The sequence below is a fragment of the Telmatherina bonti genome, assembly GCF_933228915.1.
Source record: "Telmatherina bonti genome assembly, chromosome: 18".
Lineage (NCBI taxonomy): Eukaryota > Metazoa > Chordata > Actinopteri > Atheriniformes > Telmatherinidae > Telmatherina > Telmatherina bonti.
The window spans coordinates 17222039-17366217 of record NC_136616.1 but is presented as its reverse complement, the minus strand read 5'-3'; the positions used below and the strand labels follow the sequence as shown (position 1 = coordinate 17366217).

The 144179-nt window shown below is 39.3% G+C and overlaps 5 protein-coding genes across 5 annotated transcripts in view; 2 read left to right on the top strand and 3 right to left on the bottom strand.

The window, feature by feature from the left end:
• Positions 1-27287, bottom strand: part of pacs1 (phosphofurin acidic cluster sorting protein 1) — a 65999-nt gene extending 38712 nt beyond the window's left edge. Inside the window, exon 1 of the mRNA XM_079258101.1 lies at positions 27038-27287. Coding sequence (XP_079114227.1) covers positions 27038-27192 — 155 coding nt within the window. The 5' untranslated portion in view covers positions 27193-27287. The remainder of the gene's footprint in view (positions 1-27037) is intronic.
• Positions 27288-32702: 5415 nt separating this feature from the next.
• sf3b2 (splicing factor 3b, subunit 2) lies at positions 32703-45006 on the bottom strand. Its single transcript, XM_079257540.1, has 22 exons — positions 44875-45006; positions 44403-44449; positions 44035-44085; positions 43154-43381; positions 42923-42958; positions 42749-42812; positions 42495-42595; positions 42066-42174; positions 41326-41423; positions 40955-41185; positions 40749-40874; positions 40546-40626; positions 40225-40452; positions 40001-40150; positions 39803-39892; positions 37317-37424; positions 37068-37175; positions 35319-35461; positions 34151-34252; positions 33663-33762; positions 33366-33557; positions 32703-33085 (listed from the first exon to the last, which is right to left on the bottom strand). Exons 1-22 carry the CDS (start codon positions 45002-45004, stop codon positions 33014-33016), a joined length of 2595 nt encoding a protein of 864 aa, XP_079113666.1. The 5' UTR covers positions 45005-45006; the 3' UTR covers positions 32703-33013.
• A 1560-nt stretch (positions 45007-46566) lies between these two features.
• On the top strand, positions 46567-89041 carry capn1 (calpain 1). Its single transcript, XM_079257952.1, has 22 exons — positions 46567-46703; positions 52564-53322; positions 59426-59495; positions 62534-62652; positions 71707-71840; positions 74312-74480; positions 76040-76123; positions 77944-78029; positions 80991-81065; positions 81313-81473; positions 82591-82751; positions 82853-82864; positions 83015-83226; positions 84824-84863; positions 84947-85012; positions 85104-85161; positions 85251-85315; positions 85470-85538; positions 86680-86758; positions 86899-87015; positions 87232-87290; positions 87399-89041. Exons 2-22 carry the CDS (start codon positions 53065-53067, stop codon positions 87423-87425), a joined length of 2121 nt encoding a protein of 706 aa, XP_079114078.1. The 5' UTR covers positions 46567-46703; positions 52564-53064; the 3' UTR covers positions 87426-89041.
• Positions 89042-89991: 950 nt separating this feature from the next.
• Positions 89992-93696, bottom strand: pnp5a (purine nucleoside phosphorylase 5a). The gene is made up of 6 exons (XM_079257341.1): positions 93498-93696; positions 92693-92862; positions 92506-92609; positions 92200-92375; positions 91548-91738; positions 89992-90565 (listed from the first exon to the last, which is right to left on the bottom strand). Exons 1-6 carry the CDS (start codon positions 93518-93520, stop codon positions 90351-90353), a joined length of 879 nt encoding a protein of 292 aa, XP_079113467.1. The 5' UTR covers positions 93521-93696; the 3' UTR covers positions 89992-90350.
• Positions 93697-138043: 44347 nt separating this feature from the next.
• Positions 138044-144179, top strand: part of kcnj10a (potassium inwardly rectifying channel subfamily J member 10a) — a gene marked incomplete at both ends in the record, with an annotated part of 12474 nt that continues 6338 nt past the window's right edge. The window contains 3 exons of the mRNA XM_079257556.1: positions 138044-138428; positions 143178-143389; positions 143915-144046. Of these exons, the coding sequence (XP_079113682.1) occupies positions 138044-138428; positions 143178-143389; positions 143915-144046 (729 nt within the window). The remainder of the gene's footprint in view (positions 138429-143177; positions 143390-143914; positions 144047-144179) is intronic.

The window sequence follows — 144179 nt, the reverse complement described above, 5'->3', positions numbered from 1 at the left end:
TTAATTCGTGCTTCTTGTATATCTGATTGAACATGTGTATGTTTAGTGTGACGAGGTCACATTGCTTAAAAGCTCATATTGCTGCAAGGTCCTCAATAAGCTCATTGGCAGCTTCCACACTACAAGTTACTCTACATCTGCACACATGCAGAGCAACAGAAGACGAATATGCTGTTACCAATTAACTTGGCAAACAGACACGAGCTAACACGCTGTAAAGATACCTCCATTTAAAAGATAAGAGTCTGATGGCAACCAAAAGGTGGGGAAAAGAAAATAAACAATATCTTGTAGCGAAGATGCTTACAGACGGCAAAAGTAACAAGCATTTGGTTCGTCAGTAGCAACAGTCTTAAAATAGCTCTTGGCTGAGTGAATACAGCCTGTAAAGATGTCAACAACTTAGAAGAGCAGTCCTGAATAAATGTGTCTCCTGCTTTTACATCAAGATGGAAACACCGTTATTCATATGAAGCTCTTAATGTGCATTATTGCAGCTGATAAGGAGTGGCACGGCAACATAAACTTAAATCTAAGACCGATAGCTTAATTAAAGAAATAACATGCTGTGTGGTTAATGGTTTCTGTTTGCAATTTGTTGGCCTTGTAGAAAAATGGGATTGTTGTGAGTTAAACACCAACAAAAGGAAAGCAAAGTAAGCTAATTTAACCTGGAAATTGTTCTGCAAAGCAATAATACTGGCATAACTGAGTAACTGCGGATTCACAGGTAGAATTGCCATTTGGCTATCACTGATTATTCAAGTCTAGAGTCATATAGGATCATTTTTAACTTTAGGATCTCCAGTCTTTACCACAGTGGATGAAATAATAATTTAGTTCATTTCAGTGCTGATTAAAACAATACATGTAGACTGTTCAAGTCTTAAAACTGAGCAATAAAACCTGAGAGAGGATTTGTTATTCGCAGGGTGGCCGGGCTTTCCCATAGAGATAGGGTGAGGAGCTCAGTCATCCGGGAGGGGCTCAGAGTAGAGCCGCTGCTCCTCCGCATCGAGAGGAACCAGTTGATGTGGCCAGGGCATCTGGTCAGGATGCCTCCTGGACGCCTCCCTGGTGAGGTGTTCCGGGAGGAGACCCCGGGGAAGACCCAGGACACGCTGGAGGGATTTTATGTCTCAGTTGGCCTGGGAACGCCTTGGGATCCCTCCCGCAGAGTTGGCAAATGTGGCAGGGGAAAGGGAAGTCTTGGCTTCCCTGCTTGGGCTGCTGCCCCCGCGACCCGAACCCTGATAAGCGTTAGAAGATGGATGGCTGGATGGATGGATGGATGATTTGTTATTGTTAAAGGGAATCTGGCAACGTTGGGTTCGGCCCAAAACCCCTCTAGGGACAGGTTTGCTTCACACAGTCAAGGCTCGGTATCCATGAAACAGTCCATAAGAACCCATAAAAAAATAAAAAAAATTTCTGACACATTTAGGTCAGATCATTTTGAGCATTGATCCAAACGTTTGTCATTTCATCTGTCTACTAACACACTTTCACATTACAGTTACCATATAAAAATGAGCTAAAGGTGCAAGTTTAATCCTTTTAAAACAATGTTTAATCAGAGGAAGATTTAGCTGATTAACTGGGTTTAACTCAAGGACGACCATTGGATGGGAACTAGCTTAGAAATACTAACACCTCATAAAAGCATTTTATTTCTGATCTTGTTATTCTGCCAACACTGCATCACTGAGTGGGCAGCATGATGAGGCCGGCTATGGTTTTAAACATGCTGGTCAGATGGGGTCTCTCTGTGTTCGGTTTGCTTTCTCTCTTTTCATTAGTGAGTTTTCTGGGACAGGCCTTGGTATCTTATTACTCCAGGATAAAATGGTTACAGCTAATAGATGGAAGGATGAACAAAGCACCGCAACATGAACATTAAAAGGCTTGGAAGAGAGGAGTCTTGCAGCTAACATGCTGAACATATGGATGGCCCACATTTTTTAATGTAAAAATCTCCTTTAAAAGGGTCACTGGACTTCCCAGTGGAGGGTTTCCTTATATTAGAAATCAACACAGAGTAGAGAACCCAATGATGACATGGTTTCATCCGAAGCTCCTCTGAGCACAACCTGCCCGCAGAACAGAATGAGTCATAAAGCTCTGCAGTCTGCTCTGCTTCTCTTCCACGATGCTCTGACAGCTCTGTGACAGACAATGAGCTGCTGGAGGAGGCGTGGCTTAACAGAGCCACGCATGGAGGGATGGGGGTATGGCATGAGGTAGCCAAGATCTCAAGCACTGAACAGAGGTGATGATGTAGACTCTATTCATGAGGTTGAGGTCAAATGGAGAGAGATGAAATAAAAGTAAGAAAAAGTGTGTATGCGTAGGTGTGTTGCCTCTCTCTAAGCCTGGACAGATGATTAGCATGCTGGTCACATCAGTAGTCAGCCTCCAGTGAGGCGTGGGCTTCCTCTATTGTTGCTCACAGTAGTGCAGTAGAGTAGACTAACGCTCCAATAACATGGGAACAAATACACACTATAAAAGAACAGTCTGACAAATGCTGTTAGCAAAGAAGAGCAGCGTGCAGTCATGCTCATGTGTGAAGGAGTTAGAGAGTGTTTACTTGGAAGATTCTGACACTTTCATCTACATAGGAGGTAGAAATTTTCTTTTCAAGGATCATTTTCAGGTTGTTTTCTTTTATTTCACAGATAATTTCAGGTTTCAGATAATCTTGAACGGCATTTTCCTTATTAGAGCATACTAGTACTGCTCAATACATTCTTTGGGGTGGTTTGACCATACGTCAGAATGGACGATACACTGCACACCATGTTGCTGCTCTATTTACTGGCAGTGTGTGTAAGGTACAAGGAAAAAAGCAGTACTGCATGTCAGCAATTGAAAAAGCAATACACATAACATTAAATAATTGCACTTATAAGGTGGTTCGTGGTGTGTGGCAAAGAGTTGGGACTGAACGAGCTTTGGCCTCTTCCCACTCCATTTGGACGAGACTATTTTTTCCTTTCTTTACATTCCTCTGGTTTTAGTTTTATGTTTTTAATGTGTTTTCTTTATATTCAAATAAACCATTCAACTGAATTCAATCATTACACCATTTGTCTGAAACAAAGAAGAAATCTTACCAATAAGGCTTCATATTATATATTTTTATTTATTTTTTATTTGTTTAATGTTGAAATAACTGTGTAGAAGTTTGGAGTAATACCAATAGATGTTTATTATCATCATTATTCATACTGTAAAAACGAGCCATCAGATTCATTTATAATGCAGGCTAGTTAGACCTTACAACTCCACTGTTCTGTGTGCCAAAAATAGTCAAATTAACAGATTTTTGTGGTTCCTTTTCATACCTTAGTATTCATGTATAAAATAAACAAACGAATCTACACAATATTTTATAAATGATTGTTCAAAAAGATTAAAAGTTTAATTTCAGGGAAGAATCAGTCTTCAAAAATTTCTGTGAAAGACCATTGAGATAGTTTAGCATTTCTGTCTGTGGAGTGAAATTTTGGTGTTGATTCGGTGACTGGAATGTCCAAGCATGTCCTAATTCAGTGAATTGAACAAAAAAACTCGAAAAAATAAATAAATAAATAAAAATAAAGACGACAATAAGATCCTTAGAACGAGGCTGAATGGTTAACTGCCTGTGTAGAAGTGGTGGGACCAAATAAGCTTGAGTTTCTTTCTCTTCCCTTTGAGTCGGCTGTCCAAAATGACGGCAGTGTAGTAATACTGGATTATTCATGTTGAAATAAATTGCAGTATCACAACAATTAGATTAGATGATTTCGGTTTTCTTTGGTTTTGGTATGTGTTGAGTTAAAGTAAGTCTGATCATCTGCTTGATGCTGTTTGGCTTCCAATGACTTTGTCATAAAGAAGTTATTTTAAGAAAAGCAAATGTCAGCTGCAAGTGGGAGAAATCACATGCAACATAGTCTGAGTCATTGAGTAGGAGATTGCTTGTGGTTCCTTCTCAGAAACATTTCATTGCCTCAAGAACCACAGCACCATTTGATTTGATTTTTTACTGATGGTGCATGACTTCAACTGAAAATATGCTATATACATACCTATACATATATATATATATATATAAATATACATATACATATATATATATATATATATATATATACATATATATATACATATACATATACATATACATATATATACATATACATATACATATACATATATATATATATACATATATATATACATATACATATATATATACATATATATATATACATATACATATATATATACATATACATATACATATACATATACATATATATATATATATATATATATATATACATATACATATACATATATACATATACATATACATATATACATATACATATATATATATACATATACATATATATATATATATACACATATACATACATATATATATACACATATACATACATATATATATACATATACATATATATATACATATACATATACATATATACATATACATATACATATATACATATACATATATATATATATATATATATATATATATATACATATATATATACATATACATATATATATATATATATATATATATATACATATACATATACATATATACATATACATATATATATATACATATACATATATATATATATATACACATATACATACATATATATATACACATATACATACATATATATATACATATACATATATATATACATATACATATACATATATACATATACATATACATATATACATATACATATACATATATATATATATATATATATATATATATATATATATATATATATATATATAGTGTAAAGGTTTTCTTATGAGCTCATGAACACTTACTTGACAAAAAAGATTCCCACTTCCCACGCTTTTAACGACATCTCAGTTAGAGATGCGCCGATACCGGTATCAGTATCGGCATCGGCCCAATACCATATGTGAGTACTCGTACTTGGTATTAATAAAAGTGTTCCGATATCACAATCGATACCTGATACAACACTAGTCAAGCCAGAGCAGATGTGTTTGATGAAATGCTTGGATGTGTTTTAAAAGAAATAAATGCTTTGAATGTTAAAATGTGCCATTTTCTGTAACACAAAAAGCAAGATCTTTGTTTCAAAATCACACATGTATAGTTGTAATTGGGTAAAATGTGCCAAATAAAAAGAAAACTTGTTGAAATTGTTAGACCTGTATACTGTTGTTATATTTGTATCGGTGAGGTAACTTAAGAAAGGATGAGTAATTTATTACACTCTACTAAAATGTTACACAGTTATAGCAGCAATAATAACCACCGTCACAATAATGTTCACATAGACAGATTTGGTATCAGCAAATATTGGTATCAGCAGATATTCAAATTTCAGATACTGGTATCGGATCGGAACTCGCAAAAAGTGGATCAGTGCATCCCTAATCTCAGTTGTCATTAGTGGGATTTGCTCAATTAGATGTTCCAGAAATAGCCAATAAGTCAACACTACATGCTAATCTTTTATTTATATACTTAATCTCAGTGTGAAATGTTAGTTCCAGTCTACATTAAAGGATTGCGTGAAGCCAAACACCTTGGGTATTGTAGCATCTCTCCTCATGGTCACCCAGGTATAAAATTACAGTGGTCTCAGGGAATTAATCCACAACGACAATGTCCAAGGCTTCTGTGTACCAGTGACGTGAAGCCAGTTATATTTGTGTGCACGCAATTGCACATCTTCTGAAAACACTGAACCCCACAGAGTTATCAGCAATCTGATAAAACTTTATTGAGTAACAACAGTTACTATTCAGAGTGGTTGGGAAACTTTGGGATGATGACAGCATAGTGACAGCAGCCCACTGGAAAATAATCTCTACCAAGCCGTAGTTCTGCTCCGATTCACGTCTTATCAGTGTTTGTCCACAGCCTCTAGCCCTGCTGACACGCATTGCCTGTTTGACCACTCAGTACGAGTAGAAAGCTAGAAACCACACACACAGAGGAAGCCAATTATGGTTCAGCTGATCAATGTACATGAATGCTTTACCAATATCTCCTAGAGACTGACGAGGGAAAAATGGGAATGAGAGAGAATGAAAAAAAGGAGGAAGATGAAGAGGGCAACACTAATCCAGTAGCTTTTAATATAAACATGCATCGATGGAAGCTCCCAACAGGGAAGCCAGAGTCCGTCTCTCTGAATGCCCAACTGCTGGCTAATAGTGTTTTATTACTGATAATATAACAGTATGACTTCTGATGCCAGATCTATTTGATTGCGCTGCGCCTGAATAATTTGCTGATCCAAAATACTGACCAAGAACAACTATCCCTGATGTCTTTCTGCAAACTTTGTTTAAAGCTGATTATATGATAACAAAACAATACAATATGGCCATGCAAGCAGCTTTTGGAGGTTGTGTTCTTTTAACATAATCGGGCAGAAACATTTCTTATTACTGGACAAATACAATAAAATAAAGAAATTTTCATAGAAACATTAACTTTGTTACTGTTAAACATTACTTCCTAATGAGGGTTAAACATCCAGCAAAGATCAGCTAAACAAACAGAAAATACATCATGCAGTGCCCTGGTGTTCATATTTTCCCTACCAAACTATCATAAGAGGCTTTTTAACAAGGCTACCTGGGATTAATTAAGGTTAAGTGTTAATTTACAAGCATCAATGTGACCTCAACAGGCTCTTATTTTTAACCAGGTCCACTGGTCCATTATGCCTTACGGAGCAAGAAACTTTCTATCTCATCAGCAGTTTTTGAAATGGTAACAAAGGGCACAATTAAAAAGGAAATAGGTAAGTTACTAACAGCAGCTTTACACAGATAATATTAAATATTAATGACTTTTGCCCAATGGTAGCCTCCCTTTATTTCCCAATGAATGAATCATACAAAGATTTTATGTTTTCTACCCATTAGAAGGTGCTGAAGCAACATCTCCTACTTGAAATAAAGATAGTGAATAAATATAAATATATATATATATATATATATATATATATATATATATATATATATATATATATATAGTTAGATATTTTATATGAAGAAAAAAATACACTTACCAAAATAGAGAGCAATGTTCACCTTGACAATAGGTAAATACATAATAACATTAAATGGAAACATTACAATAATTGACTTCGCCTCAGCTAATGGCTTTCATGGACTCCCGTCATCCTAATCTTTCCATCCACATCTGCTTTTGTTGTTTGTTTTCGGTGCACGAAAGCTTTCATCACAATTTAGGAGAAGTGCTTGGTAAGTTACAAATGATAACTAAATGTGCTGTGAGACAGAGTTAAAGCCAACGTTGAGGCCCAGCTGCTTGACAGAAGACATTTGGTTTTGACCAGAATATTCTGTTCAGATGGAGCCCATCATCAATTCTGCCAATCCCTTACATGTGTGCTTGCACATGTAGCCAGCATCTGCAAAGTTAATCTTTTAATACATGGAACAGCCTTAGACTGACTTTATGTGCTTTGGTGTGGTTCTGTAAAAGTCTACATAGAGCTAATCAATCTATTCTGAAGGGTTACTGCCTCTGTTAGACGATGGCAGGCTCTTACAACAAGGTCATGGTCACACTGACAACACCTTAGAGCCTCCAGCAAATCTGTCTTATGAATGGGTGTGTGTGTTTCTGGTTTGTTGTCTTCTTGCTATTCGGGTTCCCTCATTTCTTATCTTGCTCTGTGACACAAGCTGTCCGCCACCGTTAGCCAACAAAAAGCAGAACTAACTCCACTTCTCTCTCTCATCTCCTGCCCACTCCCTGCTATCAATCCAAGGCTTGCTCCATCGCTCCTCTGGCAATCCACAACTCGCCATCTGCCTCAACTGATGCCACCTCTGTTCACTCCATCCCATCACCTTGCTTCAGCTTCTGCTCCTGTTATTTTGCCATCTCATTCTTTAAAAGATTATTCTGATTGGTATACTTGTCATTACTTGTTTCTTTTTTTCCTTTTCTGATCAGCATTGTATTGATTTAAGACCATTTTATATACAGCAGTGTGTGACTTCAGATTTGAAGACCATTCATGGTTTAAGTGCTTTGATTTATCCTTATTTAATAAAAGGAAGATTGTGTTATTTTGTTTTATTTATATAGAAAGTGTATTTGATTGGGATGAGTAATCATATAGAAAAAAATAATTGAAAATTGGGATTTTTTTTGCTTAACAATTTTAAATTAAACATTTTTGTTGAAAAATTTTTTTTCAGTTAAATAAAAATAATACATTGTATCCATTTTTGGTCATTTTTATTGTTTTTATTAATCTTTTTACTTGTCTTCTGTGGCATTAGAGCAGCAGAATGATGGTCTGGCTACTGTGTTTTTTCCAAATTAAATCAAGAAAAATAAAAAGCAAAAAAAGTTTTGTACATGTCACAATTTAAATCGAATCAGCCCCAATAATTTCTCAGTTCTCTCTAGCTTATAATAGAATGAAGTTACTTGGGGAATTAGCACCTTTTGTTGCTTAAGTGTAATGATTCTGAATCAAAAATCTGTTTGAATCGAGGATCATATTGTTTATCGATGCACATCCCCAGTATGTATAGTGTATCTAGAACTTAGTCTGGTAAGGAGCAGGCTAGCTTCAGAGAATAAATCTCCATGGTAACTTATATCACAATTTGCATTTTCCCACTTGTGTGCAAAGGGATCACGGATGAGTTGAGACAGGGTTATGAAGATATCCTGACTCCATCCATTATTGTGGTTTTGTACAATAGAACCCTGGTGTGCCAATGCTTTACTGCTGTTTCAAATGGTCAGGCACCTCCCAGTTTCTGTAAGCTGCTGCACTGTCGCAGCTGAAAAACCAAAGAGCTGGAAGGGATCCATGTCTGTAGGCATATGTGCAACCCATCTAAACTCAAATGGTACTTATATTGCAAACATCACAAAAACATAAACAGCTTAAAGCATTAAAAAGCTTTTAAAACCCAGATTAACTGAAATGTTGGATATAAATGTCATGCTTTGATTTGGTGTGGTGCTATTGCTAATGTGTGAAGATGTCATTGTGTAAATGGTGGCGCCAAATGTTTTTCATGTTAATGCAAATCGATCTTACGTTATCTCAGAGTTTATGTTTTTATCTTTTTCTTTATTGTTTCCTTTGATAATGTCCCCCTAGGTTTCTTAGCTGAATCAGCTGTGGTGGGCATTTAAAGGGTCTAAAACATGGTTTAAAAGTGCGTTAATGTCCAGTTGCTGGGACATGGAGCAATGCTGGTGTAAAGAAATACACTAAGATGGGGAAAAAGTTGCAGAGTGTGGGTTTTTTTCCAGACTCAGGATGATGCTGGGGAACGCCTACTCAAGGTATTAGGGGTGGGAAAATCAAATCGAAAAATCAAATATTGGGATTTTTTTGCTTGAAAATTTAAAAATTGTTTTTTTTCTTTGTTAAAATATCTTTTCTTTTTCAAATAATTAAAAATAATCCTTTATGAAATTTTTGTAACTTTTATTGGTTTTAATTTTACTTGTCTTCTTGGGTATTATAGCAACAGAATGATTGTTTGGTTACTGGGTTGTTTTTTTCCTAATTGAAATCAAGAAAAATGACGAGCAAAACAAATGTTTTGCACATTTATTTTTGTGTTTAATCTACAAAAATCAGCAATATGGAAGAATTGTGAGAATCGCGATTTGAATCGAATCGGCATCCAAACAAATCTGAATCAAATTGGGACAAAAGCATATTGTCGCAGCCCTACAAGGTATGTGCATAATTAATGTCACTATGACTTCAAAACTAGTCAGAAGCTAGGCGAATTTAAGCTGGACAGTTATGTAGAGCTATTCTAAGACTTGCTTAGGGCTGGACTACCAGTATACATTTACTTGATGATTTTAGGTTTTTAGATAGTGCTGGTTTCCTCGTATGGCTAACCAGTTGTCATACAGCTCATCACAGAAGGGTCCTTTTATGCTGGGAAGTACCTGCCCTTAAGGGGAAGCTAAAAGAACCCAAAAGGAGTTCCTTGACCTGCAATAGTCCAAGGTTTTTGAGGTTTGCAAGCACCAATCACAACATTTTTCTCCTGAAATTTGCCTATACTGTTCACCTTCTTTCTTCTTCCTCCAACTTCCAAGTCTTTGTAATCTGTTCATAGGTCTGAGATCTGCCGACTCAAAATTAAATCCTTCAAGAAAACAGATGTACTGTATTATTTAGCAAATATCAGATATTTAATAAGGAGAAAAAGGTTTAGTGACTAAACTGATCACGAGACCATGTGTGTCACTTTCTGGTTGACTGAAATCATGCAGTCACTGACTGAAACCACATCCTCTACAGAAATTCAATTCCCAGGGAAGCCAACAAACACAGTATTCAAATGTCAAACCTCAACACTGACACCCAAAAAGCATGTTGATATGATATTGAAATTATGTCATTTATTTATTTATTGCAAGAGGAAGATGGGATTTTCCATTTCAAAGCCACAGCACATTGCAAACCTCTGACGTGAAAAGGTGTGTCATCGGCCGAGGCTGCCAAATTTCTGAGGAATGATCGAACAAAATCACCACGAAATCTAACCTCTGAGCAGCCGAGCAAGCCAAGACACACCGACACACAACCTCTCAGCCCTGCCTGTGCTGACAATGATCTCCTACGCAAGCATCTGTGTTGGCATCGATGAATAAGCACATCAGTCAGCCAGCACATGAGTGTGTGCGTGAGTACAAAAAAAAAAAAAAAAAAAAGTGTCTCAATGTATGTGTCAGTCTGAATGTGTGGGAGAAACAGACAGAGAAACAGAGTGGGAGAGTGAACGCTGGCATAAGTAGGTTACAGGTAATGCATAATATGGTTATGGTTTGTGTGTGTGTGTGTGTGTGTGTGTGTGTGTGTGTGTGTGTGTGTGTGTGTGTGTGTGTGTTTGTGTGTGTGTCTACCACATGGACAGTATGTGCTATATGCACCACCAAGCACACAGTATATGGCATTCCCATCCAGCTGTGTCTGTTGGTGTGTCTCCCAGCACAGAGTCACATTTCATCTGAATGCAGAAGTGATTCCTCCATTACAACCAAATACATTAACGACTGCTAAACACCAAATCCTGCCATGGCTCCACAATGTGTGCTTTTACCCACAGCAGGGGAACTATTTGAACATGTGACTACATGTAGGTGGGTGTGCGATTCTTTTTTTTCTTTTTTTTTTTATGTTGTTGTACTGGGCCATCTCCGCGTATTGGTATGTGTGGGTGGCTGCTGCCTCGTTCTGAATGGCGTGACAGTAAACAGAGTGCTTGCGAATGTGAGGAGATTTCAAATGTTAGCTGTTAATCGAATCCTAGGAGACGCTCAAATTGGGAAGGACCGGGGCTTAAAAAAAAGTGATGAGAAGTAAACAGCAGTCAGTGTTGGACAGAAAAGGAGAGATGGGTGAACTGATATGGGAGAAAATAAGAAATAAAAAAGAACCCCAGGCAAAGAAAGAGTGAAGGTCAGCAGTGAGTATTAACGCAGAACAAGTCATACAAAGACCAATGCAAATATATGAATATAGGTTTGTGTTCGTGTGTGTTCCCCAGAGGCTACTGCTGCCATCTGCACACCAACATGTAGCTTTCATCTACATCTGGCCTGGGAAAGAAGGAAAACTAAAAGACATGGCTTGCTGATGATATCCAATCACTGCTACAAAATGAACACACACACACACACACACACACACACACACATCGGTAATCTCAAGTTAATACACTTATCATAGTGTAGTGTGGGCATTTAACTAATCAAACGGCTGAAAATAAACGTAGAGTGTTCACAACAAAAGTGGCAAATAGCAGCTAATGGGCCGAAATTGACCAGCGAGAAAAGGCGTTAAATTACAACCAATAGCACGGTAATGATCTTGTCTTAAAAAAAGACGTTGTAGTCTTTTGTATTGTGGAACAAAGGGACAAATGTTTCCAACAATTTTCTGGCATCGACTCAAAATATTCATTTCTGGCTGAAAAGAAACGCTTCAAAGGAAAATAAAAACATCACATTTAAATGTTCCAAGGGTATTTATAAATAAAGTGAAACATAAAAGACTAAACATTGCCAACTCACTATAGATCTGGCCCAGTTTCAATCAGAGAGACTAAAAGTCATGAGCTACAAATGATACAATGTTTAAAGTCATTATAGATACAAATGTTTAATATACAACAAATCTTGGCCTTGTAACACAGAAGACGACGTCCATGTGCTTTTTGTATTGGCCGTAGAAGAACTGGATGGGGGTTGCTGGGGGAACTGGGCCCGGCCAAAGCTGTCAAGCTGGGAGAAACACGGTCATTAATCTAAATGCAAACAATGGCCACCTACTTCTCCACAGTTTTTGTGGAGGATAGCAAGCTGTGAGTCACGGGAAGAACCGGGGAGGATGCCACACAAACTACAGCACCAAAACAAAGGAATGTTTTGGCCATCTCTTTTGTCCTTGAAAAACAGAAGTACCATCGCATACAAGGTGAATGTACACCGGTTCAGAGATCCATTGTCGGCAACTTGAGTGTTAACAGCGACAACAGCAGCAAAGGTGAAACAGCACTAGGAGGCAAATCCATCACATCTACTGGGGAAGGGAAGATGCTGCGATGCTCTGTGTACTTCTATTGATTTATTTCAGTTATTTTATCATTTCATTTTTATTAAATTATTTATTGGTTTTTACCTGTTTATTGACTGATTTTACATTTATTACTTTGTATTTACTGATATTTTAGTATTGTAACATTGCTTTTGTTTCAGCACTTTGGAAACGGTTTATGTTTATAAAATGTGCTGCATAAATAAAGTGGATTGGATTGGCTTTTGGAGGGAAAAAAGGCCAACATTTAAGAAGGTAGACAGACAAAGGAGCTCAGATTTAGCTGGCTGACATTAATATGGAGGTTCGCTCCTGTGGCAGAGGAGGAGTAAGCAGGAGCCTGATAGAAAGGTGAAAACATGAGGAAACTAGAGGACAAAGAAAGAAGGGGATGAGGAAGAAACAAGAGGGCAAAATAAAGGTGTGGAGGGAACAGGAGTCATTCCTCCATCAGCTCACGTCTCTCTGCCCCAGCTGCTCCTTTCCCATTCACTAAAATCACCCTGCCTTTGATGTGGTCCTTCTCTGATAAAAAAAACCCCTCCCTCCCATCAGCCTCTCCACCTCCTCCCCCTCACCTTCATCCACTCCAGCCAATTTTCTCTCCACCACAGGCTAATCCTTCTTTTCTCAGCTCTCATCTCTGCTCTTCCTCCCCCTTGACTTCTCACTACGTGCCCTCCTCTTCTCTTTCTCATCAACCCCCCTTCGCCACCCTCCTTCTTTCATGATCCTTGCACATGATTTACACAGATTTTCACTGCCCCCCCCCCCCCCCCCCCATCCCCCTTCCTCGCCTCTAAACACCTAAACAGCACAGGAATTCTTTTTTTCCCCCTCACAGCCCCATCATTCAGCGTGAAATCACCTTTTGATGGGCCCGTAACTAATCACAACTCAGTTGATTACTGGAGATGTTCATTTGCGCTGTGATTTTCAGCCACGTTAGCCGAAGTCGAGAGATTTAACAGAGAATAGCTGTCGCTGTTGATAAGCTGCTGAACAAATAATGCCAAAACATGAGTCATTCCTCAGAGAGTTTTGAATTTAATGTGACAAGACACCTCTGAGATGTGATTTGGCCATGAACGCAGTCAACAGAATGAAGGTTACAAGTAAGAAAAAAGAAAAAGAAAAGGAGGGACAGAATGAAAGGGATAGCTTGCAAGCAAAACCAAAACTACATGCAAAAACATGGTGTTTTGATAGATAGTGGGAGATTTAATCACTATTTTTGGACAATATATGTGGAATGGATGTGAAAACCAGGGCTTTAAGGAGGGCTGGGTGATATGACCAGAATCTCATATCCAAATACATCTCATTTTACATCCCCATAACGATGTACATAACAATATAAAATTGTTTCTGCAATTTTGTGTCAGTCAGGGTTTGCATCTGGAGTTTATTATGAGTGTTTTCGCCATCACTCCATGCTGCGTTTTCTCATTGACTCTATTATTTATTCTGTTTTCTTTGTCCTGATTCTTGCGCAGATGATAAAGATCTGTTGTCAGTTCCACGTTGGTCTTTTTATATCCAAACCACATCCACGCAACAGAAATTTCACCTCTTTCATGAACAAGCTCATCGGTTCGGGTTGGCTGGTCATCTCTTAGCGAATTATCCTGTTCTGAAACGTGTCTGCTACTGTCTTCCTCCATGTTTGTTTATGTATTGCAGCGTGCATGCCGTAAAGCGCATCTTGACATAAAATACTGCAGTAAAGCACCTTGTTGTGGTGTAAACGATAGAGCTAATATGAAGCGATAGACATTTTCTATCATCCAAAGGACATATATCATTATATCGCCCAGCCCTCGCTTCAAGATTATGTCACAATTAAAATGTGGACATTCAGAACAGAACCAAGCGAACATGGAATAATTCAGAAGCTGCAGCTGATGCTGGTTTGTCTTTCATTATGGAAAAATGGAGGAAAAAGTTTAATTTTTCATAATAAACATTTATTAAAGAACCCCTAACCAAGAGACCACACTGACCTTATTTGGGATGAGCTTTCTGTTCAGAAAGTCTTGAGCTTCACTTCTCCCTTCATCATCTCATACCCTGAATATGCTCATTCTCTCTCTTCCTCATTTCCTTCCTCCACTAGTGTTCCTGTGCTGAGCCTGTGCAGAGACTAACAGTCATCTTGTTGACATGAGCTGACACTTTCAGCCTGAAGCAAAAAGAAGAGCCTGCTCGGATGCGTATACACACAACTTAGCTGTACACCTACAACCTTTGTTCCATCACACTGAAGTCCTCACCAGGAGAACAGCATGTGTTCAAATACTATGATGACATAAGTGGAAGGTCACTATGAGTAAACTCCACAAGTCTTATGTATTTTACACTAGTGGGAAAATCCAATCGCTTCACAATTTTAAAATCGAGTTTTTGTTTTAAAAAAAAAAAAAAAAAATCTTTTTAACAAATAAAAATAATCCATTACAAAATTTTTATCATTTTTATTTATCTTTTTTATTTATCTTTTTGGGCATTATAGCAGCAGAATGGTTGTCTGGCTACTGTGTTGTTTCTTCCTAATTGAAATCAAGAAAAATGACGAGCAAAAAAAAAAAAAAAAAAAAAAAATGTTTTATACATTTTTTTTGTTTTTAATCTACAAAAATCAGCAATATTGAAGAATTGTGAGAATCGAAATTTAAATCAAATCGGCACCCAAAAAAAAAAAAAAAAAAATTTTTTTTAACACAGTCGAGTGTTTATAGTCATAATTATTTCCTAAATGTCTCAAGGTAAACATAAGAAAGAGTAGAAACAAAATTCCTGTTTTTTACTATGTAGAAAAACAGGAATTGATAAGAATCACTTAAACCCAAAAGCATTATTTATTTATTTAACTACAGGGCCACTACCGCTTTACCTGCTACATGTCCGACCATAACAACAACTACACACCTAACAGCTGGAACACAACTCTGAGAAAATACAAGTTGCAAAACTTTTACGCTGCTTGAACTTTATTTTCATGACTTTATAAAAGCAATTTGAGTCCCACCTACACCAGATGGTAAAAACAAGTAACCTGTCCTAATTCTTTTTTAATATAGCAGATGTGCCTTTGGGTTTCTTTTATAAGAACACATGAAAAATGCTTTTTAACTTTAGAGCTGCACAATATTTAGTTTAAGCGTCATCGCTGCACTGTCGGTCCTGCAGTGTAGAAGGTAAATTAACTCCATATGTTTAATTAACCCTAACTCGCATTTGCAAATGACAGATCGAAACATTTACTCAGGACGTAGAACAATAAAAGGAAGCAACAAAAGATAATAATAAGAATAAGTCACTTGTAACATTCACACAGAGAGGTTGGATCGGTGCGGTACAGGAAGGAAGGGTCTGGACTATTTCATACTCTGAAACATATTCCTACTGACATCAGCAGTCTCTCCAGAAAGGCCCACATGACACGCAACACCTTTAAAACAGTACAGCTGGGTATTAGTCACAGTTTTATACGAGGAAAAGGTATGTTTAGATCATTAACGTCAATATAATGTGGACACACACCTTTCTCTAAACCATTCAATGTAGTTTAGAGCGATGCAGATCATGCTGGCGATGACTAAACAATGTGGGCATGTACCAGAAGGTTTTTTAGGGCACATGTATGAAGGCCAATATGAAACCAAACCAAACTGGGAGAACTTTATGAAGTGTAAAGATAACCTTGCAACAATCTGTGGTTTCAGACTGTCAGATGTGAAAACATTTCCATCCCATTAATCCTCAAGCATAAACATGATACTGCAATGACCAAGACTGTGTCTGAATGTCCACACCTCTCCCTACATCAGGGGTGTCAAACTCCAGTCCTAGAGGGCCGGTATCCGGCAGGTTTTTGCTGTTTCTCTCTACCAACACAGCTGATTTAATTCAAATGGATCCAGCAGCTTCTCGTCAAGCTATTCATGAATTTTGCTCAGGTGTGTTGGAGCATGGAGACAACAAAAACCTGCAGGATACCGGCCCTCCAGGACTGGAGTTTGACACCTGTGTCCTACATAGTGCGCACGCCATTTTCTAGGGGTGTCCAAATGTCCAGAGAGACAAATAGTAGTGTACTCAAAATTACCCACAATGCATCTTGAAAAGTAGTGAGCATCAATGGTCACTAGACGAGTCAATATAGACCACAATGCATTGCGGGAAGGAGCTTAAAGTGGCACCAGAGACACGAACGTCAAAGCTGGTTGAGAAAAAAAACTATAGATCTTTCATTTTATGTCACATATTTGTTGAATAAATAAACAACAAAGAAAGGCAAAAATACATTATATGAAAATACATTTTATTCCACTTGAGTTTGGATTGGATTTGGAAAGACGTGTGATGGTTGCTGTGGTGACAGTCGGTAGTCACGTGATCTGTGATGAAGAGAAAATAGCCAGCTTTGTGTCCGAATCACCAGCAGACTAAGTGTACGATACAGCGTGACATATATTGTAGCTTAATGTAGTAAATGAGGGGCTGGGGAACAGTGCGGACATTCGGACACAACCGAAGTGTCCCAGCTGCTGCTTTTGTCCTTTTTTAGGAAGGACATCTGGGTGAATCCAGCACAAAGACACTCTAAATGAAGCTGAACCACAAACCGAGCTCCAGCCTTAAAATTTCAAGGTTAAAAAAATGGCAAAAAGAAAATAAGTTGGTTCTTACAAAACTGAGTCCTTAGGATGAAAAAATTCTCTCCAACAGAGCAAGGAACACAAGTGGAAGCAAACGAGGCCAAGATGTCAAAAAATAAGGGACCCTTTGCTCTTTTGCCCGAGTTTCATGCAACTTTGTTTTGCTCTTCCATTTTTTTCTCTCTCTCTCTTTTTTTTTTTTTTTTTTTTTAGTGCTTCAGTTCTTCTCTCTCTCTCTCTCCTCTACCCCTCCGTCTTGCTCTACTTCCCACAGCCACAGGCAAGGACACACCGAGGCTTGTTACTTCCAAAAGGAGGGCAACTTACACACATTTAGTCAAACACACCTACTCTGTCCACGTTTATCACATAAAAGAAAAAACAACAATCACGTGTGTGTCACAAACTGAGGTTAAAGTGTTGCAATGTTTGTCGACTCCATCAGAAAAAAGCAATTGTTGCTGGTGAATTTCCTAAATGTGCATTTCCCAACTTTGCAGTTTATTATCCTCGAGACTCCGGCTGCTGTCTGGCCTGGCTTTCCTCTGAACCTGCAGGACCGACATGTGACCTGCAGCATGTGTGTGCTTGACTCAGACGAGAAAACGTCGTGCTTGTGCTGACAGCAAGAGCAAAATGTCTCGCCAGTCTCTGTGTTGCATTAAGTGTGGTAAAAATTAAACTTGTGCTGATTAAATCTCACTTTACATCCACCAGAATCCCCATCTTCCCTGTCACACACACAACCCCAGCACACACACACACACACACAATACAACTGACCCCTTCATTAAAGCGATTACAGATTAATGAGCAGAGCGACCGCCTAATCCAGTTAATCTCGAGATGGGGAAGCGATGCCACCGAAGCTCGATGCACACTGCCTCGCACAGCCGCACGGAGCTGCATCGGTGATCATATCAGGTTATCGACCAATCACAGAGCCACTTCTGCCTGGACGCGGTCATCATAACGGGCTGCGAGGGTCGAATAGACAGAGCTGAGCCGAGGAACAACAACTGAGCCGAACATCTATAAAGCACACACTTCTAGTACTAAACTGGTTCACATCCTTCATCCTCAGTCATATCAACGTCGCTGCCTAAAGTTCAGCCTTTAGCGGGAAACCAGGACACTTATCGGCTTTCTTCTTATGGCCCACCATCAAATAACCGCTACACATAGGAAAAGCTCTGGATATCCTCACGAATGTCAATATATTACTGTCAGTAATACTTAGACACAGGCAATGTGTCAAGGTCAATCTGTGTTAAGTGTATTACAAGCTTGTGTTATCACCTAGGAGAAGCGGCGCGTAACCCGAGCAGCAGGGGATAATAAGCATGTGGACGCATTATTTGCATGGACATAGATTTACAGTAGCAGCACAGAGACGAAACTACTGCAACTGTTGCGTTTTGTTCAGTTTTTCCATCCACAGATTATGCGTGTATGTTCAGTTTAATCATCACAAGGTCCAAATTTTAGCTGTAAAACTCTGGCTGTAGAGGAGAGAAAAAAAAAAAAGAGGTTTCTCTTTAGATATTGTCCTTCAGTGACATGCTAAACTTAAACCAACAGGAGAAGATTTAATCCTCACTGCTGCACTTTGATTTTGCCATCTCCCACTACAGACTGCTCAAGCTTCAACAAGTACAAAAATATAATTAATAAGGCTGTGACGATATGCTTTTGTTCCCATTCGATTCGATTCAGATTTTTGGGTGCCGATTCTCAAAATTCTTTAATATTGCTAATTTTTGTAAATTAAAAACAAAAAAAGTTTCATAAAACTTTTTTTTTTTGCTAGTAATTTTCCTTGATTTCAGAAAACAACACAGTAGCCAGACCATCATTCTGCTGCTATAATACCCAGGAAGACAAGTAAAAAAGATCAATAAAAACAATAAAAATGACAAAAATTTTACAGTGGATTAATTGAAAAGAAAAAAGTCGATCTTTTAACAAAAAAAAAAAAAAATGTAAAAAAAAAAAAAAAAAAAATCAATTTTAAATTTTTGATTTTTCGATTCGATTGTCCTATCTGTAATAACTAGGTAGAACTGTTTTGTTACAGAATGACGGGGAGTGGCTTTTGTCGGAGCAGTCTGTTCTTCCCCACACTGCAGATGTAACTGGATGCCACCATGTCCTTTTTCTAACACATTAGATCAAAGCAAAGCATATGTCAGCGATATTGCAGTCAGTACAGCTTGGATATGGAAATCTGAGTGTGTGTCTCAGCTGCTAGATGGGAGTGTATGACTCTGTGGCAGGGTGCTCGTTGCCAAAGGACAAAAAGCATTGTAGCGCTCAAAAGCATGCACAAACATCTGAATACTGCAACAAAGTACTTTCCAAATCACAGCCGTTTCAGAGCCCGATCAACCGAAACCTCTTTATTTTAGCACCATCACAGCTTGTAGTCTGTAGAAGAAAAGAAAAACCAGTCGCCACTAAATGGAAGACCTTTGTTTAATTTTTGGCTTCTAAAATGCATCTGCAGAAGTAGCACCTATAATATGTTTCAGATTAGAAAATGCCGGTTTTAAACATCACAAATTGAATTTTAGTGTTGCTTACATCCACATTTTTGTACTATATCACAATTTCTAAGAGAGATTTAATAAAAGCAACAGTTTTTTCATTTCTACCGACCACCATCGATGTTAATTGTCCAGGCAGAAGGACAGACGGACGTGAGAGAAGAAAACAACTTAAGGAGCTCTTATCAAACCTCAACATTATAAACACTGGTAATAGAAAACTGTGTACAATATACATTGAAAGTAATCAGTGATACATCTCCTCTAAATACACCATGTTGGCTATAGTTTCACACATAAAAACATGCATTAAAAATATTCCCAACATGCCAAGACGTTACTTTAAGACTGTTAACAGTGAGTCAGTCAGCATCAGCATCAGCATCAGCTATATAATCATTAATGGCTCAACTTTCAGCTGTTTAAAGTGATCAGAAGAGTTTGAGTGTTGGAATCAGATTTGCTTTTATTGTTGTACAGCGGTGAAATTTGAGCAGCTGCTCCCTAAAATAGTCCCTTTTAAAATATTTACAAGCAATAAATAAAATCTAAAAGTAAAAAACAGAAAGTGTAGAAGACATGGAAGATCTTAGATTAGTGGAAAATAAAAGGTCAAGCTCTTAAAAACGAGGACGGGTGCAACAATGAGTGGCTGAAATTCAAATATGTGATTTACATCAGCACCGATCATGTTTCAATCAACAAAACTTGGAAGGGTTACTTTCTCCTGGAATTACCAGTACTGATCAGGAAAGCACTGCTACACTAAATGATGCTTTTATTTTGGCGGTCAAACAGCCAAAATAATATACCCATTTAAAAAATATACTGTGTAAACCCTGTAAAGCAGGGATCCTCTATCCTGGTGCTTAAGAAACGGTGTCCTTCAGGTTTTCCAAGTGTCCCTACAGGAACACACCTGTCTCAGACTCAGACAAGCTCTGCACATGTCTGCTAAATCCACATTGGTTTGAATAAGGTGGGTTGCAGTGGGGACACTTAGGAATCCTGCAAGACAGCAGTCCTTGAAGACCAGGACTGAGTATCACTGCTGTAAAGTCAGGAGCACCCATACTGCAGGATACACTGCAAACACACAGCTAAATAAAGCTTAAAATGGAACATTTAAGAATTTGTTGTCGTCATTGCAAAGCTCCTTAGTCCTTGTATGACTCCTCTGCACTACTGCATCAGTCTGTCAACAACTCTCTCCAGCAGTAAATACAATTACTGGTCAGAAAATCCCATTATTCATCATTGGTCTGAAAGCAATCATCTCCATATGTTGGTAAATATAAATTAACATCACTTTAAAGAGACATTACTGAACATAGAACATCTCATTTTTAATGTTATAGTGAAGATTTAAAGAAAAGAAATACACAAGTAATTTTGCATTGATTGGTATGATAAAGATGAGTGTCATTTTAGTGTTAGATTATGCACAAAGAGGGCTGCAATATATACAGCTGTTATACACAGTACCAGTCAAAATTCTGGACACACTTTCCTACTGGATTTAATGGGAAAGCATTTCCAAACTTTCTGTCTCCTGATTGGTATTCCTGGTGCATTTATCTATTGACCACAAAATTTACCTGCTGATATGTTCTCTAGTGCAACTTTCAGTAAACATACGCTACTTTTATATATTCTGGTCAGTGTTCCTTTCAAAAACAAAACAAAATAAATAAATAAAAGATAATAGAAGCCAGTTTTAGTAATTAGTCATTTGGCAGGAACTGAAGACAAACAGCAGCCATCTGGACGAAGTTATTTGTTTTCCTGCTGCTGCTTAGGTATACAGGTGGTATATCAAGCAATGAAACTGCTGTGACTCAGACGTTTTTTCCCCCCCTTGTATTTGGGGCAATGTGGCAACATTTCCCTGAATAAACTCTGTTTAAACTGAAACCAGTGCCCTCGAGTCATTTGAACCAGTGCTGCACAAGCAAGGATTTAAGAGCGCGTTATCAGAGCTGGCATTTTCCTGTTGACTCATTTTCAGGCCTAAACCGACACTGTAACCCTGCACAGTTATTCCTAGTAACATTTAAAAAATAAATATAAGAAAGATAAAGAGTTCAGATGGGAATTACAGTGCAGAAAGCGATGCAGGTGAAATTCTTTTGTGTGGGTTTGCAGTTTTTAAAAGCAGGTTGAAAGGTTCCACTACAGGTTTATTTTTTTCCAGCCTGTCAGCATCGAAGCTGTCGAGGACAATATTTTTCTGGTTATTCTTTTTAACTTTAATATTCTGAATAACAATAAGGAAACCACTTTGAGGAAGCCTTGGATAAACAGATCGTTAGCAACTAGTTAATGATGGTTGTGCACTCAATGTCATCATTTCTCCCTGAAGCAAATAAAAGCGGAATAATGACGGAATGCCGAATGAGGAGCGCGTTGCATCTCCCTTCATGTCTGACAGGCGAGCCGAGCGGCGCTGGAAAACTCAGACCCCTGTGTCACTCAGCTGAGTGGACGAATGAGCGGAGCCAAGGCGAGCGGCACAGCCACAGCTCTTTAATGAACACCACTACCCCATCTGTGTGTTTGTGGATCGACGCAACAGCCCGCTGGTGCTCCATCCATCTCTTTCCATCTGTGTGCACATTTACCGGGTAATGCAATGCTGACACTCGAGGAACGGCGTGTGATGTTCCATCGTTGTGTTGCTGGGCAAATACAGCAAACCAGTCAAACAAATGCACAATGTATAATTCAGAACATCCTGCATTACCGCAGTGCATTACTTCACAGCGGCGGTGTTCATTACTGACGTGTGGATTTATTTTTAATGCAATGACCCTGCTGTTTTCACCTGTCTGACTTTCATCTTTGACCAGTCTCTTTTTAAATACAAAAAAAAAAAAAAAAAAAACTTCTTTTTTGCATCTTTTACAGATAAATTAGCTTAAAAAGACTGAAAGACATCTTTGATTGTAGGTCTGATTCCTCATGCGGCAGAAGGATCACATGTTGGAGTTGGACTGATAGGATTAAATCATTTTTTGAGCATATGGGGGGCTAACTACAAAGCATCCCACTCAGATTTAAGGGTAAAAGACCAGAATCATAAATCATTGCAGGCTGATTTTTTTAACTCATTTCTATTTAAAAAGCCCACCACTAACCAGAAACAGTGACTTGTGCCTCCGTTTTGCTGCAGGTCTGCTAAATCCTATAAATACAGCTAAATCATTGACACCTCAAAGCTGTGCAGTGCTTCCAAGGAGCGTCTTTCTGTAGCTAGGTATGAATGTTTAGACAAAACTGTTTTATTTATTTAAAGACAGCATGTCTTGTGTAAAAGTGAGGTAGTCCCCGTTTGACAAGTGGTGAACCAGTCCATCCAAAACAGGAAGTAAACTTCTATTTTCAGGGCTTTGCTTTTGACAACATGAGTATTTCACAATTTTAAAGTGACAAAATTCTTCTCATGTGATCTTAGTTCTTTAATACGTTGCGAAGGATAGAACAAAACACTTGCTTCCAGCAACATTTCTGTTCCAGACACCTTTCAATTTTATCCAAGAGGCAACCTCCAGCAGCTAAAAGTGAAGCCTACGCAGAAGTGCATAAAACTGCAGTTCCCCCTTCATCCACTAGGGGGCTGGCTCCAAAACAGAGCAAATCCCCATAGACTCCCATGTTAAAAAAGACCAACTTCACGGCAGAAATAAACATGTTTACAGCCTGGTTCAAAAATCCATTTTCGGTTTATAGGTCAGGTTTACCTTCATGACAACTGTGGGGAGAGTGAAATTCGCCCGTTTAAAAGTAATTTAATCTCGAAGTTCGGCATATTTAGGGGCGTGACCTTTTGACTGACAGGTACTTGATCTCCCGCTTCAAGTAAGAAGAACGTAGAACAACCGCGGTTTTTAGCCGGTTAACAACGTGACTTAGCTTTAGCCCGCTTACCTCCGTTAGCTGGTTAGCTCCCGTTATCTCCGGGTTAGCTCGGTTAGCTTTTAGCTACAGAAAGCTCGGAGTTCACTCGATGTCAATCATCCACCATGATGCTCACGACTCCCCTCTCAGCTCCACCTCTTTGCCCATATTTATATTTTCCGGGCGAGACAACGCACATGACGCAGCCAACATGGCGACGGTAGGAACCGCTCACCGAGCTTCAATTCAGCTCTTCAGAAACCTATGGGTGACGTCACAGAGGCTCCGTCCATCTCTTCATATACAGTCTATGATTTTATCCTCTTTATTTGTCAATTGAAAACTGTTTAAATTACTGGTTAAACTGGTCACCAAATGGAACCCATTAGCATAGACCTAGCATACACCTATGGACCTGAGCCATGTGATTTTCCCCTCAGCTTTGCAAGAAGGCTTTCTTTAGTGATGCAAGGCAACAAGCTCAACGCCAAGGTCCATTCCTGGAATGCCTGATGCCGCTGAAATCCAAAACGTGTGTGTGTGTGTGTGTGTGTGTGTGTGTGTGTGTTTGATCACACCGACATTACACCTGACAGAAAAACCTTAAATACACCTTAGAACTGCTAATCTTTATTCACCGTGGCCTCTATATTTCTCAGGTGAAGTGTCAAGCCTGGTAGCGCAGCTGCTGGGATTATTTAGCTGCAGAGAATGAGACACCCCCCCTGAGGTGAGGGTTGAAGAACCAATGAAGTGAGCAGAGGGGATGATGCCAAGCACCCGCCTGTGAGCGCGCTCATGACACTGCAGATTCAAGGAGAGACGGCACAGAGAGGAATCACCCATTTACTCCACTGCGAGAGAGAGCTGCTCAGGAGCCACTGAAGTGATTTATTTACATGTAGTAAAGACAAAAAGCACAAGGTCAGGATGGTTTCAATGGTTTTTGCACAGCACTGTTAGGTAGAAGAAAGGGTGCAGCCAGATGCCAGATGCTTTTCCAAACCAACACGTCATGGTTGCTCAAATTTGCAGACGGATGCAGCACACTGGTAAAATTTGAGTCATGGCTGCTTAAATAAATGATATAATCTCAAACTGAAATATTTCCTGTTATTCTCCCCTGAATATGAGCAGAAATGCCTCAAATGGTGTGTGGATATATTTAACATTTTTTCCCCTCTAGTTTCTCTACAAGTCAGGACTGGGAGGAAGCAGAAAAATGCATGTTTGTGCCTGTAAGGACAACTTATACCCAGAGCACTGCATAAACAACATACCAAGTGGCGTTTTGGGTAAGCAGGAAGAGGTTAGAGCAGCAACACCTCAACTTGAGGGAGGGGGGGGTGTTGTTAGTTCTCGCTGTAGCAACAAAGATTAAGAAACAAGAAAGTTAAAGTGAAGTATATAGGTCATACTCAGTGAAATGAAAAACATCACAATGACGGATTTGGAGACTATAACGTGCCGATTCTTTAGCTGCTGGCAGTGCTGTTTTCTGCAGCTCTTTCTGTAGCTTGAGTCTGCGAGAAATCCTATTTAAATGTAGATGACAGAGTCACTGCTGCTTCTCCCATCACCCATCCTCATCCTCAGTTTCCCCTCGACATCCCTTTATTTGTCTGACTCCACTAGAGTCTCTCTGTGTTGCTGCAACTGAAACGAAATTGAAGATATTTGACGGACTGTGACGGCTGCAGAGGGGAGAAAAAGAAAAAAAAAACCTCCCCTGAAAAAAATTCTACAAATCACATTTCAGGGCACGGAGCCAAAACATTACAAATCGGCTGAAGACATTAGAAGCATACAAGAGGAATGCACTAATCCCTCCCTAAAAAGAAAAGTCAGGTGCTTCTAGGTTTAAAACGCAGACTAAAAATGAGCTATACTACAATATAGGTCCCAGAGTTCATGATTTATTCACTAAGGTATGATGCACACACACACACACACACATATACAGCAGGCATTGCTAAAATGCTTAGAGGCAAAACAAACCCCAGAGACTTTACCTCCAACCCAGTAAAGTCCCACAGCATGTTGGAAAGCAGCATTAACATATCAGCATGTTTGCCATGGTGCTTTTAACAGCGTGCTTTATTCATATTTTGTTTGCAGTATCCCAAACATCTGGAGGGACTCAACCCAGGTTTCCAACAAAGAAAAACATAATAGTTTGCTTCTTTCTCATAGAAAAAGGGAAATAAAAAAAACAGCTAAATAAAATCAAGCTTTAATCTAAATCATGCCCTTCATAGATATGGGATAAACTTCCAACAAGAGCGATGTAATGTTATCTCCCATCTCATGTCACATGAGAAAGTGGATATGCTTCTTTACTCAATGTCACACACACACACACACACACACACACACACACACACACACACACACACACACACACACACACACCAGCCAGCTGAATCCCATTACAGGCCCGATGTCGAGTCTTTCCATCAAACAAAGCCCATTTCTGTCTTTTCTTTGGGACTGAGCATAGGTGGATAAGGTGCCTCACCCTTTGTGACCTTGCTGCATTGCCAATACGATGATACACACAAAAACTCCCAACATCGCTGCCACCACCGGTCAACACGCAGAGGACAAGAAGGATGTTATACTTTCACTCACAGAAACATCACTCTTATGTTACGGATGTACCTCAGAGCAGCCACATTCTGTGCAAACCAATTCCTAATCAATCAGATGTGGCTGGATTGATCAAAAGAGCAACAACTGGGCAAAAAGGCAGCAGCTTCACCAAAAAAACAGTTCTATAAACATTACACATAACCAGCTTGTTTATGTTGACTTTACAAATGCAGTTATGAATACGACAAAGTAATACATATATGGAATAACTGAAAAATAAGAGATCTAAAACATATATGAAGTGTTAGATTAGCAAGTATTGCTGGTGTAAAAGCTCAAATTACACAAAGATAGTGATTGGTTTCTGGACCTTCTTTGTTATTGACTGCACAACAGCAACTTCTAATCCATATAGGATACATACATACATATATATACACACACACACATTATATATATATACATATATACATATAGATAGATAGATAGATAGATAGATAGATAGATAGATAGATAGATAGATAGATAGATAGAGTGTGTTTGTTTATTTGGAATCTCAGGGTGTAAACAAACTCATTTTCTATTCACAACCAGTCCCAAAATGACAAGTCACGCTCAATTTTCACCTGCCCTCCCTTCCTCTCTCCCCCGCCGTGGCCCCTTCACATACCTCGGCACGCAGCTGGGTGAGGAGCGGTCCACCTCCCAGGTGGCGTACAGGTTCATGTGGACCGGTCGGTTGGAGGTGATGCTGACCGGCTTGGAGGGCTGCATGTGCGGCGAAGGGACGCCCCCAGTCCGCGGGAGCCCTCCTCGCTCCGACATCCTGGAGGCTTGAAAGGAGGGCTTTCAGACGGCACTAATAGTGATGGGGAGCTACCCGAAGCAGGCTGGCTTCTGCGTGAGTCCGTCGAGCCCTGTGTTGGTGCGGCAGCTTCTCCTCTTTCCTTCCCCTTGTTGTTTCAGGCTCCAAATGCTGCAACCGCGTCAGCGCTCCCCGCGTTGAAAGTTGACCCGCTTTGTTGCTAATCACCGCCAGAGAGTGAAAACATTGCCGTGGTCGGGATTTTTGGGAGGAAAAGGGGGAGGGAAAACAAAAAGCAGGCTGCTAATCCATGTGTCGGTCCTGCGTAACTTCGTGTCGGCTCGTTGTGGCTCGAGCTGCTTGGTGGCGTTTATCGGTGCAGGAAGCGGAAATTTCTCTCAGTCAAGTCGCGCAGCGAGCGGCGAGCAAGTGGAGCAACGCCTCCTCAGTCAGAGGACGTAAAACGACTCCAGAGCACGAGACACACACACACACACACACTCTCTCTCTCTCTCTCTCTCTGTCTCTCTCTCTCTCTCTCACACACACACACACACACACACACACACACTCTCTCTCTCTCTCTCTCTCTCTCTCTCTCTCTCTCTCTCTGTCTCTCTCTCTCACACACACACACTCACACACACACACACACACACACACACAGACATCCAGGGCCGGATTAAAAGTGCACAGGTCCCTGGGCCCAGAGTGTTCCAGCGCCCCCCCCCCCCCCCCCCCCCACACCCCTACAACAATGTGAAAAGTGGGAATGATACACTGAAACGACATTTCTAACATCTCTCAGCCAGTGGTACCAGTAGCAATACACTGTGGTGTAACTATCTGGCTTTTATGTACATTTTGTTTCATGTCCAAACTGCTGGTGTTTGCCCCCCATGGGCCCCAAGTAGGTGTAGGCCCCTGGACCCGTGCCCATAATGCCCATTGGATAATCCGGCCATTCACACAAGAACTGGCCAATAGAATGTGTCGACTGTCTTGCATTTGAAAAATCCACATTTCCATAGATTTAATATTAGTAACTATGATATTAAAGACGTGCACATGTAGTCAAAATTGCACCTTTACTGCTTTTGTCGTTTATCATTGTTGCTTTAATCTTTAAATGTGGTCGTTTTGTTCATTTTCCTCTTTTTCTTCTATTTTTTAATTTTTTTTTTTGTGTGTGTGTGTGCTGTTGTTTTGTTAGGTCTCATTCAATCTTTACCTCTTCATTTTACTGTACCTTTGGTTCCTGCATCTGCCTACCTCCCGTGGGCTGGTGTAAATGTTTTGGAGTTTTTCTCTTTTTTTTTTTCTGTTTTTGTGTATGCTTGTTAAGAAAGAAAAATCTTCATAAAAAAGATCTTAAATATATAAATGTGGTCGTTTTTCATTGTAGCATAGACACATGTTTGGTGAATTCTGATTTATTTTTAGGACTGTGACGATATGCTTTTGTCCCAATTCGATTCGATTCTTATTTTTTGGATGCCAATTCAATTTAAATTGCGATTCTCACAATTCTTTGACATTGATGATTTTTGTCAATTAAAAAAAATAAATGTACCAAACTTTTTTTTTTTTTTTTACTCGTCATTTCCCTTGGTCCTGTGATGGACTGGCGAGCTGTCCAGGGTGTACCCTGCCTTTCACCCAAAGCCAGCTTAAATAGGCTCCAGCTCCCCGCAACCCTGAATTGGATTAAGTAGTTTGGAACATGAATGAATGAATTTTCCTTGGTTTCCATGAGGAAAAAAACAACACAGTAGCCAGACCATCATTCTGCTGCTATAAAGCTCAATTAAAAGATCAATAAAAACAATAAAAATGACAAACATTTTATAATGGATTATTTTTATTTATTTGAAAAAAAAAAGATTTTTTTTAACAAAAAAAAATCAAATATTTTTAAAACAAAAAAATCCATTTTAAAATTATGAAGCAAAAAAATCTAGATTTTCAATTTTCCCACTCCTATTTATTATGTCCCTTTATATGCCAGCAATGACATAGATACGTGTTTGAAGAGGACAGATTTTATATCCGGCTGTATGAGGCTATAAACCAATAAAATGTAGCCTAAGTGACAAGACTAACTAGGGCTACAGCCCAACAGCCTCTTGCACTATCTGAAGTGTGACTCTCTTTACATGTCATGTTTATGGCAGGGGTGTTTAAAGTTAGTCCTAGATGGTGGGCTGTCCTGCAGTTTTGGATGTATCCCTGCTCCAACACACCTCACTTACATTAAATAGATCCAGTAAAGTTCTGCACAATGACCGATTAGTTTGAGTCAGGTGTGTTGGAGCAGGGATACATGGTAAACCTGCAGATGGACATCCCAGTATTTAAGGTTTTCATAGAGAAAAACAATGTTCTGGACTTTCCCCTGGAATCGGTATGCACAATCTGTTCTATTTTAGGCCCACATTGCACACTAAGTGGAGTCTCAGGTGTTGCTGAGATGAATTCTGTTTGACACACACGTTCAAATTCTCACACACACAAAAAAAGGTGAAAAACCGGTTGGTTACGGGTGCACTGAGCTCGCTTGCATTTCAAACCCTTGTCTCATTCCCTTAGCTGTCAGGTAAGACAGACATAAATAGAAGGGGGGAAATCCACCTTTTGCTTATCTTTACAAAAACCAATAAAGAGACCAAATAATCCAGTTAAGAAAAGCTCCCATTAAGGTTTGTTTAATTCTTAACCACTATCTTTTCACCTCTTTTTTTGTTCTCCCCCCACACAGTGCTCCTCTCCAAAGGTTTGGCTGCCTGTCAGAGCAGCATCACACAGGCGCACCATTTGCACCCCCGGGTGACAAAGGCGGCAGGGCTCTGATTACAATCTCAGAACCTGATTATGAATCAGAAGGTGACCTAATGACAACATCAGAGACGTCGCACCCGGCCTGCTGCCATCAGCACGGCAGATTATCTCAGCTGTGATCAGGGCTTACAACCACGTAATGTGTGAGTTCATGGCAGCCTGGGGATGCACTTATAACCGCGGTTTTAATGAACAACTGACAGGAGCCGTGCTTTAGCCTAATTATTCCTAGAGGTTCTGTTTCATTGCCGATATACTGGAAGTATAAAACCGAGGTTATGAGGTTGGGAAGGCTTTTTATAAACTCCTCATGCATAGATAGCCTTTGTGACAAAAGATGTAGAGTAACTGTAGAGCTTCTGTCCTCGAGGACCACAATCCTGCAGGTTTTCCATGTATCCCTGCTCCAACACACCTGACTCAAATCAATCAGTCATTCTGCAGAACTTCATTGGCTGTTGGATCTATTTAATGAAAGCCAGGTATGTTGGAGCAGGGATACATGGAAAGCCTGCAGGACAGCAGCTCTCGAGGACTGACTGACTGACACCATGTAGATGCTCTTGGTCCATATCAGTGCAATGCAAAAAAGTTTAAATGACTTAATAGCTGATTTGTTTCATCAATAAACATAATATAAACATTTAAGCATGAATTTTGTTTTTAATGTTGCGGAATTTTACCATTTTGTATTCAAGTATTTACAATCAATTGTTTGAATAGTTCTTTTAACTTATTCTTATGTGGTAAAACTCCTTTCAAGTGGGCAATAACTCTTATAGTGCATAATAGAGGTTTGTGTGCTCCGTCCTTTTCATGTGAGCATGAAACAGAGCACAATGCCGCTTGATTTTTGGGTAATCTGCTGAATGAGTTGAACACGGGTCTCTCGCTGCCAGAAGTGCCTGTCATTTCTAAACAGATTAGAATCAAGCAGATTAAAGCATGGTCACAGGATAATCCTGGGTTATTTTATACACAGGGCCTCAAATCTGCAAAGTCATCAAATGACACCTTAAGGGAAAGCCGTCCAATTGATTCCCTTCAACGCTTCACATATAATCGTATGAATAAAAAAAGGGCAACTTCATGTTTTATGTATTGGGACCTTACCAGTAAAATAAATGAATGAAATATGTTCCTTACCAGGTTTTAAAATTGGGTCTATATGCAACCTCAGATTAGCAATAATGCATTAAATATGACTGCCATTGTTAAACTAAAACAGCTTTTCAGTAGCGTGTAAACAACATTCAGCAGCCATTTCTTCATAGTTTTCTGTATGACTTTATCAGCATCTCACACTGATGTGAAGGTATTTTGATTGGTTTTTCTTTACAATATAGTTGCGGCTCATTGGAGCTTGCAGGCATTTATTTATAATCGACTCTTTGAAAGTCCCACCACAGCTTTTCAGTCATGTTGAGGTCTGGACTGAGACTGGAACACCTTTACCCCTTTGCTTTTCAGCCACGCTGTTGTCACTTTGCTGTTTTATCTGTTGGAAGACATCTAGAATACTAAAACTTGCTGCATTTTTCAGGTCCTGATGCTGCATAACACCACCCCTCCACCACCATGCTTGACAGCTACGCGGGGTATTTATGTTTGGTTTTTTTTTAATAACAAAAAATGCATTTGATCGGCTGCTACTGCCTTCATAATTCCTGTAGCATTAGTTGCTAAGACTTAGTTGCTCTTATGTTACTAATAAATAATTGTAAGGTGTCATTTGTCAACCTAAAGTTGTGTTCACCTCATTTTTAAAACTTGGAGAAGCATCTTTTTTCCTTATATCCTGCTAAATAAAACCTTCCAACTGAAAAAGGATGAATTTTCTTTTACATGGCTGTAAATAGTTGTATAGATGGATCAGCCTGTTGGTTCAAAATCAACCAATTAGTTACATTTCAGGCTGAAAACTGAAACAAAATCCATCCTGAAGCGTCTGCTATAATCTTCTCAATCTGTCCACTGTTTATGCAACAGCACAGCTTGTCAGTACAAGTAATACTGTTACCTCTTTAGGACAGTGAAAGGGTTTGATCTGGACAGGCTGTTGCTACGTGCGTGTGTGTGTTAATGCACCAGTGACCGAGTCAGCATGTAGACTGCAGTTATGTAGGTCACTGTGCTTTCCTGTCAGGCGTTTCGCTGACCTTCTTCTTCAGAGTCCTCCACTGCCATCCAGCGGAGGGAGTGTGTACTGCAGCTTAAATCAACTCAAGCTTTCAGTCTTGTATCTCTCCATCTCAACCCCTGGTCACGTCTTTAATGCATAGATGAACACAATAACTAGTTCTAGTTCTGAGAATACATTTCATTTAAAGTTTATAGGCACAAAAATCTTGTTTATGTTTATTAGTGGGAAATGTTTTCTACTTAAGTGGTCTTGACTTAATCCCTCTGACCCTTTTTGGTTGATTTAAAGCTTTGTTAGACTCCTCTTACCCTCCCAGTTGGGACTTTTCAGACTAACATTTAGAATAACGGCTGTGATGAAAGCCAATCTAAAAAGGTACAAAAGTATGATATCATGATGTCATTTAATTTGACATTAAACACTCATCGAAATATACGTAAAGTCTGAGTGTCTGAGAGCAGATCAGTTGACTCAGATATGCATTCTAACCCCACAGCATGTGACCATCTATGTAAAACCTCAGAGCGATTAAAGCAAGAACAGCTGGGGTCGCTTTTAATCGCTTCATTTATTTACAAAAGAAAACAAAGAAACTGTGAAACAAAAAAAACAAAAAAATAGAAGAGCAAGAACTAAAAAGCAGAGTTTAAACAGAGGAAGCACATGCTACCGTACGTCTGAGACACGTTTTGACAACATTGTTGAAACACATTTTAAAAAGCCACAACTTGTTTTTACAGCTCTAAAAGACGATGGCTGCTGTGCTCTGCATCCTCTGAAACTGAAATCTGCGCGTGTCTCGTCCTCTTTCGCTCCCCTCGCTGGCCGCCTCTCGCTCCGTCTTCTGTCTTGCCGTTTCTCTAGAACTTGAACTCTTTGTATTTCTTGGCGCCGCTGCGTGTGTCCTGTGGTTGGGCCTTCCGCTTTTTTTGCTGTTTGGTAGTAATGAAGCAGAGGGTGGAAGTCGACGTGATTAACATTCAAACATGACTGGAAACTATGTTTCTCTGGTTTTGAAGGAAACTTCTGTATGTTTTTGTGTAACAGATCAGATCCTTTTACATAAAAGCAGGACACACACACACACACACACACACACACACACACACACACACACTTGCGCTTGTTTAAAACATGTTTTCCAAATTAAACTGCACTGAAGAGATATTAAAATAAGGATCAACATACGAGAGAGATTCGCTGTTTTCCTACCTTCTGTTTAGCGGCGTGCTCAGCCACCATGTCGCTGAAGTCCTCCTTCTCCACCTGGGCTTGTTGCTCTCTGACGTGCTCCTCATACTTCTGTGTCATGGCCATCGGGTCAAGCTCCAGCTCCTCAGGGGCCAGGGCCACCTCCACACCCTGCGACTCCTGTCCTCCCCCTGTCTTGCGGCTGACCATAGCCTGGAAGCAGTTGGGACAAATAAAAGACACAAAGGTTTGAGATGCAGCTAGCATCACAGAACACCGCTGTATTTCTATGTTGCCTGGATACGCGCGCAGCCTTACCGCTGACATCTCGTAGATGTGCGTTGAGGCCATCATGGCTGCTCCTACGGGACCAGTTCTTCTCTCTGGGAGAACGGTGAAAAGCTGAGGTGTTTCATTCCTAAAGGAGAAACACAGACAGCAGGTAATGTTCTTGTTCAGCGTGACTGAATGCATAACATGTGTTTACAGTTTTTTTCTTTAAATACATTTTGCAACAAATGACTCATGAAATACAAAAAAAAAAAAAGAAAAAAAAGACCAATAATATAGACAAATGTTTATGGTTTAGTGTCAGAATGAGCCTTTATTGTTAAGTACGTTTGCACTAGAGTCGGAGTGGGAACGACAAAGACCATGGCTCCATCTGAGCTAATAGAAACTGAGCTTTTATACTTGGATATTTTCAAATTCATGAAAAATAATATACTGTAACTGAAATAATACTAATAATAATAAAATCTGTGTTAAAAGAAATTAAAGTAGCTGCATGAAATAGTGACTCTCACCCATCCATGGCCTCCTCGATCTTCTTCTTCCTGAGCTCGATCAGCTCTGGAGTCTCCATGCCGGCCGGTACCGATGAGAAGCCTCCTGGAGTGATCAGCCCACTGGAACACGAACAGGAAAAGTTCAGGAAGTTTGTCCTCATGAGGGAGACGTTTCATGTTTAGATTCATTAAAAAAAAAAAAAAATTTAAAAAAAGGCGGCTTGATTAAGATGATAAATCTGTGAGAATCAGCAGACTGACTCAAACACACACACACACACACACACACACACACACACAAAGCAGCCAAGGAGATGATGATGGGACCGCCTTCCACAAGATAACCACAGACAAGTTAAACATCTTATCAACTAAACCAATTAAAGCAGGGAAACAGTCATCAGGAAGCGACAGGTCAGTCGGTTAATTCCAGTAATTCCAGTTTGTGAGTTAAAGACTTCAGTGTGTCTTTTCACGACGACAGAGAAATAACTTTTCAACTCATACATCTTTATAAAGAATTAAAAAAAAAAAAAAAAGATTGTTTTTGTTCCTAATGGCCCTTTCACATCAGCCTTTCGGATCCGAATCCTCGTCTAACTTTGCTTCGTTTAAGGAGCAGTGAATGCGCCAAACGAATTCTGATTCGGATCAAAGAAGCAGACTCAGTCCGCCTACAAACGCAGGTCTCAGCCTGTTTCAAGCGGACCAAATACAGGAGGGGGACTACAAACAAACAAACAAACAAACAAAACAAAAAAAAAAAAGAAAAAAAAGTGACTTCCTGCATTTGATGTAGCATTGCATTGTGGGTAAATACATAGCGATGGAGTTAAGGGTCCTCTGTCTCGTCTGTTGTTCATACCGCATCCATTGTTGCAGTGTATTCCTGCAGAATACTTGCATAAGACAACATAAAAAACCCAAAACAGCGACAGTTTCGCCTCCATGTCCTGTCCTCTCTTTTGCTTTATACTAGTGCAGCGCCACTTTTGTAAAGTTTAGGCGTGTTTGACCAAAGTGCAGCGTGAATGCATTTCAGTCTGAATGGACACCCCCCCCATCCTGATGTGAACGCATCCTAATGAAACACAGAACGGAGCTAAATCTTTTAAGTCGGTGTTGAGACTGCTATCGATCCAGACGTTCCCACTTTGTAACTACTGGATGTAAGTGCATTCAGCACCTTTCTGCTGGTGTGAAGAATCCTGTTTCATCTGGCTTCTCTTCATCACTCTCTTCCTCCTCTTCTTCCTCTGACGATTCCTCATCTGAAGGCTCCAGCTCTCCCCACGGAGTGTGGTCCACCTCTTCCTCCTCAGCTTTAGCCTGGACACAGAACAGGAGGGAGCCTATAAACAACAGGCTTCAAACTGGAAACAGCCTGCAGGTTTGCTGCTCCACTGACAATAAAACGTTTTGCTGGTGGGGGATAAACTGAGGAAACACACAGCAAAGATGCTCAATTACACCTAATGCGAAGCGATGAAATCTAGTGGACGAAAGGGAAAAGATAAGTGAGCAGCAGAGGAGAACAACTTGTTCACTATCTTGGAGAGAATATGGATGGAAAAATATCACAAGATTCTCTAAAACACCTTCACAGACAAAATATCGGGATACAAAGTGCTGGAGACTACGTGGGGTCAATAAACCAGACCACGACCATGTGTCCTGGAGTTTTCCCTCCATTCCTATCTGTTGGCAGGCGCTCAAACAGTGTATGGACAAAATATTATTGGTAGACCTCCCACTTACTTTTGTGGTACTATATTTGAGTACTTTAAGTATAAAGTTGACTAGACCGAGATGGTCTTGACTGCAGCCTGGATAATGAGGCGGGGTTGGATATTGGACATTTTGATTGGATTAACCCTAACCACGCCCATTTAAGTTCCAACTCCGCCCATTGGACATTCAACCACGCCCAATATCCAGCCCAGCCCAGCCCCATTCTCCAGGCTGCAGCCGGGGGTTATTGACAAGACCAGGAGACAAATACATCTTAAGGACAATGTTGCTAACCAGCAAAAAAGTGATTACCAGAACATGGATGAAGAACGAGACACCTAAGCTTGATGACTGGATAGAGGTGATGCACAACACATATAATGGAAAAGATAACATTCTCTGTGAGAGATTCGAGGTAGATAAATTTAAAAGAATATGGGCAAGTTGGTTAGAGTACACAACACCAGTTAGGACAGATTTTATTTGAAGTGTATAAGGTCAAAACTAAAAACCCTACTTCATAGCTACAGAGGTTTAATTGTTAAATTACTAGTATGTCTTTTTTTTGTTTATACTTTTTTTCTTTTTCCTTCTGTAATTTTTTTGTTTTTTCTCTCTCTTTCTTAAGAAAATTGAGAAAATGTAACTTGTGATTAATGCAAATTAAAGTGATGTGGAAATGTTCAACAAAAAATTAAAACAATTAAACTAGAAGGTTAGAGCATCTAGTGCTGAGCTTGATGTTTTTGATGAGGTTTTTCTTTTTTAAAGGGTTTAATAATTTGAGAATGGTTTTATGGACAGCTGAATTTCTCTCTTTTAAGTAGGAAGCGCTGTACCTCCTTTCTGCTTGGACTTGTGCTATATTACCTCACATTTCAAAACAAAAAGAAATTCAGCATTTGTTTATTGTTTGTATGCTAATTCCCTAAAATCAGAATCAGAATGAAGTCTCACTATTGGTCCACTTTTGGTCACCTTATGCACCAATTAGATTTCGTTTAAACTCTAATTAATACATTTTTTATCTTTACCTGATGTAAACATTTTGACTGAACAGGCCGCTCTTGACATTAAAGGTGCATTATGTAACCTTCTGACCTTAATCTAGTCGCTGTGACTTACAGCTGGGGTAGGTAATGTTGGTGAGCTAGCGAGATCTTAAAGTCGCACTCTGATTTCGCTCTGGTTTTGTCATTTTTACCTGGAAGTCCACTGAATTGGTCCCGAACACGTCCCCGTAAAGCGGCTTGCCCATCTCGTCTACTGGCGGCTTCCCCCAGCCGCCGGCGTGATAACCAAAGGTGCAGTTCTGACAAAGACACACAAAGTAAATAAACCAAACAGCAACAAACACACTGATACCATCATGCTAATGATCAGAGCACATTCTTGGATAAAAAGCTGGCTCACACAGAAATGTAAACAATGATCATATATAGCATGTTGTTACCTCTGGGATGGGGGAGTTGAGTCCAGGGATCTTGAGGTTAGGATAGGAGGGCGGGGGGCCGTATCTCTGCATGGCTATCAACCAGGGAGGCGGCACCTTGTGGGAGTTCTGGAGAAGCAGTAAAAGTCTCGGCATGAGCTCACGGAACAGCAGCGATTATTTGGAGCAGCAAAATTGGCTCATTGCATGCTGGGTTAATGTGTTGAGCTAAAAATATGTTCAACATTAATTACCACATGTCTAATGAGAGATCAGCTGCATGGGTGCAGCATATTTTCTGTCATTATCTCTGCATGTTCCTGTCCTTGTTAGTGTGCTGCTGTAAACAAATCGCACATCAGCTCGCCTCGCACCATGCGTTTCCACAGCCGGTACAGACATCCAGTTAAACGTGACAAAAGTGGGAGCGACGCATCCGCGCAAACAACAGATGACTAGAACCTGACCATAAAGAAGCTACATTTCTGGCTAAACAATATGTATAAAACACACTAAATCAGTAAAGCTCTGGAACCATTTTCTCCTTTTGAATTTTAAAATATGAACGTGCATCTGAGCTCAAAGTACCAGGCAATAAAACAAAGCAGGGAAGCAACAAGCGATCATCAGAAAAGAAAACGTTCCGTGTTTCATTTTAACATCAATTTTTTTTTTCCCCCAGTTAAAAATGATATATTTATTGTTAACAGATAGTCTCATTTATTTGTTAATTTCTACTGATTTAATTGATTATTTACAACATTTTCAGCCAATTAAAATATCCCATTTTCCCTGCTTGCATTTTCAATCCCGGTGGAAAAATGTGCTAACTTTATTCTGAGTTGAATCAGCACCAGATAATAATAAATCGATCAATTAAAAGTAATAATGTAAATTAAAAATGCCATTTATGTTATGCAGATCTACTTCTTTACACTCTTTGCTGTGCTCAGGATTACCTCTGCCTCAGCCCTTATGTAATTTTTCCACAAGCGTTGTTGTTAAACATTCATTTAAGATTTGGGCACAATTCAGACGGAGCTTCAGTTTAAATAATATGTCAGTTTATGTTCCTATTGCACGAAACCATATGTTTGTGCCTTCCACTATTGATGACTCCTTTACTATCTGGGCCACACGTGGCTTGAGGACTTTGAAAGACATGTTTGTCAAAGGACTGTTTGCATCGTTTCAACAAGTGAAAACAGCTTTCCAAATACATGATTGTCATTTCTTCAGATATCTTCAGCTTCGCAGTTTTGTGTCTACTTCATTCAGTTACTTCCCCTCACGACCGCCTGACTCACTCATGGAAACAGTTTTGGATCTGAATGCTCGCTCCAAGGGACTGATTGGTAAAATTTATTCGGCAATTAATTCTTATAACTTGGAACCACTGGATCGTGTTAGGCGAAAATGGGCGGAGGAACTTGAAATTGTAATCTCTGAAGACGTTTGGAAAACTGTTATAAATAATATTTACTTATCCTCAATTTGTTTAAGACACAGGGTAATCCAGTTTAAAATTGTTCATAGATTGCACTGGTGTAAAGTGAAACTGGCAAAATTTAAACCAGATTTGGATCCTAACTGTGATCGTTGTGGAACCGAACTTGCAACATTATCTCATATGTTTTGGTCCTGTTCAAAGCTGGCACAATTTTGGCAATCCATTTTCAAATTTCTATCGGATGCATTTGGGATTAATATCGTAGCTGAGGCCAAAACTGCAATATTTGGTATTTCACCACGCATTATCAGCAGCCAAAAACATAAAATAGCAATTGCTTTTGCCACACTTATTGCTCGCAGGCTTGTACTGCTTAAGTGGAAGGAAAAGCACCCTCCATCTTTCAAATTATGGTTTATGGACCTTTTTTGTCATTTAACACTAGAGAAAATAAGGTACTCTCTAAGAGGCTGCGTTAATAAGTTCTTCAATATCTGGCAACCTATTTTGGATCAGATTAAGAAGGTGGATCCGTCACTTATCTCACAAGAGTAATTTATGTTTTAAATTATTATTGTTTCTGTTTTTGGTTTTTTTTTATGGTGCAACAGGGTGGGAGGGTTTGTTTTGGGGAGTTTATAAAAAAAAAAAAAGAAAAAAAAAAGATGACTGTATTGTATTTTCAACAATATGTCTAACAATATTTTTTCAATAAAAAGACTTTGAACAAAAAAAAAAAAAAGCCATTTCTGTACGATGCCTCTGTCAGAGACTAATCAGGACTCATGTCAAGCTCTCATCTGTTGTTACTGTGAACTGACAGATGATGTAAAAAAGCTTTCCTGCTGAAAACCAATAAAATATATTTTGGATTTTAAAAAAAAAAGAAAAAAAGAGTCATTTCTCTGATATATGCATGGTGTGTAGTAACTGGGAAAATATAAACATGCACCATGGAGCTCTACTGCTCTGTAGTGACAAGTTTTGTGAGCGGTTGGAACATTAAATTGCACATTTTAAAGGCTCTGCTTTGTGTTCATGACTTCCTGGAGCTTACAGGTCCGACCGGCATCCCCAGAGCAATCCGCAGCTCATCAGACAGATCTCCTGGCTTCTTCTCTTTCAGGCGAGTTTCAAACTCTTTACCCTGCAAGTGGCACGAAAACACACAACAAAGCTGAATACACAACACCGTCCACGCAGAAATACAACTATTCTTTCCAGATGAACCACGAAGCGTAAAGTAGCGCTGTACCTCGTAGTACAGGTCTCCGTGGATCGTGAGTTTCGGTTTGATTTGCCATTTGAAGAAAGCGTCGTGCAGCTTTTGGTAGTCGATGTCGATTTTCCCCATCTTGGGACGAACCTTCTCTCTCATTTTGGTTTTCATCGTTTTGGCGTCCTCCTGGAAGCAGAGAAGAATGAAGCGATCGCATGAACCGCGCCAGAATTTCCCAGCTAAAAAGAGAAAACTCCCACCTTCTCCTGGAGAGCCTCCCTCATCTCCTGAATCCCCGTCCTCCTGATGAACTCCGGCAACTCAAACGGAGGCTTCTCTATTCCTCTCTTTCCCTGCAGATACTTTCTTTTGAAGCACCAATGGCGGGGCACTGGCACGGTGTTCCTGGTGGCCTTCAGGTGGACCAGCAGCTTGGGCTCCTGAGCTGTCACATCATGCATCTCCACAACATCTGGACGAGCCACCAGCTGGGGGTAAGAGGCACAAAACAAGAAGAGATGGACATCTGTTAGTATGAGAGAAAAACACGACTTTATTAGCAAACATTCCTGTTTATTTACCTGTTTGAGCTCAGCTACAGTCAGCCTGTTCATGCGCCTCAGCTTCTTCTTGGACAGCTTCGGCACATCTGGTCTGGCTTCCTGCACGGAAAAAATAAAAAATTAAAAAAATACCGGCTTTGTAAATCATCTGTTCAAAAATTTACTTCTTTCAGCTGCAATTTTTCTTTAAAAAAAAATAAATAAAAAGGAAGGATTATGACCTCATCGCTGTCGTCACTGTCCTTCCTCTCCTCCTCGAAACCTTTCTTCCGCAGCATGCCCACTGCTTCGTGCTTCTCAGCCTTCTCCGGCTCCTTCTCCTTCTCTTTCTTCACATCATCAGTCAGCTAGAACAGAGAAGAAACGTTCAGGCTAAAAATCAAACAAGCTGTTTAAGATGGAGTAGAAATTTAACAAAAAAATCCACCTTAAATGCCTCAAAAATCCTCTTGAAGAAGATGAAGTTGGGGTCGTAGATCTCCGGCTCTTCTGTGACGTACTCGATCTCCACCTCCGGCTCCTTTTCTTTGTCCTTCTGCTTGTTCCCGCCCTCCTTCTTCTTCTCCTGCTGCTGCTGCTGCTGCTCGGCTTGCTCCTTCTTCTCCTGCGCACGTTTCTTCTTGCTCTTCTTCTTGCGGTTCCTGCGTTTGCGGTTTTTCTGCAGAGTGATGCATCATTTTAAAAGGAATAAAAACCATTTGCTGTCGGCTTGAGCTGCCATTCAGACAGTTATTCTGCTAAAAGCTCCGAGCAGGTTGGAGATAATGTTTCACTGTGCTTTGGAAGGAGTGAGCTCACATCTTTTTTAGACATCTGACCGTCATCATCTTCCGTCTCAGACATCAGAGCAGAAGAATTGCTCACATCCATATCTCCTCCTTCATAATCTTCTTCTTCTGAAAGGAAGATGATCAAACTTCTTAAAAAGGTCATTTTTGTTGATCTGCCCTACACTATTTCATATCAAAACGGCACAATATGGACTTTTCAGATCGAGGCAGAATTAGCTGATGCTGTTTACAGGGTTCCTCTGGAGCCTGTGTGACAGCGTAAGATGATAAACAGAAGTTAACCGATCATGATTACACGACCAGATGAGAAGGATCACGCATCGCTTTCCAGCCTGTTGAAACTTTGAATCTCAAATCAGGCTTAATGGTAATAATGAAAGGAAATAAATAATAAAGTAAATGTGTACATCACACTTATTCAAAACGTTTATACTGAGACAATACAAACAGGAAATGGTTCCTATGAGGTTTCATTCCCTGGTTTGTTTCATTTAGCCGGTTTGTTCAGATGACAACTAAATCATTTCAGAGTTAATTTGTTTTTCCTTCCTTCTCAGAATCATTTGGGTTCATATCTTTCCACTTCTCGCTTCAGACATGTGAACAATCACTGGGAAAGTATCGTCTAGGTGCTTCAGAAATAATCTGATCCTATCGAATCATTTAGAATGTGGAGGCGTGGAACAATCGAATCACCCATGATAACCCGTTTGTCTTTTAACATCATGTCCTGAGAGCTGTGCTGACCTGCTGGATCAGTGAGCTGCTCCTGTCTGATCTCCTTCAGCTGGAGGATTTTCTCCAGAGCCTGGGGGATCTTGGGCCCACTGATACTCACTTCCTCGTTCTGCCACGCCTGCAGCCAGTTAGAAAACCAAAATGAAACTATTTGCACAAAACAAGATAAAAAAAAAAATCTGACTAAAGACTGTTAAATCAACCAAAAACTACTTGTTTCATAAATACAGAGTTTGACAAATAACAGGAAATAACTTACTTTAATTTGTTTATTCGAAAAAAGGGAAAAAGAAACGAAAACATTAAACTAGAAAAAAAAAAGTAACATCTAATCCCTTAATAAATCTTAAATGGATGAGAACTGTTTCAGACACATGCAACATATCAGCACAAATGGAAAATCTACAATCTGTCCGAGTGGACAGTCATTCTGCAAACCTCTCTGTTGTCTTCTCCTGGAGGAGGTGGGACCCTCTGTTTCTGGGATGGCAACAACGTGACACCAGGAGGCAGCGGCCCACGAGGATCCAAAAGAGAAACTTTGAATTTTACAAGCAAAACAAAAGTATTACTCATTTACCCCCCAAAAAAAACTGTGATAAGACATGTTGGCCTTCATCCTGAGACACCGACAGAAGTGACGATATTATCACTTGTAGAAACGCTAAAGGTTTTTAAAATTTCAGTCCCACCTCTGACACCACCGACAGGAATCTTTGCCATTTCCTGACGCTCCTGTTCCAGTAGCACGGCAGCCTAAAAGAATAAGAACAGAGGAAACGAGACGTGAATGAAATATGTATGTAACAATGAGGGGAGAAAAGAAAACCAGATTAATTTAATCGGATTTATCTTTAATGTCTCACCCTCTTCTGTTGCTCCAGAAGGTCCTGCTCATCTCCCTGTCATGATCAGAGAGAACGGACATGAAATACGTTTCAGTTAAAAGTGTTTCTAGGCACATATTTGCGTTTACTCTTCCCTGACATGGAGTTTGACAAGATAATCCTCTCCATACGGGTTAGTATTTTTAAAGATAAAGCTGGACGTGAGAAATGCACAACGTAGTTGGTCGACTTGTGCCGCAGCCACCTCACCTGCTGCTTGGCTCTTTCCTCCTGCTGTAAAACCATGGCGGCTCTCTGCTGAGCCATTTTCAGCTGGTCCTCCTGCGACAGGCCAGGAGGGGGTAAACCTCCGTGCTCCATGCCCATGTGCATGCCAGGTGGAGGGGGGGCTCCAGGGGGCATCATAGGGTGGAGCATACTCATACCAGGAGGCAGGGGCGGCATTGGCATCGGAGGTAAATGAGGAATACCTGGCATCTGACGAGGAGGAAATAGAAGTGTGATTGTGTGAAGGCAACTTAAGTGGCGGCTGTGTGCCTGGACACAAATGACTGGATCCATTTTTGTGTAGTTTAACTTTAAAATAATAGTAATAATGTCTAAACTAGATGACATACCCAGTGCACACGTTGATGCTTTTTTAAAGTACATTTTACTGTCTATGCTTTAAATACTGAAATAAAAAGAACCATGTAAATATAAAAAATAATTCCAAACTAAACATATTTTTCTGTGTGCTCTCTATTGTCAGGATGGGAGAGATCATTTTATCACTAAGTGGATGGCTGCCATTTACGTTTATTTCATTCACTAGACATTATCTGATGAGTTGGGAGAACTCTATGAAACAAGCAACAATCTGTAAAGTTTCTTCTACAAAATAATTAATTACAGCCAGTTGATGTTGTTTAAGAGCCGTATATGTGACTAATATTTTCCAGAACTCTAAACACAACAGAAACAATATCACAGTTCTTTTAAAACAAATCCCAGTGGTCACTGCCATAAAATATGGCTTACACACCAAAACAATTAGCCGCTTTACAATGAGTAGCTGTTTATAACCTTCCTTAGGTCAAAGAAACCGTGTAAACAATGGCATTTTCACTAGGACCTAATGAAACAATTACCTGGGAGCCCACTGATGGATCCTCATTAGATTTGGTGAGGATAATCCCAGTCTGCAGAGGAAAACATGCACAGCAATCAGAAACACCAACAGCATTTGGAGCTCTAGTAACCTGATGAGATCTTAAAGGCAGTTTCAAAAGTGGCAACCAAAAGGTAAATGACAGATCAAGGAATGAAAGAAGAACTCGTGTAAAATACTCTTCACAGTGACTGCTGCATCAACTCCACATACAAATCTTACTGGTCTGTAATGTTCGCATGGCTGTGAGATTAAGTTTATAACGTGTTGAGATGAGTAAGTTTCAGAAGCAGCAAAACACACACACACACACACACACTATAAACTGATGTGTAAAACTTTGTTTACCTGCATCATGTAGCCCTTCAGTCTGTCAATCAGCTCCTCTCTGGGGCCTGGATGTGGGAAAAAGTACTTCTATTATTGCAAACAAGGCAATGTTGAGCTGAGCCCCAAATTCAGACGTATTTACTAAAATAAATAAACTTATTTTTAGACAAATCAATAGAAAAGCGCGGGGCCGAAATGTTCAGCGACTGACCGTGAAAGTTAGCAGAGGGGCTAAAACTAAGCTAGTTATTATACCAAAGCAAACAGCAAATAACGTCAGCATTGTTTGATCCACTTTGTAAAGGCTGAATTAAAAGAGATCTGTTAAACAGTAAGGTATATGACATTTAATAGACTATAAACACATTACCGGCCTGTTTTTTGCCTGGTATAAATGGAAGTACTGCGTTTTTAAGCTACTTGTTAGCCTCTGTGAGCTAAACACATTGCTTGTTAAGCGCCTTGTATCTTTCCGGAGCTCTTTTCTTACCCATTGCAGGGGCTCCAAGCTCCGCCAGCTTGGCCTGAAGCTCCGGGTTGCTCCATGTGTTTAACGCTGCGATAGCAGTCCCTATATCAGAGGGGAGAGACTCGGTGCCCGGTGGTCCGTCGGATGCCATGTTGAGGTTTGCTCAATGGAACAACGGCGGCTGTGGAAATCACGCGAGAACGGGATTACAGCAAAGCATCATGGGAAACGCGCGTTGCTAACTGGGAAATGACGTGTGGAAACCACGGAAACAAGTCATTTTGCTACAAGCCTCTAGATGTCAGTGTTGAAACATTTGTTCAACAAACTAGAGATTGTTTCAGAATACAGGGACTAGGCTTTACTATTGGGGTGGTCGGCTTACTCATATATGTACAGGAATATATATATATATATATATATATATATATATATATATATATATATATATATATATATATATATATATATATATATTACCAATGTTATTTCTATAGCATCTTTTATGTACAAGACAATTCAAAGTGCTTTAAAATCAAACAGTCAATGATATGTTTTATTTAAAAACAAAAATAGTTTACTAAGAATAACCCTGAATGGTTTGCCTTTAATCACTGCTGCACAAACACACTCACCTGAAATGGAGAAAATTGCTTTCAAACAAATCACAAGATTTATCAGCGTTTCTTCAGTATTATTGCACGTTTAATTCAGCACATTGGTGATTTTTATATCCTCTTTATGAAATAAAAACTGTCTGAAGAAACAATGCTGGATTATTATTAGGAACATGTAGTGCTGAATTAGAAAAACATAACAGTGCATGACGTGCTGCGTTCACTTGCACACTGCACACTTGTTAGAATATTACTGTTCTTATGATGGCTCTTTGGGGTCATTCAGATTTTTAGGTTTGAGCAGTGGCCCTCCAAGGACACCCTTTTGGCCCCACGCTCGAATCATTTGTAATCATTGAGGAATCCAGGGGCGGACTTACCATTAGGCAAAACTAGGCGGTTGCCTTGGGCCCCCATAAAACTTGTGCCACATAAAACTTGTCATAAACATATGTTTATTTATTACTTAGTTACTTAATACCAACAAAAATAGTTTTTGATTAAAATGCATTCGCTAAACTGCCAGCAGAATGCTTTTTATATTATGTGTGCCCCCCCCTTCAGTCTCCACCCCCTTCTGGTATATAGGGCCACCTAATGCCTAAAGGGATCTGTGACTGTGATGCAGTCACTAAGTTGATCTGTAACTTAAAGAATGACTTGTCACAATAAATGGTCAGTTCGTACCATCGAGTGAAGCAACCCTTCTCTGTCATTGTACACGGTCCTCTCAGTCAGCAAAGATACTTTTACACTGGCTGTTAGCGACGCAAATAATGTACAGTTGTGGAGTAGAAAGTGTAATATTTACCATAGGGCCCCATGCCTGCCTTTGCCTGGGGCCCCAAATCTCTTAAATCCGCTACTGGAGGAATCTGGGAGCATATTTCAGCATCTTGAATAAAAAACACGAAAAAAAAAACAACAAAACCGAAGGCTTCAGTAGCTGTGCGACGTTTACCATCGAATATACATGATTTGCTACCAACATTGAAAAAAAAGAAGATAAATTAAAGTTCTTGGTGTAAAAAGCCTCCCATATTGCAGCGTTGTGGTTTGCGACTAATGGGCACTGCGCATGCGCCGTACAGGGGCTTGAGCAGGACAGACAGCAGGGCGTTTCTGCGCCGCTACAGGAGCACAAGGGGGCTGAGCTGCTTAAAACATGGAAAGAAACAGAGACCGTCGACTTGTGCATTAAATGTCACCAGCTGCACTTTAAGGAAAAACCAGGTAAATATGAAATTCCTCCATTAACTACGCTGAATTGCGATACAACAGGATTTCACTTGCATCTACTGTCACTGTGAACTTTGGAAGTGTGTGTGCGCGCGCGCTGTTTTATTTAAACCTAATCACGCGACAGCAAGCTGCGTGGAAAACGTAACATCACAAGGCTTTTTCTGCTCCCCTACAAATAGTTTGTTTAAATTTAATCTTAGTTTTCCGACCAAACTCAAATAAAATCGAGTCGCCCGGCTGCTCGTCTTGGTCAACTTAGGAAAAGTTCAAGTTTGACAACTGGCCATTGTTTCTTCTTTCAGGGACCACACCTTCCATCAAAACAACATGCTTATCTGTGTGAGCCAAATGCACGCGTAAAACATTTAAATACATACAAAAACATGCAAAAACTGAGAATAAAATGTCAAAAAGTCAAGATATTATTGTCTAAATACAAATATCTGCAAAAGCAGTTTCATTTCCTTCACCTTGGATTAAAATCACTCATGCTGAGAGCATTTTTCCTCATGTGCTTGCTTGTGAGTGTTTAGTTTCTCTGCTGGTCTATTTTCTTCCCAGGCTTTAAGGCAAACACTTTGGATATTTAATTTCACCATCATTGATGTTGGAATCTGAATCTTGCATGCAGGAATACTCGGGAAGCAGCCAGAAAGCTGACTTCTGGCCCCACCTCAACTTCACACGATCACAGCGGCTTGTCAGCACGTTGTTTTCAGGAGGAAACCACTGAAACACAAGACTCAGACATGCATCAGCAGAAAGCTGTAATGCTTTTTATAGCTGCGTGGTTTTAAATCTCCCAATAATGATGGTGCAGTACTACAGTATGCGAACGCTTCGGCTTCCCTTGTGTGAAGGATTTTCATTCCTTCCTCTAAAATGCCTTTTGTTTTTCATCTTGTAGGCACTGCTCTTTTAGAGGTCTTTTTCACAGATTTACCATGAATTGGATGCTGCTTAGTAAATCCATTCTTGCCCCTCAAGGAGTGTGGAGTTCCCTTTTCCCAGTTAAAAAGTGCAGTGAAAGCCAGAAGCATGATTGATCCAGTCCAGTGTTTCATGGAATGTTGCACTTTTTTTTCCCCTCTAAACATATAATTGTCCAAGATTTGTTTTCTTAGTTGTCTCCTAAATTTGTTAGGCTCCTTTTTAGATGTTCATTTGGAAAACGATGATGGATTTTTCTGGTCAGGACAATAAATTCAGCAAAGCAGAACAGATAATCCACACTTTGAAGTAGGGCTGGGCGATATGACCTTTTAGTAATATCCCGATATTTTTATGCCAGGTCACGATATACGATATATATCTCGATATTTACCTTAGCCTTGAATTAATGCTTTGGTGCATACAATCACACCAGTAAGATGATTTTGTGTCTCCGTTAAAACATAATTGCTCATACTGCATTAAGATATGCTGATTTTAAACATTCATGCCAAAAGGATGAAATTGTAACGAAGCAAACTGATCAAAACCGCATTTATTGAACAGTTAAAGCAGTGGCAGAAACATGTCATTTTAAAACAAAATAAAGTGCCTTTGCATGATGTAATAAATGCAACGTATGAAAATACGTGCTCTAGGGGGGGACTTTTCAAATGATGAACTATTATAAGGCTTTGCTTTATGGATACGTTTTTGAGTTGTCGTGTATTTTTTTTAATCGCAGAGTTTAGCGTAGAAATCAGTCTTATAATACAGGCAGAATGTCCTCGTATCGTCTCCAATAAACGGCTTCAGACAGCTTTTAATTCAGGATTTGATTCCCACTGTTTTCTGTACTTTCTAGAGACATGACGAGCTAGATAAATATGCTTGTTTCACACACACAGTGGATGAGGTCAGTAAGTGACAGAGGCTGTGAATGTAATCAAATATAATGAATTATTTTTGCATGGTGTGAAAAACTTTGCAATTTACATCCCACTCTGTAATCCAGAGCGAGATCAGTGGCGGATTTGGCTGTTCATTGTGACTGTAGGTGCAGTCGTGCAGGTGTCCTCTCTGCTCCTCTGACTGGCTGCAGCTGCAGCCGGAGCGACTGAGTGCTTTAGGACGGGGAGAGACTCTCGTTCTGACAATAACTTTACAATATGCGCTTTAAAGTCAGTCGCCAAAACACCAGGAAAGTCTCCAATAACTCCTGTAAAAGTTGCTAGATTTGTCGCTTTTCACAAAAAAAGTCGCCAGATTTAGCGAGAAAGTGGCTACACGCTGCCTCTCATGACGTAGCACGTAGCTCACGTTATGTACGTAACAAGGTGCGCTTGCTTTAACTCTCTGTGCAAAGCGGTGCAGAGTCGAGGAGGAGGGAGAAAACCCCGCCCACAGCTAAAAACAACTGCGCAACAACAGGATACTCGAATATGACGAATATAGGCATTTTCTATATCGCACAGGGGACTAGCCACGATATATCGAGTATATTCGATATATCGCCCAGCCCTACTTTGAAGTCTATTATTTTAATGGGAAACTCCTAAAAGTGGCATCAATTGTATTCATTCATATTCTAACCGCTTAGTCCAATTAAGGGTTGTGGGGAAGCTGGAGCCTATCCCAGCAGTCTTTGGGCGAAAGGCAGGGTACACCCTAGACAGCTCGCCAGTCCATCGCAGGACCACACAGAGACAAACACCCATGGGCAATTTAGAGTAACCAATCAGCCTAATTGTATTCAAAATGCTTTAAATAACATTTAAATGCTGACTTAACACATTTTTAGACCTCTTTACATTTAGGGGTTTATCAACTTTTTAAATGCAGCCTCAGATTGTTTGCCATTTCAAACACTGAAATATATATTGAATATATATTATGTCATTATTTCTTCTTTTTTGACAAACTGAGTTTTAGTACTATTTAGTAGGGGTGGGAAAATCAAATGGAAAAATTAAAAATCAGGATTTTTTTGCTTCTCAAATAGATTTTTTTCGTTAAAGTGATTTTGTTTTCAAATAAAATTAATCTACAATATACATTTTAGTCATTTTTATTGTTTTTATTGATCTTTTTACATGTCTTCTTGGGCTATATAGCAGCAGAATGATGATCTGGCTGCTGTGTTGTTTTTTCTTCATTGAAATAATAATAAAAAAAAAAATTGAGCAAAAAAAAAAAAAAGTTTTAAACATTTTTTCTGTTATTAATCTACAAAAATAGCAAAATCGAAGAATCGTGAGAATCACAACTTAAATCTAATCGGCACCGAAATAATCAAAATCAAATCGGGACAAAAATATATCGTCACAGCCCTGCTGTTCAGTATTGCAAACAATGAAATACTTACTTTCATACACAAAACACGGCTTTCGGATTAAATTGCCAAATAAAACCACTAAAGTGGAGAAAAAAAACCATACCCAAAATATGATCCTTTATTGAGATGCTTCTGGCTGTAGCTCAGTAGGATGAGCAGTCGCCTCCAACCAGGATGCTGGTGGATTCCAGGCTTCACCTGACTAAACGTCTAAGTGTCCTTGGGCAAGACGCTGCACCTTGCATTGCCCCCCGATGTGCCTACTGGGGTATGAATGTGTGAATGACTGTGACATGTAGTGCACAGCGCTATGAGTGGTCAGCGTGACTAAAAAAAGCGCCATACATTCCATTCACCAAAAAGAAAAGAAATGATGCAGATGAAGCTAAAGAGAGCAGGCGTGACACGATTGCTCAGTTAAACTGCAACAACAACCCGAAGCGCTACATGTCAGACTCTGCAGCTCCCAGCTAGCATGTTAAATGTTAAATTTGATGGCAGTACAGCTAGAAGACTGAACAAGTACAACTTGTTGCCGGCAAAAACCTCTTTCCTCTAAAAAAAAAAAAAAGAAAAAAAAAAAAAGAACACAACTCTGGCAACATTAACCTGCTTTAATATGTTTGATTCTTTGGTAAAAGTACAAAATATTGTGATCTTCACTGCTTATAGCTGCTGTTCAGTTGAACACTGTTGACATGTTTTGGCTTTCTAAGGGGAAGAACTGTGTAGTCGGACTGGAGGCTACTTACCTTTTTATAAGTATGACTGTTGACCGCTGCTTGTCGTTTCTTATAAATGTCACTACCTGCACTGAAGTGGAGGCTGTGTGTATTTCTCATGTGAGAGGAAATGAAATATTTATTGCAGCCAGACTGAAATCCTGTTGGGCAGAGTTCGCCCTGATAACACGCAGCAAAACGTAGCATAAAATGTAGTTTTATTAAGGCAGTGGCTGCTCTTCACTAATACCCGTCGTTGAATCAGGTTAAAATAAACGAGTAAGTATACTCTGCTTTGCAGTAAAGCAGCATGCTGCTAAAATCTGCCACATGTATGTGGAGTTAACCTGTCGCTGCAGCTGCAGGAGCCACCACCTATTTTTCTTTGAAATGGATCCATTTTGCATCCTCGTCTCTTCGCTGGGAGGGTCTCATTTTTTTAATTTTGATTTAGATTTAGTTTTTCAAGACTGGTTCCCATGAAATATTCATGACGCTCAACACAAATTGTCCTCATACATAAAACACGTTTCATGTCTCAGTTAGTCTAGCAGCAGAGCAATCACGTTTTGTGTACTGATTAACAGGAGATTCCGTTACAAAAGCCTATTTTAGGGTTTCTGGCCGCCGCTTGCAAGCCGAAGTAGTAACTATTGTTTCCCTTTCTGTGAGTATTCGTCGTGGAGAAAATGCTCATACTGAGACTGTTCTTGTTTGTCCATGCTGTGGAAGGCTTTGTTTTACGTTTTTTTTTTGGCTTGCTAACCAGAAACAATTTGTTTTTTTCTGGGTGAAGTCGGCTGTTTTTCTGGGCGTGGTTCGTAGCCGGCCTTTTTAACTGTTGCAGAACCGACTCACCGCTGAGGCGTGGAACAGGAAGAGTTCAGGTATTAGAAAGTCGAGGAAGTTGAGATATAAACTGACTCGGGGGGGGGGGGGGGGGGGGGGGGGGGGGGAATAGAAAAGGAAAGCGACGTTAAAAATAGACGTCTGTTTTCTCTGACAGAGAAGAACATCTAAGAAGGAAAACGACAAAGAGAAGAAGGCAGGCGAACTCAGATGAACTCTTCATTAATGACAGTTTACTCTGCTGCCTAATTTAAGAGCGAGAGACGACTTTGGCTCGTTCTGAACGTTGTGATGCCTTCATTGTGCATCAGGAGGCGCGCAGCAGCACATGTTTATTTGTTTATTTTGCACAATATGAAAACCGTAGATCTAAGAAAAAGGAAAAAGACAACAAGAAAACCGATTGTGTGGGTGAGATAAAAACACCTTTTAGGGTTATAAGATATCTCACCTTCACATTAAAAAAAAAAAAAAAAAAAATATATATATATATATATATATATATATATATATATCTAATACAAAAACATTACACAAGTAAAAGAAAAGCAGAAAATAGAATCAGACATGCAATAATAGTAAAACATACAATGAACTATAAGGATAAAAAATACCGTAATGAATTAGCTTCCTTGTAAATGTGTGCACATGAAAAAAAAAAGTTTGCGTGTGTGTGTGTGAGTAGTGTTTGTGTAAATCAAAAGTAAATCCACATGTCATGCTGTGTGCATTCTCACCACACTGCACCGACAGCTGCTGTCCAGCTATGTTAATACCTGATCAAACATCGGAAGCGGTTTGCTGCTCACAGACTTTTTGTGCACATTCAGCAAAAGTAGTGCTGATCTGCCCCTTTTGTGTGTGAATGCATATGGTTGACTGGAGAAAAAAGAAAAAGGAAGGGCTTGTTTGACTTTTAAACCCCAGGTGTGTGTGGAGACGCGGCACTCAGTGGTGTGCATGGACTTGCATCTCTGCATATTTTCTCATATTCTTCTTTTGTTCTGTCTTTCAGGGCTCAGCAGCCAGAGGGAAAGGTACACATTAACATTCTGCAACCTGGTATCTGGACATAAAAAAAAACAACAAAAAAAGCCATCAGACTGTCACTGGTTTTGAGTGGAATCCAATATTCCTTTGTTGACAAGAAGATGTGCCCCTCCTTACAATCTAAGCACCGCCTGTGTTTGTGATTGAGTTTTAAGCAGCCTCCTTTTCGCCGATCCGGCAGCCTTGTCTTATTAATATTTAATCCCCTTTTAATGGTGACTGGTGTTTCTTTCTAATTTATGATCAGGCCTTGAAGCCGTTACATATTTTTATCCCATTTGCATAAGTGCTGCAGCTGGGCTCTCCGTAAAAGCTGTTGATGCAATAGTTCGCAGCTGCCTTGTCAATTATTCACACATCTTAATATCTTATTGTGCCTCCAAAAAAAAAAAAAAAAAACCCCAAAAAAACCCCACCCAGTTGAGAGCAAAAGCTGTTTTTACGCCATTAACTCGGTGAACTCAGGATGGCAGAGTCGCACATTTATGCCACGGGCATGGCCGCGAGGCTTAGGAGCCAGTGGGATCGGGATGGGGGTCTAGGACAGAACCACAACGCAGTGAAGTTTCTGGGTCAGGACTACGAGTCCCTGAGAGCCCAGTGCCTCCAGAGTGGGAGACTGTTTGAGGATAATCTGTTCCCCTGTGCTGCGTCATCTCTGGGATTCAACGAGCTCGGTCCCAGATCCTCCAAGACCCAAGGAGTCCGCTGGATGAGGCCAACGGTAAGAAATGCAGGGAAACCTGGGGAGATCTTTGCAATAATGTTCAAACGAGATGGCGACAAAGTTCGTAGCATTTGCCCTGACCTTGTTTCAAATTTCAGCAATAAAATCTGTGTGGTCAGTTCTTCCCTAATTCGACTCCTCAGGCAAGAATTAGAACAGGAAGTATTAAAACTAGTGTAAATTTGTAGCTACACATGCTTTTCTATGCATACTATCTTTTTAGGCTGATGCTTCTGATGCACATCCACGTAATTAGTAAGTTATTAATTTAGTTCAAAGTTTAAATATATTTGAAATAAGAAAAAAAAAACTTTTATCACCAGAAGATTGTAATATAACAAAAAATGTTATATGTTGCTCCACCTCCTTTATATAGTAAGTTCCTATTAACGCCAGGAACCATGGTGGACCGCTCAATAACCAAGCGGCACTGATATTTCACACAAGTTCATCTTGGAAAAGGCGACTGGAGCTTAACAAAATATAGCTAGTTTAATGTGCAATACAATTCTGTAAAACATCAAGAAAATATCAGCAGCAGACAAAAACTTGACATAAAATATTGTCAGCAAAAATGACTTTTGGATTTCCTAAAACTTATAAGGATGAGTTTAATGACTAAGGTTAATCCAGCTGCAGACGATGCCTCTGGAGACGGAGGAGAAGATTGGACACCTAACATTGCTGTCTCAGTTGCAATCTTGCTAGTTCTCATCGCACTGCTGGAATCATCCAGGCTGCCATGTCCGTGTCAGTCTTTGCTTCTTGCCTATTCAGTGAAAGTAGCCAATGACTAAACCAAAAATATCACATTGACATACACCCTGCGTTATTTAGTGATTTTATAAACACACACAACTTGTAATCTGTTGGTTTCCTGATATAGGCTATTATGAACTGGCTTTCATTATGTTTTTTTCTCTGTCTGTAAAGCATCTTGAGATGGCATTGCTGTGATTTGACGCTATATAAATAAAGTTAAATTTAATTGAATTGAATTAAATATCTCGGTCAATTTTTTCAGTTCTGAAAAACCAACAAAGGACCTTTATTCTAAGTATAATTTAGTACAAAAGTAAAATGAATTATAAATAAAAATTATAAGAATAAAACTTTAAATAAAAAGGCTAGTAAAGGGTAAACAGGGCTGCGTTTGGGTTGGATGAACCTATTGCAGGTACCAATGAATGCATGTTTAACTGCCATATATGTTTACTGCTTTAAACTGGTTTAAATTCAGCACAAACTTAAAATACTTACAAAAAATCCTTGATTCTTAAATAAATAAAGTTATTGCATAATTTTTGTCGACCTGCATCAGAGAAATTAGGGCATCCTTAAACATCTTAAGCAGCTAAATGTTATAATGGGAGAATTTTTAAAGAACATCACTGGAAATAAAAAGCAGGTGTGGAGATTGTCAAAAACCTGCAAAGGAAGAGCAGATTCCTGCTGTTTGAATGATTGAGCGGATAATGGCAGTTCTGTGGTGCATTTTTTATTTTTTTTTATTTTTAGTTTTCTTTTATTATCTTTGAGCTACACTTCCTCACTGTCTTGACTTTCATCTGTTGCCAGGCAACTACACTTTTCAGACACCCCAGAGTGGTAAATTTAATCTTAATGGTAAGGTAACGCCAGCTCACAGTTCTCTTTCCACTGGTTCGGCAGTCAGAAGGAGGAATTCATACTTTAAGTGATACCAATATTAGCTTTGGAAATATTGTTCCCACCAAAAGTGAGCTAATTAGGATCGGTGATCCAATACTATAGAAACAGCATGATAATTCCTTTTTTCTGCCCGACCACTCGACACGCAATCTAGTGTAATAACTGTTGGTAGATGGAGAAGCAGCTGCACTCGATTTAATGTTGTGCCAACATGTAGCATTAGCATTAAGTTAGCAGTTTAGCGTTATTACCAAGCGGCAACCTCTGGTGGTAAAAAGTGAAGCCCATGCGGAAGTGCATGAAACGGCAGTTCCCCCTTCATCCGCTAAGGGCTGCTAAACAGCAAATCCCCATAGACTCCCATGTTAAAAAGGCCAACTTCACAGTAGAAATAAATATGTTTACAGCCTGGTGAAAAAAAATCCTTTTTTGGTTTAATAGGTCAGGTTTACCTTCATGACAACTGTGTGGGGAGTGAATTTTTGTCTAACTCGCCTGTTTAAAAGTAATTTAATCTCAAAGTTTGGCATATTCCTTTTGATTGACAGTTACCAATCTCCCGGTTCAAGTCAGAAGAACGTAGAACAACCGCGGTTTTTAGCTGGTTAACGTCGTGAGTTAGCTTTAGCCCGCTTACCTCCGTTAGCTGGTTAGCTCCTGTTAGCTTGGTTAGCTCTTAGCTACAGAAAGCTCGGAGTTTGCTCGATGTCAATCATCCACCATGACGCTCACAGCCCCCCTCTCAGCTCCACCTCTTTGCCCATATTTGTATTTTTCGGGGGAGACGACGTGCATGCCTCTGAAACCTTCAGAAACCTACGGGTGACGTCATGGCGGCTACGTCCATCTCTGGTTATTACTTATTAGAAAATCCCACGAGCACAACAGTGACGCGTCCAATGTGCAGTGCTGAACTTTCCAAAGGTGCCACGAATGCTTCCAAATTTAACCCTAGCAGCTTTGTAAAGCATTTGGATTGCCGTCAGGAAAAGCACAACACACAGCAACAACAAAAAAGGCAAAATCTGTAGAAAAACATGCGAAATTGTCTAGAAAATCACCACAATAACAAAGTTTTAAGAATCTACTCTCCTGGATGACCAGCCTCTCGCCGTTGTGTAAAATGTTCACTATTGGTCCAGTTCCAAGATTTTTTGTAATATAAAATTCATTGATTTAAGTCACCAACTCTGTAATTGAAAAAGATCGGAATCAATACTTGTTTTCATTAGTTTATTCATGTTTTATAGTTTAATCAATGCTAATCCAGTGATTAAAAGTAACATGTAGGATCAGTTTATATTGAATATGAATAATTTAGATTACATAGACCTCTTAATAAAATAACATCAATATCAGATCAATACTTGGCATCCGCCAATACCTACTCCTCAGGTAATGGAATCAGTATTGGACAGAAATGAAATGGTATCTGAACATCACTGTCTCATTGCTGAGAACAAAGTGGCACTTTGTTTTTCACCGCAGCCCTGAAGACGCTCGCTCTGGCGTATTCTGACAATCCTGCAATATCAGGGCGAGTCGTCATGACCTTCGTAGCTCCCAGGGTTGTGAGATTGTCTGCGTGACTGCAGCCTCTTAGCACTCCTTGTAGCTTCCATTTGGGCATGTTGTGAAGCACCGAGTGCACATTTGCGTGAATATGCGTCTGACCTTTGTGTTGCTGCCGGCTCTAATGCTTCTTGAGGTTTAGACTCTCCCAAAAAGTTCAAACCTTCGTAAGATATTACAGGATATGTAATATTTACGCTGCATCAGAGTGTTTGTAGAAGTCACATGTCCCTCATAAAATCTGTGCTGTGTGTGAGACCTTGGGTCTTTGCGTGATGTTTTGTGTCTCAGTGAATTCAACCATGTGTCTTATGGTTTTGTGTGTGTGTTTTTAGTGGGGCATGTGGGGGAGGGGGGTGTGTGGAATATTTCTTTTTATAGCCTTATGAGGGGTTTGTCACGCAGTATATGCTGATTTTAAATAATGGTTCCCACTAAAGCATGAAGTAGTGAGATATGTAAACCAAACTATACTGGGGATCTGTTTTTCCTGATATTTTATTTTTATGGGTGCTTAAATAATGGTCATATTTAAGTACATGCACACTTGGGGTGTAACAGTCCATTGAGTCAACATTGAAAACATTGTGTAGACAATGTTGCACTGATCATCTGTAAGAATGTGGTTTTATGAAGCAAAATGAGCTGTTATGATGTGATGAAGAGATATGTAGCCTAAATTTAAAGGTGCATGATGTGCCTATGATACGGTCAGACTGCGTGGCATTAATTATTACTGTTGTCAGGTTGCAAATATATTTCAGACTCAAAATAAGAGTATAGTTTACACTCTATCCTGCTTTCAATGTGCACAAAGAGTTGTACTGGCTTCCGGTCGCAGCACGCATCAAATTTAAAGCTTTGCCTCTGGCTTACAAAACAATAACTCCAACGGCTCCCGTCTACCTTCCCTCCCTAATCCAGGCCTACTCTCCCTCTCAACAGCGACGTTCCACCAGTAAAAGACGCCTTGTGTTACCACCAATACGTGGGACTAAATCACTAGCCAGACTCTTTTCCTCTGTTGTGCCACGATGGTGGAATGATCTCCCAAACTCTGTCTGCTCTGCAGAGTCCCTGTCTACTTTTAAGAGCAAGCTGAAGACTGGGCTCTTCAAGGAGCACTTCAACACTTAGTATAGCTATATTTGTTGGAAAGTTGGAGAACTTAGCCCAGTTCTTTGCAACAAACATAGTTAATTCTTTGTATTCTAGCATAGGTGATATTATATGGTGGGAAGGGAGTAAACATTTAAAAAAAAAAAAAAAAGGGGGGGGGGGGGGTTAGTTTCTAAACTGGCTTTTTCTCCTATCACCGTTTTGTTGAACACTTCTGGTTCCCAAGGTACTAAAAATCAGATGCGTGATTAGCATCAACTTGTGCACAGAAACCTAAACATGTAGAGGCATGTTGAGATCAGCTATGTGTCCAGCTTCTGCCTCTAGCGATCAAGTCATTGGGTCAAAGTGTGGACAAGACGTGGAGTATCATGACAAATACTGGTGGCAGAATAGGATGCAATCTCACAGCAATGTGTGGCCAAGCTGATAAGTAGCATGAGGAAGAAGTGCCAGGCTGTTGTGGCTATGAGTTGGTCTTCCAAGACTGCTGTTATTCAAATGATTTGCAAAATTGCAAACACGTCTTGTTTCTTAAGACTTTAACCATGTAATCCAATAAATGGCACCAAATGAGTAAATAGAATAAGTTGTTTGTCTTGGCAGAGAATTTTTAGCAAGTTTTTACATGGTACAATCAGCATACTCAACTCTACAGCTCATTACACAAATGCATTTTTCCCACAATTGTGAGGTAAACAAAATTGTGTAAGACAGAAGAAATAATTCACCAAACACAGTTTCCTACATTTTGTCCCAAGTTTTATATGTAATATTTTGATCGGTGGCTCCTGAAGCAAAAAAAAAAAAAAAAAAAATCAAGATAATGTTTCTTGGCAGAATTTATGATACTATGTAACTTGAATTTGTCAGTCATCCATTGAATAGACATAATGCATATTGTCATAGATACACCTGATGTACACACAGTTTTTATCATTCAGATGTTTCAGAAATATTTTACCTATTAGAAACCAGTGACTCAATTTAGCCCAGTTTATACTGGCTTTCTTTCCAGTATCGAGTGTTTAAATAGTATTTCAATTTGATGTAGCCAATAGCCGAAGCTTGATGGTATATTTTTACAATCAGCAGATTGATGTCTTCTCCACTCCTTTTAATTACAAAACTGCCAGAGATGCTGAGAAGAGAAACTTTTGTATATTTATATTTAGAAAAGCTGTACAAATGGGTGTTTTTATCATGACTACAACACTATGTAAATGCAGACCACCAAGACATTGGTGTGCCATTATAGATTAATATATTCTTAAATGATATGGATATATAATGGGATCATATATGTTTCATTGTGTATGATTTAGGAAGATCTATTGTAATAAATTCACAATGATGGCCTGAAACATGTTTCAGAAAGTGCAGAAGGGGGGGGGGGGAGGCCTTTTACAGTCAGGCTTTCTTCCAACAGACAGTGGAGATTCTCCTCCAGGAAGTGTTTGTTTTGTCAAAACACTTCTTTAAACCTTTTTAGATATACATTTTTGCACAAAGGGGAGAGAGAGAGGTATATTACTCTTTTATTCTGCAAGATGATAATGCATTTTCAATTTGAAATGTAAATGAAGCCACGTGTTGTCTCCTCACCAGGTTGCACTGTAGTAAAAATAGCTGCATGAGGCAGAAGGGGAATGTGACATGTTAGGAAAAAGAAAAGTACATCTAAGGGCAAGACAAGTGCTAATGTGTCCGTTTGTTCATGTTCGTGTGTTCTTGACAGGAGTTCTGCAAGCGGCCCGAGTTCATCGTAGATGGAGCTACTCGCACGGACATCTGCCAGGGAGCTCTGGGTGAGTCCCACTGGGCAACTTCCCAACTGTTCCAGTGTAGCTGTGTGACTCTGCTTGGAGAGGGGAGGAAGGGAAAAACACTTCAGTCACAGTCTGGCTAGAAGTATAGGAAAAAAACTGCGGACGGTAACAATGGCTCATGATTAGCACGTGAAGTCTAAGTCTTGAGATAGCCTAAGAGCTTCTCAAAAAGCTGAAACACTGCAGCCAAGATAAGAAAAAATAGAAATATTACTGTCTATTTTAATGAAACGATAAACCGTAATCGCACCACTGTGTGTTTATAGCAAGCGGCAACCTCCAGCGGTTAAAAGTGAAGCCTATGTGGAAGTGCATAAAACTGCAGTTCCCCCTTCATCTGCTAGGGGCTGCAAAACAGAGCAAATCCCCATAGACTCCCATGTTAAAAAGGCCAACTTCACAGCAGAAATAAACAGCCTGGTTCAAAAAAATTTCGGTTTATAGGTCAGGTTTACCTTCATGATAACTGTGGGGGTAGTGATTTTTTTCTAACTTGCCCGTTTAAAAGTAATTTAATCTCAAAGTCTGGCATATTTAGGGGCGTGTCCTTTTGATTGACAGGTCCCCAATCTCCCGCTTCAAGTCAGAAGAATGTAGAACAACTGTGGTTTTTAGCCGGTTAACAACGTGAGTTAGCTTTAGCCTGCTTACCTCCGTCAGCTCCTGCTATCTCCGGGTTAGCTCTTAGCTACAGAAAGCTCGGAGTTTGCTCGATGTCAATCATCCACCATGACGCTCACAGCCCCCCTCTCAGCTCCACCTCTTCGCCCATATTTGTATTTTCCGGGTGAGACAACACGCATGCCTCTGCAAAATGGCGATAGTAGGAACCGCCCACTGAGCTTCAATTTAGCTCTTCAGAAACCTATGGGTGACGTCCCGGAGGCTCCGTCCATCTCTTTATATACAGTTTATAGTTTATAGTCATCAGTAAGGTTGCTGTTCAGAAATAATTTAACCTTATTGAATGAGTTTTCCGATTTGTATTTTGAATGAGGTTTATATGCAGAAGAAATGTTAAACTTCTGAGATTCAGAAATATATAATTATCAGTTAGCTGCCTCTTTAAACAAAGCTTAAGGAAATGATTGTGAAATTGTTGAACTCAAAGGTTAGGCAGGAGAATCTCCTCCAACAATATCAACATGTAGCTGAGGCTAATGCGTACTTAGCTTAGCTTAGCTTAGCATAAAGACTGAAGCGGGGGAAAATCTACCAGACTCTAAAGTTCACGTAATGTGGTGTTTGTTACTTTTTCTGGTTGGGGTGGAGAAGACAGGAAAGAGAGACCAACATGCACTTCAACTTTGATACAGGAAGACTTGCAGTGACAGGAGAAATGCATTAATGATGCCAATACTGTCAATTGTTTATAGATGGAAGATGAGAAGCAGAGAAAGGGAAAAGGAAGTGCTCAGTGCATCATGCATAAGCCTATGGCAGCAGGGGGACGCAGCCACGTCAACATATAGCTTTTGTTGGTTTTGTCCCATGCCTAAAAAATGAGTATGTTAGCTGATTAATTTGAGCTAATTTATCAGTCGTATGACCTGGTCATGTCTGAGTTAATAGTAAATTCCTAAATCTGCATAATAATAATAATAATAATAATAATAATTCTTTTTTTTTATTTTCTTCTTCAGTAATAATAAAGTAACAATAATTATACTACAATTAAAGTAATAATAGATAGACTAATAATAAACTGATAATTATAATGATAATGGTAACAATAATGATAATATAAATAAATAAATAATAAAAAGGCTCAGTCAATGTCCTGAACCAAACCAGTTTGAAATTATTTGATGGGATCTAAATAGAGCTGTGGTTGATTTCAAAGAGACTGAATCATGGACTTGTCTTACTTTAAAAGTAGGACTGTACATACCTGCAGGATTAAAGACCAGTTCAAGACATGATTATGTCCATATTATCTTGAAATAGAAAACTTCCACATGAAAGACAGCAAGTTGCGTCTATCTGCCGTTACTGTAGGATTTACACACGAGCACCACAAACAGTTTAAAGCCTCAGATGAACAAAGCTTCATACATAATTTAGGCCTTTCACTTTTCCACTCCACATGTGTAAACAATGCCACTTTCCATCTTTTTTAGTGGATCAGTCAACGTCTCGTTGGCAACTTTCACTGGCAGCCCTTAATGCGAAACACTAACCACAAAAATGGCTTGTCATTATGTTAGAATTTAACACCCACCACTTTATTTATTGTCTCTTCCATTGCAGTGGGTTTGGTTAGGAGAACCACTTGCTTTAATGAGTTTTTTTTTTTTTTAAAGTAAATTATGAGACAAGTGTTTGGAAAGTAATCCGACACTTTTTCTTCAGTCATAATGAAGAACAATCGCATTGTTTCTTCTTCTTCTACATTAGTTTGTCACACTAGTTAGAAAAAGAAACTAAGCAAAAAGACCTTTGACATCAATATTAAAAAAAAATCCTGATATGAAGACAATAAAATAAGACAAAAAAAAGCAGGTCAAACACTGAGTCTGCATGTGATGAGAGTCATAAAGAAACTGCTGGTCGGGTCGCTTCCCTCCTTTGTTCCATTAAAGAAACATTAAGCAAAATGATGGTACGGGAGTAAGCCAGAGTTAATTACAAACAACGCTGAGTCATGCTGGATCTGAGTTTCAGCCTATAGTTTGAATCCAAACACTCTCCCATTTCCAACGAGACGAAGCTCATGTAAATATAGTTTGAGGACTGTTGTCACTGTTTTAACAGGTAAATTCCAGTTTCCCAAGTTTCTTCCTGTTTAGTTCCCTGTTGTATCCATAGCAACCACACTTAGCTTATATGCCTTTACGATATTATTTAGATTAATAAGGAAATTAAGGGGAAAAAACTCTTTTATGATGTGAAGAGATGATTTTCATCTTGTTTTGGTGCCCGCTGTCATGCCGTCATACATGAATGTATCATGTTAGGGAGGGAAACTTGGACCGTTCAGCTCTGTTGCAGGGGATTAAATGAGTCTGAACTTTCAGGGGACTGCTGGCTTCTCGCAGCTATCGCCTCGCTGACCTTAAACGACAACCTCCTCCACAGAGTGGTTCCTCATGGACAGAGCTTCCAGCAGGGATATGCTGGCATCTTCCACTTCCAGGTAACAACCTTGCTTCCTCCCACAACCTTTACAGTTTTCCCACATTGCCTTTTGCTTCAAACTCCTTAAGACTGGTTCAACAAATTTCTCATCTGTCAGTTGAAATGGAGCAGAAAGAAAACCCCAGTTTGACCATTTGTTAGATATAAAAGACTGAAATTGCTTGTTTACATGACGACTCGGGGTGTTGCACGTGAGCCTTGCAGCACAGCTCCGCTGCCGGACACCTCGTCTGTCAGTAGTTCCAGTCGTTGATGGCTTCTTATTTCTTTAAGAAAACTAAACCAGTGGGCAAACAGAAGTGTCTGCAGACCAGCAGAACAGGATCATGTCCAGGCACCTTTCTCTGGAGGCAGACGAGAACATTTCAAAGCATTTAAAAGGGAACCCCAACTAATGAGACTTACAAGCCTTAATAAGCTCTAATTGCCCTCATTCTGACATACGCTGTTAAAATCCCACCGATTATTGCAATGTTTGAAAAAGGTTTCAGTGGATTTGCGTTTTGTGAACATGTTGATTCAATGCAACAGAGGGCTGGCTTATTTGTAGCAAATCAGGTAGAGCAAGTCGTCTGAGCTTTCCTATGCATTTCCATTAGTATCAGCTTGTCTCCACTTAACTCGCCTTAACTCGTCTCAGCTTGGTCCCATTTCTTTTCCGTTACAATTTAGTACCAGGTCTAAAAGGGGCGGGGTTTGTGTGAAATCGCTGTGACGTCAGTGTTGTGCACGGTAAGCTCTATAACAACACAGGACCTAGAGGCAATCTGCTACTTGGTCTGCGGCTCGCTGGTCGCTGACCATTAATTGTGTCCATTTGTTGGAACCACTTCCAGTCTCGTCTGTTTGATCCACTCCAACCATCGTGGTCCTTGATCTGCCAATAGTCCCTTCTGAGCTTTTTCAGCTTCTCTCGACACTGCTGAAAACTCCTTTGCTACCTGTAGCCATTGAGTTGGAAAGCTCCTGATAGATTTTTCATTTAGTGTTGCTCCATCTAGTTCCCTCTGTGTCCTTTCCTCAGCTACCAAGCAAAGAAATGTTTCCACCTCAGCGTTTGACCGCGTAACAGACTTTTATTGCGCCATTGCTTGTCACATAATGTAAACAACTTGCGAGTTGGAGTCGCTCTTCCAGTGATGTCTGATTGGCCGCGCCCCTGACCAATAGCGGCACGCAGTCTGGTGATGTCACACACAACCCAACTCAGCTCGTGTAGAACCTGGGCTGAGGAGTTACCAAAAAAGTACCGGTAAACGGGAACAAAAGCCGAGGGGAAAACCTCCAAACCGAGACAAGCTGATACTAATGGAAAACAGCGGGAGTGAAGACAGCTTCATTAAAACCTGCATCCATGCTCTCACTACATCTTCACTCAGGCTTTATCAGCTACTGCTGAAAGGTTTTACGTGTTGAAATCATCCCTGTTTAAATCCGTTCAGTTCAAGTTTATTCCAGACTCATGGTTCATTTAAAAATGGACACAGACAAGACACACAATGAACTAAACAGACATTGTATGCGTGGTTTCTCTCTGCATACTCTCTTCCTCCCACCAGTCAAAGACATGCATGTTATGGTTACTCTAAATTACCCACGATGTGAGCGTGAGTGGTTGTTTGTCTCTGTGTGGCCCTGCGATGGACTGGCAAGCTGTCCAGACTTCGGGGATGGGCTCCAGCTCTTCCGCGGGTTCGGATAGTGAATGAACGGTAAGCTGTGTACAAAGGAGTACAATATGTCTTGAACAGAGTCAGTTTATGCTGCGTATACAACAGACTACATTGCTATTATCATATCCCACTCTTTTTGACGATTACCAATTAATAAGCAAATATAATGTATGTATATGAGCGAGATGCAACAGGAGCCGTAAAAGGTGTTAAGCAGTGGTGTTGACGTTTTAATGCAGCTCTCTGTGGTATGTAGTTTGCATAGGTTCCAGTTGATCCGGTCTGCTCCCAGTCTTTCCATCACTTATGTTGTACTCTAGTCAAAATGGAATTTATCTTCCTCTTGCTGCAGAATCCAGAGCAGCAACGGCGGACTTCCCACTGTCGCCAGTGTGCTTGCTCAGGATGGGAGATTGAGTTGGATCCTCCAAGTCAATCTGTTGGTTTCCTTATATAGGGAATTATGAATTGGCTTTCATTATGTTTTTTTTTTTCCTGTCTGTAAAGCGTCTTGAGATGGCATTGCTGTGATGTGACGCTATATAAATAAAGTTAAATTTGATTGAATACTTTTCATACAATGTTGTAAAAGCAAGGATATCTTAAGTCTTTTATATATCTGATCTATACGACCAGTGTCTGTTAGCTTAAAACCTTACAGTCGCATTAGCCAGGGCTTCTTTTACATTGCCCAAAAGCCCAGAAGCCCAAAAGCTGCTTTTCAAGTATTGATGGATCAGTGTTCTTAGTTAATCAGGACTTTTAATGGATGGGTTACTATGAATGAGAGGTGATGAGTAAACCTCATATAAGGATAATCATATGTAGCCCACCATCACCTGGGCCTTTTTATATTAGTGACCAGTGACAGGTTATTTCTTGCTATAAGATGCATTACAGCCTGATTAGAGCTGGCTCGAATAACTTATGAGCAAAAGCCTTCCAATCTAATGAAATGAAGCATTTGGCTCAGATTCCCAGTGGTATGCGTGGAGGAAACCACACATAAGTGCTGGGAAAGATTAATGCTCCCAAATGTTGAGCTTAAAGTTTACATTTCAGCAAGATAATCAGAAGCATATTTGCAACAAAAACCGGAATAAACATTAAATTTCTCCAAATGTTTGTAAGCTCTGCAACAAGCTAAACTCATTCCAGGCTTTAATCACTTCTTTTTCAACCGGGGTGAGCTTGACATTTCCAAAGCATGTAGGCTCGTTTCCAAGAGCATATCAGGCTGGCAGGTTGTTTTAACCTGGTGCAAACTGAAACATTTGGATACTTCTGTGATTAGGATGCAGTGAAGGTTGGAAAAACATTTTTCTGACTGATCAGTAGTCGTACGCAGCGGCTATCTAAGGATAAGAAATGGAAACGGACTCCTCCCATGCTGTTTTTACATACCAAACCACTGCGAGCGATTCCAAGAATACTCACCTGACGAGTCCACACCCAGCATGCAATCATTACCTGGAAATCTGAGTCTTTAAACCTCGCATTATAGCAATAATGGGAATTCTTTTTCAGAAACAAACAGGATCGTTTAACCCACTATACCAGTATACGTACTGAACCCCAGTGAGTCACTCTGAGCTAACTTGCCTCACAATCCTCAACCAGCTACCATTTGATCAGCATTCAGTCTTTTAAACTGATGTTGCTGCAATGATGGGAATTATTATTTCTTTTGGAAACAAACAGGATCTTTTTACCCGTGATATGCTCATATATGGGCATACGTGTGCCTAGATCAGTATCTCCTCTCCTGCCTGAAGGACCGCTCCTGCTGCTTTGTAATGTGAATCTACAGTGTTTTCTGTCATGTTCCACTCCTGCAGTCTGTGTCAGGCAGCTGGGCCTTATCAGCTGAACTTTGCTTTGGGTTTAAACCAAATACTACCTCAGTGCACACAGGAAACCACAGGCAAATGTATGACTAGCAGTTATTCAGAGGGGCGGTGGCCCAGGTGTCTGCCTGATCTTAAACCTTTTTATTCTGAAACCAGTGAGCAGGTGAACAACATACAAGCTAATTCCTGCACTATGTTATATAGTAGCAGTGGCTTACACGATAAAGCTTTCCATTTTTGCATGTGTGTTGTCTTACTGAGGTTTGTTTACTTTAGCGCATGGCTTTTTATGGAAGATTTTATGACCCATACTGGTAGCCATGGCTTCTTGTACACAAATTTGACAGGGTGCACACATTTCCAGGAAAAAAAACCCAGTTGGCCACCAGATTTGAATAAACTTGCTTTAATAAATGTATATATTTCTATATTAGAAATATCTATATAAATATATTTATTTGTAAATCCTTGAGTGTTGCGTTATTTCATCATTAAGACATTTGATCCAGACTTATGGAAAATGTAATTAAACTATATTTGTGAATGAACTGACTTGGCATTTGTTTGTTAGTAGTCATGTTAGTTTCACTGGGTTCAATATATAATCATGTCCATCACAATGTAAAGAAACTGCATTTTATGGCTTGATTCACAATTAGCTAGCATTACGCTTAGCATTTTTGTACGTGCAAAGCAAAAGCTCGACGTCAAAGTGGTGATATTTTTGCATATCGTCAGCACATTTGTCCTTTGTACACATTCATAACTTGTAACAAAAGGAAATCTAGACTAGTTTAAACTTGCACATGTTAAGCAAAGCTGACTGGTAATACTTAATGGAGCTAAGTATTTCTGTTACAGTTTGGCTACAGCCTGATAAAAACGTTGTACACCTACCTGCATTATGCCTTCCTCATATAACACTTCATAGCAGGTCCTCGTGAGCTACCGTCCTGCACATTTTAGTGTTTCCCTGCTGCAAGAAACCTCACCTAAACCAATGGCTCATTAACAGGGAGATGCAGAAGATCACAAGTTGTTGGAGAACATTTTCATTTGAGTCAAGTTTGTTGAACCAGGGAAACACTAAAACCTGCAGGACGATAGCTCACGAGGACCAGAGTTGGAGACCCCTGCCATATAGTAAATACCAGGGGTGCCCAAGTCCGGTTCTTGAGATCTACCATCCTGCTGTTTTTATGTGCAACCCTTCTCCAACACGCCTGAATCAAATAAGTGGCTCGTTAGAAGGCCTGTGCAGAGCTGAATGAAATGCAGAAGAGGATTTCAGCTATTTGACTCAGCTGTGTTGGACAGGGGTTGCATCTAAAGGTTGCAGGATGGTAGATCTCAAGGACTGGACTTTGGCACCCCTGGTATATAGTCTGTTAATTTGTTTTCTTCTTTGTTTCACTCTGAGTTGATGTTTACCTTATTTTGATGCCACTAAATACCCAGTGAAGGTGCTTTTTATCACATCTTATTAATATTTAAGTTACCAGACTGTGGGGGGGGAAAAAAAAACAAAAAACCGGAAACTGTGACCATAACACAATAATCAAGGTGAAATGTACATTTTAAAATGTTGTGAGTGGTTCTGTAAAGCAACACAAAACTGGCATCTGACCAAACTAAAGATGGCGTGCAGTCTGTATTTACATGCATGATCATCACCAGGATGGTTATTTAGACATGGCAGGATGTGTCTTCTGCCGTGACCGACGTCTGCACTGATGCTAGCAGCGGCTCTGGTGATGAGGTGTCTGGCTCTTTTCAGAGCTTCAACTCCTACGGTTCAGCTCGCTAGATCCCACTGCTACGGCCCCCATATCATTCCTGAATGCCTCCTCCTTCAGTATCATTCACAGCTTCTGTTCCAGCCTCATTTAGCGACTATAAATTGTGCGACATGAAAGGTTTTCTTCTGTTTTCATAGAAGCTTAATTTTTTCTTTACCTCTCCATAAGAATATAGTTGCTATTGTTTAACATTAATCACAGCAAAGAAATTCAAAAGCACATGTTGTGTTTTTTGCTCATTTTCACACTTGCACTTAAATTTAACCCGTCCATGTTTGTGTTTACCTGGTCTGTTCCTCTACACTCGCTGTCTTCAGAGCGTCTCCCCCCTTTTTTCAGATAATGGTATAACCCTAGTCTGGCCTCCCAAGTGACTGGCCACATGGCCTTAAAATGAACTCCCACCCCTGCCTGGATTTAGCTAAGAGCAGCTAAAGATTCGGCTCTACCAGATTGAGGCAGGCTCTTCTTGTTCACTTAGAGGCGACTCGTCCGTAAACAACAAATCGCTATGCTACCTTTCACTCATCAACTCATCACCCTGTTTTGCTAACACACAGCAACACATTGTAATACTGGTGACGCTTCCCTTTTTTTTTCTTCTTTTTTTTAAATCAACAAGGTTCATCCTAATAGTTTTGAATGAAACAGTCAATAAAATGCAAGTTGCTACATCTGCTGAAACAGTCATCAAACTGGCAACACAAAGCGACGCATATGTCAGGGCATTATAGGAGGGGGAAGGGGCACGAGATGTGTGAAACTACTTGACCACACAAGAGGAAGTCAGTTACTCTCACACATCAGTCACACACTACATGCATACAAACGCAAACGTACACACACGGAGCCAGAATCTATCGTAGATCTCTGATGTCAGGCGGGATGCTCAGCCATGAAAGCTGCACGTTCTTTCCACACATTTATACGCAATTAAGCGAAATCCATGGGTTAATACTGAAGACTTCCATTAAAGCACTACTGGTCAAGTTTTCTGGAGCGTTTTTAAGGGATATGGACTAATGTCCTTTCTGCTCCAGGCTGCTGCACGGAATCATCCGATATAGATGGATCAATAAATGCCATCACACACACACACACTGCTCCCCATGTTGCACAAGTCTTCTGGGGTTGGTGACTCACTGTAGAGATGTGTGTTCAGCTGTCCATTGTTGCTTTGCTAAAATGAGCAGAAATAATGCCTTAGTTTGCTCTAAATACATGCAAGTGTTAAATGCACAGGAATGAAAGCTAAATGACTTGTAAATACGTTTCGCTCTTGTCCTAGTTTCATCGTCATCTGATTCCAGCTTCATCCTCTTTTGATGGTGTTTGCGCCAATCTATAAGCTCTCTGCTCTTAGTGCTGTTCAGTCTTCCTTGGATTCTCCTTTTGTGTGTGTTTTATATCCTTTAAGCCTTGGGATAAATTACCCAGACCTGAATGAGTCATCCCAAAACATTGTTATGAGTGTTGACTGCGGGGATCATAATCCGGTTAAGGAGGAGGAGAGTCTCTGTGAACAAGTATGGCAGATAAAAAGGAGGAAGAATGCAGTATAAACTCAGCCGTGTCAGAAACAATGAAACTGGGGTAGAGTACTTTATGATGTTCTTAGCAATTTTGTGCAGGGAAGTCTGACGCTTTGTGGAAATGTGCGGAGGATTTGTCAAGTTTGAAGGAAACTGCAAGTCACGACACGGATGTGGTAAGAGTTAACTTCTCTGTGAGGGTGGGTGTTGCGTTGGCGTGTGCATTTTTTGTAAAAGGCAAGCCTGAAATGATGGCGATTGGTGAGTGGGCTCCACCCAGAAAGGGTTTGTTTAGCTCTGCAGGGCATGCAGAAGAATTCCTGCAGTGTATTTAAACAGAAAAGTCTCGCCCTTTTTTAAAGTCACGTAAACACACACCAGCGTGGGTTAAACACCCTCTGATGCAACAAGAAACTTGCACTCACACAGACTTCAGAATTTCTTTCATATGACTTTTACTCCCAGTGGAAGCTTCTTTATCGCGTTGCATTTCTGCCTCAGCATCATCTGTTTGTGTTTTCTGCTTTTGTACAGCAAGTACTCTGGTTGATGGGTGATTCTTCCTGCAGCATGTGCTTGCAGTCACATCACGTCTTCACAGCAGAATTTACACCTTGGCAACAACGCTGGGCGCTCTGGAAAAGCAGTGGTGAAGCACATTACATGTTGAGCTAAATCTGCACTGTTAGGGTTTCTAACTGATCAGCAGACATGACTTTATTTCAGTTACGATAAGTTGCTCAGTTCCTGTTTCTTTTTAAAGTTAGGGAAGATGGAGTCTGTCCCCACAAGACAAACTCTTGCTGAGGGGGTCTTGGTTTACATGTCATCGCCCAACCACTTCCTTTCGACAACAGCTTTTGACTGTGTTGGTCTCTACTGCCCCCTGCTGGACGCTTGGTCCCACTTTAAGAAAAGCAAATCATGTTGAGAGAAAGGTTTATTTATGTGTTTAGTCAGGATTTATGTGAACGATTAGGTTAAATCAGTCTCACTGGGATAACAAATACATGTTTTTCCTGTTTTGTCTTTTAAGCCAATAAAAATAATCTTCCATCAGTCAAACGCTAAATTAAACAAAATCCCCTACACATGTATCAGTAAGTAAATCCTTTTTATGTATTTTTTTCATTGCATTTATTTTTCTCATTTATTTTATAAACGATCCCAATACCTTCACATTTTCTTATGATCTAAATTAAATCCTGATTAAAGCACAGAAAAGCATTGCCCACAAAAAAGGAAGGGATTTGCAACGTATGGGTGAAATCTGCAGAAATTCTCTTTACATGTGTGAGATGTCGTCTCGGGATGATGACAAAATGTGACCAGTATGTGGAGCACTCTTTAAATTTTAATTTTAAGTTTTTTAAAAAAAAATTTGTAAGTGATTGTAATTGTGACGTTGCTGTAATTCATACTTTTTGCTGCCTCTTGATGAGGACTCCCTTGAAAAAGAGGTTTTTAATGTCAATGGGACTTTCCTGGTGAAATAAAGGAAATAAGTAAATACAAGCTGTCATTCCACCAGAACATTTAGTGGTCCGTTAAATGTTCAATCACTTTCTTCCTTTTTGTTTTATTCTCAGTGAATTATCTTATTCGAGAACATCATGTTGACCTGAAAAGGTTACAGTGTGTTTTAAGTTACTGCTGATGTCCTACAAAAAGCTGAACACTCTGAACCTTTTGAGCTTTTATGTACCTTCTAGATCAGGGATCCCCAAACTTTGTCCTTCAGAACCGGTGTCCTGCAGGTTTTCCAAGTTTCCCAGCTGGAAGACACCTAACTAAAACTCAGACAAGCTCTGTTAAACTAAATACACATTGATTTGAATCAGGTGTGTTGCAGCTGGACACTTGGAAAACCTGCAGGACACCAGTCCTTGAAGACCAGGATTGGGGTAGTCCTGTTCTAGGTCATGTTTCACATATTATATTGGCCGTTTCTTTCTATCTTTTAACAAAATAAACCTTAATTTTGTTTGGGATCAATCAGTCCCCTAACAGGACTTCCAGGTAGACATTTTGGCTGTCAAAACAGGGATTTAAAAAGTATGTAAATGTTTTCGTGGTGAAGTTCTGAAACGATGTACATGTCAGAATAAGGTACTAAAACCCTCACAGACCTCCTAAAGGAACATTAAACCGAATGTGTAATATTAATCTCATCATGTGTTCTGCTCTCCGCTGTGCAGTTCTGGCAGTTCGGTGAGTGGGTGGAAGTGGTGATTGATGATCGGCTGCCGGTGAAGGATGGAAAGCTGCTGTTTGTCCACTCAGTGGAGGGAACTGAGTTCTGGAGTGCCCTGCTGGAAAAGGCTTACGCCAAGTAAGACTGAGAAACACAAGAAACCTCAAGGCGGATGTTGCTTCCTTGTCTTAGAATACGTCTTTATATATGCTGCTGCTTGGAACAAATAGCAGCTCAATGAACATGCACGCTCCGGCTGCTTCATTAGATGCAGTTAGGTGTTCAATTGCTTGTAAACACAAATAGCCAATCAGCCAAGCACATGACTGCATTTCAGCGTATTTAGATTTTCACTCTGGTTTACAGAGAGCGGTCTGAAGAAGAGAAAATATCCAGTGAGCAGCGGCTGTCTGGACCAAAATGTCAGTAGGCAAACTGATTTGGAGATAATAGAAAGGCAACAGTAACTTAAATTACCACTGGGTCCAATCAAATCATGCAGAATGACATCTATTAACACAATGTGTTCAGCTCTGAGGGGCTACAGCAACAGAAGACCCCACTGGGTACCTGTTGGTGTCACTGTAAGCTCAGAACAGGGAATCTATGATGTATTTCACACTGGTTCAGCTAAACTGGACTACATAGGATGGAAAAATGTTACCTGGTTTGACTAGACTCTATTTAGGCTCCACAGTAGAGTCAGAATATGTTGGCATTGATCCATCCTGCCATGAATCAGTGGTTCAGGTTGGAGCTGACGGTGTGTGCACCAGAATCTTCCAGTAGGATAATGCACCACGTCACAAAGCTCAAACCGTCTCTGACTGCTTTCCTGAAGATGACAATGAGTTCACTGCACTCCAATGGCCTCCACGTCCACCAGATCTCAATCCAATGGAGCATCTTTGGGATGTGGTGGAACAGGAGATTCTGTCATCATGCATGTGCAGCCGGCACACCTGCAGCAACTGTGTGATGCTGTCATGTTAACATGGAGCAAAATCTCTGAGGAATGTTTCCAACAGCTTGTTGTGTGTGCCCAGTTAAGCAACTGGAATAAAATCCTTGCTCAAAAATGATGGATAAAACCAGACCCCCTTCGCCATGGCTTTTTTTTTTTTTTAATTTTAGCTGCTTTAAGTTACAAAGTTTGGTTTCAGAATGTATTTTTGCAGCTTTTTGTTCTGTTTTGTTCCATTGGCTCAGATTCTGCTGCACTTCTATGAGACCCAGTTGTTGTAAATTAGACCTCAAGTTTTAATCTCCGACCACAATGCAACATGTCTGACCGTAATGCAACGTGTCTGACCGTAATGCAACATGTCTGACCAAATGCAACGTGTCTGACCGTAATGCAACGTGTCTGACCGTAATGCAACGTGTCTGACCGTAATGCAACGTGTCTGACCGTAATGCAACGTGTCTGACCAAATGCAACGTGTCTGACCGTAATGCAACGTGTCTGACCGTAATGCAACATGTCTGACCAAATGCAACGTGTCTGACCGTAATGCAACATGTCTGACCAAATGCAACATGTCTGACCGTAATGCAACGTGTCTGACCGTAATGCAACATGTCTGACCAAATGCAACGTGTCTGACCGTAATGCAACGTGTCTGACCGTAATGCAACGTGTCTGACCAAATGCAACGTGTCTGACCAAATGCAACGTGTCTGACCGTAATGCAACGTGTCTGACCGTAATGCAACGTGTCTGACCGTAATGCAACGTGTCTGACCGCAATGCAACGTGTCTGACCGTAATGCAACGTGTCTGACCGTAATGCAACGTGTCTGACCGCAATGCAACGTGTCTGACCGCAATGCAACGTGTCTGACCGCAATGCAACGTGTCTGACCACAATGCAACGTGTCTGACCGCAATGCAACGTGTCTGACCGCAATGCAACGTGTCTGACCGCAATGCAACGTGTCTGACCGCAATGCAACGTGTCTGACCGCAATGCAACGTGTCTGACCGCAATGCAACGTGTCTGACCGCAATGCAACGTGTCTGACCGTAATGCAACATTTTGGAAACACAAGCTGAATATCCCGACAAACTTTCAAGTTTGCACCACAAAAGTGGGAATAAGTCAGAATCCTTATGTGCTGTTTAAAGATAAAACACTTCTTCTTTTCACAAAGCAGCTCTAAATATTTGGATTTATGTGTAAATTAAACTGAAAGAAAAATGATTGAAGTAATTTCTTCCCCCTTTTTAAATGAATCCCCCTGATACATCCAGTTTGAAGGGGTTGTTAGAGGATGGAAAAGTGAAAAAAGTCCTGTACTGTGCAGGACTTGAGGTCTTTTACAGATTTTATTCTGCTGCAGTGGACTGTATATGTAAAGAGCAGCATTATTAAAACCTTTTTAAGTGCATTATGTACACACCTGCCAACTCAACAGAGCTTCTCCGATGAGACTGATGCTTTGTTATACACACATGTAGTTACATGGTCATGCTTCTGCACAATGTTAAGCAGTCAGTGCAGCGAGGGTTGTGTGTTTGGGAACATCCTGTTACTGCAGTTGGATCTTTGTTTGGAAAAGTTTATGTTTAAGCTTTAACATTAAACTTTGGTCTTGTTGTGTCCCAGGTTGAACGGCTGCTACGAGGCTCTGTCGGGGGGGAGTACGTCAGAAGGGTTTGAGGACTTCACAGGCGGCGTGACGGAGATGTACGAGCTGAAGAAAGCCCCTTCAGACCTCTACAGCATCATGGGCAGAGCTATAGAGAGAGGATCGTTGCTCGGCTGCTCCATTGACGTCAGTACTGAAACATTTATTCCTCCTTCGATCCAAGACGATAAGAAAGATTTGTCGTTTGTTGTGGAATTCCAAAGAGACTTTATTTTCAGTTTAATCTGGATAAAACAGTTTAATTGAAAATTGAAAACCACAAATCAAATTATTTAAATCTTTTATTATTTAGTAATGACTTATTAATATGCGATCATTTTTGGATCGGATGCTGCCAGAACTTTAAAAAACAAAAAAAAAAAATAAAAATCTGTAACAAGTGGAAGCATAGAGAGTAGAATAAAAACCAGAAGCGCAGTTGTTCAAAAGGAAGACATTGAACAATATTTGAAGCAGCATGTGCAGCCCTCCAGTTAGCTGCTTGTGCAAGGGAAGGCCTTGCTTATTTCAGCAAGACGAGGCTAAACCTCAGTCTGCAGCTGGATTACCATTCAGGAACCAGGTCCAGGTGAACTAAGTCCTCTGTGGAGTTCTTACCTGTCAGAAATCCTCTGACAGATAAGCATGAAAGGACATGAAGGAGGAGACAAACAGCTGACCAGTCGAAATCCCACATTTAGCAAGAATCTGGCAACATTTCACTTTCAAAGCCACATCAGTTGTTTGCTTCTGATTCTCCACATATCTTTGGCTAAAGAAAGCTGATGTAAGATGCACTTGTCCTAATGGCTTGGAAACATGTTGATGCCATCAAATTTTATTATGCATTAAATAAAAAGTGATAAAATAAGTAGTTTCACTACGATATTGAACATAAAAAAAGTCTGTTTTTACACAGGTGTTTTGCGACCGAAGCAGTTTGGGATTTATGGAGCGTGACAAAGCTGTTTTATAGTTTCAAATGTCTGCTTGTATTCATCTTTATGACTTGGTTTTATCTTGTGAAGCACTTTGTGTTGCCCGTGGCATGAAAAGTGCTCAAGAAATAAAGTTTGATTTGATCTGATGGTGAAAAAGTAGCAGCAAGACGCCACTGTTGGATATAAAACTGCTGAAATTTGATCAGGGGTTAAACCAGGAGGGGGCAGTGAAGATTGGGAAATGACATCTGGCAAGCATATACAGTGTGTCAAGGACGCTTGAGCAAACCATGTGTTTGCAGACAGGGAGCACTGAACTCTCATCTTGGTAAAGAGCAGTTTCTGCTGTCATTGTGCTTCTTGGATTAAACACAAAGAACTGCCAGTCTGACCGGAAATCTTTACAGAAACATACTTTTTTTTTTTTTTTTTTTTTTACTCCGACAAATGAAATGCCGAAATATTAACATTGGCTAAACCTTCATTTGTCCTGTGATGATGTTTAAGTTGCACGCTTGAACCCCATGCAGATGAAATCAAATGCAAACATCTTTAACTCAGAAAGGCCTTAAAAAGACTCATGGTATGCTTCACGGGCTTTCCAGCTGCTACATAAACACTGAGGCATGGCGAGATCCTCGGGTCTTCAAGGGCACAGTGACATCATGGCGTTCATCGCAGTGATAGATTTCTCATTCTGCTCGGTGTGTTGATGATGAAGCGATGCCTTTCAGCTCAGCCTGTTGCTCACCGTCTCCTCTGCAGATCACCAGCTCGTCAGACATGGAGGCTGTAACGTTCAAGAAGCTGGTGAAGGGACACGCCTACTCCGTTACTGCTGTGGACGAGGTAAGCCGTCACGCAGAGATGCGAGAGTAGAATCCAATTAAAAAGGGGGTCGAAATATTTAATATTTCCAAATCTGGTGTCCTTTTGGGGCCAAAAGTGTAGACTGACAGAAACTGAAATAAAATTGTGAAACATTAATATTTTTTCCTGCTTTTTTTCCCCCACAAATCATCTAAACAACATCTGTCCTGCTAAAAAAGAACTAACAAAAAACATTTGATCATTTTTAAGATATTAACCCTTTAAATTCCAGTCTAAATGTTTAAATTACTGCCTTATTCATTACAACACAATGATGAAAACTGATTTAATTACCATACAATAGATATTAGAGGGATGGATCTTTGGTTGGTGATTAGACACCTGGATATGTCAAAGATCTGCAACATTATTTATTGATTATTTTTATGTTGCATCACATATTACCTCTGGTGGCCTTTCTGGCTGAAATTGCTTGCATTGAATTGCATAAAAATGAGACATTTCAATTAAAATGTCCTTACAGTTTCAGCCATTTATTCTTTAATGTCAACATTTCATTTGGGAGAAAAGTAGTGATGTTTGACATTTTTTGCTCGATTCCACCAGATTTAACTGGTTTCTTTTTGTAGGCAGATACAGGTAATCCTGGTATTATGGAACCATGGAACCACATGGGGCAAATGAGTAATTTACATGTTTGGGAATTTTTACCTTATTATTTGAATATTAACCCTCTGATGCATAAATTATTTAGAAAAATCTGCCCCCTTTTTTTTTTTTATTTTAACAAACATTTCACCTCTACAGACATGTATAGATACTTTTCTGTGTCTTTAATATTATTTGACTTTTTTTTGTTTGTTTGTTTTATCTTATATGAATAGTTATAAAATGTCTTATTTATATAAAAAAACATTCTAAAAACTGGACTAGTAGCTTTCTTGTCTGGTTTATCACTGAGGTAAAGTTGCTAATTATATGTTAAATGAAATATTATTCTATATTTATTCTTCAGTGAGTGGCAGTGGGTTGAGGGACTCTCCTAATGTCCAATGAAGTGGCAAAATTGCAAATATACCATCCTCAGTTAAGAATATAGCAGAAAACAGCCTTTAAACAAGTGTCCACTGAAGTGGGCATGATGCATCAATGGATTAATTTTGGATGTTGATGAGGAATTCATTTCACACACAAATAACATGGAGTCTCCTGGGAGTCCTAAAGCCCAACAATATAACTGAGAATCAACAGGATTTCTTGCATCTGCCTGCCACTAGCTGCAACACAGCCTAAATGATCACCAAGTTTAAAAAAAAAAAAAAGTTGAAGGCATCAGGGTTAATATACTTTGCTTACTTGATCATTATTTGTCTGTTGGCATCCAACGATGACAAACTTTTTAAAGCACTTCAGGCCAAGATAAACTTAAAAGTTCCAACAGTTTTCCTTGAACTTTACTCACCAGATGCACATGAACATTTCGCTTCATTCGCTGTAGCTCAGCTTACCGTGCATAAACTCACTCAAAGGTCAATTAAACTGAGAAAAGTTTGAGCCACCAAAGAAAAGCTGCAGCTTCGCTTATCAGTTATGACATCCAGACGAGTCATGCTGAGCTCGGAGACGGTTGCTCTGCAGCATCCCTAATGACGACCAGCTGACTTCTGAGGATTTTATAATCTGTTCTTTCTCGTTTTGTAACAATGATTATTAGATTTAAAGTAGCAGGTTGTGTTTTTATCATGGTGTGAGTGGAACAGACTCATCTGAAGTTGTGTTACACTGTAAAGCAGCGCAGACGCAGAACGTGACCATCGGCTGTGTTTCTTCGCCCTCAGGTGGTGTACAGAGGAAGTCTGACAAAGCTGGTCCGCATCAGGAACCCATGGGGGGAGGTGGAATGGACCGGGGCCTGGAGTGATAAGTAAGATTTTACAGTCATGTGATTACTTAACAATCTGACACTGAATAAAAAAAAACAAAACAAAAAAAACCAAAACAGCCTTTTTATAATTTTCTACTGAGACTGGTGAGATTAAAAAACTGTTTTATGGAATTTGAGACGTGTTCCTGTTGGATGAAACATGACCTTTTGGTAGTTTTTGCTTCTTCTCTTTACATGGAATCATTACATTGACATAAAAAGTATTCAGTGCCTGTAAAATTAGGCCAAAAAAACAGGATTATCCTGTTGGATCAGAGGTTTAGCTTGTCTGTCATTAGGAAGAAGACTTTGACAGAATAAGTGGCTTGGAAGTTGTATATTTTCTTAGTTACAAAACTAAAAATACCACCCTTTTCCTCCCTAATGGGAATATTATGTTACATCACAACCAAAAACACAGCTGAATATGAGCAGGAAAAACAAAACCAACTGCAGTAAGGATCTATAAACGGAGGATTTGTTGTACAGTGCTGTCTGATTCAGAATAAATGAAGCGCTGTCATCTAACATCATGTCCCATTTCAGGGTTTTGATGTTTACAAAATGGCCTCTATGGCTTTACAGATGTTTAATCTGGAAGCTTTTGACAGATAAAATGGTTTTATTAATGTTTCCACTTTAGAATCAGGAGGTATCAAGATGGATGACAATTCTTAGCTTCTCTTTCAGGTACAAAAAAACCCCAAAAACAACAAAAATAGCCTTATTGTGGTCGTGTTTTCTTTGGATCATTGTGAGATCAGCTAAAAGATCGACCTCCGGATGAGTTCAGACTACATTCCCTGCTACTACATAACTGGGTGAAATGTGTCTCCAGTGGTGCAACCAGAGAAAATGGAATGGGATGTCCATTGGAGCGTAAAAAATGAGTTTGTGTTGTCGGCTCCTCGTGTGAACGTCTGCAAGATGTAAACAACTGACTGGGATGACTGTCAGACTTCTTTACATGCTTAGTCATGTTTAGTCGTCTAGTTTTAAGGGAGGATGGACGGTGATTAACTGGGTTTCCACGCTGCATAGTGGTTAGCACGCTGGTTAGCACGCTGCATAGTGGTTAGCACGCTGGTTAGCACGCTGCATAGTGGTTAGCACGCTGGTTAGCACGCTGCATAGTGGTTAGCACGCCCAAAGCAGCCGAACCTCGGCTGCTTTGGGCAGTTGCCTTTCTGTGTGGAGTTTGTATGTTCACCCCGTGTATGCGGGACGGGTACTACGGCTTTCTCCCTCCCACAAGTGGTGGTTAAATGATTCAATTCAATTCAGCTTTATTTGTATAGCTCCACTTCACAACGATGTTGTCACAGGGCACTTTACATACACATAATTTCGAGCCAAGTCATACATATCCTATAATAAAAACCAACTGATTGCATCGAATCATGACTTCAATCCAATCCCCCATCCTGAGCTGCACGCGGCGACAGTGGGAAGGAAAAAACTCCCCATTAACAGGGAGAAAAACCTCCGGCAGAACCCGGCTCAGGGAGGGCAGCCATCTGCCTCGACTGGTTGGTGTGGAGAGGACAGGAAAGACAGAACAATATGTACAGCTGCATAAATGATCTTATATGCAAGTCACTTTGGATAAAAGCATCTGCCAAATGACTGAAAAATAAAATAGAATCATTTAAACATGTAGTTTTATTCTTAAAGCTTCCTGCTGGCTGCAGTGTTATGGGAAGAAAAATCAACTTGTTAAATCCAGATGAATAAAAAAAGATATTTTTTTTGTATCAGGCTGATTTGGCTTGAAAAAATGATACATTTTAAATATTTCCATTGTACCTGCTGATAAGTCAGGTTTTAGCCTCCGTTTGCATCTTCCAGCTATTTCTGCTCTAATCTTCTGTACTTCAACACAACTGTTTTCCTAGTAAAGCTGTTTTTATGTATATTTTTGGTTTCCATTATAATCAAATCAAACTTTATTTTTATAGCACTTTTTGTGCTTGAAAACAATACAAAGTGCTTCACATAATAGAACAATTTACATCAAAATAGATAAAACACACACACACATACACCCATATTCCCCTTTCACCCACCCTCAACCACCCTCACCCATGCCCTATTAGCCCCTATACCAGTTAAAAGAAGATGAATGGCCAGGTACATTTGTACCAGATGTGCACCAGATGATGGTCTAAAATATTATTAGTATTAGTATGATTAGTCAAAAATAACTGTATTAGCTGTATTAAGACAACACATTAACCAGCAGACCCTAAATTTACAGATGCACTATTGTACACATCATTGTCCAACAGTTCATTGTGTAAAACTTGACAACAAGCAGTTGGATCCATTTCATTTGAATCAGATGTATTGGAGCAGGGAAACACGTAAAACCTGCAGGACTGAGATCCTCAAGGACCCAACTTTCAACCTTTCAGCACCAGAAAGCCCGACCACTTAGAATTTACTAGACATGAACCAGGATGAGCCAAGAAAAATTTCCAGTCAAGTTGCCGCATTGTTCTTAGTGAAAGAAAACCTTCATCCAAGCAAACGAGGTGCAGCCGAACATGTGTGTGCATATGTAAGGTCATAAACTGTGTGTTTTTCAGCAAAGGACAGCATCTATAAGAATTTATGACAGAACATGCATCAAATATTCAGTGGCGAGACCTCCAGAAAGGCCCCTGGTGTCACAAGCTATTTGGGCAACAATGCTTTGTGTTTCCTGCTGTTGCTTCTGCATAATCAGACTCTAAAACATCAGTTTCAGCTGAAGCTAGCTCGCGTGCACACTTCACTGAGCAAGAAATGCATAATTTAACTTTTAAAAAATGTAGTGAGGAGGCTGTGTTCTGTAAAACGCACTGGTGGGAGCATCCCAACCCGACCCAGCACAGATCTGGTGGAAAAAACCGTAAAGCTGAGTCTGTACGGTCATGTTTGCTTCTGTGCAGTTATACGTTTTCTCTGTGAACTCCTCAGCTCCAGAGAATGGGACAACGTGGATCACTCCGTCAGAAGTCGCCTCCAAAACTGCAGTGAAGACGGTGAATTCTGGTGGGTGAAACTCTGACTTGTTCATGGCTTTAAATCCTATTTCCTCGAGTGTAACCCCATTAAGAAGAGACTAACTTTCTCTTTTATCATACGTGCAGGATTTATGTCCAATTTGATTTGTGTCAGATTACGAACATCGATGCAACTTTTCATCTGCAGCCAAACAAGATTCCGCTTTTGGACTCTGTGATGGAAACTTTTTTGCAAGGAAATCACTCAGATCCAGAGTTATTTTCTCTTTTTCCAGGATGTCTTTCAGGGACTTCCTGCTCGAGTTCACCCGTCTGGAGATCTGCAACCTGACGGCTGACGCCTTGCAGAACAACCAGATGAAGAAATGGAGCTCCTCGCTGTTTCAGGGGGAGTGGCGGAGGGGCAGCACTGCCGGAGGCTGCCGCAACTATCCAGGTACAAATATTGGAAGTGGAGAAATGAGATAAAAGATAAACTGTAAGTCTGCAGAGGGAAACCTGAAGGTATGAAGGTAATGGCGTAATTTGCACGGGGGATAGGGGGGTTGCAACCCCCGCAAAAATCACATCCAGCCAATAACCCCCCCCCCCCTCCAAAAATATAACATAACGATTCTATCGGCGCCGATAGAAAATGACTCCCGCGATTCAAACTAGCGTAACTCCGCAACCATTTACGTTGTCAGCGTAGTTCCAACAGATTCTAAAAGCTGAGAAACGTATCTTTCTGATGATATGTGACGAGCACAAAATCAGCTGAGCGGAAGCTGCCATGGCCTTGCTAACTAGTGCCTAAATACAGCAGGACAATACCAGTCATTACTTTGTCATTGTGGCATAAATGGTCATTTACACAGCTGCAATAATGTTAAGTAAATCACAGTAAAAGTAACACAATACATTTCTTATACAGACCCACCAAATTACCTGGACTGGTTTTGCAAATGTGAATAATTAAACAAGTGAAAAAAACAGGCAAAGAGTGCAACCCCCCCAATGGCAAACCCAAAGTTACGCCCTTGTATGAAGGAAGGAAATAAATAGACGTTGAGAATCTCATATCATTCTAAAACCTGTTTCATAAACTTGGAGTTGCATTCAGTCCAACAAACAATATTTATATGTAAGATTTTTATATTTTGTTTAAATGTTAGGTTCAGTCTGGTGCAGCAGGATGGAGGAAGGATTCAGATGATTTCCATCAAGTGACTTGTTTTGAACAATAAGCATTGAAACAAAGCTTTGTTTTCTGTATAAATTTGGGAAATGCCCCATCATCACATGCGAGGAATTTATTCCCTGCATGTGATGATGGGACATCCCTTATTTTATTAGTTTGCAACAAGAAAAAAAACTTTTTTTTTCTGCTGAGAAGAATCATTTTTTAGAATTTCTAATTCCTGTATTTGTAAATGTGACGGAGCATTTAAACGTTTTACTCGTGTTCACCTTTAAAACAAAGATGTCGTTCAGAGTTAATGAAGACAGACGTGAATAGTTCGTTATAGCTGGAAAAGGTGGAGGAACCTGACCTTTCTACTTCTTGTCTGCAGCAACCTTTTGGTTGAATCCCCAGTTTAAGATCTTGCTGCAGCACCCGGACTCCCCCGACAAATCAGACTGCAGCTTTTTGGTTGCTCTCATGCAAAAAGACCGCAGGAGGAAGCGGCAGGAGGGCAAAGACATGGAGACCATTGGGTTTGCTGTGTACGAGGTGAGCAGCTCTCTAGGAAAACTTCATTTTAAAAAAAAAAAAAATGTATTCCATCTTTTTTTTGTTAATTCTCAAATAATTGATTATTCTTATTTTTGCAGGTTCCAGATGAAGTAAGAATTTATTTTTTTTTAAATTTTTTGGTTTTTGTAACTAAAAAATGTGTCACATTTTGCATATTTGCATGTATATTTTATTGTAAATGCTCCTGGAAGGAGATTTTCTCAGTGCTTGCTAACTCTTAACCCCCCCCCCAATCTCAGTTTGCGGGGAAGTCAGGGGTCCACCTGAAGCGGGACTTTTTCCTCACTCACGCCTCCAGTGCTCGTTCTGAGCTCTTCATCAACCTGAGGGAGGTCAGCTCGCGGCTGCGGCTTCCAGCTGGGGAGTACATCGTCGTCCCCTCCACCTTTGAGCCCAACCAAGAGGCAAATTTCGTCCTGAGAGTTTTCTCTGAAAAGCCTGCGAACTCAGAGTGAGTACAGATGAAAAGGGGCAAGGAAAGTTTGAGGAAGCAGGTTTTTAATTCAGGTCAATTCAGCTTTATTCAGCAACGACACTTTACAGATGCTTAATAATCATAATAAACAGCCTGGTAAAGGAAAACCAACAGATTGCATTAAATCTTGACCAACCCAGTCCCCCATCCTGAGCATGCACGATTTGACGTGTCATGACTGTTACGGTTTGAGGACAGTTTTAATGAGTATTTTTGAGTAATTGTTGAAGAAAGTTGAGTTATTACTTTTAATATATGTAAAATATCTGATTATTTTTAGGATTAGTGTTTTTTTTCTTTGACAGAAGCAGGAAAGGATCCAAAAAGGTCCATTAAAAACAGTTATTAAAGCAAAACATTATTTGAAACCAAACAAATCGCTCTTCACCACCAGTTGTTCCCCCCATGATAACCCATCATCACAAGATGTATTTCCATCCAGTGTTTCATTAACTTTTCACTAAGATCTTCTATAGATAATGGGTCTAACCATTGCGTAAAGTCTTCTCCAGCACAAAGATTCTCTCTGGGGTGCTGGACTGGACTCTGTGGTAGCCGATCCATGTGTGAAAATCTATGCGTCATGCTCCATGAACCACTCTTTTGCAATTTGAGCCTGATAAATCATGTCATTGTCAAGATTTGACTCTTGTGAAATAGATTAATGTATTTTCCACAACCACAGGATGTGCCTGTCCACATGGTTGTTTAAGAAATGAGAAGCTCCTTGGTTACATCAGTTGGGGTTAAATAACTTGTTCCCACTAAAAGACATTCGTCCATACAGTAATTATCCAGTATGGGACTCGTCCTCTTTTACTTTGTTCAATCCAGGTGGCGACTTTTCTGTTTTGGCCTGGCAGTGTGTAACGGGGCTTTTACATGATCCAAGCTTTGATTTTTCTAATGATGACAAGCGATGTTAGTCTGATTCCTCTCATGTAAACATCTGGAGACGCAGGTGGCAAAAAGTCCAAAAGTAACTTTAATGTGTAAAGTTGCTCCATAATTTCACAAATAAAATGAAAATGCAAAGAAAACAAAACTTAGAATTCAACAACTCCAGGTTTTTTTTAATCAAATATGACAAATTTGTTGAAAATTTCCAAATGTTGCCATAAAATGTGTAATGTATCCCTCTTTAATGGATCATTTATCTTGAAACAGTCTCACAAAACAAAGTGCAACATAAAATGCAAATGTTTTTCGGTTTCACAAAACTTAAGACGGAGGGAAAAACACAAACAAATATGTTTAGTGCTTAAAAAAGCATAAAACACAAAACGAAAAAATAAAAACAATGCTACTGTGCCTTGAAACTTGAAATACACCTACAGAGAAAAAATACAAACATTTAAAGAAGACATTTTAAGAAACGCATTTCAGAAAATAAGTGTTGACGGTTTTTTTTGCTTTGTTGTTTTTTTGTTGTGCTTCAGTATTCCTAAGCTTGGGTTTTGGTTTTATTGTCGTCTTTTGTACCTTTGGGCCACCGTAGAAATGAGCGTGGCTTTTAGAAAGTCAAAAATCAGGACCTTTTCTTTTCAGTAAATGTAACTTTCTTTCTCCTCAGGGAGCTTGATGACGATGTTAAAGCAGAGCTTCCAGTGGAGGTAAGAAAAAGGGAGAACTTTGTAGCACTCAACCAGTCATACTTTGTGTAATGTAATCAGGATAAACATTTTCTTCGTCCCAGAATCGTCTGGATGAAAGTCAGATCGACGCAGGCTTTAAGAATCTCTTCCGACAACTGGCAGGACCGGTAAGTGCACTCTTACTGTCATAGGAGGAGAAACTTTGCTCTGGAGGGAATAATGATATTACATTTAACTGAACTATGTTTTGACCAATAGGATATGGAGATCAGTGTCACAGAGCTGCAAACCATACTGAACAGGATCATCGGCAAACGTTAGTAGCAGAGAAATTAGTCCAATTTGTCCAATCGCATATTTCAGTTCAATCATAATACTATTTATGTGCATTTGTCACGTAAACAGATAAAGACCTGAAGACGGATGGCTTCACCAAAGAAGCTTGTCGCAGTATGATCAATCTCATGGATGTATCCTTGAAATGCAGTTGCTCAGCTTTGCTTTGGGAAATGTGTGTACTCGTTGATGCTTGGATCCTTCTTTTCTTTCCTGCTTTATTTCCTCTTGTGGAAATGGAAACAAAAATGGTATGAAAACACAGTTTTTCTGAACTTCCTCGCTCAGACGGATGGCAGCGGGAAGCTGGGCCTGACGGAGTTCCATGTCCTCTGGGAAAAGATTAAACGATACCTGGTGAGATTGGGATGGCTCAAGCAAAGTCTGTGCTGACTTGGCTTTGAAGAAAAATTTTAGGGCTCTTCTACCTGAACTCTGTTCTACCATTCATTAGTATGTGAAATGTTCATAGGCACTGTCAAACTCAGCTTTGGAAAATAAATAAATAAATAATAGATAAATAAAGGAAAAAGGTTTTGGCCATTGAGCACTCTACAAACACCATACTTAAAACCAAAAGTTTATTCCCTGACTTTTGGTTATACTTAAAACCAAAAGCCAGAAACTGATGTGACCACTGATAGGCTGCTGTTTGTAACTAAACAGTGCCAGATAACTTGTGTGTATTGCAGCCAACAACTGGATTTTCTGTTGCCTGGCTTCAGCTTTAGCATGATGAGGCTAATTACTAGCATGCTAAGGCAATCAATCTTCACTATTAGCAATTCTAGGCTAGCGACTAGCACACTGGGTCTAATAATACACTAATACACTAAATGGTAAATTTAATAAATTGACAGCTTAGCCAATTAGTCCCATTGATAGGAGGAAGCTAACTGAATTACTTAACACAAACTGAATTTATAATTTATTACTTTGTCAGATAATCCAGTTATCTTCCTCTTAGCTAGAGGAAGCTAACTGGATTATCTGTTGCCTGGCTTCAGCTTTAGCATGGTGAGGCTAATTACTAGCACGGCGAGGCAGTCAATCTTCACTATTAGCAATTCTAGAGTAGCAGCTAGCACACTGGGTCTAATAATACACTAAATGGCAAATTTAGTAAATTGACATCTTAGCCAGTTAGAGTCCCATCGCTAGGAGGAAGCTAACTGGATTACTTTACACAAAGTGAATAATTTATTAGGTTGTTGGCTTATCCAGTTAGCTTCCTCCTAGCAAGAGGAAGCTAACTGGATTAGCTGCTAATTTGTGTTTTGATTTTCTGTTTTAATTCATGAGGAAATTTATTAAAGGCAATTGCACATCAAAGTGTTTGAAATCAACAGGCCAGATTATAGTTGTAAAAATCAGATTTTTTTTTATTTCAAGTGTGTTTCAATCTTATCATTCAGCCGGTGACTTGTCTAATTTCTGTTCAATTCTATGTTTGTTTTCTGTTATGTTCTGCTGGATCCATGGCTTTGTACCTTGGCAGACCATATTCAAGCAATTCGACTTGGACAAATCAGGCACCATGAGCTCTTACGAGATGAGGATGGCTCTTGAATCTGCAGGTACTTCACTTCTGCGTTTTAGTATGAGAGAAAAAAAAAATATAAGGCTCATTCAGTTCCGCACAGGCAGAAAATGATTCTTCTGAGTTTTGGATTGACCAGCTTTTTCTTAGCTTAATCACTCCGTTTCCCCTCCATAGGTTTCAAGCTGACCAACCACCTTTTCCAGCTGATCATCCTTCGCTACACAGAGGAAGACATGGCTGTTGACTTTGACAACTTTGTCACTTGTCTGGTCAGACTGGAGACCATGTTCAGTGAGTCGCATTAGTTTAGTTCCGAAATTGCCACACAAAAAAAATCCCTAAATTAGAAACTGGTTACGAAGTCATTTTGCCACCGATGAGAGGGCAGAACTAGACTTGTCTTTACCATTTGTAACACAAATAACATGCAATTCAGTCCAGTTTATTTGGCTCAACAGAAATTCAAAAACTCTGATAAAAGCAGTTCTTCTCATTTTGCTTCTACAGAAACCTTTACGACCATGGACACAGATGCAGATGGTCAAATATCCCTTAATTTCTTTCAGGTATGACTCAAGACACACAGACTCCTCTGTACTAAAGCACATTCAGGCTACATAGCTGTTTTTGTGCTGTGTACCTTTTTTAATCATTTTCCTGTATTTGTTCAACAGTGGATCACTCTGACCATGTTTGCCTAGAGATGTATGGACGCCTCTGCATCACGCTGCAGTTTCAAGTCCACTCTGCTGTTTCAGAAGTGCCTTTTCTCCACCAGTTTCTCCATGCCGCTTGCTGCTGAGGCTGTAAAAGTAATGAAAATGGAAAAAAAAAAAAAACCAACCAGTACAACCATCATTCCAGTGCCTGCATTGGAAACATGTGCCAATCGATATTTTATTCGCCACCTGTTTTGCCAAGCAAAAAAAAAAAACACTCACGGCAGTTTGGGCTCTGCTTAACGTAGCAGCTGTCTTCGTACTACCAGCCAATTTTTACCCAGACAAATATTACTTAGACTCAGTGCAAGACAGCAGAAATGCGCTAAGTCGTTAGGATTTAGTAAGTGGAGACACATGCTTGATTTTTATGACGATGCAAATGTTACAAAATGTAGCAACAAGTTACCCTGTTGCCTGAAAATTAGCGAGTAAGCCTCCATTTTATAAAAAGGTTTTTATAAGTAGCTACATTCTTACTTTAATAAAAGACAAGCTTGTTGCCATCAGACCAGAAAGGTCGAACCTGATGTCAAACAGACTAATTAAATGTCAAAATAAACTAGAGAAAATGTGTTAAATGCGTTAAATGCACAAAGATGGTGGGGAAATTTTTTTTAGCACGATTTACAAGTCCAGTAATAAGAGAGGTGAAATAGTTTGTCGGTTGTTCGGGCTTACACACTAAATTTTTTGTAAAGAATGTATCACTTTGTCGACTGTTCAAGTCTGACCCTAACATGTTGACAGTTTCGGATAACACTTGGTGTAAAGGGTAAAAAAAAAAAAAAAAAAGCTAAGCAAACTCACTCCTTTGTTTTTTTTTTTAATAAACTTTTTTCCTCAATCTTTATGAGAACACGTTGTAGTAGAAAAAAAAAACTTGTGCTGTGTGACTTAACATCCTGCTGTAATGTGGGTCTTCTGTGCTAAAGCATTTTCCCAAAGATTTGCAAAAGAAAAACAAAAGAGATTTTATGGTTTCATTTCCTTTAAAACATAGATTAAAAATGAAGTTTCCACTTCATCACATTGGAATTTTTTCATGTAACAGAGGCAAAAACTTGCTTTACTGCCTAAATATTCCAGAACCTGTGTTGCTTCCCCGTCTCTCCTTTTAATACCACCTAAATGAAAATCTAAGCATGTTAAACTTTGATGATAATGATGTGTACCAGGGCTCAGCGATCAGCGATGGGACAGTAATAACTTGTTCTGGATGTCAGCATCTACACACCAGAAGCTGCTGGATGGTAACTGGGTCCAATCTGAGCTACTCACTCCTTTGTATTTGAGAACAATCAGATGTTTTTCTGCCTCTGAATGACATTTCAGTCCATGTTTTGATCATTATACTATAAAGATCTGCTTGAATCTTTAATGAATACATATTTCCATGCTAGCTCCTGCCTCTTTCTGCCTGTTCATGTGTCTTTAAGGTCCCCCCCCCCTTCTTTAAGGGTACTTGCGTCAGGTGGGCACAATGTAAACATATCACATGGTGACTTAGATAAGAACAGCTTCCTGTGCCAACTAGAAGTTTGAGGCAGTGCAGGAGCAGCGCTGCCTTTGGGAGTGATTGGTTTTGGACTTTGGAGTGCGCTCAAAATGTCATTTAACACAAAAAGGGAGATGGGGGGGGGGGGGGGTTTGGAGGGGCTAAAAATCTATCATCAGTCTTCCTTAGCACCTGACATTCAGCGTACAGTATATGAATGTGCATTGAGATATCTTACAAGTGTTTGTAGCAACAATTTTTTTTTTATTGTGCCAAAAAGTTTGCATCAGCATTACGCAGGGACCCACTTGTAAAACTTTACTGGGGGGGCCTGCAGTTTTATGCAGAAACAGTGGTGTTGCACTGTATCGTAGTGAATGTTCTAGACATTATATATTCAGTCCTGTTCAGTTTTAATATGTACCCGCTTGTTCATATGCATGGCATGTTTAGGTTGTCCTGCAACGTATTGGAAAATGATACCTTTTGCCGTCTGTGCAATGGGACGAGCTGTTTTTTTTTTGTTTTTTTTTCTGGAAAGGGGATGGGTCAACTTTGTTTAATCTTCTAAAGGGAACAAGTGTTTCACGGTGAAGGAGAAGCTACGCGAGATGGACGGATGTGCTGTTCTGTCTAGCCAATTTGTCTTTTTTAAAACTGGAGATTTGCAACACTTTGAGACAGCAACTCAAACTTACGTCATCTGACTTTCTATAGTGTTTGCAGTGCAATGCTTATGTAACATTGTTTAATGGTTACAGAAGTTCCAGTGTATTCTGGGAGTCTTTGAACCTACTCATGCAACACACTCGTTTACAAAGGAGCTTCCCCTGTAAATCATCCATACACACTTGTGAAATAAACATGGGAGAGATTTCAGAGTGTCCTGTATCTTTTTATATCTAAATAAAGGCTGTGAATAGTATTTTCTTAAATAAATGATTGAAAGTGAGTCAAACTGCGACTATGGTAGCCATAAATAACCACAAACAGACATAAATAGTAATAAATAGCACTTTAGTAACAAGTCATTAAAAAAAAAAGAAAAAAAAAAGCAGTCAATGCCTACTAATGTACACATCTTTCAACACAGTAATAAGATCTTTACAGCAGATTTATGATAATTTTTAAGTTAAATTGCAGACATTTTTACAAGTTGTGCAAGTTTGGAAAAATGTCAAACTGATACAAAAAAAAAAAAAAAAAGCTGAGAAGTGCCTTTTTTCTGTTTTTTTCCTGGAGCCATCTATTAGAGGAATGTACATCTTATAAGGCTCAGAAATGCACATAAGGGGGGACTATTTACAGCATGCCAAAGTCAGGGATTTTTCTTCTGCATGACGGCAGTAAGAGTGAGCCAGCGTTAAGTCTTTCAGTCAAACTGTAGGATCGCTTCTGGAGCAGGCGTCTTAGGCGTAGTTGTTGTGCTCTAGCTTGGTCACCATGGTGAAAACCAGCCGCTCCAGTTGCTCGGCTCGCTGCTTGCCCGTCTGGAGGACCTCCTCGTGATTGGCCTTCTCTTCGCTTTCATAGTCCATTACCGCCTGGTTGGTGATCAACGACAGGGCGAAGACGCGCATGCCGCAGTGACGGGCGACAATCACCTCGTGGGCCGTGCTCATGCCTGGACAGAAAATGAAGGCACACAAATGAAACTCAGGAACGTGACCACATACTGTATATTAATCTGTTATGATCTACTTGGTCTCAAGCTGCTTCTAAAGTTTCTGTTCAGTATATTTTTAATGTATGACGGCGACGCATTCTGCACATCGTTATATGCAAACATTTATGCTATGATGATGTTTTTTTCTCTTTTTCTTTTCATTGAGTATCGTTAAGAAAAACAAATAACCATTTATTGGTGCGTTATTTTTTATTTATTTTTTTAATAAAAAGGGGGAAGATATTACTGGAAATTTTCCTGTATTGTTTTGTTTTGTACTGTAAAGTCTTGTTTTTATGACCATGTGAAAAATAAACAGAAACAATTTAGAAAAGGCCACATTTTTCAGATTTTTTTTTTTTTTTTTTTTTAAATAGAAGTGAATCCATCCTCTGTGCCAAACAGAATGCCACAGCTCTCATGTGCCATTCCTTAATGACATTTCAGAGAGTGAAATCACATTCTGCGAGGCATTTTGATACAGTATCTTTTTATAGCTGCCCCATCCTTCCTCTGCTTTGTAGGCATCCGTTCTTTGATTGGCTTCATTGCAGATAATCAGAAGCCCGTGATAGCTGAGCGTTACCACAAGGCTGGACGATATAGAAATAATCTAGCGCTGGAATTATTGTCACCTGATAACTCCTAATGAGCATTCAATGTGTGTGAAAAGTCTTAGGCTCAGACTCCTCAGTTTTGCAGGAATGAGCTGCTTCTTTTTGGGGATTAAGAATTAGCCGACATCTAGGAATCCAAATCCCTCCTAAAGCCCAATATGAAAGGTTACTCCTTGATCTCCTTATCCCTGCAAAATTCTGGGGTGGGATTTTTCCTGAATGTGCCAGGTCAGTCACACTTAGTCTCTTACAAGAGAAAGCTACACCCACTGTTTGCATATTCCACGTTCCCATCTACTGTCAAGTCTGTAAAAATGACTCACCAACGGCATCGGCGCCCAGTTTGTGCAACATACGGCACTCTGCGATGGTCTCAAACGATGGCCCACCTAGCACACAGTAGACACCCTCCTTTAAGAAGTCTCCGTAGCCAAGCTCCTGTCCCACGTCCATGGCCAGCTGCTGCAGCTCTCTGTCATATGCGTCGGACATGCAGGGGAATCGCACGCCGAACCTGTGAGGAGGACAGGTGGAAAGCTTGAGTCACGTTAAAGGGCAGAGGAGGTCCGAAGCTTGGACTCTTCAGTGCCAGTAAATTAAGTTCAGCAATGGAAGAAAGGCAACAATTTTTCTTTTAAAAGAATTTATTTTGAACTAAAAAAAAATAAAAAAAACTTTAAAACAGAACAAATAGTCATTAAAACAAACAAAACAAGCTTCTTAGGTTCGAAAAGGGTCTTGGAAGAAGTTAGACACTTATCTGGTCCAAAACCCACTTATAAATAATACTCTAATATCATATAGGATCTCTGAAAAGTAATTATTACAATAAAACCTTAATAAATAGTGGTAATACACAATAAATCCTAATATACAATATACATAACTTTCAATCCATATTTGTCTCATAACTTTTATTTATCTCATCTTTTATCATTTGTTTAAATGACTAAAAAATGATGAAATAAGACCTACCGCTCATCGTTGGGTCCAGCCAGAGGGTTGTTGCCAGCGAAGCCGGGCATGTTGAGGTGGTCTTTGATAATCATGATGTCTCCTACTTTAAAATCTTGGTTCAGGCCTCCGGCTGCATTGGTCAGAATCACCGTCTCTACGCCGAGCAGCTTAAAGATGCGCATTGGGAGTGTGATCTGCAAAACGTACACACACTTTGGTTTAAAAGTTGTTTAAACAGCATAAAAGGATATGCAGGATCAGAAAACTCCCACATGTTCAGGCATGAAATCACACACAGACAAATTAAACACGGGACACACTCACCTTCTGGACTGGATAGCCCTCGTAGAGGTGGAAGCGCCCCTGCATGCAAACACATGGCCTTCCCTTCAAGATACCGAACACCAGCCGTCCCGCGTGTCCGTGCACTGAGGGAAACCAGAACCAGTCAGTAAATATCAACCATGCATGGTGGGTTGGCATCGCATTGGATGTCTGTCATATTACTCACCAGTGCTCTGTGGAAAGTTGGGGATGTCCTTGTAGTTGAAGGCCACCTGGTCCTTTAACATGTCAGCCAGCCCTCCGAGCCCTGAGCCGCACACAATGCCCACAATGGGTCGAACGTCCGTCTGGGCCAGCAGCCAATCAGCAGTGGCCTTGCAATCCTCATAGCTGTACCTGATGGCATTAAAAAAAAAAAAAAAAAGGATCAGAGCTTAGAGTAGAATGTGAACATACTATTAACCTATTATCAAATTACAGATATGTGTTTCTTCTGGGAAGCAGACCTCATGTGAGGAAAAACTGCTTTTTATAATACAGAAAGTAACTTTTGAAGACACACTTCTGCACTGATACACGTCATACTATTGTAATTTATTCCTGTCATTTGAAAGATTATCTGCTGTTTAATTTAGACCTTTTAAAAACTAATTTATTCCCCACTAATCAGGTTTAGAAACACAGTAAAGATGAAAATGCTTTTATATATATATATATATATATATATATATATATGAATAAATAAATAAAAAGCCATATTGTCTGAAACTTCTTTATAAACAGCTGGAAATGACACTTCAGGCTCTGTTAAGAAGTGAATGAGTAGCCTTTCATTCACTGTTTTTAAGACTGCCGCACACAGCGCATGCGCGGTTTTTTTTTTTTTGTTTTTTTTTTTTTTTTCTTTGCCCCCTCCGACCTCCACATTCCGGTATATTTTTTGCCCACCGTCTCATACTGAAGGGGCCATGTGTTCAGCATTACGAGGACAGAAAATAAGAGTAGAAGCCTTTATCAGAAAGTGCACTCACCCCTTGTTTGCCTCTGGAAACATGGCGAAAGATGAGGTTTCTATTTGCGGTAAATGTGCGCACAAAAAACTCCAAACAGGAAAAATTAGATGAATTTAAAGCCCAGCTGGTTCAAACACGCACGACGTGACTGGAAAATGGAAACAAGACGGGTTTTCTTCTTCCTCTGGGATTTCTCTTCTGTCCGTGGTCCTTCCTTGTGTCCCGCGGACTTCTTCGTGGAGAAGTCTGATCCACCTGGTTTATTATAGGGCTGAAACCCCCCGCTCCTCCCCCCGCAGCACATGACGTCAGAGGAACAGACACGTCATTGGCTCAGCAGACACACCTTCAGAACAGCATGCGGGGTTCAAGAGAGGAAAAAGCAGAAAAAGAGAAGGAACATCCCTCCTCTTCCCAGCAGCAGTGTCTAATAACTGTAAATCCTAAAAAGCCCACCTCATCCTCAGACACTTCCAGATCGCGCATCCTCCCTTCCTTTCTGCTTCCTATATTGTTTTGTCAATAATCAGTCTTATCAGATTTACTAGTTTTCTCTGGGATGTAAAGTTTCATCATGACTTGAAATGTTTTGGTTTTGAACGTCACGTGTGTTTGGTTCGCACGTGACAGTTTCTCTCCTCATCAGGCAATGAAACGGTTGACATGGCATTTAAAAATATTTACATGTGCAGTTTTTTCTTTGTGCTGCTCAGTGTATCCCAAATTTAGAGGAAAATTCTAACTTTCCACACATTTACCAGTAAATATGTGTGTGTGTGTGTGTGTGTGTGTGTGTGTGTGTGTGTGTGTATATATATATATATATATATATATATATATATATATATATGTATAAATAACAGTCAAATAATTGTTAATCGCTTCCACAATTCTAAAAAAGAGACATTAAAAACAATGAAAGCAAAATAAATGATAAATAAAACCAACATATAAAACCAAACTATAGCACACTATGCGCTATCTATTTCTTCAGAGATTAATCAACAACTTGCCACTGTAATAATTAGGCTAACATACCTCAGATTTCCCAGAAAGTTGACCATAAATCAGCTAGTTTACAGTAATTTATATTTATATTCATATGATTTGTGGTAATGTATAGCCTACTGATCTCTATACAGTATCAAAACTATAAATCAAATGAATCTGTGGGATAGTACTACTACAATACCGTTTTGAAACACAGTAGAAGTATATGTGACATGCTGGCAGTGTGTAGATGTAGGCCTACTGGAAAACATTACAGTAGGTCTACCTGGGCTCTGAGCTGCTATGAGAAATGAACACACATACTGTTTATATAAAGAAAGGGAAAATGAAACACATGGTAAAAACATTTACGAGTCTGAAAGTAAACGATCAGCTTTGTTCTTTTCAGTCCGAACCCTCTCAGGCAAACTTTTCTGTAAATTTGTGTCTTCAGGAAAAGTTCTGCAGATGTCTTGAAAGACGTTTCCTCTTCTTGCTCTGTTCCCTGTCTGCTTCAGTAAGGCTGAGTTCTGGGTTTAGAGGAGGATTCATCGCTCCATGAGACCTGCTACCTGTGATTATAAATCCAGTTCTTGTTACATTTGGCACATTTCAGCCTATTTCTCTCTTTCTAATAGCTTCTTCCAGTGGAGACCGTTTCTGCTGAGACTTTAGTGGCTGAATCAACTGTATACATCTCTCATTTTTTCATCCATAGTTGATTTGAGATTTTTTTTCCTTTATTTTTCTCCTGAAAGATTCACACAGGTTAATTTCATCTGTTTCCATTTGACGAATAAAACCATCTTCTACATGTACAACCAGTTGCGTAATGAGGCTATTTTCATCTAATAAAATTAGTCACATGTCGCACGTCACTGATGCAATATTTTATAAAGTTAACAACATGTTCCAGTGTTGTTGAGAGATGTGGTGAAACAGGAAACTGCCCCCCCCAATTCAAGCTCAGATTTCTCAAAACAACAGGATGTGTTAAACACACAGAGTACAGTCCAATAAATCCAATCTGATCCACTTCTGAAGCAGATAAACTTTTTTTTTTTAATAGTGTGTGTTTGTTACATTTAACTCTGAACAACCCTTCAAAACAGTAATTGCATCATTGTGTGTTTTTGCATCTATTGCCGGTAAGATTTTATTGATGCATGTGCATGGCACTCCCAGTTTGGAGTGTGTGTGCATGTTGTAAATTAGAAAGATTAAAATGCACGGCATCATAAAAACACCTTGAATTATGCTATTGTGTCCTTCAGAAATGTGCTTAGCTGTACTGCGACACACTGCCGTAACATATAAACATGAATAATAGAACACACACAGCCGTGAGAAACGTCATATGGACTGACTGTCCTGTAATCGATTTGGATTAAAGATATGAAATGCGACTGTAGCACACAGAGTGATGAACACACAGGGCAAGGGAGCAGAAAACACAGATTATTAAAGCAGACGGATGACCTCTCAGGGGTGGAGGACCCATTCAGATCTTAAGTTCAAGTTAGTGTACCACAATGTCCCATCACATGCTGCATTAGCATGAAGTTATAGAGGGTCATAAGATGAAGAATGAATGAAACAGTGCAAACATGGGATGTGTAAATATAAATACAAAAGCTAAAACAAAGCAGCAATAATCTTCCTTTAACTCGTTATCTCTAATAGAAAAAAGACCTGCAAGGATGAAAAGTAAATGAACAGGGACAAGGAGGGACACGGGTTTAGTTCCAAGTTTGTTGGGAGATTAGAGTCTCTCAGAAAGAGCTCTTAGAAAAATGAGAAGCTTCTCTTCTCTGTTTGCATTTGGTAGATGGATCCATCACATTAGAAGCATAAATCAAAACAGTCTGGAGCAAGACTACGTTGAGTCTGTGAGGCAGAGCCAGATAATTCTTCTGGAAGGAGCATCAACTGGTTCAGCTGGGTACAGATGTCCCACATCCACGATGATCATCTGTAGGAGTTTCACTGAGAATATGGGTTTGTTTTTTTTTTGTAATGTGATCAAAAGACAAGCAGAACATGGCCAAGAAGAACAGCTGGTCATCAGGCTACAGGTTTCTCCCACATTTGGTTGGAGATATACAAGTAGAAAAAGAAGAAGTAGGCAAAATCTAATCCAATATTGTTGATTTCTTTTAGTGTAAATGCTTCTTCTTCTTCTTAATATGATTATTTAAAAAAGCCGATTAAAGGCAGTTCTTGAATTCTGAATAATTATCTAGTTTAGTTACATTGTTTTAACATCTTTACTCTCAAAGTGAACCAAAACAACACTAAACAAAGCATTGACAGGCTAGTTTTTAGGTTTTATTCATCATATAATAAAGGGCCCATTAAAACTGAAGTGTTTCATTATTTGACTGAAAATGTTTCACATGTCTAAAAGCTAGACATGTCTGCAAATCTATACCATGTGCAATTATTTGCATATGTACATACTGCATGCACTGGATTGCAATCTGAGTCTTCTCAAGTTAGAGGTAAAGTTTTTTCCCCTTGTATTAATGTTATTATAGTGTAGAAGTTGGAGCAGATAAAGTAGTCGTAGTAGAGGAAGAATATATGACTGGCCATGTGGTCTTATTGTCATACAAGGTGTTATCAGGTGTTATCACGCTGTTATCTGCACTGTCGACCTGCAGGTTGTTTTCACCTCCTCATATCAACGAAGGAAACATTGCTATCAACCTTATAGTTAAATGAACAACTTCAGTTCCCATTAAGAGGAAGCAAGCAAGAGGTGGATGGCCTTAAAGGGCTGTTATGTCAGTGGCAACAGGCAGGGTGAGTGATGAATCACAAATCAATCACGGCTTGATGGGGTGTTTTTTTAGTGCTCACATACTGTGATATTACAAGAAAAATAGTCAGAAAGTATAAAAAATAGTGACAAAAAAGAATCTATATGTTTTTTTTTAATAAAAAGAACAAAAACAACAATGTGGCCTGACTATTTGATTTGCATTTGAATTTGTATTAAAAGCCCTTTAGCTAATATATTATTTATATCAGCTTAATGCAATTCAAGAGAAACTTATTAGTCACAGAAGTTCTTTGCAATATTAATATATTAAAGGCCCATTTAATCTAGCATTTAATCTGACCATTGTGAGGTTAACTAAATATTTCTGTAAGAAAATGCCAAGAACTTATTAGAAATGAGTGTGAGGGTCATTAAAGAAATGATTCAGTTCTTCTGGGGTGCTGTGTAAAAGAGGGAACCAGATTGGTTTGTAAAAGTGTTGACGTGCAACAGTTTAATGACCATCCCAGATCAAATGTGTTGCATCCTTCAGATGTTGCTTTAATGCTTTTGATAAAGAAGGGAACACATGCAGGAATGATGTGCGGTACTCCTGCACCATGATTAATATTCTTGGACTCTACAAGAAGCCCTGTAACATAAAAAAAATATCATATGGTGAGTTCATGATCACCAGTTGACACACAAGTAATTTCTTCAGTACAAGGAATGTGTTGCTAATGGAGCGATTTAGCAACACACGGAAGTCAATTTTCTCTTTAACTGGGAAAGGCTTGAAGAGTCAGGACAGAGTAAGAGGACAAAAAGAGACTGAGTTTAGAGGTCACCTGAAGATGCAATTAATCACTGCAGTCCTTGACGAATTAGAAAATAAAATATATAGATATTTTTATGTTTGTGAACTGTACGCCACTCTGGACAAGGACACCGGAGGGTAGAAACTAGTGCAAAAGTAGAAAACTTGACACAGTGTAAGATTACATAACAATCCCTCCCACTTTACTGTCCTTCACTACTATAAAAAATAAAAGATGTCAAGATTTTTCTTTTTTTTTTTTCTAAGGAAAAATGTATGTTCTTGCTTGTAGAAAACATAAGAAAAAAGTCTTTAATGGAAACAAAGCTGTGAAAATTACACAAGTTTCCATAAATCTGTATTTACTTTGCTGTAAATAACTGATGTAAGAGGACACAAGAAGTGTACACCTGCCAAAAAAGCAGCATCCGCCATGACGCACAACCCGATGTTACAGAGGGTCGAATTGTTGTTTGGGTTTGTCATATGAGAGACAGCGGACATCTTCTCTTCGAAGGTTTCGCCTCTTTGTTTGGGTTCTGTCTTCTACATATCTCCTGTTCTTGCTAAGAACAGTTGTTAACTTTGTCTGATAAGGCACGAAGGTCTTTGACCTGTTAACCCCTTTGCTCTTTCCCTCCCTTAGAGTTAACACGCCTTTGGCTTAGCCAATGAGTTGGGGCCAACTGACTTCCACACAAGGGCCCACAGTCATCTGTTTACCTGTTCGTCTGTTTCAACAAACTGATAGAAATATCAATAAAGTGGTAACTTAAAAGATAATTCAGATAATGGTGGTAGCAGGAAAGAAGCTATCACATGGCTGCAGGTGTGCTAAAAGTAGCTTTATCTGTTTAATAAAAAATCTAAAATAGTTTACTTTGAGATCAAATTTAGGTAAAAATGTATGTTTCCTGACAAAAGAACTGAAGCAACAGGGAATTTTTCACATCAGAAAATCACCTCTTTAAGTCACAAAGAACAAAGCTAACACATGACTGAGTGTTATTAGTCGGAGTGGTGATGAACAAGATTAGCAATTAACATCATTTTATAATTTTTACCAACACCAAATGGTGAAACATGGGGGACTGTCTTACTTTAAACTGATGTATGAGAGCCTGATAACAACCAAAGTTAATGCAAAGTCTAAGATAACATCCATATTTTGGTCTTTTCATGCTAAAATTTCTTATTTTCTAATTTGTCAGCAATGCACATGTGCATTTTTTCTTATGTTTTCTACAAGCAAGAAGATAAATTTTTCCTTAGAAAAAGAAAGAAAAATCTTGATATCTTTTATTTTTTATAGTAGTAAAGGACTGTAAAGTGGGAGGGATTGTTATGTAATCTTACACTGTGTCAAGATTTCTACTTTTGCACTAGTTTTTATCCTCCAGTGTCCTTGTACAGAGTGGCGTACAGTTCACAAACATAAAAATATATAAATTTTAAATTATTTTCTAATTCGTCAGCAATGCACGAATTTTCTAATTCGTCAGCAATGCACATGTGCTTCATGTGCATTGGTGAGACATGGGATGTGATCTGCAGATACTGCAGAAACATACTATCATACAGCAATTGTGTGACAGCAATGAGTTACACATAAAAATATAGTAAATGATATGCATTCTGCACTCAAGTGTTAGCTGCAATGTCATGCGCAAACTCACTGGTGCTAATGCTAGCACCATTACAATCTCAATGCTAGCATTACAATCTCTAATGTGAGTAGAGTGACTTTTATCACTCTGAAAGCTAATGTAATGTCACAAGTCAGTTTTTAAGATGACTTACATGTCTTTAAACTGTTCAGGATTTTTAACAACCTGAGTTGAGTTGTTTAGTATTTCCTTTTGGCTACCTAATTTACAGAAGTTAAACTGCTATCGCTGCATGACCTTACATAGCCTAGCCTTACACAGCCCTGATCACGCCATGCTTAACTGAAAGATTTAAAGCGAATAGCATCTCAAACGGATTCATTTCACTTGATTATCCTATCAGCAACCAACATTTTCTCACTCCCAGTTCATCATCCAGTAGTCTTTGGCATCACATTTTAACACACTAGGAGCCCTTCTGAGTGATTTATGTCCAGAGCTTGCTGGGTAAGCACCATAAATCCAAGTCCTAATGGGACTGATAGATTAGGCTTTCGCTAACGCATGGATAATTTAAAACAAATTCAGTCTGGTTTGTTTATTTAGCACCAATTTGAGATAAAAGTAATCCAGTTCAAGCCCAGTATAGTATAAGTGATACTGACACTTCTGTCTTATCTTCTGAGTTAAGGAGTTTCTATTGAGGTTTCTTTGAAAACCTGTTAGAAAAATGACTCACAATGGACATAATGAAGCTACAGGGAGTTGGTTGAGTGTTTGTGGATGAGCTGATACAACAGGATTCACACTATTCCAGTGTATTGTCTTGGATTACAAGGGTTTGTTATGTAAGTAGAAGTTAAAAGCTGGACTAGCTTGGATAAAACCAACTGGGCTCAATGCCACATATTAGGTCAGCTGTGCTGAACCTTCTTATTAATGGACATGTAATCACTCAGAGTCCTTATGCTCATTCAGTCAAGCATTGTGAAGTTGTGAATGAAATGACTTTTTCTGCAAAAGTCTCATCAATAAGGAAGAGTGTTCAGGCCACTGAAGAAAGAAATTCTCAGAAAAATGTGGACTTTTTCTTTTTTAAAAACTCTGACTATAATATCAGAATTTTAATGTTTTTTCTTCAGTGGCCCTCATACTCTTTCGTACATCAAAACGAGTACTCATGTTGTTTTTTGTAGGTCGAGATGGTATATTTTGTATAGAGTGTGTGTATTTTTTCAGACCCATTAGGTCATCTAAGAATGGTGCAGATGATGAAGCTGAAGTCACTGGTCTTGCACAGAAGAGAAAAAACACTTTTTGGCTTTGATTTGGTCTTGGCAGTTTAAACATCTCCACAGAGGCCTGATAATTTCACTTCCTTCAACTCCTTTTGCAAAATACATTTTATTTTACAACTTATTTTCCATGTGTGGAGCAACACTCCATCTTAAACTTCTTTAAAATAGAAAAGCGGATATCACACTCATGTGATAATTGAATACCTGTATAAAAGATCTTTTCATTCATCTGTTACTGTCATTCTTAAACATTTCAGGATTGCGAGAACTGACTGCAGAGATGTGACCAGAATTTGCTGGAGGATTCCTGTTCAGGGTTGAGGCTAGTTGGTTGTAGTTCGATCAGAGCTTTTCATACCTGACTGAAACAACCAGTTCATTGGTGTAGACAGTAAGTCAGATTGATTTTATGTTTCAATGCATATTTATGTTCTTTCTTTAGCAGAAAAGTGGAGTTAAATATAAGATAACCATTGTACAGTATGTTTTGGCTGTCTCAGAGGAACAGGGTCATATTAGCACACTTTGACATGAAAAGCAGTTTACACATTTCTGCCCTTTCCTAAAACTGTTTGCATGTTTTTGCACATTCTTCTACAGGTCCATGTTTTGCCTGTTTAAGGTCATACAAACATCCATGTAATGTACATATTTTTCAGCCTCTTCATGCCACGGAACAATCCAGCACCATACTTTGTGGCCTTGACTGTCTTCTCGAACCGTACAGAATTGGTTTCTCTGCTCTTATGTCCTGTTAGCAAACATGCATAGTTGCCTTAAACAAACCAGCTTATCTCATATGAAATATTGATTTCTTGTTCCAAATTGCGTGTATAAGGCTGACCCAATGAGGCTTGAGACCTTTTTTTCAATGTCATGGGGCAAATTGTGTTTTTCTGGGTCAAGATAATTCTTGTTTTCAAAGCATGATGCTTTTCGTTGTTGTCCTAAAAAAGATCAAGTTCACGGCAAAGCTTCTTTTTTCTGAGCTGATTTAATCGGATGAAACACGTCACAGTTCAAAGTATTGATTATTTTGATAAGTTGTTGGTGAAACCACCGAATGAAAAGACCTCTCTCTCTTACACACCCACACACAGACATGCACATCTGAAACTATGACTGTGTTTTGGAAACTTGCTGTAAAATGCCAAAGTGTAGAGTCACGTTCAAATCTCTCGTTTTCTTTCTGGAAAATGGGAATTGGACATTTCCCTTTCAAACATCTGGTGGAAGTAGCTAGGGACGAGGAACTACTGCACACAGACTCACTTGGACGTCATCGGTGATGATTGTTACAACAGCCCTTGTGGGTTTAACAGATACTTTGAATAGTTTTTAAATCAAAGCATATGTGAAATGTTCTTCATTAAATTGAAACCAGATCATGAGGTCAGACGCAGTTTGTCATTTTGACCATTTTTAGTTACTGCTACTTTTAAATAGCTTGTAAAAAACAGAACATTTGTGCGCTGTTAGCCTTGCTTCTATGAAAACCAGATGTTTATTCATTTTTTTGTTGGTTAAAGAGACAGAAGATGATGCTGGAGTTTTGCCCTGCAACATGGGATTGGGGTGTGTGTTCAGTATGTGTGTATGAATGATCATGAGTCCATATATCTGTATTCCTTGTCTTTTTAATATATAAAAAGCACTTTGTGCTGCTTCCAGAGGTGCTATAAGTAATTTGTTTTTTTTAATTTTAAATACATGTAATGGATTGAATTTAAAGCCTTAACACACATTGAAATGTGTTGTAAATAATATACTGACTATAAGATTTAAAAAGATATCAAACGTTGCATTTTTATGTCCAAATTTTTTTGTTTGTCATCTGAGGACAAAAAAAAAAAAAAAAAAAAGGAAACTATGGATAATTTTATATTCCAAATCTGCTTGACAGTGGAAATGTTTTTGTCTGGTTAACATTTACAAAGTAGCTGAAAAGAAGCTGAAACAATGTCAAGGTTACAGCTAAAGATCAACAAAACTATTCAAAACTTCCAAGACAAAAAAATGTGTATATCTATTAAATAACTTTTAAGCCTGAAGTGGCCCAGTTGACTTTCTCTCTATAAGTTTACAAACGCAAATGTGTGGTAATTCTGTGCTGCAGAGATGAAACGCAGAAACCGCAGCCAGTTGTTGCAGCTGCAGACACTGAACTGCAACTTAAGCACTGCAACTTAAGCACTGCAACTTAAGCACCAAAAACATGTGAATGTTTGAACTCAGCAAGAACCTGAATGATCTCAACGGTCACTGATTCAGCTGCTAACAATTGAAGTGTTTGCTTGTGCAGCAGTAAAAATCAACTACAGTCTTTCAGACATGATGAGGAAACTTACCAGACTTGATTTTCTTAAATATCAAACATAACAAGAAATCTTGTGTTTATCAGCTACGTGATTTAAAACACAGATAAGTGCAACACTTTGCTTCTTCTTGCATGGCTTTGATTTGACATTGATTTGATTTTTGATCTGGCTTTGAAGAAATGTTTCAACCTGTATCTATCATCTACTATGTTCCTCCAATGCGAATAAAGTGAAAAGGAATCGCAGAAAGTATGAATTAAAGCAATAAATGTTAGCTGAGAGCTGCTCTGCCTCGTATATCTTTCATAGGGTAATGTGTCGGCAGTCACATGAGTCCGTGTAGCTGTTCAAAAGCTTGACCTGATCATAGTGTGAAGAAGGACAACATGCACAAAAGTTAAAACTGATTTTCACAGCTTTTTGTTAACTGTTGTAAGTGATTGAAAATGGTTAATGAGTGATGCCGTGGATTGAGCTCTACTTTTTCCTGAGGGGGGATTTCCACGTTCCCTTTGTGCTCTGGTTTTATTTCCCAGCCAAAAGATGGAAATGTTGGTGATGTTACTTGACTGTGGGATGGAATAGACCAGCAGGCCCTGCAGATTGTGGCCCAGCTCTCACCAAGCATCAGCTGGAAGAAATTCATCTTCTTCATCTCTCTTAGCAGACAGAAGTGCTGAGAAAGCCTGGAAGTAGTTTGTGCATAACTGCGGAAAGCTTCATGACACACTCAGCTGACAACTGGAGCATCTTTTATCTGACTGGCAAACAGACATGGTAAAAAGGATCAGGGACATTATGCACTTGTGAAAAACTGAATCCATGAATCACTGTCATTACATGTCATTCACAGAAGACTTTAAAACCCTTTTACCTGCAGTAAAATATCTGCTTTGCTTTGTCAGAACTCAGGTGTCTAGCATGCATGTGATTTCTGGGTTTTTTGTGATGTAATTTCTGTAAAAGCAGAAGAACTACTAGAGTTAAAAAAAAAAAATTCACCTCAATGTGTCCAACAAAGGCCGGCCAAGTTGCTTCATTTTAGGGTTTTCTTCCACTACACAGTGACGTCATCATTAAACACACATCATTCCTGTCTAGTGGGTAATTTTGCTGCAGACAAATATACTGTCCCACCCTCTATCATTTCCAACCAATCAAAAGAGATGCACTCCTTCAGGTGGGGTCTTAAAGAGACAGAGGCCATGAGAAAATACAACCCCAAATTCAATTAAATTTGGACATTATAGTTGGTCGACTGAATACTCTTCAAAGACAAAATATTTAATAAAACTATGGGATATTATTGGCTAACCGATATTATAGGCTGATATCGACTTAAAATGCAATATCGGAAATTATTGGTATCGGTTTTTACTTTTCTTATTGACACAACGTTTACACAACATGCTTATATTATATATCAAACTCTTCAGCTAAATCTCCTCTAACTCAAAATAACCAAATATAAGAGATGTCATGTATAGTTTTCCAGATATTTTTTCTTTTTTTGGCACAACTTGCTCCAAAAATATTGGTATTGGTTGATATCAGTATAGGAAATCAAAAAATTAACAAAATCAGTATATCAGATGTATGTGAAAAAAAAAAAAAGCCAATATCGAACATCCCTAATATCTAATGTTCAAACTGATAAAAAGTGTTTGTTCATTCATTTTGAAAGCTTTTCAGATTAAATGCTGCAACAGATCCTGCAAAAAAAAAAATTACAATTAGAGCCTTTTTATTTGATATATCATATATATATATTTTATATGTTGTTTACATATTATAAATATATATGAGTGAATTTGATGTGAGTAGACCTACTACTGTATATACTTTTGTTCATGATACAGAATTTTTCAACCAACAAATAAAAAGTGACAAACTTGCCTTTTACGTAAAAGTACAGCAGCTTTACCTTCTTGTGTAACTCCTGCAGTAAATCTTACTGAAGCAATGATTGTTAATCAGCAGGTTGGGACAAGCGCTTCTGGTCCCTGGAATGCACTTTCAAAAGGGGATGTACTGATGCTATCCCACGAGACTTATTACCTTTCTAATCCGGATAAATGATTTTATTTCAGGAGAGGAAAGTGAAGAGTTTCATTTTGTTCTTTAGACTCCAGATACTTTCCCAGTCTGAATCTGAAAATGCTTTAAGTTTGATCAGAGATCACTGTGATTCGCTTCAAGCTTAAATTTATTTTAAAATGCCTTCTAAACATCCATGAAGTCCTCAAAATAATTTACCACAAAGCTGAAAATACCAATAAAGCTCGACCAAAATCAGCTTTAAAAACGTTTTTTTTAATATAAATTCTCAGTTTTCTTTTAACATCTGAACTTCAGAGATGAAGTTGTGTTAACAATCCTACTTTCTTCATTCTTTGCTTCCAAGCCACCAATCTTTCTCGCAGTCTTTAAACTGTTCTTGATCAATAGTTCTCTAGGTTATGTAAAGTTTTTACATTTTTTTCTTTTTATTTTTGGGAACATTAGTTCCTTTTTCGTCCTTTTAGCAGTTAAGATGAACAAGTGTTTTTGTGTGTGTGTGTGTGTGTGTGTGTGTGTGTGTGTGTATAACCACCTGACACTGAACTATGAATCATTACATCTCAAACATAGAATCTAACACAACAACTACAAATTACAGAAACCTAAACAAATAACACAGTTTTTGTGTTAAATATGGGAAAATGTAACAGACAAAATCATTTTGCACCAACAGGACCTTTCACATGGCAAATGTGTGGAAGTGAAGAGCTGTCACCCAAATAAAAAAAAGGAACCTCATCACATTGTGACGTGATAGTTTGTTGTTAAAAGGTAAATTGCATCATAGCATAAAATATCCAAACAAGAGCTTCCAGAAAGTCTTTCAAAGAGTCTGGAGAGACGTTCTTGAAGCGTACAAGAAAACTTGTCTAAGAGGGTTCAAACTCATGCAAATACTGGTTTCACTGTTGTTAAATCGTAAATTTAAAACAAGAAATGCATCTTTGCATGGTTTGTTAAAGTGTTGTGCCGACACTTCCCATTTTCCTTGTGGTATAGAAAGGAATGTTTCCTACTGGACACAGATCCTCTTGGATCGGATTCAGAGATCCATGTAAAGATTCAAGAAAGACACATTCTATCAAAAAGCTATTTGACTTTATAATTCCACAGAAAAGTTCATTACAATTTTCTTTTTCTGGATGATTTAAACACAGGCTCACAAAAAGGGGGAAAAAATCTTGGAAGATGTTACTGTAACGAAGCAGTTGCCTGTTACCTTAAGTGTTTTAACTAATAAAAGGAAAATAATAAAAATATAAAGTAAGGGTGGCACATTTGGGTGGTTTAGGCACATTTGCACTTTATTCATATTTGTTCACAGTAAATATTCAATCATTGAATCATGCGAATGTATAATAATATTATGTCATTTGTTTTCCAGACAGCTGTGGAGGAAAGAAATGATTAAATGTGTAGATGTGGGATTGTAATGGCTGTGAGCTCACCTGGCTGATGTCCTCTTCCTTGGTTAATCCAGGCAAATGTTTCCCTAAAGGCCTGAGCACTTTTTAAAGGTTCCAGGAGAGGCCATCAAGCAGATGGGTGGCGCTCAGATCAAGGGCACTTGGGTTTTAGGTTTGGGAAATGGTTTTAGATTTAATTATATAAATTTATACTATCTATGGATGGATATTTTTAAAAATATATTTATAAAATTCCTTTAGGGAGTTGGTTTTAAAATGTATTCAAAGGTTTTTGTTATATGGGAAGCACCTCTGTTGGGTGGAAGGTGGTTTAGCCCAATCAGCAACAGAAGGGATAAATGGAGCCATTTGGGCTCATTGGAAAAGGGCTGCTGGTGGAGGCGAGGGCTGCTGGTGGCCATTGGTGATGCTCCTGGTCATAATACTTACCTCTCCAAACAAATAAAGTTGTTTGAATTGGAGTCTTTTTGAGTGGATGTCACTGATTCCAGCCGCTCAGAGGCAAGCATTCTTCACAGTTTCCATTACCAACGTAATACGTTCCTTCAGCTCAAAGACACCAGACAGAAACTAAAGGTCAAATTCTTTCACACATAAACATGAAAAATATGAATATCTTTCCCATCAGCTTGACAGCTGCTTTCTAAGATTGTATGGCCCCTTGCTGCGCACATTTAATTCTCAATGGACTGTCTCAGAAGTGTGTGTTTGCTATGAAAACTAGCTAAAGGATCCAGAAACTCATCTGTGTTCCAAAATGAGTTTTTTTTTTTTTTTTTACATGGATGTCTCTACAAGGGAGACGCTTTACATAACCTGCAGTTGGGCTAAATCAATAAAGCTAACAGTGAGAACCCACCATGAGACCAAAAACACAGTCATGCATGATCAGATGATGCTCAGAAAACCCACAAAGCTCTCAAGATCCTCATATGTACGGAAAAATCACTAAATGCATAAACTGAAGATTAAAATCCGAGTTTACAAATAATAATTTTTTTCCTTGCTCCTGATGACTCATAACCATTAGTCATAGTTGATTGAAAGGCTTTTTATTTATTTAAGCTGTATCTATGCAGGCGATCCCTCTGAAATCCAATGTCTCAACTTCAGGAGAAACTGGTTTCAGTCAGTTGGATTGCAGCGATAACGGGGATGGAAGTTTTATTGGAAGATCTGGGATCTGACAGCAGATCCAGCAGGGGCGCATTTCACAGGCATGCACAGCGCTGAGGAGGTAACATATCTCAGATACATGTTAAAGAGAATCATATGATCACATTTTCAAAGGTTATTGAAGAAGGACACTCTGACCCTACTAACAGACATGATGGATTTTACACTGGGTCACTGTGTCTGGAAGTTTCCAACAAGCTGGAAGAAAAAAAAACATTTGGGAAACAAGTATTGCTGCCTTTTCTGTAAGTAAAAATATCATAATTATATTAAAATATAATCAGTCTGCAAAGTTCACAAGAAGATGTGGAGAATGAGATTCTTGAGAGATCAAAGAGGTTTTAAATTAGATAGATTTCTTGCCTCAAACATTAAAATGATAAATGACACGAATGATGGGGGCTTGTTCTGACATGGTTGATTATTGGTGGAGTTGAGTTATGTAACAGATGAACAGCATGACCTGTTTGTCTTTTTACAACTCTGTGTCAACGCTCCACATCAGCTGTGTTGCTTCCAGCAACGTTGAGATGACGCAACGTGGGCGAAAGCTGAAGTCAAAGCTGGGAAACCGCAGACAAACTGGACATTTTGAACAACGACCAGTTGAGTCACAGGTTTTTGTTCCTTCCTAAAACCAGTGAAGACGTTTTACATGGTGGTTTTGAAACTGTGCAGTGGTGTGAAAGTAGGGTTGGAAATGTGCCTTTCACTGACATGCATACAGAAATACAGTTACACACACCTCTTTTCTTTTAAAAATTCATTCATTATCCGAACCGCTTAATCCGATTAATGGTCGCGGGTGAGCTGGAGCCTATCCCAGCAGTCTTTGGGCAAGAGGCGGGGTACACCCTGGTCCATTGCAGAGCCAACACAAAGAGACACACAACCACACACGCTCACACTCATGCCTGTGGGCAGTTTAAAGAAACCAACCTGCATGTCTTTGGATGGTGGGAAGAAGACGGATGTACCCGGAGAGAACCCACACATACACGGGGAGAACATGCAAACTCCACACAGAAAGATCACTGACCGAACACCTCCCCAGCCGAGGATCAACCCAGCAACCTTCTTGCTGTGAGGCTACAGCGCGAAAACCACTGTGCAGCCCTCTTTTGAGAATTACAATAAAAATATTCATATTGTTATTGGATCTTATTAATTTGTCGTATCTGGCTGTAGGGCTGCATGTTGGTGTAGTGGTTAGCAGTGTGGCCACACAGCAAGAAGGTCAAGCCTCAGCTGGGGGAAAGTTTGAACAGTGGCCTTTCTGTGTGGAGTTTGCATGTTCTCCCCATGTATGCATGTGGGTTCTTTTCAGTACTCTGACTTCCTCTCACTGTCCAAAGACATGCATGTGAGGTTAATTGCTTCCTCTAAGTCAGGGGTGTCACACTCCAGGGCTGGTATCTGGCAGGTTTTTGTTGTTTGTTGTTGTAAACCTGCAGGTTACTGGCCCACGAGGACTGGAATTTGACACCTGTGCTCTAAATTGTCCCTAGGAGTGAGCGTGGATGGTTGTTTGTGTGTCTGTGATGGACGGGGAACCAATCCAGTGTGTACCTTGCCTCTCGCTCAGTGATTGCTGGGATAGGCTCCAGCTTCCTGTTAGCCTGAACCGGAGAAAGTGGTATAGAAAATGGATGGCTGGATGGTATTTGTCTCTGAAACTATCTTCTTGTGTGGTCATGGTTTGACTTTTCACAAGCTCAAGTGTTGCTCCTACATTAGAGGGAAAAAAAATTGCTGGAAAATAAATTGATAATCCATAAAGACTGAACATCAAGAGCTCCTGCATATTAGGATTAGCTTAAACCCTAAACCAGTAAATATCCACCACCATACTTTAGGATATTATTCCTGTACTGGAATATTTCTAAAAAAAACCCACTTCTGACTAAAGTCAAAAGTTTTATTTAAGATTAATCAAATAAAGGAATGAATAATTAAATAAATAGATACATATAGAAAGATTAACCACCCGTTTGGCTTTTCCACATCACGTTTAGCATTTTTCCCATTTGGAAACTGGTTGTTTTCTTCTTACATCTGCAACAAACACCAAGCAGTTCAGTGTCATCTCACTAACGTTGGCATTAGTGAGTGTTCAGAATAAATTTAGTTGTACATAATTGACCATTTGTCCCAAGTCAGAGAGTATAAGCTGTCAGTGTTGTGCATTGCGTGTGTGATACTGGAGGATTCCACTAGGGGGCCCCATTAGAGAACTTGGACTGGACAGAGTTACTAAAACAGTGTCAAACAACAAACAAGGCAATAAATAGAGCAAGTTCATATTTGATCATAACACCATGTCAGAAAGAAAAAGTAGTGTTGGTATTGGTATTATGACAAACTGTGTCTTGTTTTAAAACTTTCTATAATTTTTTTCATTGCGGTAGTTCGGCTTCTGACCAAACATCCGGTGAAATTCGCCCCGACACTGACTCCGCTGGTTTGTTGCATATTGCAGCAACATAAGCACAGCAATATATATACATGTGTGATTAAAAGTAAGCACAGTTTTGGCCTTGCAGACTGCCAGCCTGTAGTGTGTGTATTGTCTTTGCAGTGCTTGTAAATGTTGAGCCGGAAAGTAAACACTGTTTTGAATTTCCTCCATGTGAACATGATCTGTCTGTGCTTTTTATCGTTTGTAACTTCTTCTAGCCTGATAAACATCAACGACCCTTTATCAGAAATCAGCTTCGCTCATATCACGATACATCTTCTTAAAGCTGTTACTCAGATCAGACGATGGATAGATCCTTGTTCTCTGAATTAAACTGGGCTCTTATAAACGCCTGATTGTTATCTTGCTGACTGAGAACACCCGACTCTAATTTCATCCTCCAATCACACATCAGCTGAGCTTCTGTGCAGCGTCTGAACAGCATCAAATTCAGTGTTAACTGGAACATTTCAGCACGTGGAGCGACAAGGAATTAAAGCAGTAACCTTATGATCAGTGGACAACTGAGCATCTGAGCCCCAGCTGCACGCTGCACACTATGCTTATCCAGTTTGTAATTTTTCATGGAAAAGTAAAAACAGAAAAAGGAGGAAATATTACTCAGTGTCTGGTTGGTTTTGCATCAATAGAACTGGTTGATACAGATTTGTATTTTTTATTTTCTGTGAGAATTTAAGTGGAAAGAAAAAGTTCTGTTTGGATTTTTAACATGTTGGTTTATCAGAAACCAGGCTTATACTTCACAGAAGCTTGTAGTTCTTCACCAATACAACAAGTAATCCAGTGTCATTTAACAAAAGATATTGTTATACACTGCAGTTCTGTGAAACACATTGAGACAAGGTGTGTTATGTCACTGAAGGCGATGCCAGTGTTTTGACCAACACCAATGATGAAGAAAACTATGTGATTTAAACTGATGGGCCTACTTCGGCTACGTTCACACTGCAGGCTGAAGTGACCAAAATCTGATTTTTTTTTCCCTTATGCAACCTCTAACTGAGCTTTTCATGACAGTCTGAACAACGCAGATCTACTTTTTTCAAATGTGACCCAGGCTGCTTGGATGTTTGGTCCTAAATCTGATGCATGTCAGATCTTTTGCCATATGACTTCAGTCTGAACCGCCAGGTCGCATTCAATGTGACTCTGACATCATCCTGGAGCCACTAGAGGCAGTTGGACGTACTCAGGCATGAGGGCATGATGCACAGCTCTGCAAAAGTAATGGACCACAGAGCAAACAGCGGATCTGGCTATGCCAAAACAGGTTAGCCGAGGTGAGGTAACCTGCCCTACAGCCTAGCTTCTGCTCACTTTCTCAGGGTGGTGGGTCTTGGAAGGTCTTGAGACAATGTGTTGACAAATGTGTAAATTGTATTTCTTGACATCCTAAAGTTTTAGAAGAACTCCAGCTTTGTGAAACCACTCGCATCCCGATCCCACCACACATGAATTCAACGCTGCATCCACACACTCCTCCGTACTGATGTCGCAGAAGTTGCTCCGAGTGGGGGCGTCATAGTAAAATAAAACTTCTTTCTCTTTCAGGCTTTTTACCAGAACCCACTCACAAACTGGCTGCCACACACTGCTAGTAACAGAAGACAGTAAATGACAGTACAGATTACCTTTGTGTTTGTTTCTGTAAACACTGCCCTGTGTTCCGGCGGTTAAAAATGAAGCCTATGCGGAAGTGCATAAAACTGCAGTTCCCCCTTCATCCACCAGGGGCTGGCTGCAAAACAGAGCAAATCCCCATAGACTCCCATGTTAAAAAGATCAACTTCACAGCAGAAATAAACATGTTTACAGCCTGGTTCAAAAATCCATTTTAGGTTTAATAGGTCAGGTTTACCTTCATGACAACTGTGGGGGGGAGTGAATTTTTTTTCTAACTTCCCCGTTTAAAAGTAATTTAATCTTGAAGTTCGGCATATTTAGGGGCGTTTCCTTTTGATTGACAGGTACCCGATCTCCCGCTTCAAGTAAGAAAAACATAGAACAACCGCGGTTTTTAACAACATAACTTAGCTTTAGCCCGCTTACCTCCGTTAGCTCCTGTTAGCTCCTGTTAGCTTGGTTAGCTCTTAGCTACAGAAAGCTCGGAGTTTGCTCAATGTCAATCATCCACCACAGCCCCCCTCTCAGCTCCACCTCTTGGCCCATATATGTATTTTCCGGGCGAGACGACACGCATGCCTCTGCCAAGATGGCGACGGTAGGAACTGGCCATCGAGTTTCAATTCAGCTCTTCAGAAACCTATGGGTGACGTCATGGAGGCTCCGTCCATCTCTTTATATACAGTCTATGGTTTGACGTCATTAATGTGACACTGAGCGTACGGATCACTACAGGGGCACAAGCTGTTCCCACCGCAGTCCACAGACAAGTCACATTTAAAAGCAACTTGAAAAGCTTAGCCAAAAATTCGGATTTGACCAGAAAATTGGAATTATGCATTTAGATCTGCAGTGTGAACATAGTCTTAGAGACTACAAAAGGCCAAACTAAACTTCATGCATCACAAATGATTTTGGATCATCTGCCACAAGTTTAATAACGCTGACCTTTTTAACTAAGTTTTATATTTAACAAGCAGCCTCACATGAAGGCTCGCTGGAACAATTGCTGGTTTGAGCTACACAAAACAGTGAAAACCCCTTTTTTTTCACAGTTACGCAACCGATAAGGCAGATGGCTGAATCCTCAGAGCAGAAAAAGTAAGTGGAAGGCAGGACTTATCTGGTCAACATGGCATAAAACTTAAGCACGGTCTGCAGAGATCATGCGCTGAAACAGAAGGATCAGATGGGTTGGAGTTGACCTCGTGGAGGCAGAAATTAGATGAGCTATTTGAAGACAGCCACAGGACAGGATATTAGATAAAACGTGGAGTGACATTGGATGTGCATTTATATCTGTGTGTGGTTATCTCAAAGCACAAGTGTTTCTTCTTACAGTGTGATACACTGAGTTTATTTGCTTTAATAACTGATTTCTGATAAGATTTTTTCTGTTATTAGAGAGGAATGTAGAGGAAGCAAAACCTTTTGATTAGACGGCTCCAGCTTTAGATCAGATCTTTATATTAACAAAGTGGATAAATTTAGACACAGATGGGTAATACGTTTTAGATTAGCTAGATTTAAAAAAAAAAAAAGAATAAGTCAATATAAGAGAGACCTGAATGTGAGCTACAAAACTTAAGATACACTGCGCCATCAGGTTTTCATTTACAGATTAGTTATTTTAGCAGCTCTGGGGTGTGTATCTAAATGTTAGCATCATAAACTAAGTGCTTGTAATGCTAATGTGCTAATGCTAAATGTGTTAGCATCGTAAGTGATGGTTTTCTAACATTTTGTACAACAAAAACAAGACCTTGAGTTGCATTTCATCTGTGCCAATCAAATCGTTCATTTAGTGGCTTTAGAGATGTGTAAATCTATATCAAAATGATGGAAGAACTAACCGATTTAACACTTCAGTGCTTGCATCTGTAAACAAGAGTCATACACTTCAAATCCCAACCTTTTAAACCAAAATAAGATGGTAGGAAATTTGTTGGAAACTATGGCTGGACAGAAGAGGAGGAAGCCTAGATTTGGAAGTCATTTGCAACCATAACGAGCAGGTTGTTTCTTCCTTTAGTTGAAATTGGGTAAATTGATCTCAAGTCAAGTCATTTGCATCTCAAGCCATCCTCACCATTCTTGTTTTTTATATGTCCTTGTTGAACCCATCACCCTTTGATTTTTGTTTATTTAATTACATATTTTAGAGTGAGAATGTATAACGAGAGCCACAAACAATATTTAGTATGTGGTTTTCATTTAGCATGACTTTCTGCAGTCACATTAGTGCTAGTTAGAATTGATTTTACACATTTTCATTTCAGAAAAAAACACAAATCTAGCTTCTTCCAATGGTATTTAACCTATTTTCCAACTAAAATAAATACTGCCATTATTTTATTCCTTATTAATCCTTAAAAAAAACAACATCTTTTTAGCCAAAATGTCATAGTTTCCATCCATTTTCTATCAAACTTGACAAAATATTGATAATTTAAAAAAAGATAAAACAGAAATAAAAGTTTCTAATGAGCCAGATGCTTTCAATTATTAACCATTTTAAAAAATGAAATAAAAAGACAAGTAAATGTTAAGGATTAAACCATGTGAAGAGTATTTGTGTATTTTAGTTTGGCACCTTGACTCAGTCATACATAAATGACTCACATGATGCCCGATTAGATCTACTCATTTGACTAAGGTGCTGCGTGGTCAACCGCTTGTGACTCTCTTGTGAATCCCTTGAAACTGAGGATTCGTTTTGGATGAGAGCTGAAACATCATCAGGGAATTCGAACAAGTTCAGCTGCATTCACTTACAGCTGAAACACTAATTCATCCTCCAGGTCTTCCATGCTGACTTCACAGACGTGTACAGCGATGAACATTCAGTTTGTTTGGCTCATTCAGGTGCATCTTTTCATGTTTGATCCGCTGGAACGATGTGAGGGAAATGAGTTTCTAGTCAGAGTCAGAAGAGTTTTATTGTTTATTTTTCTTAAAAATTATTTATGGTGATTCAATCTTGTGCAAACTATGTGTTATTAAGTTAAAGGAAAGACCAGCATTCAATTAAAGAGACCCTAGAGGTGTTGAAAGACTTCATCTGATCCAAACATAGAAGGAACAAAAATAGAAAAGAAAGAATAAAGAGAGTTAAGTAAAATCTGAGACGTTGCATCCCAATATTGTAATTTTGCTGTTTTTTGAGGAAAGGCACTTCTGATGGTATTCCTTTTATTTCCAGATGTGTCTGTAATATCAGTTTGCACACATAAGTAAATCTGCATCAACAAATGACAGTAGAAAACCATAAATATGATTTTTTGCATCTATGAAACCAAAATACACTTTTTTCAAACCACATCCGTCCCAGCTGACAACTGATGCTTCGTGTTGTGCAGCTGCGACCCCTTCAGGTCACTTCTGCTCATTACAGCTGCTGTCCAATCAAGTTCAGAAAGAACTTTGGCTGAAAATGAAAAGTTTTATTCATAATCAGATCCATAAATCCTTTTGGTTAATCAAACAAACAGCAAGAACAGAAACACAAAGTCTTATATGAGTTTTTTTTTTTTTTTTTCTGTTGGTCTATATTCTAACTTTAAATCATACTTCTAAAGCTGCTTCATTTGCTAAAAAAAAAAAAAAAAAAAAAAAAGATTAAAAAAAAATGCTAATAACAGGTTTTATAAAGATTTTTCCAAAGGTTATTATTTTTTTTTTATTTTGCTAAATAAAAAACATAAAAACAGGTTTTCATTTGAGTATCATCTGACTGAATATCTATTGTGGCAGCTGAAGTTCGGGCTTGTGATGAGGTTCATTCCTGCTTTAGCATCAGGTACTTAAAGAAATATGTGAGGATGCAGTGTAATATCAGCTTATACTGAGTGTGTGTGTGCAAATATTAACCACCAGGTGGAGTAAAAGAGTGATGTTTAAGAATTGCAAAGGAAGTTGAATTTCTACAGACAGAAATTCAAGGTGATAAAAGTCCGACACCTTGACATGTAAAATGTCAACAAAGTTTATTCAGAGTTTTCATCTGATCTGTTTTGATTTTTTCTCACACAAAAGTATATAAATACAGTCATTTCTGAATACAACCAGTTCTTGATGCTTCTGTCTTTAGCCAGCCAGACCACTATTCTCTGTATTCCCTACATAAACCCCAATACAAAAAACTGATCACACATTGTGAGAGTTGAGTTTGAATGGATTTACCTTTTATCAAACTGGAAACATTTATAAATATACAAAATGTAAAAAAAACCAACCAAACAAACAAACAAACAAACAAAACAAAAACGCACAAAACTAAAGCAATTATTAACACCAAGGGTGTCCAAAGTGGAACCCGCGAGCCAAAATTGGCCTGTGGGCCCCACTTTGTTTTTGGCCGGCTCATTGTTTATATTAATGTCATACAGAGCTTATACTTTCAATATCCTGAACCTCAATAAGTCCAAACTCAGAGGGTCCCTGACTGACTCACACCTCAATGACATACTCACCTTGCCAGTGAGCCAGGTGAGACCTAACATTGAGAGGCTGGTAATGTCCAAAGATCAACTTCATGTGTCCCACGTATCAACACCATGCCTTGTTTAACATGCACTGTTATTTGTTGTGGACATGTAGCTGTTGGGTGCAATTTAGTGGCAGTAACTTGCTATAATTTTGTTGTTTCTTGTCCCTCCAACTATGACTTTATTGTTCTATTGCCATATTATTTTTTGATGGAACATTTTTATTTTTGCCCTATAGGAAAAAATACACTGTTAACTACTGAACAAGACTTAAAATAACTTTATACATTGTTTCATCTTTAAAGCTGCAGTGTTTGGTCCATAACTCACGGGCTCATTTTCAGTTTGGCCCCTGGAGGCAAAACGTTTGGGCACCCCTGATTTTCACTATTTCCATTGTTCCACGTTTACCCATCAGGAAGTTACAGTCTTTCATGCCACCGCTGGAAGCAGTTCTTCAGTGAGGAATAGCAGAAAGGAACCTCCCACCTCCTGTAATACATGGCAATCTAGTGTTCCAGCTTTGCAAAACACCTGCGATGCTTCCTGGCCTTCGTGTTCTGCATCTCCAGCTGAATCCTGAAGGCCTTGAGGGTGAGGGGCTTTGTCTGAGTAAGGTAACCTGTGAATATCACTGACTCCATGTGAATGAGGGAACTTTGGACTGGTGATGCCCATAAAATAGCTTTCACACGGACATTATGTTTCGGTCCCGGCATTTGAGTCAGTAAGGTTACATCCTTCTGGTTCTGACAGAACAACATCATATCCACAACCGTTTTACCACATCTTGTTTGGAACCGTTGCTCCAGATAACATAAACATGTTTAACATTCAGGACCCTGATCCGGTCCTTATGACCTTCGGTGGCTCAAAGAGCAGAGCCATGTTACCGTCTGACAAGCGGTTTGACAGCCTGAGCAGCAGAACTGTGTCGGGGAATCGAGTTGCAGCACCCATGACTATAAGCATGAACTGATTTTTACTTTTTGTCTCAGGGAGATGCTCTAAACCAGGACGTGCAACTATTGCCCTCAAGAGCTGCAGTTCTGCAAGTGTTGGAGGTTTCCCTGCTGCAACACACCTGACTCACATCAGACTTATGCAGAGCTAGACATCAAAGTCTATTATGCACTGATTTAAGTCAAGTGTGTTGCAGCAGGGAAATTCCTAACACTAGAGGCTCTGGAGGACCAGCGTTGGCCACTTCCTCTAAACAGTCAATTAGTATATTATTAACCTATTTTCAGTTGCAGGATTGGGACCACAGATGACAGATGGAGCAAATTCCGGACACGTCACCGTACAGGACACAACTGAAGAAATGCTTTTGTGAAGCTGGGAAGTCTTGACAACGGGCTCTTATGGCTAAAGACACAAGTTTCTGTAGGTACTGGTACCACAATCAGCTGATTTCACCAGTTAGCGAAGCAAAGCAATCAAAAGTAAAAGGTTCAAGACATTAAATTGACTATTTTTCATCACCAGAACCAAATCCAGATAGTGTGTTTATCAGAAAAGAAATGCAACCAATAAAGAAAAATATCCTAAAACACGTTAGAGATCCAGTCGTAATGTTTTTTTGTTTTTTTTATATCAGGAAGGAACGCTGAATTTAGAAGATTCCCAGTGCATTCAGCAACACAGACCAACACAGACGGAGCATGTTAAAGTGAAAAGCAAAGACTTTGGACTTTAACCAGACGGAAAGATGTGGACTTGGGCTGAAAACTACAGAAATAAATTCACATCTCCAAGTATTCAGAGCTTCAGTGCACAAAGATGGAAGTGAAACAGAAGCTGAGAGGTTCAAGAAGCTTCTCGGTGGTGACAGGAAACGTTTTGAAGCTTTCAGCGCCGCAGGTTGTTCAGATGAAACACTTGTCATGCGAGCGCCTTAACTGTGTTTTATTAAATCCAATCGAAACTTTCTTCATGTTCAGTACATTTCTGTTCACCAACATGTCTGCATCACGTAGAAAATGTTTCGGCTGTGTTTCTGCAGCTGGTCTTTAGAATAAGGTTTGGCAAAAACTGCTTGGGAGATGGTTCACTTGTTCTGGTTTTACATCTTGTCTCCTTTCAGTTTTTTCTTTTCCGTGCCTGTAAAACTGTAATTTGTGGGGAATCTGTGTGTCTGCAAACGTTCATGGTCACACCATGGACTACTCTGCATTCAGCGAGCTTTCTTTACAAAGTGTGAGGGGAACATTTGATGGAAACACACACACCTCATCCTGGGCTGAGGAGACGTATCATCAAAGAGAGGGGAGGTAAAAGGATGAAGCCTTCCTCCCAACCTCCTTTTTTCATCCTCGCACCATTACCCAACTTTTCACACATCCACCTTTGTCTTTATCGTCTCCTGTGTTTTTTTTCATCTCCCTCTCTTCCTTCCTCCTTTTCCCTGTTTCCATTTACAGTATGTTATACTTTTTCTTCTCCCTCCCTCTCTTCTGTTCTTCTTTCCCCCTTTTGACTCACACTCGGTGACGGCTGACCTCCGTGACATAGTTTTACTAAAACTTGAGGTGATGACTTTGGTGTCTGTCTGCATAGGAAGGTAACATTCTTCTGCAGAGAGTACATGAGACTTTCTGCAGGTCAAAATAATGACAGAGATGACATGATGGTGTGTTTTGGTTTCCAGCTTTACATGTTTTATGAGGAGCTGTAAATGGATGAGGAATGAAAAATGTTTTGGAAAATGGGAAACAAACTTTATAAACAGCTGAAATCAGGTAATCGTAACATCAATACAACATGTTAAATGTTTTGTAGTTGCATGTATATTTCTGTGCTGGAAAAAAAAAGCCCCAGTGTTGCATGTAAAGCGAAATATTTCATGCCATGTAGTTTCTATTAAATTCCACTTTGCAAAAATGCACAATATCCTAACCTTAATTCTGCTCCTTCTTGTCCTTTTTTTGGGGGAAATGAACTGAAACTTTCAACTTCAAAACTTTCAAAATTTTCAAAACTTTCACGATGAAAGCCAGCTTGTCTTTTCCCCAAAGGATTTTAAACATCTGGAAATAAAAAGTAAAGGTTTGAAATTTTGCATGGATATGGCTTACATGTATCATATTCATGAGCGACGATTCCTCTCATGTCAAATTTATCATATCCTTGTCGGTTCTATGCAGAAATAATCATACAAGTCATATTTCCCTTCTTCCACTTACAGGCGCCATGTTACAGGATGTGGTTGTAGGTCATATGTAAGCCTATAAACAAATGACACAATCTGAACAGTGGCGGAGTGATCAGCACGGCTGCCTCAAAGCAAAAAGGTCGCTGGTTTAAGCCTCGGCTGGGGGGAGGTTTGAAGAGTGGCCTTTCTGTGTGGAGTTTGCATGTTTTCCCTCCAAGTACTCCAGCTTCTTCATACCATCCAAAGACATACATGTTAAGTTAATTGATTACTCTAAATTCTCTCTGGGAATAAATGTGAGTGGGAATAGTTGCTTGGTCCTGCGATGGACTGGCGACCTCTCCAGGGTGTATACTGCCTCTCGCCGACTGATGAGGCTGCAGTTTTCCTACAACCCTTGACTGGAATAAGTCTAGTTACTGTACATGATACCGTTTAAAAAAAAAACACAGTAGAACATCAATGAGCTGAAGACTTTAAGCTCTTCCAAGAAACTTATCTGGAACAAAAGCAAAGAAACGAAGTGAAGCAACAAAAGGCAGAAAGTAACTTCTGTGTATCGATTTGACAGGAGATGACGGATGAGGTTGTCAGAAAGAGTCAATTCTGAACAGAAAGTAAAAAATAATCAACCCTGATGAGGTTCCTCATCCTCTCCACAATCTGATCAAGCTCAGTGTGCTTTCACTTTTAGTCCCCATCAACTTCAGTTATTAGTTCCTCAATTCTCCAGTCAAGAAGAAGTATGAACTTGACCTAAAAACAGCCTAGTCTGGGTCAAATCTCTCCGGTGAAGAGTTCTGCAAAATGACTCCGTTTGAGTCAGGTGTGTTTAAGCAGGAAAACACCTAAAATGTGCAAAAAATGGTCATCATGGAGCAGAGCTGGAGAGGCAAATATACAAGGAACATAATCTAGTCTCTGTGATGGACTGGTGGCCTGACCAGGGTGTACCCTGCTTCTGGGATAGGCTCCAGCCTCCCGACTAATGCCCAGTTAAGTGACCCTTAACTGGGCTAAGTGTTTAAGAAAATGGATGGATGGCATAATCCAGTCCAACAATACAAAACCCCAGGAGCCTTTTATTTATGCCAGCCAAAAAGGAGAGAAAAATGGTAAAATAGACAAAAACCAAAAATATTGTTACTAGAAAAATGTGACAAGTGAAAGGTAACAAGAAAGAACCAAACATTTTGTTTTATACAGATGTGGCTACTGAAGTGACACAAGGTTTAACTGGAAGGGAAAACCAAGCAAAAGGAAAAGTAGAAAAGAAGAAGTGGAAAATATTTAAATCTCACCAAATATACAGAAGTGCAAGTCCTGTAACAGATTTGGTTTGACTCAAACAACTGTCATATGTTGGTCTTTATCTGAGGTCACATAAAGGTGCATGGCAGCAGTATTCCTTCCCCTCCATTTCTATGCCAGCTTGACATGGAAACGTTGATATGATTAATATTCTCTCTTGCTCTGTAGGTGTTCTACATTAAAGGATGCCATTAGGAGTGTTATTGAAGGGTATAAAAGGTCAAGTTTATATGACAGCTTGTTGTATGGTTTGCTTGAGGCGGAGATTTGGGCATTTTTCTTTTCTTTTCCTTTTTTTCTTTTTTGTTAAAGATGCATTCCGTAACTTTTTTTTTTTTACCATAAAACTCCGTGTCCTGGACTTTTTCCAATGACACTATGACATCTATCATGTGCATTTTTAGAGTCACTGCTAACCAGCAGCGTCTCAATGCTGAGAACCTGCACTACAGATCTTTTACATCCGGAATGCTACATGACGTTTTGGTTCGCGTTAAAATAAGGCTGTTTTGAACAAACAACGTCTCTGATTCAACAAAGAAACGGAGGAAGATTGAAAAAGAGAGAAAGGGACAAAACAAAACAAGGGTCATCAGACGATTGTTTGTTGCTGACTGGAGAGAGCTAACAGGTCAGGTAGGATGCCAAATTAGCCGTCAATAGGGGGCACGTGACGGGGAAAATGGCAAAAGTTCTGTAGTGTGTCTTTACATTCCCATAAAATTGCTTAGAGTTTAAAATGTGTTTCACTTGGAGGGTAGTGCTTGGTTGAGTCATAGCTGAGATTCTCCCTGTGATTCTGGCATGCTAGATGTTAGCACTTCGCTAAGACATTAAGGCGCAATATCAGCAGCTTAGACAATATTGCATAGTGGACAACATGTTGGCCTGTTGTTTATGACAGAGGGTGTCACAGTGGGGGAATCACAATGCAAGTTGTAAGTGGTGGCGGCCTTGTTAATAAGTTCAGTGAGTTTAAATGTGGGCACATACTTTGCCCTCCCTAAACAATCAAAGTAGATAAATACAACAGAAGACTTGATGAAAGTGTTCCTGTACTTTAATCTGAAACAGCTACAAATGATTTATGGTAAACTGAGAAAGAAATCTGCCTGCTTGAGCTCACCTTGTTCAGTTGTATCATATAGACATGACGATGGACCTGCTGCTGTATCTGAACCTGATCTTTACTATTCCGGATACATTACAATGTTACAGCGGTACTGAAAGGTATATACGCTTGCTATGCTAAGTGCTTTGCTAGGCTACTCCATTAAAAATAACTGTACGTTATAACGTGCAAACTGGACAGTCTTCAGATTGCCACTCTGTTTGTTGACGTCACTCCTTTCTTTTCTAGTGAGTGGATTAAAAACAAATAATTCAGTAATTATTGCAAAACAGCCCCTTTTCAAGTTCATATGTTTTTTTTTCTACAAGGTTTAAAATCTGACTCGGATGCACCAACAGTCAGACTGCCTCATCCATCATTCATTATGAACCTGAAGTCAGAAAATTCTCCTGTATTTCATTTGCTTAATTTCACAGTAATAATGGTAGATGATTTTTTTTATTAGCATCACAGTCTTGGTGGATAACATTATGATGATTTTATCAATTGATACCAAATATCTCTCTAGGAAAGGAATATCGATACAAAGTGGAACTGTTTTTACTATAAAGTCTGTGATATGTTTATGCTATAATACTTGATGAATCTTTTAGGCTGGTTATCTGTGTTGTCTGAAAAGACAAACTGCCTTCAGTCTGAAACAATTGCTGGCCATATCAGCGTGTCAGTTCACCTCCTCTCATACACATGATGAGCAGGAAACTGCTGCCCCTCACCTCATTTTCTTTCCTTTCCTTTTCTGTTATCTAGTTACAGTTTCTAGTTTCTGGTGTATTTCTCAGGGTAAGACATGACTATCTGGCTGAACTCTGTATGTAACTGAACCACTCGTGTAGATCTGGCATAGACCATGTTGTGTACTGACAGAGGGGTGATGAGACCCTTCATCATTTTTATAGAGCAAATTATAAAAATTTGAATTTATAATGTAAATTCACATCTCTCCTTCAGTCAGACCTGCTTTCACCATGACAGTAATTAATTAGAAATTAAAAGATGAACCACAAAAAAACTTCATTATGGGATTTTCAAGGGCCCCCATCAGCAATGTACCATGTATAAAATACTATCATTTACCCCCTCCCCCTCATTCAATGCCACTGATGTGTTGATTAAAGGTGATTTTATGATCCCGCATCACTCCAAAGTATGTGAAACTGTTTAATGTTTCTACTCTTTGGTTGCTGATGACATCTCATTACATGCTGCTCCTTTTGTACAGGGGGCTCTTGTGATAAAGAAGTTACATATGTACATGAAACAAAAGATGCTAATTCCTCTCACAGAAACTTTTATTTAATCTATTTTAGCTTTTTCTGTTTTTATTTCATTTCTATTATTTCTGCTTAAAATTTGCTTGTGATGTACTTTTTAATGCTTCCTGCACCCCGTTGTAATGGGTTTAATGTTTCACGTTATCACTTGTCTTCTAAACGAAATGTGTTACACAATTAAACTTGCTTTGTACCTTTGTAACCTTAACTTTGGGAACAAACCACCAGTTTCTTTTATTTTTCATTGCTCTGATGTGTTTACATTTCTTTGCTGAATCTGGTGGTTTTTGTGTTGATATGTTTGCTAGCATGTGATATGGTCCGTGAAGCTGAAACTCAGCTGCAAAGTCATGCAACGACCCGAAAGTAGAAGTTGCAGAGTGCAGTTTCTTAAACTCAGGATGCTGTTGGGCAGCGAATGCACCGATTAAATGTCACAAACGGGTCAGGAACATGGAGTTGACTGCCATAAGTTTAACAATGGAGTTAATTCTTAAGCTACTTGAGTGACAATCTAGCTGAAATGTGTTATTACTATAATAGTATTGGGTAAAATATAGTTAATTGGCCATGAATTTATGGCAGCTTATTTTCTTTGGATATAATATTTCTGTTATTGAACATGTTTAAATGCTGAAGCATAAACTGTGAAAATGGCAGAAAATACAAACATTTTTCTCTGAAATGTAAAGCAGAAGTATGGACATGTAAAACTATCCAGCTTTGGTAATCGCAGCCCGTCTTACAGTAAGCTGAAAGGTTCATAAAATCTTAATCAAATGACTTTGGCATGTTTTTTTTTTTTTGTTTGGTTTTTTTTTTTTTTTTGCTTTTTTGCTGACCACAGAGAACATTTTTAACCACATTTTATGAACTGCTCACCAAAACAAAAATTTCATCACATTTTAGAAGCGTCAGAATTTGCAGGACAGAGACGCACAAACATGCATTTTACAGACTGTACTGGTGAGTTATCTATACTTTATGATGTACTATGTAACTTTTTTATTTAATGCATCAAGAAATAATTTTTTACAATGAAGAAAACACCATGGATTGCGATGAAACAGGCCCTGTGCTAACATACAGATATCTTCCTGTATTTCTGGCTGCCCAGTCCTATCTTTTTGCTTGCATGGACAAAATATGTACAAATAAGTAAACAAAAACAATGTTTACAATGTCCTTCCATGTTTATTAGACCTAACCTTCTACATGAGACGAAATGCCTCCCTCAGCGGGCCAGTGTGAGGGTGTAAAGCTTGTTGCTTTGGTGAATGAATTAATCCTGACCTTCCTCTTCGGTTTCATTCACAGTAGGACCATGTGTACTCGCCTTTACAGTACCAAGTGCCCCTCCTCGCAGGCGGACATGGCACAGCCTCACAGAGATACACCGACATTATCCATTCACTGCGCTCTGGCCAACGCAAAAGTGCAGGGAGCCAAGTCTGCAAAAAGGAACCCGTCTTTGATTTGTAAATACCTCTGCTCCAGCGCAACAACTTCCAGGCTTGTATCTTATAACCATCAAACATTTACATGAGAAAGTTGACAAAGGCTGAAACAGCGGAGGAGGCTTTGCAACAAAGAGGCCCATTTATAGAGTACAGTCAGGGAGAGACACTGAGCGGGAGGGTAGGAGGAGAAGCTGGGAGGAGAGTTGAATGAATGAATTAAAAATGTTGAGAAACAGTGGCCGTCTGAATACGTTTGGGTTTATATAGAGCGGCGTGCTGCTGTGGCCCTGGAGGAGTGGATGGCGCAAGCTTCTTTAACTTCTCTCTGAGTGGTCACACAGGCTTCTCTCTCTCACTCGCTCGCTCTCTGCTTCACATGCAAGAAGAAAAAGTGCAAACTGTGCTCATCCGATTACATAATGATCCAGTAAGAGTGAGCCGGAACCAGTGCTGCCAGTGCCAGTGTGCTGGGAGACACTGACTGACCGCTGGGTAATCCTCATCCAGGCCTCTCCTCCGACACCTTCCAACTTTTTCTTCGACAGCTTTTCTTTTCACAAGGAGAGGATGACAACAACATAGCGGTGCAGAAGAATACAGTGATGCTGAACATGTGTGGACTGTCAACAAATATGACTCGTTCCAGATCCTGAAATTTCACAACAATTTTTTTTTTTTTTTTTTTTTTACCCAAAACATAAAATCCTTTAGTCATTGTTTTCACATGTTTACTGGACAGTGAAACTTTTGAAGTTTTTATTATCTCCAAGCTGTGCTAAAGCCTCAACCTGTGTTAGAAATCATCAGGAAGGTAAGAAGTCATCCTCTCTACTGATTAAATGATCCCATCTGCGTACAAAAGTTGTGCAGTTTTAGTTCTGCTGATATGTGGGATTACACAATTAAACGATGTCAGTGTATTCATTTCTGTTAGATATGATTTTTATACTGGGCATGAGAGGAGTTATTTAGCATTAGCACACTGAAGATGTCATGGTGCAAGTGTAAGTGATTGCACAAGAGGACGCTCAGCCTCGCTGTACCTGTTGTGTTGATAGTGGAGAGATACATTAATAGTGACAAACCACAAACTTCCTATTCTACTGCGAGATGTATCTCTGCACATCTACAGCATCATGATACAAATGTGGCAGAAGTTAACCCTTTTATGCATGAATTAATAAAAAAAAAAAACCCAAAAAACCCCAATGCAACATTGTTTTAAATACAGTATTTACCTCTACAGACATATGCAATGATATTTTTTTTTTTTTGTCATATTTAACATTTTTTGTTATTTGTTTTAATGTATTCTTTAAAATATTCATAAAATCATATATAATCACTATTATATTATGTAAATATTCAAGAAAATATATCTGTATCATTTACTTTTCCTATTTATTGCAAATCTAAACTTGCCTAATTACATTATATTCAATTATATCATAGATTTATTTACTCTCCAGTGAGTTGAAACGCATTGAGTGACTCACTAATATCTACTGAAGTGATTTATTTACAAAAATACCATCTTTATTCATGAATATGCAAGAAAAAAGCTTGTAAATACGTGCCCACTGCAGAGCCACTATGCATGAGGGTTAAACAAAGGGTTTAAATGCAAGGGTTAAACAAAAACACAAGACGCTTGCAGAACACAAACATCAGCAATACACACACTTTGGTTTGTGGGGAAAAGTTGTTGCAGAGCCAAAGATTTGAGCTGAATGTCATTGCAGTTGTTCAAACCACAAAGACGTTGCAGGTGAGACGGTGTTTTCACTCCACAGTCCACAATCTCACACTGGAAGCAGTGTGCCTAAAGAGGACACATCTTTTCATAAACCTGCACCACAGTGGTTGCAAACCAGTCAAATTTACAATTAGCTGAGACCAGCTTTGGCTGCTTTAGCCTCAGAAGATGGTAAAAGTCACTAGTGAAAAAGTGCTCAGTAGCAAACAGCAGCCCTTCTTCCATTAATTTAGTTAAGTGCTGTAACTCTCCTCACCCTGATTTAAGGCCGGGGAAGTGGAAGCGAGTGGTTTAGGGGAAGTGTTAGATTTAGATGGGAGTTCGTACAGTCTGCAGACACATTAAGACAAATGTCAGTCGCCATGGTTTCTGGTTACTGGTTACACTCACTTCCTGTTCCGAAAGTCAAAATGAGAGTAAATCTGTTGAGCAGAAATGTAAGAAATAAAAGAGCAAACTGAATGTAGCTGTGATTTTAGGTTACTATGCAGGAAATCACCTGTTTCAGCACCGTGTGAAAGCAACCCACTTATCAATTAACTTTATTTAAACAGAATCAAAAATTCATATGTGCTTGGATCACTTTCTGTTTCAGAGTAATGGGTTTGTGCAGTCGTCCCACTCTTCAAACATCTAACCTGCTCTGATAACTGAGAACATGCTGTGGCTCCTTTTGGAGCTCCTCATAGTGTAGAAATCACAATCCTTTAACTAGAATTGCATTGTAGTGGCAGACTGGTGGGTCGAGCAGATGAAAACAAGCAATATTTGCAACTCATCAGTGCACAATGGGATTTGCACCTTGCATCATTTGCCTCTGACGATTCCCTCCCAGAGCGTCAGCCTGATCCTGCAGGAAGATTCATAAGACAGAAAAACAATTTTTTTTTTTACGCCTGACTCTAAAGGTTTGATTAGTTTGCACAAAATTTGATTTATCCTTTCTGTGCAAGATTATTTGCTATTATGAAATTTCTAACAGGCAGTTCAAGGGGCATCTAAATGTATTGTATATAAAGCATTCAAAGCATTGTGAGACACTGGGAGAACTGTGTCATACATGACAGCTAATTTTACCTTTGGTATAGTTTTTGTTTGTCTTTAAACTTTTTTTATTGCATCTTGTACAAATGAGCAACAAAAGGGAGCCTCATGCAGCCGAGGGGAAGACAAACAACCTGAAGAAAATCCGGTCTGAAAGGGGCACCATCTCTCAGGACTTGCTGGGTTGAGCAAACGTTTAGCAGAAAATGCAAGTGCAGGATTTTAGGGGTGGAGTTCAGCGTAACATTAGTCTTTCTATGAACATGTAACACTGCAGAAAATGATCCGCCATGTCATCTCATGGCAACATATTTATTTTTGCAAGAACTGCAAAACAGAGGAAAACAGGTGATGAGGAGCACACTCGGTGCGTGGTCTGTACACTGTCTCATCACGTACTCACTAAACTTTTTCTGCCCAGTACTCCAACAATTCGAGACGCAACACACTAGCATTTCAAAACACACTGTCACAGTAGCACTGAAACAGTCTCTTTTAAACTAATGTTGCATCTACACGTCTCTTATTTTAAAGTTCTGTCACCACATGCCGAACAACAAATCAACAAAAATTAAAATATACATTTTACCAATAAACAAATACCTTCCTGAACTCTGATTAGTTGTATACTGCTTTTAACCATTGTTTTAATCACTGTTTCATCATCTTATACATTACTCATATACTGAGTTTATTAAGTAACTGAATTGCTTAAAATTAATGTCTATGACTTCCTTCTGATTATATGAACTAGTTTTGCATTAAACATAAAGCATTTTACACTTTCTTTGGTCCCACAGAAGAAAATACACAGTGTAGCTTTAACCCAAATTACAAAAGTGCAAAACATGGACTTTTATGGTGGCTTACTGACTGTATTAGCATTAGTATAGGACTATGTGTGCTCTAGCTTAGCCGTTCACATAGCCTGGTATCTCCATTCACACAGCTTCTGATGATATGACACTAACTCTGCTAAACATAGGTTTTGGCCGTTATACATGTTTTCACAGACATTATGTCTGTTTCACAGGACCATTCTTGTCTATTATTTATCTACATTTTACACACAGCTTACCGAAAAAAAGGAGGAAACAGGTTACGAGGAGCGTACTCGGTGCGTGGTCTGTACGCAGTCTCATCACGTACTGACTAAACTTCTTCTGCCAGTGTCAGCTACTGATCCGTAAGACACCGTGCGCCCTCTGCTGGTGAAACCTATATTAGCACTATTTTTTAGCGAAAGAGACCCTAACTTTTTAAATAAAAATTAATGAGGGGGGTGTGACTATTTGCATGTATTTATCTATGACATAGTGCCACGCATACGCCCTATAAAGCAACACTGAATACATCACTCAGGGCCTGCTCCTGTGCTGCCATGATTAGTGTCTCTGTGCTGTGCTTCAGTCCAGCCATTGATAGGACTTGTTCTTTGGCCACTTCAGTAATGTACCGGTGGTACATCCCATGCAGGGGCTTTCCCTCCCATGATGGTTCTTCTATCTCATGTTCCTCCAGATTCCATTGTCTTAGACATTCACTAAGTGCTTCATCCCTTGGTGCCATCTTCCTGATGTATTCGTGGAGCTTAGATGTTTCATCTTGGATAGTGGCCTTGATGCTCACTAGTCTCCGGCCCCCTTCTTTGCACTTAGTGTATAGTCGCTGGACACTGGACTTGGAGTGGAACCCTCCATGTATGGTGAGCAGCTTCTGTGGTTTGACGTCTGTGGTCTGAGCTTCCTCCTTTGGCCAGCTTATTATCCCAGCAGGGTATCGGATCACTGGCAGGGTTGTAGCTGTTAATTGCCCGGTTCTTTTTCTTACCATTGAGCTGACTTCTCAGTACTTGTCTCACTCATTGCAGGTATTTAGCTATGGCAGCTTTCCTTGTGGCTTCTTCATGGTTGCCATTCGCCTGTGGTATGGCCAGGTACTTGTAGCTTTACTCCACATCTGTTATCCTGCCCTCTTGGAGTGCAATGCCCTCCGTATGGATGACCTTCCCTCCCTTTGTTATCATCCGCCCACATTTCTCTAGTACGAATGACATTCCAATGTCCCTGCTGTAAATCCTGGTAGTGTGGATCAGTGAGTCGATGTCTCACTGTTAGCGTACAGCTTAATGTCATCCATGTACAGGAGGTGGCTGATAGTGGCCCCATTCCTGAGTTGGTATCCATAGTCAGTCTTGTGATTAGTTGGCGGAGGGGGTTCATGCCAATACGGAACAGCAGCAGGGACAGGGCATCTCCTTGATATATGCCACATTTGATGGAAACTTGTGCAATTGTCTTGAAGTTGACCTCTATCTATCTATCTATCTATCTATGTAATTGTGTTTTTTTTTTCTTTTACTATTATTGTTCCTTTTAAGTTTAGTGTTGTACTTGCATTTTTACCATTTAATATTTTTTTGTTGTTCTGTCATAGTTGGACAAATTGAATGACTATATCAGCTGCTCCAAATAACTAAGATAGCATTGAATTCAGCGCAGTTTCCGATTGCCTTTTTTTTTTAAATGTCTGCAATTTATTCCAAATTATAAAATTGTATTTTATTTTCATTATTCTATTGGTTGTGCAAATAATGCACCATTGAGCAACATTTGAAGCTTGAAGACAAACGTAAGTTATTTAAAAATTAATGTTATTCTCGCACAATATTTCTCATTTAATCACACATTTAGAAAATGTCTACTTGCCTTTACATGACAGGCAGATGTTACAGATGATTATGTTTCCTTGTTTATGTGAATTACATGTCCATATTTTTAATGTCAACGGTCCAAAATGAAAAGGTCATATCCACTTTTCCTTTTGGGTTAAAGATTTATTACAATAAAAGTGTTGAAAGATATCACCTGCAAGTGTGTCAGCAGTGCTGAGCTGCAAGACATTTGGTGTTTGATATGCAAAGCACTTCTAAAGAGGACATTTTGTCCTAATGGGATTCTCCTAAATCATTTCCTTTATAAAGAGAAGTTGGTACCACAGAAGCTCATTTGTGTGGCTTAGTTTGGCTGCAATAAGTTTGCGGTTCTGTTGTCTTGAACTGACTGACCAGATGCCGTTTTGGCACGGCCTGTGTTGATGTTTAGACAGTCCTTTCAGTTCACTACAGAGGCTGCTGTGGCGTGGACAGTGGTTGAAGTTATTCATCTTGCGTTGAACAGAGTCTTTTCAGTGCTGTGAACTGGCTGCTGGGGTTTCTTTACGGCTGTGGACACTGGACAGGAGCACAGAGTGGAAGGGATTTCTCTTTCCTCTGGAATACTAATGGCCGGCTTTTGTCACCTATCTGTTTCCTCCACCTTCAGTCGGCATACCCCTTCCTCTCTATCCCTCACCATCCATCTCTCTCCTTCTTCCTTTTTCACTGCTTTTGTCACCCGATTCTCAATTCTCCTGCAATCCTCCCCTCAAAACCAATTATTCTGTCTGTTGCCCCCACTCCCATCTCTGCCCCCTCGCAATGTCAAGCACCACATACTCACACATGATCAAACACATTTGCAAACACACTCACACACACAATCACACACACTTATACGCTCAGTTCTCCTCTCCTTTCCCCGTCTAACTTGTTCTCTCTTTCACTTACTCGCTCGCCCAGTCGTATTTTCAATGGTGGCTTTTGTCCCTTTCATCTCCTCGAAAACAAAGGATTCTTGTGAGCGCAGGACAGAGGGAAGACGAGGGCTGGAGAGCCGGACAGGGAGGAAGAGATCCTAACCTTAGTCTGGTCATCTACTGAGAAATAAAAAGTTAGTTCGGAGAAGGAATGGATCAGAGTTACTTTCACTAATAAAAATATTTGGTTCAATCTTTTTGTATTTTCATCATCCAAACATTTATGAATGGCTTATAACAGCATTTATAACTTACTATTACCAACCAGAAGATGTTCTTTCAATCATTAGTGCGGTTTATCGTCCTTTTTATTCATTATGTTGTTTTAAAACTCTTTTATCGAGATGATGATATTTATAATAATAATAAAAGTAAAGTTGATCCCTAAGGAGGAATTGAAATGACAAACTTATGAAAATATATATTTAAATATGACAAATATGTGTAAAAAAAAGGTTAAATAAAATAAATCATGCTCATATTTAGTGAAATATATCCCAAATATTGAACAGAAATTATGTTGGAAAAAAACAAAAGAAAAACCAAATCAACTCTGGAGTACCTGCACATGTGGGTTATCTTCAGTTCCTCACACAGTCATACACGGCCATGCTTGTTAGGTTCAGTAGTGTTTCTAAATTTTGTGTGAGCACATGGTTTTCTTAGTGGTTTCCATGTGCTGGACTGGTAACCTGTCCAGGGTGCACCTTGCCTCTTTGCTAGCTGCTGGTATAGGCTCATGCCCAGTGGCGGTCCTAGCTTGTTTTACAACCCGGGCCCTTAGCGAACAACCTGGTGGCTCCGACATAATCCATGAGAATGTTCTGCTTCTGCTTTAATGTGCTGCATGTTTTATATGTTACTGCAATGGAACAAACCTTCACAGTCCAATTAGTTTATTTATCACAGCTAAATATTGGTGTATAAAACCAAAACTTTATTGAAATACTATTTAAGAAGCAGTTGGTGACTAGTAATATTTGCATTGTGGCCTACCGTCTGAAATCCTCCCCAGCAGGTGAGACGTGTCCCTCAAAGGAAAAATCCATATTTCCCCAAACTTGACCTGGAAATGGGTGTAAATGAAACATTTTCTTCTGCTGTCATAACTGCTGTGCTCTAACACATACATGTATATATATAGTTCCCTCCCCTTCTCATGTACGGTGCACAGCATCACTGCACCCTAGGTGCTTGCCCACATCACCTGTAACAAAAACCGCCTCTTAGCATGTGGAGGAAATGAACGGATGGTTAAAAACTCAGGATTAAATACTTCAAAGTGTCCCAGAAGACATTAAGACACTTGTAAATTTGCCATTCAGTATTCGATAAATGGTTGCCCATGGATCTTCTGCTAAAGACATCACTGTTTCAGGACTCTTCACCATGGTAACCCAGAAAAGTGAGACACTTGTTGCATTAATATTGCTATGAATTATGAGTGTGATAGTTAGGATGGTTCTTCTAATCCAAGCAATGAGTTTTTTTCTAAACTAAACAAAGTGATTTTCTACATAAACCCCAAAGTAAAAACAGCTAACAGTTCAATAACAACATCCCATTAGATCTGAACCGCAGTTCTACAATTCAAAAGCTTATTTTTCATTATTTCCTTTTTCTTTGTTTGTTAAAAGTTCTGTATCTTATTAGATACAGATGTAAATCACTGCTCTGCATGTTGACACTGAAGAGGAATCTGCTGAAATCTTGGTCAGATTGATCAACACATGATCAGACACGTGGTCATGGCTGACCGGGGGGTTTGGGTTTTTACACACCAAGCTGACAAATGTCTGGCATGTAGTTCATAGAAATGCAGGTGGCAATGTAACCAGAGAACAAATGGCTAATTTACACACAACTTTTTCTCAATTTCATCTTCATTTCCTCAAAACAAGGAACACTTTCACAACACTGTGGCCAACAAATGGAAAGAAAAAAGACAAGAATGACCCAAGTGAGACTGTCTCATTTTGACCTAACATAAAACAAAACACTAAACACGCTGCCATGTTTTTCTGTCTAACTTTCTGTCTGAGCCGTGTCCTCTTGTACTCAGGGAAAATCGTACATCCTGGGCAACGCTCCAAAGTTGTCTTTGCTGTCTGTCTTTGTGCTGTTTTGTTTATGACATGAGGAGGCCTGGCAGGGTGCCTCTTGTCTGCGCTGGTTCTTGGCTGGTTTGGCAAAGAAGAACCCGACGGCGTCTTACTGTGTCATTTTCATGTTGTAGTCATCATGACAATAACATGGTGATGTTGTGCTTTTGCCTGGCTGTGCCCCCCCACAGTGAACTGCAAAGTTATCAGTCTTTCAAAACATCTGAGGCTAAAAATAACTTAGGCCTTATTTACTCTCTCCTCATAAAATATCATATCAAAAGTTGTATTATTGAAATCCAATTTTTAAGATATTTAAAGCTCTGGAAGCTGCCATATTGTATGAGTGCAATGCATTTTGGGTGATGATGTGATGCAGTTTCATTGAACAGTCACCTTGTCAGTAATAATACAAGTTCTGTAAAACATCGCTGTGTTCTGATGCTTCAGAATAATGAGGAAAATAATGTTATCTCCTTTTAATTTCTTTCTTGTATTAGTTTGAAATTATGCATCTAATTTTCCAATGTTTCAATGTTTCTGTAAATCAATCACCCTGCTGTGGAATTGTGAAATGCAAATAAACTTGCCCTACCTTCAGTCAGCTTTTACAGCCATGTCCTTGCTACTTCTCCTCTGATAAATTTGATACAAGAACAAAAAGGCCTTACTCATGATGCTTATTTTCCATATAGCTAATAAAATGTGCATTTATTAGCATCTGTACAAGATAAAAACAGGCACATTGAAATTCTTGTGCTTGTCCTTCAGTCAAATAACAAACAAGCAAACAATGCATTCAAGAAAAAAAAGTGCAAGGAGCATAAAGTAAAGAACTACTTGTAATTCTTGTCTCTTTACTAAAATGATTCATTCTCATTATCAGCTGTATATTAGTGTATACTATGTTGAGATTCTGTTTAATCAATGCAAGTATTCAGTGAGAGTATATTACAGTGAATGTTTAAATCATTTGGAACATCTAATGACATTTAAAGACAAATAGAAAAATGCAGGTTTTGTCCTTTAAAGCACGGCTATTCAACTGATCAGTCTACTTGGACTGGTCCACTGCCCATCAAGTCCTAAATAGTACATTCATAATTTAAAAGCAGCAACTAAGCAGTAAGCACACCACTTAGAGGCATTCTGTGACACTATGTAACACTGCGAGTTTGTTGCGGCCTCCGCTCCGACAGTTTGGGAGAGGTAAGTGTTTTTTTTCTTAGTAAATAAAGGAAGGAGACGCAGACAACGTCTTCATGCCATTTCACTTTTATTAAGAAGAACACGTCATCACTGTGCAAGTGCATGACAAAATTCCCTGCTGGTTAAAAGTAATCGAGCATGCAATCATCAAACTCCTATTTGCACACAATACTGATGCCTTTTGTACTGTATTGAATGTTCCCAGTTGTGGCAATCATGAACAATGCTATCATAAAATATGCATTTTTAACCTTTAAACTCCTGCAAATCCACTATTAACTTTTCCAAATGTGCACAATACATCAACTACTTTTACAATCTGTAATCTGTGACAAGTTTACACTGGTAACAGAAGGTCAAAGACACTGGCTTGCTATGAAAAATAGTCAAAAGAGAAGAGGTTGACAGCAAAAACAGAACATTTTAAAACAAGTGGACTGATGAGCATGTGCACATCAAAAATACTGAGGAAATCTCAGCACCTTTCAGCACATAAAGAATATAATGTGCGGAGGCACTTCCAGATGACCCACGCCAAATTTGACAACAATTATTCACCAGGCTCAGACGCTTACCAGACAAAGAAAAACAAAAAACACTTACCAAAACTACCAACAAAGTTCTTTTAACTCTTAAGCACAGAAATGGTCTGTGTGAATGTTTTTCATGTCTTAAATGGAGATTTTGACTAGTCGATAATGATAGTTGTAGAGTTTTTAAATGATAAATTTTCTCTTTTGCACCAAAAGGCAGCAGGTAATGTCACTGTGAGTTCATGTGACTGTGATTTAAGTAATAAATGTGAAACTCTTTTGATTTTTTGTGTTAACTGTACTTCCAAAATAAGGATAAAGGTTGAGGGGAAGGTGTGACCCACTGTCCCAAGCCTTTCTGACAACTTGGCCAATGGAAAAGTAGTTGAACAGTCCTGCTTTAAACAAACAAATAGCGTTTTAACAGTTAGTGGTATTGTACCTCTTTCCAACTGGTCGATTGGTTTGAAAGTCTAACACAAAAGTGTATGTTTACAGTATGTGTAGGCAGGAGCTCTGTTGGGTTCAGAGTTCAACTGGACATGGCGAAACTCGGTCACATGCTGCTGCTCCGGACCACGCCTCCCTCCCCCTTCTCCCCCTGCTCTTCTTAGTATTCATAGCACAGACCTCAACACAGATCTCTATTCATTCACTCACTGTGAGCTTTAACACGGAGGGAGGCGAGACAAGGGTCAGAAAGGACAGGAAAGGACAGAGCGTATCAGATCGCCCTGGTTCTTAGGCTTTTGTTTGTGTTGTACTGGTTTTTGGTTTTGTTATATTAACTCGGAAGAAGAGAGATGGTTTATAACAAAAAGCCTGTTGAGCAAACAAGAGCCAGTAGGATGGAAGAAAAGAATATGAAGGATGTGGAGAAAGAGAAACTGTAGCTCAGATGAAAACAAGATTGTTGAGAGCATAAAGACAGCAGATGATACAGTAAGAATAAGTATAAATGGTGCCCAGCGTGGGGGATTTTTCTTTAGTTAATAAAACTAATGATGCTTAAGGACCCACTTATACCAGCCTATTACTGCTCCATCATGGTCAAGCAGGCCTTTCATACACTCAGAACAAATACAAGTGACGATGATACAGTTTCAGTATAATGGCTGGACGGTCAAATCAAATATAATTAAACAGAAAAAATGGATTTTTAAAAAATAATTAAATGAAAATATGCATTGTTGTAGTACAACTTATTTATTGTCATAAAAAGCCATGATTGCTGGAGGCAGGAAGGATCTCCTACCCTCCTGCTGTTCTGGAAGTTGTTGTAATACAGCTGAAGAAGCCTCTGACTGAACACACAATGCTATTTAATCATAATGTTGTGCTAAGAGTATGGCACATTAAGCAGCTTGTAGAAAATGCACTAAACAGCCATGTGAATAATAAACTTGTATATGAGGGTAGAACATCTGATTCTAATGCAATAAATACATAAAATGCTTTACAGAAGATTTTAAAACATGACGACAGCATTCGCTGTGAATGTGTGTAAAAGATGTGGCTGACCTGCAGGTCAGTATTATTTTGAAGTGTTACACTGTCTGAGTCTGACTGAATTACTTCATGATTTACCTGATTAATTGGTTTACTTTAGTTTTGTTCATATCTAATGGTGACATATTCATGCATGTTGTTTGTTGAATATGAACTAAAACGTCATTCTATTGACTTTTAGTTTGGTAAATATCTCCTCAATTCAAGGAGGATGAACTAAATCTGAACGCATTTAAAGTGGCTCTGTTATGCTATTTCTAGTTTTCTGAGCTTTCCACAGTGTTATAGTGTTGAATACTCATCAAACATATGAGCAGTGCTGTTTTTTTTTTTTTTAATCACCTCAACGCACATTTGAGTTTTCCAGCACTCTCTACGTTTGGTTTCCATGGTGACGGAAAAGTTGGTTTTAGATAGTTTTTTCTACTTCAAAATTTTAGTGATGTCCCTGGGGAGGTACTCAGTGATTTGTCATCTTTTTTAAGTTGTGCACATTCGCGAGAAGAAAGCCACACCCACCTTCACTACTCCCAGCAGTTGACCAATCAGGCAGGGCATAGGGCGGAGCTTTCTGGCAGAGACTGATCTGAGAGGATCAATACAAAATGAATGAAGGGGTTTGTGGAAAAACTTGATTATTTCTTGCTCTTCTGGACTTGCATATTGAAATAAATTACACTTAAATGTGTATAATAGAGCCACTTTAAACAACATTTCATAGATGAACATGGTAAAATCTTTTGCAATTAAATGAGCTAATTTTACATTAGTTGCTGCATTTAATGCCACTAATAAACAACTACTATGTAACAAAATTAGTAAGTGAAATGACTAAATACTAAAGTGTTCGACTTCATTTTCTAGAAGTAGCTGCCTCCATTGTTAGAGGCAAAATGGCAGAAGATGACCACTGGTTTGAATTAAGGAGGTCAGCATCCTTGATTCAAACATAAAGACCCCTTTTCTTTCACTAAGGAAAGATCTTTAGTTTGTGCTCATCAGAAATAAGTAGGTGCCCGTGCAACCAACACGTGAATGAGCTTTCACTGACTTAAATGGACCACCCTGGACAGCTACACCGCTGTCAAGTTAAAAATGTGCTTTTAATCCCTTTATTCTTTCCTTCTGTTCATGATCACCTTCCTCTCCTCTCCGATGTTCCACTCTGTCACTTTTCTCATTCACGTTATCGCATTCTCTCTCTCCTGTCCTTCTGCACACATCCTGCACCTTTTCACTTGAAACCACCTGTTGTGCACCACCTAAACAACCTCTGTTCTTTTCTTCTCACCATCTTTCCTGTCTTTTTACTCGCTTTATAAACCCTTTTTGCACGCCTCTCCTCATCACATTCCAATGTCTCCTCTGTCCATTTCCATCACCATGCAGCACCAGCCATGACCTCAGCGACTCCGCCATCCTCAGAAAGCTCCTCCCCACAGAAAGTATGCCACACCCAGACGCAGACTGACATCACAAAGCCCCTGCTGGGCTCCACAGGAGCGACTGGAAGTGCTGGTGCGGGTGGAGGAGGAACGGGAGGTGGAGGACCCAGCGCTCTACGAAGGAGGCGAAGGGTCCTCTCTAAAGATGGACGAAGCAATGTGCGCATCGAGCATGTCAGTGGAAGAGGGGCGCTGTACCTGCGTGACCTCTGGACAACTTTCCTGGACATGCAATGGCGCTATAAGTTCTTCCTCTTTTCTGCTACCTTTGCTGGGACCTGGTTCCTGTTTGGAGTGCTTTGGTATCTGGTGGCCCTGGTGCATGGAGACCTGATTGGTAAGGAACTAAAACAAAAGATGATGGAAAGTTATGGTTCAAAATCTTGGTCCAAATCATATATGTAAATTATTTAATAACAGCTGCACAAGTGCACTTTTTGTGACATGAATATGCAGCATATAGTCACACACTGAATGCTAGAAACAGTGATTAGAGACCCTCTGGAACAAAAAACCCTCCTGGAAACGCTTTTGCAGAACAAAAAAGAAGAATCCATCCCATCATGAACAGGTTAAAGTCAAGCCAAGTATTTATTTAAGACATATACTGACCCAGTAATTTCAAAACACAAACAACCTTTTTCTACTTTGTTTACAGTTTTCTTGTATATTTCAGGCAATTATATTGTTTCATCAAACTCCTGCAAAGCTGCCTTGATTTTGTCCTGTAAAATGTCTTGACACAAATTCAAATGAAATGTTTTAAATGACACAAAACCCCACAGTTTGGGGATCTCCAAACCATCCCAGTGCTATAGAAAGCTTTTGTAAGCTTTGTACACCTACAGTCATAGATGGAAATTTCTACAACCTACACTTTCATTTATTTTTAGTTGGAAATTTTGATTTAATCAAACACTTGGACTTGTCATATGCAAAATGGTCTACTTACATTTTCCAATTGAGGTGATTACTCACTGAATTCACTAGAGATAGGAAAAGAACAATCATACATCTGCCTTGGAGTGAGGCTCTTTCTTTTGTCTTTTTGGTTGTGATTTGGGTAAAAATCTGACATGTTTAAAAAGTAATCCTGACTCACCAGGGGTCTCTCTGTCCCCCTAGCCCACTTTATTTTGCATTGCAGAGGAAGATGACTGTCCAACTGTTTGGGATAATATTTTATAGACATATATATATTAAAAAAAAAGAAAAAAGAAAAACAAAACAAAACAAACAATCAAACAAAACATTTATTCACAATTGATTTAGTACCTTTCACATTTGGATGACTTAAGTCTGTCATATCGTCCTGTATAGATCTGGAGTAAATTATAGGCATGTCAAGTGTGCTTTGGAAAATTAGTAAAAAAGTAAAAGCAATACACAGTATTGAAGATACTGATCAACCTGATCATCCTTGCATGTATTTTAGTTAAATTGCAACTATTACTTCTTATATATGTAGCTTATTTTCTACTCCTCATGCCAAATTAAATACATAATTAAAGTAAAGGCTAAGTCTGAAATGAAAGTTAAAAGAATTATAACTTCATTCATGTTTTCAGTCCCTGTAAAAACATTCCAGGTTTCTTTTCTTTATTATGACAGAAACAACAAAGCAGACATAAAAGACAACATGCTTGGTGTTCTTGTGCAGTGTGTTGCAACTCTGACTAAACACCAAGCTAAACTGTGTCGAATGAAGACAGAGTTGTTGTAATGTACCTCATTTACTTTAACAATTCTTCAGTAAAAACTGTAACAAAATATTACAGAGTACATTCAGTATACACATAAACAATATCAATGTACAAAGCTGTCAATACAGTTTAATAATGATATATGTAACTTAATAGAGTAAATGTAACTGTTTCTTTACAGTATCAACAAGCTTTAACAAATATAAACTAAGTTCCCATAACTCACAGTTTATGAAATAAATGTTAAAAAAATGCCACTATCTTAGTTTATGAACGTTATTTTCATGAACTTGACTGTGGATGATAATGGATGAAGTTCAGAGCATGCTGCCACAAAGCTTAGTGCTGGAATCAAACACCACCCTGATTAGGTTTGGCTTTTGTGGATGGTATACCCCAAAGGAAGGTAGGTACCAGCACTCTTCCTCTTTGCACAATGGTGGGTGGTGCCACCTCAGCATGACCATTAGTGAATTTTCTCCATGACTGCAAAATGCTGCTCTTGTATCTCAGGCCTTCTCTTCAAAGTTTGCTGCAAAGAGTTGAATCGCTTAACTGCATGCTTTTTGTTGTTTGGGAGAAGCTGGCGTGGTTCCTTGAATGGAAATGGTACTGCCCAATCGCCCTTGTCGTCTCTTTAGACAGCTGTCTCCATGATTTTTCAAAAGAGAATGTCTTTCCTTGACAAGGCGGGTTGATGGGCGTGCTTGGTTTGAGTGAAGACTGTGTGTCCCAGCATCTTCTCCATTGGTTTAATGGGCTTGCGGATATCCTGCGCCATATCTTTAACACACATGAAGCTCGAGCAGGGTTTGAAGATGGAATGGTGACCGCTGTCCGATATGTTGGTCTTAAATGCATGGACTTCAGGCGTATGTACTTTGCCAGAGCACACCTCACATATCCCTGCAAAGCTAAATCTGTGCGCTGAGCAAACAAATGTGGTCCGTTCACCTGCTCTCTGACTTTATGAACTCTCAGCACATCTCTTCCAAGGAGGAGTAAGGTTTCTGTTTGTGGGTCCAGGTCAGGTAAAAGCCTGGAAATGTGCTTAATATGGGGTTGGTGCAAAATCGCGTCTGGTGTTGGGATTTCAGCTCGGCTATTTGGGACAGCTTGCCACCCAAAGAGAGGTGGAAGAGAGATGAGGGCTTTACCATCCAGTCACCCAAACCAAAATCCTCCTGCTTGCTTGCCATATGTTTTCACTATTCCAGAACAAGTTTTAAGGTTGTGAGGGGACGGCTCATGCTCAACACCAAACTTCTCAAAGAATTCTGGTCAAGCCAGAGAGAGATTGCTCTGGTCGTCAAGAATTACGTAGGCTTTGATGGTGCTGTCTTTCTAACTTTTATGAAAAATTTTTGCAAGACAGATCTTGGAGCAGGAACGACCCCACTGACCTGGCCTACAAACTTCTGTGCAACTCGCATTTACATGAGGCATATTCGACTGTTATCCCTCCCTGCCGTTCTCTTGCGGTGATGGAGGAGCCGTGGGAGTTTGAGTGGATGGAACTGGATGCATACCTGCATCATGATCTGTACTTCCACATTCAGAGCACCCTATAAAGACCTTGCAATCTTTGGCAAGGTGAGAGGCTGAAAAGCAGAATTTGAAACATGTTCCTTTCTCTTTGAGGAAGACCTTTCTGTTACCAAAAGGTTTGTGCCTGAATGTCCTATATCTTTTAAAGGGGTTTGGTTTGTTATGCAGAGGCCAGTTTTTGTTCAAGTCCATACTGGTTGGGGAAACTGTATGGACTGTAATGGGTTTGTTGGTGATATTTTCTGCAACGAGTTTGTCAGGTTTTATGGTGGTTGTTGTAGGGCCATGATACATGAAGCTAGGGTAATTTCTAATCTTAACTTTGCGACAGGCAAAGCTGCAAAAATATTCAAATGAGGGAAAACAACCACAGTTTTCTTCTTTATAGAATGAACCTGAAGACACCCATTTCTCCTGATGTCCATATAGGCGTTTGTCCACGATGGATGCAATTCCTCAAGATGTATCCAGGTATGACAGATTGGTCAGGTAGCCATATTCTTTGACACTTTGGATTTCCATGAGAAGATTGCTGAGTTCTTGTAATTCGGTGCTTTCTTTGGTTGAGATCCTGGGAAAGCTGTCCAGTCCCTGAAACAATGACTTTTCTATCATTTCAGGGGCAGTGTAGGAGTTATGTAATCTCTTCCATGATTTCTGAAGTGCCAGATTGGTGGCATAAAGCTATATTGCGACAAAGGTAGTTCAGCAGATGGATCTTTCAGGGGTGCAGCAACAGATGAGTTCTGAAGAGGAATATGTGACTGAACATATTGCCCTGTTCACTGAATCCCAATGTTTCTTCATTTTTCTTTTTCTGCATCCATCTCAGAATGAGCTGCTGTGGCTTCTTCCAGCACTTGAGCCTCAATAGTAGCTGCATCTGCTTCCCGTTTTAGTGTTAGCATTTCTAATTCCGTATCAATCCTAGCTGCTTTCACTAATTCTGTGCTTCTTGTGTTTTTCTTTCTGCCTCTTTAGCAGCCTTTTCCATTCTAAGTTTTGCTTCCTCTCTTGCATATGATGTTCTTACTTTTGCAGCTTCAGCTTTTGCTCTGGCTTGAGCTACTTTTCCAGATTACATTGAGCTTTTGATGCTCCCAATGCTGCGTGCGGATGATCTGTGACTTGCAGCTATGTTGACCCACTTTAATCATCAAATTTTGCCTTTTTACTTTGGTGTTCTCATGCAGTGTGTTGGAACTCTGAATAATCACTCAGCTAAACCGCGTAGAATGAAGACAGAGTCGTCGTTAGGTCCATTATTTACTTTAACAATTCTTCACCGACATCCGGTAAAAACTAACACAATATTACAGAGTACATTCAGTATACACATAAACAATATCAATGTACAAAGTTGTCAATACAGTTTAATAATAACATATATAAATAAATAAAGTAAATATAACTGTTACTTCACCTTATCAACAAGTTTGAACAAGTTCCCATAACTCACAGTTTATAAAATAAATAAGTTTGAACAAGTTCCCATAACTCACAGTTTATAAAATAAATGTTAAAAAAAATGATGATTGACAGTGGATGATGATGGATGAAGTTTAGAGCACCCATAACATGTCTACCATGCTTGTCAAGAGAGCCAGGAAGTTACCCAACAAGAAGTGACGTCAACTACTGGCTCTTTCAAAATAAAACTTCCTGTGTAACCAAATCTTTTATTGTAATTAACTTATCTCTTCAAATAAAAAACAACTAGCTAAGAACTGCATCAACCAAAAAAATATAAACACATGCCTTAAAGTCATAACAACATGCCCCTTTGTAATTTGTTTGCACCAAATGCATCTTCTGTTGTTCCTCTCTTCTGCCAGAGTTTGATCCCCCCTCCAACCATACACCATGTGTAATGGAGGTGAAGACCCTGACGGGGGCCTTCCTCTTCTCTCTGGAGTCCCAGACCACAATTGGCTACGGTTTCCGGTGCATCACAGAGGAGTGTCCTGTGGCAATAGTTCTCCTCATTGTTCAGCTGGTCATCACCATGGTGATGGAGATTTTTATCACGGGTACATTTCTTGCAAAGGTAATATTTAGTAAAGTGGCAAAATGTGATTGTTAAATGGTTATTTAAAAAAATTGCAACCCATTTCAAACATAGGTGATGCTAATAATCCTCAGTACTTACTGCATGTATCTATCTATTTAAAATCTTTATATGTTTTCCATAACTTCATGACTTGTTTATAGAAATGGTTTATGTGGTATTATTAACACTCTCTAAAGCAAGCCCTAGACACCTTTAATGAATTATCAATTTTAAGGTTATCAGCATGTTATCAGTTATCCTCACATATTATTTACCTTCTTATCTGTCAAAACCAGTAATTTCCTCCTATCCAAGTATCTTTTTGTCAACATGTATGTTTGTTAAATATTACTCTATTAATATTTCCTTTTCTTTTAAACATATCAGTCAGTATCAGTCAGTATTTCTTGTACTTACAGATAAAACATGCAGCCTTGTAAATGATTGCTGAGGGTTATGAGAAATGTTGACAACAGTGACAGGAATCCATCTTTATTTATGTTTCATTTCCTCCTCCTGCAGGTTGCCCGTCCCAAAAAGAGAGGTGAGACAGTGAAGTTCAGTCAACATGCTGTTGTGTCCAATCACGAGGGATGTCCTTGTCTCATGATACGAGTGGCAAACATGCGCAAAAGCCTGTTATTAGGTTGTCAGGTAAAAAAACGTCTTTGACTATTTATCTTTTAGGAATTGTTTGTTATCCCTGTGTGTTTTACTCTTGGACTTTAGTTTGGAGCTTATATTTGTGAGATTTGTCAGTATTAACCCTGAAGAGCCCAGTAAGGAC

Bases quoted from the DNA above. Each gene is read 5' to 3' on its own strand.
- pnp5a (XM_079257341.1), bottom strand. From the start codon at position 93,520: ATGTTTCCAGAGGCAAACAAGGG. The intron at 92,376-92,505 runs GTGAGTGTGTCC...TACGTTTTGCAG, and splicing joins AGGGCTATCCAGTCCAGAAG to ATCACACTCCCAATGCGCAT. The intron at 91,739-92,199 runs GTAGGTCTTATT...TCCTCCTCACAG, and splicing joins GCTGGACCCAACGATGAGCG to GTTCGGCGTGCGATTCCCCT.
- sf3b2 (XM_079257540.1), bottom strand. From the start codon at position 45,004: ATGGCATCCGACGGACCACCGGGCACCGAGTCTCTCCCCTCTGATATA. The intron at 41,424-42,065 runs GTCAGCACAGCT...TCTTCCTTTCAG, and splicing joins GCAGCTCACTGATCCAGCAG to AAGAAGAAGATTATGAAGGA. The intron at 34,253-35,318 runs GTGCTGAATGCA...TTCGTGTTCCAG, and splicing joins TTCTTCACACCAGCAGAAAG to TGGGCTGATCACTCCAGGAG.
- capn1 (XM_079257952.1), top strand. From the start codon at position 53,065: ATGGCAGAGTCGCACATTTATGCCACGGGCATGGCCGCGAGGCTTAGG. The intron at 71,841-74,311 runs GTAAGACTGAGA...GTTGTGTCCCAG, and splicing joins CTGGAAAAGGCTTACGCCAA to GTTGAACGGCTGCTACGAGG. The intron at 85,316-85,469 runs GTATCCTTGAAA...TTCCTCGCTCAG, and splicing joins GTATGATCAATCTCATGGAT to ACGGATGGCAGCGGGAAGCT.